The 136,443-nt window shown below is 45.3% G+C and overlaps 1 protein-coding gene across 1 annotated transcript; it reads right to left on the reverse strand.

Annotated features, from left to right (window-relative positions):
* Positions 1-1,300: 1,300 nt before the first annotated feature.
* Positions 1,301-108,938, reverse strand: ASZ1 (ankyrin repeat, SAM and basic leucine zipper domain containing 1). The gene is made up of 13 exons (XM_074952097.1): positions 108,837-108,938; positions 103,055-103,154; positions 93,399-93,521; positions 87,553-87,664; positions 30,064-30,175; positions 26,103-26,237; positions 24,190-24,314; positions 21,539-21,614; positions 18,338-18,394; positions 12,379-12,491; positions 5,310-5,415; positions 4,358-4,471; positions 1,301-1,453 (listed from the first exon to the last, which is right to left on the reverse strand). Exons 1-13 carry the CDS (start codon positions 108,936-108,938, stop codon positions 1,301-1,303), a joined length of 1,428 nt encoding a protein of 475 aa, XP_074808198.1.
* Between the last annotated feature and the right edge of the window lie 27,505 nt (positions 108,939-136,443).

Consider the following 136,443-nt stretch of genomic DNA (forward strand, 5'->3'; position numbering starts at 1 on the left):
ACCACTTATGAGGAAATAAAGGTTTTCGTAAGCAGGATGGAGAACGGGTAGAAACACTCACTGAAGACACTAAAACGCACACATTGAGGAAGATTCTATGCAGAGTTCTCGATCATACATATGGAGCTGTTGTAGTAAAGAGCTATGGGCATGTAGAAACATGCAGCAAACTTTTCTGAATCCCTACCATTTAAATCCTTTTGAGCACCAGTAAATCTGTAAATGTTGTTAACAAATGGTGTTGAATATGCTAATATTGATGTATCTACCTGGGGCAAGAGATCAGTTTAGCCATGGTTTGGATAGCACAGTTCAAGGAGAAAAATCCTTGTCTACAATAATCTGGATAGCTGTGCTAGAACCTTGTAACCAACATCCCTATTTATACAGTTTGTAATCTATATATAGATTTACACAGTTCTACATAACATGGTTTTGATCCCTGTGTGAACATGGTAGCTTGATATGGTTCTAGTCATCTCAACCTTGCTCAACAGTTTGTTGTGTTTATGATCTATTCAACCTTTACAATATTGAACTACAAAAAAGTTTTACTAAAACTAAAGTGTGCCATTCAAACATTAAATATTTAAATGATATCTACTGTTTTGTAGCACTGGATATGAAAGTACTCACTGAGGTGGGGTAGGAAAATCAAATTGATGCTTCATGATTAAACGCTTGACAAGATCCCTACAATATTGTTGTTGGTGGTAAACAAATAAGAAATAAAGGCATAGTAACCACAGGAAAATATTTTTTGATGTGAAACTATACTGCATGATAAAATACAGAATGTCTTCAGGGAAGTCTACTTAAATTGTCTTAAATGTTTTGATAAAATGCCCTCCAAAACTAAATTTCTCTATTGTTGCAAATATATAACTAATAAACAATATAGCAGACAAACTACTGAAGATGGTCCACATTCATAAATGACAGATAAATGGGCAAAGAAACTAGCAATAAGTACTAAGCAATAAGAATTATGTTTTTATTTCTTACAAAAATGAAATATAAAAACAAAACTTTGAAAAGGTTTATACTTACAAGCCATACCCATTTTGTAAAGAAAACTTTTAAACACAAATAAATATGATTGGTTGCACTGAATTTGTAACCTTTATTTTGTTTCTAAATTATTTATAATATTACAAAATTTAAACTCTTCAGAAATGAAGCTAAGAAGAATTTAATGTACTTCTTCAAATATATTTTCTTACTATAAATTGGTTTGTAGTTCCATACATTGAACAGAATCATATTTGAGAACAAAAGTTTGTTAGAAGTATGCATAAAATCAGGCTTTCCTTAAGGTTAATTTGGTGATAAGAAAGAGAAATCCAAATCCAAACAGGGTTACTGCTGCCCTTTTTATTAATCTACTTTTCCAGGTAGGTGTTTTTTCCAGGGGTCGCACACGAGTGGGGTCATTCTTCTGTTCATTTTGAAGCTGAAGTTCATGTAAATATATAATTCAAAATAGTTAGTGTATGAGAACTTCTTAAGTACACGAAGGCATTTCAGACAGTACATAAATGTAGATATTCATGTTATTTTACTCTCGTTAAAGCCTGGGCCTGATCTTGCTCCCATTAAAATCAATGGCAAAACTTATACAGATTTCAATGGGAGTAGGAGTGGGTCTTTATCTTATCTATTTCACAGAGCGATACTATAAAAATAGTAGAAGCATGAATACCAGCACCTTTTTGTAAATAAACAAAATTCCTTAAAGGCTAGTCAAAACTAACAATTGTTAGAAAACATCTTGAACCATTATAACAGCAAAACAACCCTGTTATAAAAACACTAACAATGTCCAATATTTGATTAGGGCCTTTGCTATTTAATCACAAGAGTCATGATTTGTAAAAATATATTTAGTCAAAAAGAGGCTTTCAGTGACTTCCCTGTAACAGCAGAGCTATAGTGAGCATATAGATGAGATCCTATGTTTGTAGGGTGCTACGCACCTTACAAGATAGGGCCCACAAATAATAACCCTACCCTCGTAAAGGCAGAAGGTGAAATTCTGGCTCCATTTAGGTCAATGTGAGTTTTGCCCTCAGATAGTAAATTATTATAAAACTGGCTAATAGCCACTTGTACACTTTCACAAAGTAATTATATATTATAGCTGTTAACTGTGTATTTAATGAAATCTGGCACAAAAATTTGAAATTTTATATACTAATTATATTTACTAGATTTAAAAAATGAATTTTAACTTAGATGTTTTAGAAATAACTAATTTTCACACTAAATGTTATTTCATTTGAGCTCTCTATGCCAGTGGTTCTCAGCCTGTGACCCATGTGACATCCTCAGGGTCATACAGGTAGAATACATATTGTGTTGACGCAGCCCACATGACACAGAGGCGCTGCATATGCGGCCCACTATGGTAAATAGGTTGAGAACCATTGCCTATGCCAATTCAACAATGGCCAATCAAAATGTAGAGCAAAAAAGTATGTTTAAATGTTAAAGCTGTTTCAATGTTATTCAGAATGATACTAAATGAGCAGATGATATGATGTAATGATTATAGTTGTACTGTAAGAGGAATAATAGTTTATAAAATATTAAAAGCGCCAAATGTTTACAGAACATGGCCAAACGTTTCAGTGAGAGAATGCCTGAACTTGATGCACATGCAGTACTATTTTTCACTTGAAAGTGCAACTTGCCCTTTAGGGTATGTCTACACTGTGATAAAAGACCCACAGCACGGCCGCGGCTGGCCTGGGTCAGTTGACTCGGGCTTGTGGGTCTAGGGCTGTGGGGCTATAAAATTGCAGTGCAGATGTTGGAGTCTCAGATCTTGGGCTTCACTCCAAGCCTGCATGCCTACACTGCAGTTTTATAGCCTTGCAGCCCAAGCCCCATGAGTCTGAGTCAGCTGACTCAGGCTCTAAGACTTGGTACATCAACCTTAGACATCAACTATAACTGGTCAGTTGGGTGTGCAATCACCTTTTTGCACATGTATTCAATTACTGCATATACAAATGTAGTCCTGCAACTGCCATAGAGTTCTTTGTGGCAGCTTTAAACCTACTGTCACACATCTGGTTCTAAATGTTTTATAAAGCGAAGGCTGTTAACATTCATTTAAATTTACCTAAACAACGAGAGAGCATTAATAGTATTATATTCACTGTCTGACTTCCACATGACTTCATTCAGCAACAGATTCCTTTCTGACACTGATGCTCCATTTACTGAATCTCAACACTCATTCCTTTTACCAGCCTATTACTTAAAGTGATCTTGTCTGACAAGAGCTTGTCATTATGTTGGTTTGAGAGTGAGTGATGTAGTGCTAACATCTAGCATTGACCTCTCCCACCCTTTTCTTTTGACACCTCTACAGACATATCTGGATTGCCTCCTATTCCATCACATAAAACCCTAACATCTTCCTCATGAGTCAATATTTCCATACAATACCTTAATGATGTGTTCACAGAATGGCGTTTATAGTGCAATAGTTCTTAAGGAGCATAAGGCTATTCCCCCATTTTTAGCAACCTTTCCTCTTCCCAAGGTTTCACTCATCTCTGCCTTTCAGTACAAAAGGAATGGCTGCAGCTTCCTATAGAACCTGTCAGCACTGTTTCAGAATTGTCCAGATGATTCACTGCTGAGTGATGCAAAGCAACAGTTACCCCAGCTCTCAACCCCAATTCCTTGCTGCCTCCACATAGGGTGACCATGTGTCCCATTTTGGTCAGGACAGTCCCTTTTTTAAGCCCTGTCCCAGCTGTACCAACTTTTTTTTCCTTGCAAAAGTGGGCATTTGTCCTGTTTGCTCTTGATCAGTTGGCAAGAGCAAATGGGACAAATGCCCAGTTTTGTTAAAAAAGCAGGGTGTGGAGGAATGGGTGTGTGGGGTGTGTGGAGTATTGATGCCAGCCCTGCGTGGGGGGACGCAAGGCTCCAGCGGGGGAGAGGCAGGGCTTGGGCAAGCAGTGAGATGCCAACCTCAGTCTTTGGGAAATATGGTCGCCCTATCTAGTATGTGCATCGTGCTCACCCAAGCCCTGCCTGCCACCACGTGGGAGGGTTGGGGGGGGGGGACGGGACGGGGAGGAAGAAGCTCGGGCCCGCAGGGCCTTGGGTCCAGTCCCATGCAGCGTCCCATTTGCTCTTTGGGAAATATAGTCACTCTATCTCCACATCTCTTGCAACTCCTTCCCTTTGCAGGTGTTCAAACTACAGTTTTAAAGATCCTTTCTGTGGCAGTCTGATATGCTACCACTTAGCTGATGGGGCAGTATGTACAGAATTTGTTTACAAGAAATCTGTTTATGGCATTTTATTTAGTATATTCATTAAGACACATACCCACCTTTTGCATGAGGTCCTTTAGTTTGCTAACTTCTTCACCCAAATCTTCAACATTGCAAACTAAGTCCTCACAAACTTTAGTGAAGCTCTGGGGTGGACCCCACTCGAGTACTATCTATTAGAAGTTTTACAATGTTATTTAAAATCTGGTAAAAAAAACTTCTGATGTTTATATAATTGCTATTAAAATATGAACAACAATTTCTGTAAAGTGCTTATATTCTGTACAGTATGAAATCAATGGAGAGACTGGCATAGTACATAGTTCAACTTAGATCACTTACATATTTTAATAGATCAAACCAGTTATTCAAAATGTCATCTTACCTCACATAGGTCAACTGGTAGGCAATATTGCCTGAAGGCCCCCAAACATCCCGAAAACATTATGCAACCTCAAGATAATCAGTCTATTTAGACAAGCAGTATATATTTCTATGCTTCTCCAGAGGTGTAAACAAAGCAAGGAAAACAATGAAGACAGTCTAACATTACAAAATATTCTCTACTTTTTAAATATTTTTATATTTTAAATATTGTTGTGATAAAATTAAAACACAAACAGATTATTTTTAAAACACAACACCTTACATTTCCACATGGTTTGTGTGTGACATGCCACACACTGTTGTGTTTTTGTGTTTTAGCCTTCCCCTGCCCTTTCTGGAACTTTTCATTTAAATATTTATCTTATCAGCACAAGCAGAGAGGAACAGAATTTTTTTCTTCTTAAAAATTTGATTGACTTAAGATTTTTTTAAAATGTAACTTAAAGTGGTATTTCAAGGTACAGTACTACTGGCAAGAATGCTATCTAGTTTACATAAACTGTATGATAAAGGAGAAAGTTGTAAATGGATGTCCATTACTGTTCATTTTCTCATTTATTAGTAGCTAAACTAATAATCCTCCCCCCTATCCCAAATCAGTCTTCATTTTCCTTTGTTGAATACCTTGTGAGAGTTTGTGGGTAACTGGCTAATTATATTTTGTACAGCAGTTGTAAGATGACCACACTGTCTATTCAGTTTCAGAAGAAAAGTGAGGAACTCATCGCCACTATAAAAACAAAATAAGATAATAAGATATGCAATTTATTTAAGAAACAAAGTAATATTATTTTATTATTACAAATGCACAACTTCCCACAGAACTCTACATGTACTAAAATTCAATAAGCTTATCTATTTCCCCATAAAAATATTATCTAGAACACTGTAGCTATTAAAAACAAGTTTGAAAGTCTGAACAGTTCAAAAACCCCTAAATCTTTAGCAATGCTCAGTTTAATTTCCATTTATTTTTGCTTTCCTTCTTTACCCCGTCTCTTACACGTACCAGTGGGAAGACCTCCTATTTGCTACATGAAAAATATTAAGTGTTCCCAGTTATGCACATGAATTTACAACATTATGGTCTTTTGTGCACAATGATAAAACCTGCAACCAGTAATTTTACAAGATCAAGTACTGGAAGTCTCAGGCCCATTTTATGTTGATGTATGAAATATTCCTGGTCTACAGCTTGTATAATCAAGGATGACATGGAGAAGTTGATATCTGATTGGTACATTGGAGTGTGGGACCCTTACTGAATGGGGGAGGCAACTAGTGACAGATGATGTGGAAAAAGCTGAAGTACTCGATGCTTTTTTTTGGCTCGGTCTTCGCCAAGGTCAGCTCCCAGACTGCTGCACTGGGCAGCATAGTATGGGGAGGAGGTGAGCAACCCTCAGTCGTGAGGGAACAGGTTAAGAACTATTTAGAAAAGCTGGACATGCACAAGTCCATGGGGCCGGATGCAATGCATCTGAGTGTGCTGAGGAAGTTGGTTGATGCGATTGCAAAGCCACTGGCCATTATCTTTGAACACTCACGGCAATCAGGTCCTGGACAATTGGAAAACAGCAAATATAGTGCCCATCTTTAAAAAAGGGAAGAAGTAGAATCCGGGGAACTACAGACTAGTCAGCCTTACCTCTGTTCCCGGAAAAATCATGGAGCAGGTTCTCAAGGAATCAATTTTGAAGCACTTGGAGGAGAGGAAGGTGCTTAGGAACAGTCAACATGGGTTCACCAAGGGCAAGTCATGCCTGATCAACCTGATTGCCTTCTATGATGAGATAACTGGCTCTGTGGATATGGGGAAAGCTGTGGATGTGACATACCTTGACTTTAGCAAAGCTTTTAATACGGTCTCCCACAGTATTCTTGCCAGCAAGTTAAAGAAGTATGGATTGGATGAACGGACTATAAGGTGGAGAGAAAGCTGGCTAGATCGTCGGGATCAACAGGTAGTGATCAACGGCTTGATCATGCGGCGTGCCCCAGGGGTCAGTTTTTTTCCAACATCCTCATTAAGGATCTGGATGATGGGATGGATTGCACCCTTAGCAAGTTTGCAGATGACACTAAGCAGGGAGGAGAGGTAGATATGTTGGAGGGTAGGGATAGGGTCCAGAGTGACCTAGACAAATTGGAGGATTGGGCCAAAAGAAATCTGATGAGGTTCAACAAGGACAAGTGCAGAGTCCTGCACTTACGACGGAAGAATCCCATGCACTGCTATAGGTTTGGGACCGACTGGCTAAGTGGCAGTTCTGCAGAAAAGGAGATTACAGTGGACGAGAAGCTGGATATGAGTTAACAGTATGCCCTTGTTGCCAAGAGGGCTAACGGCATATTGCGTTGCATTAGTAGGAGCATTGCCAGCAGATCGAGGGAAGTGATTATTCCCCTCTGTTTGGCACCGGTGAGGCCAAATCTGGAGTAATGCGTCCTGTTTTGGGGAACAAAAATGATTAGGGGGCTGGGGCACATGACTTATGAGGAGAGGCTGAAGGAACTAGGGTTATTTAGTCTGCAGAAGAGAAGAGTGAGGGGGGATTTGATAGTAGCCGTCAACTACCTGAAGGTGGGTTCCAAAGAGGATGGAGCTAGGCTGTTGTCAGTGGGGGTAGATGACAGAACAAGGAGCAATGGTCTCAAGTTGCACTGGGGGAGGTCTAGGTTGGATATTAGGAAAAACTATTTCATTAGGAGGGTGGTGAAGCACTGAAATGGGTTACCTAGGGAGGTGGTGGAATCTCCATCCTTAGAGGTTTTTAAGGCCCAGCTTGACAAAGCCTTGGCTGGGATGATTTAGTTTGGGTTGGTCCTGCTTTAAGCAGGGAGTAGGACGAGATGGCCTCCTGAGGTTTCTTCCAACCCTAATTTTCTATGGGGATTCTGACCAGCATTAGGAAGCTGAACATAGGGTAAAGTGAGGTATCCAATCTAAAATGTGGTGGATGGAGGAGTGGGGGGTTTCCAACTGTGCTGCTCTAGCCCTGGATCTGGCACACCTTCTGTACTGAATTTCTCTAAGTGACCTAGGGAAAGACCTGAAGCTTTCCAGTAAGCTTTCACCTACTGTTCAAATACAAGTGAGAAGATGGTACTGAAGGGTGGTTGCATTAAGGTCTCCAAGAGCACTGATGTGAATGCTCACATCACTTTTTCTTCTTAGAACCTCCAGCCCCTTACTCTGTTCCCATCTGACTTGTTTTCTTTTCTTCCCACTTGCAGCATACAACAAAACCAAGGAGCCTCAGATGTAGATCAGAAAGCTTGGATCTTTTTAGGAAGTCTATCCAAAGAATGATCCATAAGCACCCAACCCCCAAGACCCCAAAGTCTCAGCCTACAGTAGAACAACCGCTGCTCACTTCTGCATCTTGGGGGAATGCCATACAGGCCAAACATGGAGGCATACGATGATCCAATGCTGCCATTTCTCTATCACAGGAACCTCTCGGGATCTGAACAAAACCTTTTCTCTAAAAGATCTATTAAGCCTAGCTAACAAATTATATGAAGGGGTAAAAAATATATAGGGCACGTTCCCTAAAATTTTTGGACTAAATAAAACGATCCTAACCAGAGAGCAGTTTGAAAGTTTCTCTCTCTCATGCATGTTGAGCACCTGTCAAGCAAGTCTATCATAGAGACTTCTTTCCACCCAGAAGATAAACTTTATAAATGGCTGGAATCAATGATGACATTCTTTGTGCTTTGCCACAAATGAATACTAATTATTTTGTTGAGAGTCTCTTTCCATCATGCCTAAAACAAAATATGACACAGGCATAAAACCAAGTAAAACACTTACCATTACTGTAGCTGTTAAAATTATTCAAATATTGGGAATGATTATTGGACTGAATTTCAGAACCTAGTAGAAAACCCTTTAAAAATTTAATTAAGTCATGTTGCATACAGAGATAGCTGTTGCACTGACACTTTCCCTTGCACCTCCAACAGGAGTGCAGATTTTCAAAAAAATAAAGGTATCATATTTCTTTAGCATGCAAAAGAAAAAAGTTAAAACAATGAGTTGCTAAACAGTGCAAGAGACCCTGTGGGAGTTTATAATCAATCAGTTCAACATTTTCAACTATGTTAGTTTTTCTATGACTTAATGACTAATATTCCTCCTTTTAGAATGACTTTGAACAAATGGGAAGCAAAATCTTTATATAACAGCATGTAAACATAGCCTGTGATTTAACCACAAGGTCAGATTCCTAGAATACATGTGTCTAACAGTTTTATTTAAAAAGCGCAACACTTCTAATAATTGAATTTGTGTCATATTTTGTATACCTCATGACCCTGAATTAGTGCTTTGTTTCTTGTAATTCATGAACACATGGAAAGTGACATTAAGCTTTATTATTTCTTATAACTCATGAAAACACAGAAAGCTACAATAAGGTTTATAGGTACAATTATTGATCTAACAACACATATTTTGTGCATTTCACGTATTTAATTAAAAATCTGTACTGGGAAACAGGTTATCTATATTTTAGACTCCTTTTCTAGATAGCCAGTAGACTGTTGATTTTTTAATTTTCCACTCAATTCTTCATAATTTATATTTTGAGGATAATCTGCCCAAATAAATTTATTTAAAAAAAATACAGTATCTCTTTGGCAGCACTATTTGCTTTTATAATAAAATGCATGAAGCCTAATTGAACTTAATTCTCTTAAACCCATGCTCCTTAAATTAACCTTTGAAGAAGACTGTCTGTAGTGTTGTTGTAGCTATTGTGGCCCCAGGGAGAGAAGGTGGGTGAGGTAATATCTTTTATTGGACCAAGTTCTATTGGTAAGAGAGAGAAGTATTCAAGCTCTTCTTCTGTGTATGCTTGAATGCTTGTCCCACTAAAGAAGAGTCAGTATTCTGTGGCATTTAGTACAAAAATATACATACTCTGTGGCGCATGCTGACACACATTAACAGTTCATTAATGCGCTCTGATTGCAGAAAATGCTGCATTTGGCTGTACAGAATCCCTCAGTGTTGACCTGCAGTATTCTCAGGACTAGCCTGATGGCTCCAATGTTGGGGGACAGAATTGTATCAGGAATGTTGTCTGACAAGTGACTCAGATTCAGCCCTAGAAAGGATTTTGAATGCGGTCTGCTGATTGGATCATCAATTTCCCCATTATGAACCAGATACACACAGGATGCGTGACAAGAACACTGATCCATTTTACATTACATTGAGATGCTCTAGAAAAAGGTGTTGTCTCCATACCATCACACATCATCCTGGTCAATGAAGCTTTCAGTGAGTGTTGAGGAGCCATCTTCGAAGATGCTGTGCATCCACATTGCGCAGCTGCCATCCAGTCTACATGCCATGCATTGATGATGAATGTGCTAAACTGCTCAGTCAGTATGAATCCTCTGATGATCCATCTATTGCTGACCACATAACTGAGTCACTGGATGACTAGACAGGCATGATAGGAAGTGATGACTCAGAATCTAGAATTCTCATTCAAATCAGAAACGCTGAAATTTGATTCATTGTCTCAGCACAGCTCAGCAATCACCACCCCTAAGCCACTCACCTGTCATGCCAATCCAAGCTGCCAGCCATCTGCTGTATGTATCAAAGGCCCCAAATGAGAAGCATGTCAGACAAATTCATGATGAATGGCAGAGGTTCCATGTGAGAGATGCCACTTGGCAATATAGTGAGCTGTTCACAGCCACCAAGCTAGACAAAATTCTGAGTGACATTAGGAGTGGCACTGTTGCTGGCTATGACAACATATTGCTAGAGTTCCTGAAGCACTTCGGGACTTGTGCTCACCTATGATTGGTGCAGTTCTTCATGTGAGTGGTCAGTGAAGAGCAACTTCCAAAGACATTAGCCCTCCCCAGATTTCTCTGCGATGTTGATGCAGCATGAAGAACGGTCTGCAGCTGATGGCAGAAACCAGTCTCTTATAAGTGACCTGACCTCGCGTGTACCTGGATTGATTTGCCACACTGCTCATGGGTCTTTCTGAACTGATTTTGTACGGGCTAGGGTCAATGTGCAGCCAGCCTTCATACCTGCAGCCAACGAGAAGATCCCACATGCAGCTGTGGCCAAAGACAGACAATGTCACCCACCACCGATGACTGCCCTCTGACCAGATTTGATGGTGTTCTGAGGGCTCTACACTTACCTGAGGAGGCTGCTATCAATTGGCTTGGCGAGCTCTGTGTCCAACAGGAAGAAGAATGCACTTTGATTAGTTCTGTTTCAAACAGGACTAGATCAAAGCACGTTAACAAACTGTTAATGCAAAAAGAAAAGGAGTACTTGTGGCACCTTAGAGACTAACCAATGTATTTGAGCATGAGCTTTCGTGAGCTACAGCTCACTTCATCGGATGCTGTAGCTCACGAAAGCTCATGCTCAAATACATTGGTTAGTCTCTAAGGTGCCACAAGTAGACCTTTTCTTTTTGCGAATACAGACTAACACGGCTGTTACTCTGAAACTGTTAATGAGCATCAGCAGGGTTCACAGGGAAAACTTAGTCCTTGGCAGACTAGTGCAGGGTATATTCACACCACAGCTTGCCTCCATCTTAAGGGCTCCCTCAGGGGAAAAATGACTTGTTCTCTATCTTGTTTTATGACTGCTCTGAGATGGCATAGCATCTTAGAGATAAAGAGCTGTTTTACTGATTTGACACATGCCAAATTCACTGAATGTTGTCAGAGTCTTTATGTCTCCCAAGTCTCTCCGGAATAGTTTGGCCCAAACCAGTCTGTCATTCAGGTAGGGAATTATGCAGACCACTTCCCTCCCTGAGGGCCACTGCAATTACAACTATTGTTTTAGTGATGGTCCTAACAGACTAAAAGTGCAAGTGTTCTTGACCTTAGGGGTGGATTTGGGAGCCATTGTACTTGTCCTTGAGCTACTGCTGAATTAGAGTGAGGCTGTTCAGACACGTTTCTGACCTGGCTCTCAGCCCTGGCTGTGATAGTTCTGCACAGGGCTGAAGTGGGAGGGAGAAGTAGGAAGTGCAGAGGAGCTATGCTGATGAATGCTGTGGGGTGGAATGGAGGACAACAATATTACAGTAGGGTTTTTTCCAGCTCCTATTCTAGCTATATATAGGTATAAATTATATAAATATAGAAGAAAAATATATATAGAAGAATAAAATGGAACAGGGAAAAAAATTTTCTTCAGTCTTTTATTTGTTTTCCCCTGCTCCATTTTATTCTGGAGCTCACTGAGGCGGAAAGAAAACTGACATCTCAGTCAGAGATGCCAGATGTAGCTGTTTCCTGTGAAGCAGGAGAACAACTGGGAAAGCCTTCCCGCACACAAGACAGAGGAAGAGAGAGAAAAAAATACTGCATCCAGAGAGGTGAGGAGGATCTCACACATTCAGTCAAAGTGATGGCAACATCATCATAGAAAGTAACAGCAACTTAGCCCTCAAGTAACACAGATCCCTATAATAGGCAACTACATGATCTGAATTATTACACTGGTGTTCCTCTGGACCACTTGCTCAGTGTTTGCCACCAACTTTCATAATTTCAGGCTTAATCCTGCTACTAGCACAGGTAACATGATACTCTGTTTCAAATAATTACATCTTTATGCTTTAGTAAACAGTGCAACCATATTTTCAATATATATTTATGTAACTGAAAGATGGCATTTTACCTGAATTCTAAGTTCATCACTTCAGGCAACTCTCCAAATTTTACTTCTTCCACCTGTAGCTCTTTAACAGCATCTAGGATTTTCTGCTGGTCTCTGGTATTTGTAATCCCAATCTAAATTAAAAAGTTATTTTAAATGCATAATTGTGTAATGTTTAAAACAGACAATAGAATTAAAAAAGCTAAAAAGCTAGTTTTTTAAATTTTAGAAGTTCACAAAATATAATTATTTATACATATAGCAGCATAGAACCTTTCACTACAGAGGATCCCAAACACTTTACAGACTTAAAAACGTTCCAGAAAAGTACACTTGGGATCACTTCAACTAACTCTACAATATAGACAAACACTACTGAAGGTGAAACCTGGCAACTGTTTAATAGTGCACAGCACCGCTATATAATTAGACTGCAAGTGAAGAATGCCTAATTGAAATTGCACAGGAAACACAGGTAGACAGAATGTAATTACTCACATTGGCACTTGGCCAAAATGGGATATTTGTAAAAACTGCCATAGGATTTTCAATGATCACAAATAACTAGGGCCTCTGTTTTAGGTGCCATTTGAGGCACCTCCAGCAGTAAAACACTCCATATCATCATACTGGTTCAGTATTAACTCAACAGGAAGAAAGTCACCTAATGAATCATCAGCACCATTTCCTGTAGAACCTAGGTGTTCCTGAGAGATCTAATCCAACTACTGACCTAACCCAAACCATCTTATCTTGTTAATTAAAAGTACATTGAAAATGACAAAGATCACAAGACTGTTTAGAGTACAATTGTAAACAACAATCTATATGTTTATCAGTCTTGCCCCCCCAAGAAAAAAAAAATTAACATAATGACACCAAAAAGCATATCCAAATTTGTAAGTGTCTACTATTATTTTATAGACCACATGCTAATCATTTGGAATTTCCATGTGGTCCATGTATGACCTAAATACCTCTGGATATTTGGAAAATAATAAAATAATTTTATAAAAGAATTTCAGTTGGCATAAAGTATCTAAATATATCTGGGCAATAACTATCTACTTATGAGAGACATAAATTGACGGCTTCTATACAGAGAGTGACAGTGTGTGCCCCTTCCTGCTTGTTTATATAGAAAACGGTAGTTATATTGTCCGACATTATCAGGATGTGCTGGGATTGTATGAATGGTAGTAATGCTTTGCAAGCTTCTTGTACTGCTCTTACTTCCAGAAGATTTGTGTGTATTCTGGCTTCCCAAGGTGTCTAAATGCCTTGTGCTGTATGATTGACCATGTGGGCTCCACAGACCATCAGGGAGGAGTTTGTAATTGTTGTCTTGTTGGGTGTGGGGGATAGAAAGGGAATTCCCGCACATATGTATCCAGGGTCCCTCCAGTACACCAGAGATGCACTCACTTCAGTGGAAATTGTAACTATGGTATTCATGCTGTGTTTGCTCAGAATACCTACTGACCAGAGCCAACCTTGCAGACAATGGTGGAGTCTGGTGTCATGTAACATGACACCATACGGCCCAGGAGAGTAAGACACATCTGAACTGATATTTGAGGGTTGTGTGCAATCAGGTACATGAAAGCAACAATGGCACAAAATCTATTCATGGGGAAGTAGGCCCTCACCTTGATTGAATCCAATGTCATTCCTTTAAATTCTATGGTCTATGGCAGAGTCAAGGCAGACTTTTCCATATTTACACAGATTCTCAGGAAAGTTAGAAGGTAGAACAGTGACAAAGTTGATGTTAAGACTTCCAGGCGAAACCTGCTGGTTTGAAGTCAATCATCCAAGAATGGGAAGATGGTGTAGCGATCTGAGCTGAGCTGCTACTACTGAGAACACTTTGTGAAGACACTGGGAGCTGTAGTGAACTCAAATGGAAGCACTCTGTATTGTTGGTGGTGGAGACCCACCACAGACCTGAAGAATCGACTGTGAGCAGGGTGAATTTCCTCATGAAGTATGCATCTTTCATACTGAGAGCCATGAACCATGTGCCTTTTTTAAGGGATGGTATTGTTGATGCTAATGTAATCATGCAGAGTTTTGTTTTTTTTAATAAAATCATTCAGTTGATGCAATCGAGAATGGGTCGCCAGCCTGCTTTCTTCTTGGGGATTAGAAAATACTCTGAATAAAACTCTTTTTCATGATGTTGAGGAGGTGCCTGATGCTCCCTGTTGGAGAAGAGACTGTACTTCCTCAAGGAGAATTCCCTCATGACAGCGATCTGTGAAAAGAGATGGGGAAGGAAGTATGGTGAGGGAGAAACTCGATGGTATAGCTAGAATGGATGTTAACTAGCATCCATTTGTCTGTTACTGCTGCCCAGTTTTGGGAAAATTTTGCTAGGTGTCACCCTAAATGGGGTCTCAGAATCAGATGGAGCTGGCATTGATATTGGCTCGTACTTCTGTGGCATCATGTCAAAAATCTTTCTTGGTTAGAGAGTGAAGTTGGGTAGCTGTGGATGAAGTGGAAAACACCAGATACACTGGACTCTCCATTTTTTATTGTTTGCAGGGTGGCTTGTAAGGCTGCTGCTGATAAAATGGGTGAGGTAAGAGCCTTGGTCTGTAGTGCTGTTTATGCTATTTTCTCTTTGGGGCAGATGTATATACACTAAGGGAGCAGAGGGCTACCTTAGTCTTGTTCAGTGAGTGCAAAGACTTGTTTTTCTTTTTGTTGAAAAGATCAGTCTCATCAAAACGGAAGTCCTCAATCGTGTTTTGCACATCCCCGGGGAAGAGAGTAGCCACAATTACTGCTGCATCACAGTGGCAGTCACCATGGATCTCAATGCTGTATCAACTGTGGCTTGTAAAGAAGCTCTGGTTGCTAGTTTACCTCATCAATAAAGGCTTGAAATTGAATCCTGTCTTCCTGAAGCAACTTGTCCTTAAAGTCAAGGAACTTAGAATAGTTAAGGAGATCACATTTGGCGAGAAGAGCTTGATAATTTGAGATCCTAAAATGCAGGCTGGTAAATGTTATGACCATCTTTCCCATAAGGTTTAGACACTTGGTCTCATCTTTAGGGGAGACCCTTGGGTGTTGTTTCCTGGATTTTTCAGTGGCTGCACAGACCACCAAGGAGTTTGGGGCAGGGTGGGTGAAAAAGAATTCTCTTCTCTTAAGCAGCACAAAGTATCACTTCTCCACCCTCTTCAGGGCAGGGGCACAGTTGGCCTGGAATTTACCACACAGCACTTGCTGACTCTAGTATGGCTTCATTTACAAGGAAAGCAAGCCAGCTGGAGCTTTTAGGATATCCAGGAGCTTATGCTGAGGGTCCTGGTCCTCTTCTAAGGGGATATGGAGCTCTTCTGGCACTCTCTGTAAGCAGTTTCAGGAGCTGTTACGATCATCCAGGAGAAACAGAGGTTGAAGATCATCAGGTGAAAAGGACAATATCCCTGTCAGAACCTGAAGATCCAACTTATTTTACCCCTCTTTTTCTATGGGCTCAGGTGTTTCAGACTGACCCCTCGGAGGAGAGGGTTGATAAGATTACCTGATGAAATGGGTGGATTCTAGGTAGCATGTGAAAGGGTCTATAACAGAGGGGCATTCATTTCTTGAGCTCCTCCTGCTACTGTGTGTGGTACTGCAGGCCTTTTCCCTGCTCCTTTCACCCCTGTAGGTTGTGAACATCACTTGATGGGTCTTCAGTGGCTCAGCCCTCCGGCCAGGACACAGTCAAAATTAACCTCTTTTGGGGTAGCAAAGAATCCATCAGGGTCTTCGGCCCTGGCTCTGGGCCCTTTAAATTCAGCCCTTCACTTGGGCTTCCAAATGAGCCCTGTCCCCTTTTCAGGGCTTAAGTAAGTCTTGTCCCCGCCCCATCCTTGGGGTTTACCACTTCATTGGTGGGGAACCCAGGCCTGCCCACTACTCCAGGTTCCAACCCAGGGACCCTAAAAATAGAGCCCGGCATGGATATAAAAATTTGGATCTGCATCCGAGTTTCATTATAGGTGGCACTGCAGTCAGTGTCAATGCAGAGGCGAGTATCAAAGGAGTCTTTTGCACATGCCCACGTGGCTTAGGAGGACCTAACTCCTTATAGCTTGGGCGTGAAGGCTCACCCGATTTGTACAAGGTCGGGAGGGTTTAGGAGGGGATCTATTTTGTGTTTACGAGAGTGCCTCTTTACTCTCATGAAAGAGCCCAGCAAAAGGTCCTCTTCTCTGCCCCTTTCCATTCTGAAGTCAGACACAGAAATAGGAGCATGCTCCTTGACGACCCTGGCCAACGTACAGGCCTGGGTCTGACTGGGACCTCATTGTTTGCTCCATAAGGTGTTTCCGAAGTCTAAGCTCTCATGCCTGACACTTTCAGCTGGGGAAGGAGTGGCAGACACCTCACATAGAGGAGATATGAGCCTCCCCAAGGCAGTAGAGGCAGCGCTGAAGATAGTCACTGACCAAAATGAAGAGCAGGCAAGAAACAGTTTTTGAAACTCAGAATCCTGGGCATGATCTGAGTCCTGCGCTGGGATTCTAATTCTAGTTAACTAGAACTATCGTAACACTAACTAACAATGAGGTATGAATAATATAAAACTTTTACTTTTACAGGAAGAAGAGAAAGGATCAGTTCTGGACACTGGAGGATTCTGACTCAGGCCATGCGGTGGTAAGAAGGAACTGTAACTGTGGTCAGTCTGCCCTGCCCCTTATGCCCTCAGTGCAGAGCACAAGAGCAGGGGCACAGGTGCAGATCAATAGACACTACTTGCAATTCTCTGGTCGCAAGCACATGGCGCACAAACATACCCACAGTGAAATACACACAGGGAGCACCAAAAGAACTAGACTAATATCTACTGTAAAATATCAATTTCAAGAAGTGTAATCAATTAACAATTCAAGATGGCTGACACTTGTAGAACCATGATGACAGGGCACCAGACTACACTGGTCTAGTTACTACGTGGCTGACCCCTAGCCTGGTTACATACAATTCTATTTTATAGACTTCATCTTAACTGCCTTCGTGTATTATGCTTATTAGACTGCAAGCACTACAAGTGCTTGGTTGAAGAACAACCTAAACTACAAACTGGCACTGTGCTGTATGTTCTAATTGGGTCAGGAAACAATCCCGTAGACACTGAGTACTCCAACTCAGTTGTAACTTAAAAAGTAGATGAGCCCTGGGAGTCAAGAGACCTTGGTTCCACTCCTGGTTTTTTCCCTGACTCTGACTTTGGACAAGTCAATTATTTCTGAAAAACCTTATTTTCCCCATTTTTATAATGGGGGTTTAAGTTAGACTTCTTGCACGCCCACTAAAACAGCACGATCCCACAAGTATAACTGAGGGCACAATTTGGCCCACACTACTTTTATAACTGGTGATAGTGCACAAGTAGAAAATAACCTAGACTCCAACTCAGATCCCATGCTGAGTTTACAAATCTGGAGTAGCAGTTAACAACCACACTTTAAAAAGACAAATAAGCTTATGTATTTAGCTAGTTGGCTTAAAAAATAAAGCATTAACACCCACACATACACACTACTTTTACCATTCTTTAAAAAAACAGCACTGATTTATGGCTAGCCAAATTATCAAAGGAATAATCAACAAGATATTACACTACTTAGATAAACTTTCAGTCATCATATGGCAGTTCTAATTAATAAAATGTAAGCTAAAATGAAGGAATGGTAACAGCTCAATAATTACATTAGACTGGTCTCAAACTCTAGGACCTGCCTGGTAATATACCCCACAGATTAATCTTTAAAATTGTATACAAAGGGCAGTCTACATTTAGATGCCAAGATCTTGAAAGCAAATAAGAGTTCTTCACGATTTCTGAGAGAAAAAGTTATTGATCCCCTTATTTTTCCCTCTAAGAATTTTCATAAAGACATACAAACAAACAAAGGAATATAAATGAAGTGAAAATAAATTAGAAAGAGTTCTAAAACATTAAACTGACCTGTGTAAAATCATCTTTTCTCATGGTGAGAAGCTGTCTTAAAGCTATATCTTTTTCCTGTAGGAAACAAAAATTTTCACTTAGCAAATATGAAATTCAGACGAAAGACTATGAAGAAAAAAGTTAGAAATGTAGCTATACATGTCAATTAGCAAAGGAGCATTGTAAAATTTCTCAAATGTATTCATAATACAAAAAATATCTAATGCATATAACTAAGCCTCAATTCCTAGGAAGTTTTAATCTTTAGTCTGCTAAAAAACTATAGTAATAATCAATAAACCCTCGCTCTAACTGGCCAATGGGACCACAGAGGGACTCCCTCCCTACCCTGCTCTGACTTGCCGGTGAGGCCATGGGGGACCCCCGACAGCCACTACGGTGGGAGGTGGGGGGCTGTGTGGTGGGGGAATCTGCCTGGGTAGCTTTTGCAGGACCAGTGCTTGAGTGATCTGGAAAAGGGGTGGGTGAGGGTTGTCTGTCATAATTAGGGAGCAGCCTTTTGGCTTGTTTAGCCTCACAAAGGAAGGCTAAGCAGGGCTATTGTTGGTCTTTATAAATACATCAGGGTAAATGTTAGGGAGGGTGAAGGGCTGTATAAACTATAGGACCGTGTTGGCACAAGAATAAATGGGTGTAAACTGGCCATGAACAAATTCAGGCTGGACATTAGAAAAAGATTTCTGAGGGCTTGGCGACACTTGCAAGTTACAGCGCAACAAAGGAGCCCCAAGCGCACTAGCTCACTACCCGTCCAGACTGGCAAGGCACGTACAGCGCTCTGACTCCGCGGCTACAGCGTTGCTGGTACTCCACCTTGGCGAGTGGAATAACGTTTGCTGTGCCCCTGCTGGAGCGCTGGGGCGCCATTGTGAACGAGGTGTTGCATTACTGCACTCTGATCAGCCTCCAGAAATGTCCCATAATCCCCTTAAGTCAAGTGGCCACTCTTGTCATTGTTTTTGAATCGCTGCAGGAATGCGGATATGCCCTTTGAAAGCTCCGTTTCTGACAGCCCGCTGTTTATCTGCTCTGAGACAAAGCAAGCCATTATGTGGAATGCTGTGTGTGTGTGTGTGTGTGTGAGGGGGGAGCGGTGGGGGGTAGGGGGTCTGCTGCTGTCTGAATTTATAAGACAGCATGCTGACATACTCTCAGCCCCCCAAAAACCCACTTTCTCTCCCCCCACATACACACAACATACTCCCTGTCACACTCCACCCGACCCTGCCCCGTTTGAAAAGCATGTTGCAGTCACTTGCATGCTGGGATAGCTGCCCACAATGCACCGCTCCCAATGCCGCTGCAAGTGCCACAAATGTGGCCATGCCAGTGCGCTTGAAGCTGTCAGCGTGGACAGACTGCATCGCTTTCCCTACTGCACTCTCCGAAAGCTGGTTTAACTCAAAGCGCTCTACATCTGCAAGTGTAGCCATGCCCTAATAATCAGAGGGGTGAGTTTCTGGAACAGCCTCCCATGGGGAACAGTGGGAGGCAAACAATTAGATTTAATTAGATTTCAAGATGAGCTGGTGTGACAGGGTCGGGCCAGATGGCTATAGGATAGTGATTTTTTGAAGCAGATATATTAGCCCCAGGTTAAGTAGGTCCTTTTTCCCTAGGTAAGGTAACAGGGAAGGTTCCAGAACAATCAGGAACTTTCTGGAAACTATTAAGGCAGTCAGGCTGATTAGAACACCTGCAGCCAATCAAGAAGCTGCTAGAATCAATTAAGGCAGGCTAATCAGGGCACCTGGGTTTAAAAAGGAGCTCACTTCAGTTTGTGGTGCGTGTGAGATGCTGGGAGCAAGAGGCGCAAGAAGCTGAGAGTGAAAAGGTGTACTACTGGAAGACTGAGAAGTACAAGCATTATCAGACATCAGGAGGAAGGTCCTGGGATGAGAATAAAGAAGGTGTTGGGAGGAGGCCATGGGGAAGTAGCCCAGGGAGCTGTAGCTGTCACGCAGCTGTTACAGGAGCCACTGTAGACAGCTGCAATCCACAGGGCTCTGGGCTGGAACCCGGAGTAGAGGGCGGGCCCAGGTTCCCCCCATCCCTCCATCCTCCCAACTTGATACCAGAGGAGTTGAACTGGACTGTGGGTTCCACCAAAGGGGAAGGTCTCTGGCCTGTTCCTCGATCCACTAGGTAGATCAGTAGAGACTGTGGGGATTGTTCTTCTTCCTTTCCCCATGCTGGCCAGTGATGAGGCTAACTGACTGAACAGCAGATTTGAGCCACGAAAATGGCCAAACTGAGGGCTGCCGTGAACCTCTGAGGTGAGAAAAATCTGCCAATAAGCACAGGACCCACCAAGGCAGAGGAGGAATTTTGTCACAGTGGACAATAAGAAGTTGGATTATATGACAGGGTTGCTTGTGATGTAGGGAGGCAGGGCTCACTTCCTGTTTGTCTTCAGTTCCTAAAGCTCATGCACCAACAGGTGTCAGGAAGGGATTTCCCCTGCCTCCCTCAATAAATAGAGAGCATGCACAGGCACGTGTGCGTATTTAATCTTCTTCCTCTGAAGTATCAGGGATGGTCATGGCTGCAGATGGGACATTGGACTGGGATGGTCATAGCTCTGAGGTGGCACCGAGCATTCTCTCTCAGGTACTTGTCTGTTTTGTTCTAACTCACATGCTTAGAGGCTAACTGAGTGCCACATATGGGGTGGGGAAGGAATTTCCCCCCAAGCTAAACTGGCAGTGACCTTTGAGTATTTTACCTTCCTCTTCAGCATGGGGTCTGGGTCACTGTGAGGATTATCTGGATATATCTCAATCAATTCCCTGTCACTGCAGGGTCCTCTGGCACTGCACGTTGGTCACTCAAATCTCTGCCTGTGGCACGTAATAGTCTAGTCTACTGTGGGCTGTAATACTTTTGTCTAATTTTGGTTGTTGTATTTAGTGTGTGGGTGCTGGGTGGTGTTGGTGGCCTGTGATACACAGCAGGTCAGACTAGATGATCTGGTGGTCTCTTTTGGCCTTAAACTCTAGGACTATCACGTAGACAAATTTTACACGTAACATTTCACATACAATTTTCTCATTTATTTTCAAATAAATGCATTAAAATGTGACTTGACAAAAGTATACAATCTAACACTGAAAAATCTAAAGGTCAGAATAATATGAAGCACATTTAATAATTTACAAACTATTTTTAAAATATACAATTTCATTACATTAATCTTACCTTTAATAACTCTGTTATGTGTTCTAGACCAAGACCATGTAAAAACACTTCTAGGTCACCAAAGGCTGCATAGGAACTATATATATTATTGCACGAGTCACAAAAAGAAAAAAAGTGGCAAATTTATTTTTCATAAATAAAGCAGATGTCTAAACTCTAATAGCCAAACACAAACACACATGCATGCATATGTGTCAGTAAAGTGATGTATATTTCCAGGCAAAGCACTTTATGAGACTGTAATTAAAGCTGTAAATTGGTATGAATACTTTAAATGAAAAAAAATCTTTAGTAAATCATTGTAATTTTAAAAATCAAATGGCTGCAGGCAGGAAATTCAAAGTTAAGGTTACTATTTCAAGAACACCCCAAATGTTGGAAAATATGGAAATGTAGTTATGGTACACCAAACTACTTTAACTCTGCCCTCTAATCACCAGCCACCCTTTATGTAAGGTAGATATGTCCATGACAAGCATCACAGCTTGTTTATTTTTAGATTAATGGTAAGAAAGGTAAGCACACCTACCCTGGGCTCCTGTGGCCTTTGAAATAATTTTAGAAGTACAAGAAGAAATAAAACTCAGCAGCCCTCAAAAGCCAGAAAATTAACAGCCAATCAGAAATGCACATACCAAACAACACCATGCAACAGGCAAAATGATGAGCCATTACTGCACTGCTTCCTCTCCAAAATCCTACATTAACAGAGGAGCCTTGCAGCATGCCCTGAGATTAAGTTTATTTCAGACCAAATATGGAGTGAATTCAAAATCTGAAAGCCTTTCCTGGAGAACACCCATCTCAAAATCCCACTCTTATACCCAGAAGACTCTAGTTCAGTTGTGTCCTCTGACACAATAAATCCTGAATATCTTGCTGGTTCAGATCAGGAATCCAGTTAGCCAGGAACACTGTATACGTTGGCATTTTTCCTAAGATTGTAGACATCTTAACTACACTCAGTGTCTTAAGCAACAGAGAAAAAGTTGCCTAATCCCAAGGATGTATATAGTGTATGATCTCTGCAGGAAGACAGAAAATGGAAAGTAAAGTTTACAATGGTTGCAAAATTTTCAACACCCAGTTAAGGAAAAATATTAAGAAACTGGGATGGGAGTTAGATAAGTCTCAGATTGCTGCATGAGGTATAATATCACCTGGTGCTTCTGTACCTTCCATCCCACTTTATCAACCCACTTTACAAACATCAGTTCATTCTATTCATAACCTCAGTGATATAGGTACTCTATTATTCCCATTTAACAGGTCAGCAAATGAAAGCGGAGACATTAGAGGCTTGATTTCAAGAGATACTGATCACCCACAACTGCAGCTGAAGTCAATAGGAACTCCAGGTGCTCAGTACATCTGAAAATTAGGCTATAATTGGCTTGCTTAAAAATCACACAGAAATTCTGTAAAACAGATGGGAAAAGAACCCAGGCCTTCAGGAATAGATTCAGGCCCTATCTACACTAGGTTTTTGCACTGGTGTAAATACACGGACACAAACCCTCTGTGTTGATGTGCTGCAATGGAGTGAGATGGACCGTTCACTCATGCAATTTAGTAAACTACTAGGGTAAATTGCACCAATGAAAGCCCAGCTTTGTACTGGTACAGCGTATCTACATTAGTTTTGTACTGATATAACCACATTGGTATAGTTCCACCAGTGCAAATTTTCCTAGTTTAAACAAGCTCTGGTATCTTAATCACAAGATTTCCTGTGCCTCCTGTGCTCATGCCACTAAAAGGGATAAATTCTCCCGAACAGCATAACTGTATCTCAACAGAATGGCCTTGTAATTTGGTATATGCAAGGCCAATGAGGCAGACTACTTGGCCTTTCTTCCTAAATTGCACATCTTCCTTTTATCTCATGAGGAGATGGGGGAGAGGATTTTCCACTCAGTTATATTTTATTCATATATTTGATTAAGAATAAATATACACATAATATGACTAAGTGAAAAATCCTCTCAATCAACACCTTATATAGCAACTGTTTTTATCAGGAAGTTGAGTGTGGGATGTGAAAAGTCAATACTCAAATACTCAAATCCATGGAGGGACACTTGATAAAATATCTTCCACCTTGGCCATGGGAAGAACAGGTACATATAAGAGCCAGAAGTCCTTGGCATGCTCCAAAAGACCTTCTTTTCTAAAATATCATATAGTGTATGTGGGGTGCTTCTGGTCAGAAGAAACCTCAATTTTTAAAGCATCTGTCATTCTCAACAAAAGTCCTTAACCTTGTCAGAAATTATCTGATGGAGAAGTATACAATAGGGTCACATTCTCCACTGATGATACAGATAAACTTAATTGTGTATATAGTGTGCCAGTGGCCTCTGTTAAAAACTTGGAAGCATCCAAACTATGTAATGCAATATTGAATTTGTACAGTCAGGCACCTAAATGTCAGGAAATACAACATTTAAGATGAGTTTCTGTGTTTCATAATAGGATTTCCGTTTCTCATTTTAACAAATTATTACATTAGGTATGATTGTAAAAATAGTTCCAAAAATAGACACTGTAAATTGTTCTGCATTAATACTAATCATGTACAAACCCAAAAAGTATTCATAATATTAAAACTAAAATGAACTAAAATAGCATTAGTTTTCTTCCTTCTTTACCTAACTCTATGATCTCTAACTGCATCAGGGACTGCGTTCAAGAGTTTGTGGATAGTCTCTTCTTTAAGCAGGTTCTGGAACTTCCCTTGCAAGGGATTTGCAGTCAAAGAAAGTAAATTAAAAAGCTGAAAAAAGTATAAAAAACATTTAGTTAATATTCAGTTTAAGAAAAGAGAAGTAGAGTAGTGTCCTATTGAATTAAATAAGCACAAGAATAATTCAATGCACAATGAAAATTTAAATTGTAAAAAAGGTGGGAAAATTATTTCATGGCCTACTACCTGGGGAGAATAATTCAGGTAAATCATCTCATTCTTCCAAAAGGCAAACATCTGTGATAGAGATGAGCCCGTGGAGCTTAAATCTCCAAGAGTGAATGTTGCTAAGCTAACCAAATTTCAATGGAATACTGAACAAGAACCATCAGTATACAGTGAAGCAACACTGTGTACAGTGTGAAGATAAATAAAAACATTCTGATGTGAAATGTGAAAGGCTGGAAAAGGTCATATATGATCTAAAATTAACTGAGTATTTATTTTTGGTTCTAAGACTTAGAAGTTCTTCACTCCCAAGTAAAATCTCTTCAACAACATTGTGTATGCACTTTTAACTTATTCCTGTATCCTGGACATGGATGTATGGATATATTAGCACATATACACAGATAACGGTATTATAGACATTCCAAACTAAAACAATGGATTTTGTATTTGGGTGTTCTTTATATCTAATTGATCAACGAAAAAAGGACTTTTTTTTTTGCCTGCTGATTCATTCTCTTATGGTAAAACCATACAAACAATCTCCACTAGATAGCTCAGTCTATTCCTCTGGCCCCAGCGACAGCAGTAAAGTTGACATTCAGGGGACATGTCACTCTAAAGTCTGCCTTCAGGGGCAATGATCCAAGTTCTCTTCCTGAACTACCAACAAAACTATGATTTCAGAAAGAAAGGGCAAAGCTAATGTTAAACCAAAAAGCCTGACAAAGTCATCAGGGAAAAGCTTTCAAACACGTGATTAGTAGTGCATTCCTTCAAAGGTGAGTTGCAGTGTGGGAAAAAATGTTCAGTCTGTGCCCATTTTATGCTTTTTTTTATAATGTACAAAGAAGGCCTGACATCCTGATCAGTGATTCCCCCAATTTAAAAAGAAATTTATTTCTGCTTTTTTATGGTCACATCACAAGGAAAGGAGATCTTTGCTCTTCATCAGGTTCATAGACATGATTTGCCTGGATGACTATAATCCTAATGAAGGATGAGAAAGAGACTGAAGCTTGAAGAGCCACTGCAAAAGTTTCATAATTCTCTTAGGGAACCCACTGTATGTGTGTCTGGTCGTCAGGAAGTCAGCATCTCCTTAAGTGTCTTTGGTGAGGGTTGTTACTATTGTGCCAATCTTTGTGAGCTGCACAAAGATCCTGCATGTCCTTTGTAAAATGGTAATGTTTAGACATTTCCTATCCAGAGGAGAGACCCATGCAGCCATGCTGTTTTGTCTGTCTGTTGCAGGCGCTGCCTCCCGCAGCTGCCATTGGCTGGGGGAGAGGGACAGAGATACCATCACTAGTCGCCGGGCAGAATCAGCCATGGAGGCAGCATTACTAGTCGCTGAACAGAGTCAGTCAGGGTGGCATGAGGCCAAGGGAGCAAGGTGACATTATTGGCCTGCTGGGAGGATTTGAAGACTGGCACTGGCCCTAAGGTAAACTGAGTTTGAGACCCCTGTTTTAAAGCAGCACGAACACCTACAGTGTAGCACTGAATAATATTAATAAATATTGGTTAAATATATGCTGTAATACATGTTTAAGGGCCTACATTAACACTGGTCTGGGAAACTGTGCAACCAGTGAGAACATGAATGTTTCAGGAAAAACAGAATTAGACCTTAGTGGAGAACAATACCTCTGAATGTTTACTGCTTTTTGCAATCTCTCCTGCTGTCTTTCCATCTTTGGTTTGCAGAATTTTATCAGCTCCAAGTTCAAGCAACTTCAAGACTACATTTTTATGTCCCTGGTGGGATGCCCATGTCAGTGCCTATATATAAAACATTTTGTTTCATTTCGTAGAATAAGTTTAAAAACAAGACAAAAAACAGAGCTTATTATCTCAGTAAAACAAAATAGGGTAACCTTTGTGAAAGGTAAACATGGAAGAGTAACTCTACCAGCTAATTATGATGATACTGCACAATCTCCTTTTGTCTCATTATTGTCTGGAAGATGACCGGACAGAATACAGTTCATTAAAAATGGACAACATGTAAAATATCTTGTCAAATGCTTTAAAAATTAATTCAAAGTTAAAGTGCAGATTTAAATATGAATGACAAAAGTTCTCAACACATATGCAAAGTCAGTTCCAACTCTGCCCTTTCTCACTCACTCATCTTTCACACATGGAAAGGTGTTCCCTCCCCTTTGCCACACCATCGGACTACATGTATATTTAATAGACTGTCTTAGTTTGTTCTAAATTCTACAATTTTGCTTTATTTAAACATTAACAGCAAAATTACCCCCATACCCTACAGTTTGCAGACTGTTTTAAATACAGGAACATAAGGGCAAACAAGGAAGCAATAAGTTGCCTGTGAAATTCTGAAATTACATTCCAAGCAATTCTCAAACCTTTGGGGCTACCACGACTCCACATATAAAAGGGACTCAGAGGCTATGGCAACAGGGATTTAAATGTGATTATTTTGCGGGGGGGTGACGCTCTATACCTCAGGGGAACACCTGTCACCCCCATTTTCATCCTTATAAAATGATTGTGTGGTATCCAATGCAAAGTTTGTCATTTCGGTTGTCTTCAGAAGGCTCATGATGCACTGAGTATTGTTGTCATAGTAATGTTATAGGTTGTTTCATGTATATAGCTATGAGGCTGAAAATGTGTCCTCATGGCTTAAAACAAACCCAGGCAAAAACTCTCCAGGAGCAGAGGGGCAGTTCACACCTCATCAGGGCATGTACAAGACAAACCCAGCCTAGGCTCACAGGAACAAAGGACACTAGCCTAGGAAGCAACAAAGGATCTGTTGGACTCTCACCCCCCTTCCCTTGGTCAGTTTGGGACTACGATGAGGTAATGCTCACCTGACTCTGAAAGGGGTGGGGGGGGCAAAACCAAGAGGGAAGAAAGGACATGATCTTATTTAATCTTTTTATTACTGACCTTGGCACAAAAAGTGGGAGGGTGCTAATAAAGTTTACGGATGATACACAGCTGGGAGGTATTGCCAATCTAGAGAAGGACAGGGATACCCTACAGGAGGATCTGGATGACCTTGTAAACTGGAGTAATAGTAATAGGATGAAATTTAATAGTGAGAAGTGTAAGGTTATGCATTTAGGGATTAATAACAAGAATTTTAGTTATAAGCTAGGGACGCATCAATTAGAAGTAACAGAGGAGGAAAAGGACCTTGGAGTATTGGTTGATCATAGGATGACTATGAGCCGCCAATGTGATATGGCCGTGAAAAAAGCTAATGCGGTCTCGGGATGCATCAGGAGAGGTATTTCCAGTAGGGATAAGGAGGTTTTAGTACCGTTATACAAGGCACTGGTGAGACCTCACCTGGAATACTGTGTGCAGTTCTGGTTTCCCATATTTAAGAAGGATGAATTCAAACTGGAACAGGTACACAGAAGGGCTACTAGGATGATCCGAGGAATGGAAAACTTATCTTATGAAAGGAGACTCAAGGAGCTTGGCTTGTTTAGCCTAACTAAGAGAAGGTTGAGGGGAGATATGATTGCTTTCTATAAATATATCAGAGGGATAAATACCGGAGAGGAGAGGAATTATTTAAACTCAGTACCAATGTGGACACAAGAACAAATGGATATAAACTGGCCACCAGGAAATTTAGACTAGAAATTAGATGAAGGTTTCTAACCATCAGAGGAGTGAAGTTTTGGAATAGCCTCCCAAGGGAAGCAGTGGGGGCAAAAGATCTATCTGGCTTTAAGATTAAACTCGATAAGTTTATGGAGGAGATGGTATGATGGGATAACATGGTTTTGGTAATTAAATATTCCTGGTAAATAGGCCCAATGGCCTGTGATGGGCTATTAGATGGGGTGGGATCCGAGTTACCCAGGAAAGAATTTTCTGTAGTATCTGGCTGATGAATCTTGCCCATATGCTCAGGGTTTAGCTGATCACCATATTTGGGGTCGGGAAGGAATTTTCCTCCAGGGCAGATTGAAAGAGGCCCTGGAGGTTTTTCGCCTTCCTCTGTAGCATGGGGCATGGGTCACTTGCTGGAGGATTCTCTGCTCCTTGAAGTCTTTAAACTACGATTTGAGGACTTCAATAGCACAGATATAGGTGTGAGGTTTTTTGCAGGAGTGGGTTGGTGAAATTCTGTGGCCTGCGTTGTGCAGGAGGTCAGACTAGATGATCATAATGGTCCCTTCTGACCTAAATATCTATGAATCTATGATAAAAGGGAAAGACGTTTGCCATGCTCTCTCTCTCTTCCACCTCCATCTACAGACACCACCACCAAGCGACTGAAGCGCTGATCAAAGTGGAGAGCCTGGCTGAAGGGCAACAAGCCAGCCTGTGGTGAGAAGCATCTAAGTTTGAAAGGGCACTGAAAGTGTTAAGATCAGCTTAGAATGCATTTTGCTTTTATTTCATTTGACCAAATCTGACTTGCTGTATTTTGACTTATAATCACTTAAAATCTATCTTTTGTAGTTAATAAATTTGTTCGTTTATTCTACCTGAAGCAGTGCATTTGGTTTGAAGCATGTCAGAGACTCCCCTTGGGATAACAAGCCTGGTACATATCAATTTCTTTGTTAAACTGATGAACTCATATAAGCTTGCAGTGTCCAGTGGGCATAACTGGACACTTTGAGACAGAGGTTCCTAGGGTTGTGTCTGGGACCAGAGATATTGGCGAGTGTCATTCGGTTGCACAGTTCAAGCAGCGGCCGGCCAGAAGTGCTCACTCATGTAGCTAGTGCTCACTCAAAAGTGCTAGAGGCTGTGCATGAACAGCCCAGGAGTGGGGGTTCTCACAGCAGAGCAGGGTAAGGCTGGCTGCCAAAGTCGAGGATTGGCGTGACCTAGCAGATCACCGGTCCAGATAACACCAGAAGAACGTCACAGGGGGAACTTTAAACATCAGCACCCCGTCCAATGTCCCCGGGCTCTGCTGCCTCCCCCACCGCCTCCCCAGAGAACCCCCCCCCCCCCCGTTTCCACTGTGTCTGGCCACCTTTGTCCCGAGCTCCCTTCTGTGGCACCCCAGGCAGGCGCCAAACACTCACTGGAGGCTGCAGGCAAGGAAGGGACGGGTAACATGCCCCCTCTGGCAGAGCTGGGCTGCCAGCTCTGCTTCCCTGCTCCGAGCGTCATCTAGTGGGGCTCAGTGGGAGCACTAGCTGCAGTGCCTTTCTCAGGCATGTTCCTTCAGCTGAGCTCAGCCCAACTCCCACCCTAGCAAAAAGAGGGGAGGATGGGCTCAGGAGAGGGAATCCCAGGGGGGAGGGCAGGGCAGAAGCTGGGAGTGGTGGCGGAGTGGGGGGGCGGGCATGCCCCCCCCCCGTTCATGCCCCAATGGCAACGGATGACAGATAGATTAGAGATAAGGTTAGATAAAGAAAGAAAAACAATAAAAGTCAAAGCTGCTACTGCAAGTGCCATGTAAAGGAACAATCTCTTCTGGTTCAGAAAAAGCTGTGAGTGGTGCCAGATGGAGTTAGTTCCAGAAAAATTCGGCAAGCTGGAGCACAAGAGTGAAGGGTATTTCTGAGGAACAAGTAGTAAAAACAAACTAATGTGAAAAGTGTAAACACAATTCAGTATCACATACAGTATATACAAGTAGCTTGCTTACTGTATAACCATTTTCATCCTGGGCATTTATTTGTGATCCATAAGCAACAAGAAGAGCAACAACCTGAGGGTGTCCTTCTCGAGCTGCATACATTAGCGGAGTCATTTGCTTCCTTGGAAAAAAGAGGAATTTTTGTTAGAATACTCAACATTAGCTAAGGCATCAGCTATATGGCCTTGACTCAGCAAAGATTTAGCAGAACACTCAAGCATGAGCTTAAACTTTAAATGCAATCTTAAATCCTATTAGAGTCAATGGACCTTAAGCAGATGCTTAACTTTAAGCACATATTGAAATGATGTAACAAATTGGGCCTATATTCCCAATGAGCAGTTTTAACACCTATCCTGTCAAGCATCTATTGTACTGCAATCAGAAGTACAAATATCAGTAAGTGGAAAATCAGTATTGTATTCCTAGACAAAAAGATACACTTAAGATTGCTTGTATGTATCAGCAATTTAGAGTATAATACTCTATAATAACTACAGCATTAAGCAAGTAACTCTTTGCTTAATGCTGTAGTTATGTTCCTGAAAAAATGCTACTTTAAGCAAAATGATGTTAAGCGAATCCAATTTCCCCATAAGAATTAATGTAAATGGGGGGCGGGGGGAGGGTTAGGTTCCAGGGAAATTTTTTTCGCTGCGCACGCACACACACACACTATAAGTTTTAAACAAACAATTTAATACTGTACACAGCAATGTTGATTGTGAAGCTTGGTTGAGGTGGTGAAGTCAGAGGGTTGGATAATTCCCAAAGAATGCCTTACTGCTAAATGATGAAGTAGCACTCGGCTAAGCCCTCCAGGGTTAACACATTGTTAATGTAGCCTCACACTCTACAAGGCAGAAGGAATGAAGGGAGGGGAGACTGCATGGCAGAGAGAGACAGAGACACACACCGTGTGTGTGTGTGAGAGAGACATGCATTGCCCCTTTAAGTACGCTGACCCCACTCTATGTACACTGCCTTTTTAAGTACATCAGGAAGCTGAGACAGCAGCTGCTGCCAGCAAGCTCCCTCGCTTCTGAGCCCTATCATGTGTCCCCCCTGCTCTGTGGAGATGAGGTACCGGATCAGGGGAAAGGGGGCACCCTGACATTAGCCTCCCTCTTTCCCCCCTCCTGCACAGCAAGTAGGAGGCTCCCGCACAGCAAGCAGGAGACTTCCGGAAGCAGCTCAGAGGCAGAGGGCAGGAGCAGCACAGGGCAGTGGGGGGAGGGACAGCTGAACTGCCCGGCAATCGATAGCCTGATGGGCGGCTGCCACACAGGGAACTTAGGGGGGCTGCCAGTCTACCCTGGTTCCAAGTCCCCACCAGCTAGCTCCAATGGGCTGCTCTTTCTGCAAGCAGTGGACAAAGCAGGCGGCTGCCAAACATTATAAGGGAGCATTGTGCAACTTTAAATGAGCACATTCTCTAATTGATCAGCAACGTAACAACATTAACCGGGACGACTTTAAGTGAGGAGTTACTGTACATTATAGAGATGTTGTAACTATCCCAAAAGCAACCATTATAAATCAAGGAAATTCAGAATTAAGGCTAAACTTATAGGAAATACGAACATGTAAAAGAATGGAATGTAGTTAGAGCACCCAAACAACCTTAACTCTTCCCTTTAGTAACACCATGCAATAACACTGTGATTAAAGCATTATGGTGTTTGTGACCGATTAGATGAAAATCTGTTCAAAAAAAAAAAAAAAAGAAGTATGTTGTCACTACAGGGCAGATTTGACTCTGGAGTCAAAGTGCAACACTGAGAAGTATGTAAATAGGTGCAGTTGCAGCCTGTGGCCTCAGTTCCATTAAACACAATAGGAGATGGCAGCCATTTTGAAAAAAAAAAACAAAGAAGTCTTCAAGAAATTCTCTGAAAGAGAAATTTTCAGTTATGAAGAAAAACTACAAAAACCCGACAATTAATCCACAAAGTAATTCTTCAAAGTAGCCAATGCAAAATATTTCAATGAGATTTAACTATATGGGAAGTTTGAAAAGTTAGCATTATTCCAAGTATTAAGATAAATAAAAACAAATGTTTATTAAGATCAATAAAAAAAATAGTGGTGATGTTACACACCATATTATTTATGGAAATATGCTTATGATATGGATATGACATAACTAAGATATGTTTTATGCAAGATGGGTCATGTGAGATATTGAAAAGGTTATGATTTACTGAATGTGATTATCCAATTTGTATGCATGTATCATTTCTGTATCTAAAGTTAGGAATATGGACTACATAACAACAATTAAAACTGGGTGTGTATTTGGAAGACACCCACCAGACAACAGGCCATCAGATTTGATGGGCCATTAGGAAGAAACAACAAGACTGTAAAGACACTAATCTCTCTCCTTTCTTGGGATGCAGCTGTGACACTACTAGGTCAGATGGTCTTGTCATCTGATACTAAACATCATCTTGGACTTCTTGTAACTTTCCACTAAAAGGAGGGGGGGGGGGTCAAGTTTGGGAAACAAAATATTCCTGCCTTATGTAAATCTTATTTAAGGGTGGGCAGGAGGGCAAATGGGTCTCTCCTCCATTGCCTATCCAAGAAGAAAGACTGCTGACAGTACCTGAAGGGTCAAAGAAACCAACCTGAAGGGAAAGGCAGGGGTGAGTCCAGACTGAGACAGGGGTCCAGTCTATAACAAAATAACTGGAACTCTGAGCTACAGAAACCCTGCATCCTGCCTAAATTCAACATTTAGGGTGAAAAATTACATTTTGGAACCTGTTTCTTTAGTAAATCAAGCTTAGTTTGTGTGGTTTGTTTTATTTGCTCAGTAACCTGCTTTGTTCGGTTTGCTATCTCTTTAACCACTTAAAATCTGCCTTTTATAGTTAATACAATTTGTTTTGTTTATTACTAAACCCAGTTTATGTAATTTCTAACTGGGGTGGGGAGGGGACCAAGAAGTTGTGCATCTCTCTCTTCACACTGAGGAAGAGGGGGAAATTTTATGAGTTTGAGCTGTGCAGATCTTTCTGTACAGTGCAAAACATTATACTTTGCGGTTTATTTCCCAAAAGGGGTGTGCATGTGAGTGCCGGGTGAGCCTTTTCATGCAGAGCTGATTTCAGTCTGTGTCTGTAGCTGGGTGTGGCCCTACCAGTGTGTGTATGTTCCAAGAGGCTGGAGAGCCTAATTCAGCAAAACAGGGAGAGGGAATCCAGGCTGGTGGAGCAGGAGAGGCTCAGCTAAACTCCAGTACATCAGGTGGCATCCCAGACAGGGAGGTCCAACCGTCACAATAATTTTAACTCAAACTAAATTAATAGATTTACTGTAAAGTCTCAGAAAACTAGTTCTCTACTTGAAGAATAAGTGCTGTATCTTGGGGGAGAACACACTATTTTTTCGTGTATAATCAAGAACAAAACTAAACTCAACATTAACTATGGAGATGCAACTGATGCCTCCATAATTTGAATACATAAATACATCTGCAAAGCGACAGTGAAGTTTAAATTGCATAGAGGGATCACAAAAACTACAGAGCAGGGATTTCTCATGCCTTGTAGGCTTCAACAATATAGAGCCTAATCCATCTAGCGATGGATGATTTAGAAACTCTGAGACCTTGACATTTACACTGGAAGGACACAAACAGGGCACCTGACCTCATTGTGGATTGTGTGTGCATGATGTAGATTTTCAGCACTCTCCTGGCATTAAGGTGTGCCACTTCTATTCTGTCAGACGTCGCAGCTTCGGACAGAATGAAGGAAGGACAACTTTTTGGGAAGTATGAAAGGGAAAATTTACTTTAGGAAGAAAAAACTGGCGTTTTCAGCACCACCTTGGCGTCGTGGAATATACAAGGTTCTTGCACAGATAATATCACCAGTTCTGATACCCATCTAGCAGATGTGAGAGACCAGAAAACAAGCTTTTATGGACAAGTAAAAGGCCATCACTGAAGTCAGGGTCTCAAAGGAATGATCGCTTAGATCTTTCAAAACCAGTGGTAGATCCCATTTTGTGAAGATCAGCCTGATCAACAGCTTGGTCAGCCTGATAGCTCTGAGGAATCTGAAGATCAAGGATTCTGCAGACCCCATAAAAAAGACGCTACTGAGATTAGAAATTTGGTGCTATGGTGCTGCATTGAAGGCCCTTGTCTACGACTTCCTGCAGAAAGTTCAAAATGGCTTGGATTGCTGGGGTCCACACAGTACTCGTGGCACAAGACACTGAACCTGGACCAGAGAGAAGAGTATGGCTTTTGTGTCGAGGCTCTTCTGGATGCTAGCAAAGTCTTCATAACTTTGGAAGATAGTCTGGTTACTGAAACGGAGGCCTTAGCAATACTGGGTCTATCAACTGAAGCTGGTCCGAGACCTGGATGGAGAAACAGACCTTGGGAGATTATGTTCCAGTCTCCATGGCCACTGTAGCAGAGGTTCCACAGTCAGGTCTATCAGGTCAGAAAACCAGGGTCTCCTTGGCCAATAGGCAGTTATCAATATGACTTCTGTCTGCTCCCTTTTTATTTTCTGAATCACTTTCCCCAGGAAGGGAAAAGGTGGCCATCTGTGTGAAAGGGCATCTGTCCCCAAGGATTTGGGATCTGTCTCCCTGGTGAATTATCTTGGCCTCTTCATGTTCTCACAGCTCACAAACAAATTGGCTGAAGGAAGACAGATTGTCCTTTGAAATCAGACTGAAGACCTCCTGATTCAGGCACCATTCTAGCGTGTTGAGCTAGTGTCGGTTGAGCCAGTCTACCTTCTGGTTCAATTCCCCTTTACATGGATCATTCTGAATGACAAGAAAGACTGCTCTGCCCGTTTCATTATTTCCATTGTTTCTGCATGTTGCCTTGGGCAACTTCTCCTTCCATGGTTGTTTATGTACATGACCGTAGTTGTGTTGTCTGACTGAAACAGAATATGATTTCCCTCCAGGAAGATCTAGAACTTTCAAAGAGCTAGCTTGACTGCTCTGAGTTCTAAAAGGTTTATGCCATTTGTCTTTTCCTCTGGGCTCCAGGTTCCCTGGGTGGTTTGAAACCCCACACGAGTACCTCAGCCCTCCAGGTTGGCATTGTTAGTAAGGACAAGGGGATATGGAAGGCATATGGGCAGACCTTTGCAGACAATCCAATGGACAGTCCCCACCACTCTAGGGAGCTGAGTGTCTGGATCGGGATTCAGATGTGGTCTTTCATGTGTTCTGGGGAGTGGTTCCACACTCTCAGGAGGAAGATCTGAAGGCACCTGATTGTAGGAAAGATCCCATGGGAAGCAAGTCTAAGGGAAAAAAGAGCTTATGAGAGTTGGCAGGTTTTTAAAGAAACACTATTAAGGGGCTAAGAGCAAACTACACCAATGTGTAGGAAAGATAGGAAGTATGATAAGGGACTACCTTGGCTTAACCATGAGATCTTCAATTAACTGAAACTCAAACCATAATCATAAAAAAGTAGAAACTAGGTCAAATTATGAAGGATGAATATAAAAAACGACAACATAAGGACAAAATTAGAAAGGCTACGGTAGTAAACAAGATTCAACTGGGGACATAAAGGGTAACAAGAAATCATTTTATAAATACACGAGAAGCATGAAGAAGACCAAGAATAGGGTAGGCACAATACTCAATACGGAGGGAAAAACAAGAACAGAAAATGCAGGAAGGGCCGAAGAGCTAAATGCCTTTTTTGTTTCAGTTTTCACAAAAGAAGTTAACAGTGATTGGACAACTCACAGTGAGCCATCAGTGTAATGGAGTAGGATCAGAGGCTAAAATAGCAAAAGAACAAGTTAAGAATTACTACAACAAGTTAGATGCCTTCAAGTCAGTAGGGCTTCTGTGGTATATGTGTTTCTCCCAGGCATCTCACACAGAGAGAGTGCCTGTTGGACTGCGGAATTACTTCTTTGCAGGAGCTGCAACTCTTACAGCCAGGGGTACCTGGCATGTTCAGGGTAGTGCCCCAAGGGAGAGGGGAAACGGAGAAAAGCTTTTGTGGAATGTGCTCCCGAGGGAGCAGGGAACCAGAGAAAGAAAAACTATATATTTTTTTTAACTAGTACTAAGAACTACAATAAACTAACTAAATTTCTATTTTGTCAATCTATAGGGTAAAAAGCTATCGCACTGCCCTGAGTGCCATCTTCAGACGAGGATGGTTGAGAAGGAACTGAGGGGCTTGGGCCGTGCATGTGCTAATTGAGACTCCAATGGCGCCGCAACACAGCTACTAAGCACATGCAGCCCGACTGAGCAGTGCTACCGAAAATCTCCAATTAACAGCATCAGGACTCACCATCACCTGAAGTGGAGCACCCACAGGGACAGCACTTGAAGAAGACGACGTGTTTTGTGTAGGTGAGTTTCTCAGGTCTGAGGTGAGAGTTGTTTGCAAAGAACCAGGTACCATTTTGCCAAGGGGTCTCTGTGTCACACTGAGCAATAAAGTTCTTTGGCTCCTGTAGCACCTGAGGTAAATTTTACTGATGTTTGCCTTTGTCAGGCTTGTCCCATTCCTCTGTGATCACATCCTCAGAAGAGGAGCACAGAGGAACAGCAGCTTCAGGGGAGGATTTTAAGGCCAGGAATTTGCTTTGAGGCTTGCTCTCACAAGCCTGTTCAGGCTGGATCTGGATCTGTACAACCTTTCTGTACACGATCTCAAACTTTTCGGGGTGGAGGGGAGAGAAGAGGAAGCGTCAGAGGGAATGTGCCTTCGAGTTTTGGGTTTTTTTCCTGTTTTCTTCCCGTTTGGTCTTTGTTCTTGTAACCCATCTCATGTCCACAGGAACCCTGCTGGGGCTCTGATGAGGTTTTTATAGCTTGCCTTTCAAAGTGCTTGAAGATCTCCAGAGAGCTCTCTGTCTGATTCCTCCCCTCCAGGGTCCCAGTCCCCTAGAGCAAGGGAGAGGGGTTCATTGCCCAACTCCTCCAGCTCAAACTGGGAGGGAGAGGGTCTGCTTATGAACCCCCATTCTTTCCCCAGGGCATTTAGGAGCCATTTTAAGATGTGGGGGTGTGTGTGTGAGGGGGAAGACGGACCTGTAGCCCTGCAGCCTTGTTCTGTTTAGAGTCCTGGACCCTGGGACTTACCCTTCGGCCAGCTAAATGAGATCCTTCTTGTCCTTTGATCCTCTCTCTGCTCTGTTCTGTGGCTCCAGCTCTGACTGTCCTGTGTTGGAGATATGGCAACTCAGCAGACAGGACTCCACATGCCTGTCCAACTTGGAGACCCATGTCCTAATGGAGTTAGGGTCAGTTGGTTGGACGGAGGCAGAGCACAATTCACCACCTGCTGAGCCTGGAAGGCTGCCTCGCAAACAGTGCACTTTTTTGGACCTGGTCTGATGCTTCCTTGGCTGTTCTATCATGCCTGGGAGGGAGGCAGAGAAGCTGGCAGAGAGACTCTATAGAGGCAGCTTCCAGGTGAATTAACCACCCAACAGTTGATTAACTACCCAAGGGGGAGGAGAAAGGGATTAAAAAGATCCAGCTCATCTGCTCACCACTGCCTAAAAACAGGAGAGAAAAACAAACAGGGGAGCAAATGAAAGCAGGAGCAGCTAAATCTGCCAACTGTCCCTTGCCACAGAGGCAGAGAACCTAGTGGCAAGCAGGAGCGGGAAGGCATGGCTAGCACAAGCAGTGCTGAAACTCTGGAACGCCTCTGTGAGTGGCCCTGTGGAGAGTAACAGGCCAGATGTATGAGCACTGGGGGAGATGCTGGGCTGGAGAATATGCATATTATACAACAAATGTCTGAATAGCACCCTCTAGCGAAAGTTATATATAATTCAAAAATCCAGGAATACACCACTCTTACCAAGTGGTTCTCTAAGAACAGTAGTGCACAAATATATTTTAACATCCAACAAGTTGAACACATGGTAAAATATCTGAACATCTTTAGTCTTTTACCTTTATTTCTATTTGTTATTCCAAAACTGTGTTTTGATGCTATTCTTCTACACACTTTTACCTCTTGGCAATGCTGCAGGGAAAGTCCTCTGAGACCATTCTCTCTCCCAAATCTACCCTTTATTTCTACACCCCAGAAGACCTGGTGATAGGAGGACCTGCTGACCTGGATAGATTCAAATATCTCGCAAGCATGTCAATATCACTCTTGAATTGGCTTGGGGACTGGGCTGGAAGAAAAAAAGTGTTTCAAAACAGGAAAGGACTGGAAAGTGCTGAAGATGGGGATGAAAATAGGTAAGGATTAAAATACAAAACAAAAGAAAACATTGCAAAAGTCTCATGTTATATCCCCCCCACCTCCTTTGTCTGTGCGTGACAATAAGCTCTTCAGGGCAGGGATTTCTTACCACATATCTAGAGTGGCTAGTATTCTTTTGAGCACTACAGAAATAAATAAAACAACCAACCAACACTGAGACGAACAGTAAGGGATCATACAATTATATAATGAGAAATATCTCTGAGGAGAAGCTTTCAAGTTCTGATTGCAGTAAATAAAAAGTAGTTTTGAGTGAGGAGCCACCACGCCTTCTAAGGATGGTAAGTAATATTTAAAATGTATTAACATTCAACATTTTGTCTTCACAAGAATTAACCATTGTTTGCATTACATTGTTCTGTGACAAGGCACTCTTCTGTCTGGTGGCAACAGACGTTTCAACTCTTTTCTTAGGAAGAAATGTAAAACCTTGGGAGGGGGCTTTTCCTATAGTACCTACAGGTATTAACCATAATACTGAACACTAGAGGGACCCTGAAAAGCAAGTATATAGCAGAGAGGCTGTATAATTCTGTTTGAATGGATTGTGAGAGACTGAGCTTTGTCACTCTTTTACCATATGCTAGTTACAGCAAAGTATGGCATTGTTCATCTTTCCTTGCTATTTTTCATAAGCAAAATATACGGCAGAGAGAAACCTGCTCTCCAGAACATTCACATAAGGAGAAGACTGCATAATCTGAGGCTAAAGAGCATCCAGAGATCAGAGATGAACTGGGAACTGAAAAACAGACAGACAAAAACTGGTGAGAAAATTATGGCATGCTGAAGTAGAGACTAGGAAAGGGAGAAAGGCATGAGAGTCTTATAAAAAGAGGAAGATAGCTAGAAAAGGGTCTCTAATGCTTTCCCTTGAAAGGTGGAGGATTTAGCAGTAGGAAGAAAAGAGCTGATTTAATGCACAGGCACGATAGGATCACGCCTAGGGCTCTGACTCATGCAGATGTGTGATTATATCAGAATCTAACCTTCCCCTGGAGTTAGACGGGGAATATTTACAGTGGTTGCACTTTAAAAGTTTATTGCATGTTAAGAGATATCAACAGCTCTAGTATTTCTCTTTAAGTTTTATGTATTGTGTGTATTGGAATAGCACCCAAGGACCCAATCAGGATTGGGGTCCCACTGTGCTAATCTCTTTCAAACCAGAAGAATCTCACAAAAACAGAAGAAAAGTTTTAAAACAGAACACTGTAATTCCATAATCAGATTATGAATGAACTTCCAAAAAGCTCTAGTAACATCTGGAGATGTTACGGAAGTAAAAATGGATGTCACTTCTCCAGCGATACAGAGCTTCAATTCCCCAATACCTTCCTTTTCATATCAGTGCGAATTTATCTGATTAACCTTGCTGGTGGAAGGATGTAAACCTCTTTCCTCTACTAATACTTTAAAAGAGGTTAGACTGAGCACTGATTTTTTAAAATCTTTCGGATGTTTACACCATGACAAAATCTTGGCATGCATTAAATTACACTTATTTCTGTTTCTGCCCTTCCTTCTTTCAACAATATTCTTGCCTGGGAACTTGTGTGAATCAATTAACTCAGACAATCCCAAAAACCAAAAAGCAGTAGGTATGCTTTTCTCCAGCAAAGTGCAGTATATGAAATGAGTAATCACTCAAGTTTATTTGCATCAGTTTCTGAAAAAGCCACAGGGAACAACTGAAAGTTCCATGAGCAGCTGTTGCAGAGACACTGCACAAGTTGCCATGTCATCCCTGCCTACGATGGGACTAGGTGACTCCTAAGGCCTATCTGATCACCTTCAAATATGATTTGGGTTGCCAGCTTAGTTCCATTTTTAACAAAAGCAGCACAAGCCATGTATTAAGCCCTGTAGGAGGATATGGCCACCAACTTCAATGTCATCAAAGCTGCCAAGCTGGATTCCCCAATCACATTACAGCAACAATACCACCAGCAACTTAGGGGTGAGCCCTTTTCCTTTAGTGGGCGGCCACACATCTTTACCCAGCAATTTACCGAGTGCCTGACTGAGTCATGGACCGCGGAACTGACAGACATAAATAGACCTTTTTAGACAGTATTCCCAGGAAGGTGCAAACTTGGGTACAATGGATCCAGCTTTCTGCTATCAGAAGGAGGAATAAAGAGGATTTAATGGAGGTTGAATTGTTGGAGAAATCACCCTGCTTGTAGCTCAGGACAGCCATGAAAAAGGAAATGTAAGGAAGATTACTGAAGGGCCTTGTGGAATTCAAGTGGGAGGGGGAGCCAAAATGGACATCTGCCTTGACTAAGGGGGATCCATCAGCTTCTTCTACTGTGTATTTTGCCTGTGGGCAAGAGGAACATTTACAAATAATTCTATGCCATGATGGAATCTGACTTCGGAGAGACATGGGCTTGCTGGGGCCACATCTAAAAGGGACTGTCACTCAGCCTCTATGGAGGAGCAATCAGTCTTTCCAGCTGGTGGTGTGAACAAGGGCACATACAAAGATTTTGTCCCTTCCAGGGGTATCTCTGTGAATTGGGGAAAAAGGAAGGGGGGAGGAGGAAAGGTGGATTAAGAACTGGTTAAAGGGGAGACTACAAGAAGTCATACTGAAAGGTGAACTGTCAGGCTGAAGGGAGGTTACTAGTGGAGTTCCTCAGGAATTGGTCTTGGGACCAATCTTACTTAACATTTTTATTACTGACCTTGGCACAAAAACTGAGAGTGGCTAATAAAATTTGTGAATGACACGAAGAGGGAGGTATTGCCAATATGGAGGAGGACTGGAATATCATACAATCAAATCTGGATGACCTTGTAACTGGAGTCACAGAAATTGGATAAAATTTAATAGTGCAAAGTCAAGCAATTAGAGACTAACAACAAGAATTTTTGCTATAAGCTGGGAACTTATCAGTTGGAAGCAACAGAGGAGGAGAAAGACCTGGGTGTATTGGTTGATCACAGGATTACTATGAGAGGGAAGAGCATCTTCACAAGCAGGCTGGCTAACCTAGTGAGGAGGGCTTTAAACTAGGTTCACCGGGGGAAGGAGACCAAAGCCCTGAGGTAAGTGGGGAAGTGGGATAACAGGAGGAAGTACGAGCAGGAGAGCACGAGAGGGGAGGGCTCCTGCCTAATACTGAGAAAGAGGGACGATCAGCGAGTTATCTCAAGTGCCTATACACAAATGCAAGAAGCCTGGGAAACAAGCAGGGAAAACTGGAAGTCCTGGCACAGTCAAGGAATTATGATGTGATTGGAATAACAGAGACTTGGTGGGATAACTCATATGACTGGAGTACTGTCATGGATGGATATAAACTGTTCAGGAAGGACAGGCAGGGCAGAAAAGGTGGGGCAGTTGCATTGTATGTAAGAGAGCAGTATGACTGCTCAGAGCTCCGGTATGAAATTGCAGAAAAACCTGAGTGTGTCTCTGGATTAAGTTTAGAAGTGTGAGCAACAAGGGTAATGTCATGGTGGGAGTCTGCTATAGACCACCGGACCAGGGGGATGAGGTGGACAAGGCTTTCTTCCGGCAACTAATGGAAGTTACTAGATCGCAGGCCCTGATTCTCATGGGAGACTTCAATCACCCTGATATCTGCTGGGAGAGCAATACAGTGGTGCACAGACAATCCAGAAAGTTTTTGGAAAGCGTAGGGGACAATTTCCTGGTGCAAGTGCTTGAGGAACCAACTAGGGGCGGAGCTATTCTTGACCTGCTGCTCACAAACCGGGAAGAATTAGTGGGGAAGCAAGAGTGAATGGGAACCTGAGAGGCAGTAACCATGAGATGGTCGAGTTCAGGATCCTGACACAGGGAAGAAAGGAGAGCAGCAGAATACGGACAGTGGACTTCAGAAAAGCAGACTTTGACTCCCTACGGGAACTGATGGGCAGGATCCCCTGGGAGAATAACATAAGGGGGAAAGGAGTCCAGAAGAGATGGCTGTATTTTAAAGAATCGTTATTGAGGTTACAGGGACAAACCATCCCGATGTGTAGAAAGAATAGTAAATATGGCATGCAACCAGCTTGGCTTAACAGTGAAATCCTTGCTGATCTTAACCACAAAAAAGAAGCTTACAAGAAGTGGAAGATTGGACAAATGACCAGGGAGGAGTATAAAAATATTGCTCAGGCATGCAGGCGTGAAATCAGGAAGGCCAAATCACACTTGGAGTTGCAGCTAGCAAGAGATGTTAAGAGTAACAAGAAGGGTTTCTTCAGGTATGTTAGCAACAAGAAGAAAGTCAAGGAAAGTGTGGGACCCTTACTAAGTGAGGGAGGCAACCTAGTGACAGAAGATGTGGAAAAAGCTAAAGTACTCAATGCTTTTTTTGCCTGTCTTCACGAACAAGATCAGCTCCCAGCCTACTGCACTGGGCAGCACAGCATGGGGAGGAGGTGACCAGCCCTCTGTGGAGAAAGAAGTGGTTCGGGACTATTTAGAAAAGCTGGACGAGCACAAGTCCATGGGGCCGGATGCGCTGCATCCGAGAGTGCTAAAGGAGTTGGCGGATGTGACTGCAGAGCCACTGGCCATTATCTTTGAAAACTCATGGCGATCGCGGGAAGTCCCGGATGACTGGAAAAAGGCTATTGTACTGCCCATCTTTAAAAAAAGGGAAGGAGGAGGATCCGGAGAACTACAGGCCAGTCAGCCTCACCTCAGTCCCTGGAAAAATCATGGAGCAGATCCTCAAGGAATCAATTCTGAAGCACTTAGAGGACAGGAAAGTGATCAGGAACAGTCAGCATGGATTCACCAAGGGAAAGTCATGCCTGACTAATCTAATTTCCTTCTATGACAAGATAACTGGCTCTGTGGATGAGGGGAAAGCAGTGGACATATTATTCCTTGACTTTAGCAAAGCTTTTGACACGGTCTCCCACAGTATTCTTGCTAGCAAGTTAAAGAAGTATGGGCTGGATGAATGGACTATAAGGTGGATAGAAAGCTGGCTAGATTGTCAGGCTCAACGGGTAATGATCAATGGCTCCATGTCTAGTTGGCAGCTGGTATCAAGGGGAGTGCCCCAAGGGTCGGTCCTGGGGCCGGTTTTGTTCAATATCTTCATTAATGATCTGGAGGATGGCGTGGATTGCACCCTCAGCAAGTTTGCAGATGACACGAAACTGGAAGGGGAGGTAGATAAGCTGGAAGGTAGGGATAGGATACAGAGGGACCTAGACAAATTAGAGGATTGGGCTAAAAGACATCTGATGAGGTTCAACAAGGACGAGTGCAGAGTCCTGCACTTAGGACGGAAGAATCCCATTCACCGCTACAGACTAGGGACCGAATGGCTAGGCAGCAGTTCTGCAGAAAAGGACCTAGGGGTTACAGTGGACGAGAAGCTGGATATGAGTCAACAGTGTGCCCTTGTTGCCAAGAAGGCCAATGGCATTTTCGGATGTATAAGTAGGGGCACTGCCAGCAGATCGAGGGACGTGATTGTTCCCCTCTATTCGACATTGGTGAGGCCTCATCTGGAGTACTGTGTCCAGTTTTGGGCCCCACACTACAAGAAGGATGTGAAAAAATTGGAAAGTGTCCAGCGGAGGGCAACAAAAATGATTAGGGGACTGGAACACACGACTTATGAGGAGAGGCTGAGGGAACTGGTCATTTGCCGCCCCCTCAGTTCCGTCTTGCTGACAACTCCGACAGAGGGGTAGGAACATAGGTTTTGGAATGGACAGGAGCAACACATCTCAAAGAACACCAGTTACAGACAGGTTAGCAACTGTTTTTTCTTCTTCGAGTGCTTGCTCATGTCCATTTCAATGTAGGTGACGCCCAACCAGGTGGAGGGTCCAGAGTTCATTGGCATGCCAACTGTAGCACCGCTTGGACAAAGCCTGCATCATCTCCAGCTTGTTGGGTGATGGGGTAGTTTGAGGCAAATGTGTGGATCGACTTGAAGATGACAGTGTACGGTGGCTCAGAGATAAGGGCATGGATCATCATATCTGGAAAATTATAACTTTTTTGCAGATACCTTACATACCTATCTGGCATAACTCATTGTAATTTTACAATATTAATATTCATAATATCCTCAAGTGTCCCCCAGAATCCATACAGTGTCACAAGGAGAATTCATCCCTGGATTCCGCAGGCAGGAGTTCCTTGAACTTTGTCAGGGCTGACCAGGAGTTAAAGTCATAAGAGCCCAAGAGGGCCCAATGGTGGGCAATTCTTAGCTGGAGGCTGCCCGTTGAGTGTACATTTCTACCAAACAGATAGAGTTTTTTGGCATCCATGGCCTTAGGGGTTGGCTTTTGTTGTTCCTGTCTCCCTCTTGTTCATCACCAAAACGGCCAGTGAGTCTGGTGGGGAGTGAGCATACAAAAACCCATACCCCTTTGGGAGAACAGAAGTATTTCTTCTCCATCTGTTTAGCAGTGCGCTGGAGGGATGCAGGGGTCTGCCAGAGTGCTTTTATTGGCTCTAGGTAGGCATCGTTCAAGGGCAAGGCCACCTGAGATGGCTCTGAGGCCATTAGTATGTCCACTAGGGCGTGGGAGGATTCACAAAATTTCTTCTGCTTGTACGCCCAGGTTCTGAGCTAACGTCTGTAGAAGTTCTTGGCGTGCCCTATAATTGTCCTAGGTGGGCACCATGGCAGTCCCCACCACAGCCTCATCTGGGGAGGAAGACGATGAGGCTTGTGCCGGCTTCCTCTGCTACAGGTGGGTCCCGTGAAGGTGTATCTTGCCTCTTGTTACCCAGCTCGGCACTGGGAACCGATCCCTATTCTGAGGGAAATGGCAGGGGAGCTCACATCTCAGATGCTGTCATGTAGGAGCGCCTCAAATGGGAACCCTGAATCAGCTGGAACATCCATGGGTTCCAAACTGGCCACTGCAGTGTCATTTGCTATTGTGCTGGTGGCCATGCTGCCAGCACAAAGCCTTGTCCCATGTCTGGCGCCGGGTGTTTCCGGTTGGAGCGATAACTGTTCCTGTTCAAGGCATAGGATTCTGTCTCCGAACCAAAGTCAGAAGACTCACTCCTGGGTGACCATGGTGCTGCGGTGCTGATGGGTGCCAAAAAGTGGTGCCACGCCATCATCGCTGGCTTGCCCTTTGTTGGCACCTGCCTTGGTGCCGAGATGTCCCAGGGTATCGGAACTGCCACTGACAGTTCACGACCAGCAGAGGTTGGTGGCATAGGGAAGGAAAGAAGGTCCCTCGCTGCCTCAAAAGTCTCTGGCATAGATGGTAAAACCATGGCCGTCACACCATGGTGGCTCTCCTTGGGCGGGGAGTCCACCAGTACTGGACTCAATGATTCCCAGGGCTGGAGTCGATGGTGTCACATGCCCTGTTGGGGTTGATTTGCGGGTTGATTTGCGGGTCTTGGGGTCAGGGAGCATCCCCAGTTTGTCTGTCTTTGTTTTTAATTCAGCACTGGCGATGAAGAGCAGTGCTGAGGGTCCAGTACCAGCGTCAACTTTCTGTGTACCGTGGCTGTATGACGGTACCATAAGTCCTGGGCTGTTGGCTTGGAGTCCTTTCTGGATGTTGGGGAGGACGACCAGCACTGCACCTCTCTCAGAGACACCGCGGTGCTCCTGACTGACACTGAAGTACTCAGTGCCGATTCCACCTGCAGCGCTGAGAGACGAAGTCCTGCCTCCATAAGGAGGAACTTAAGTCTAATGTCCCTGTCTCTTTTTGTCCTGGGTTTGAAGCTCCTGCAGATTCAGCACCTTTCTTGCACATGGGCCTCTCTCAGGCACTTAAGGCAACTATTGTGCAGGTCGCTCACTGGGTTTGTGGCACGCTGCACACTCTTTGAAACCCCGGAACCAAGGCATACCCCAGTGCCCTGGATGGGCTGGCCTCACAAGGGCGGGGAACACTACTAACTACACTAGACTATTTAACTCCATGCTAACTTAATTCTAATAAACTATTTACAATTTATTTACAGAAAAATCTACTAAGAGGCAACACCTGCAAAGCAAGAAATGAGCAACATTCCAGCAATGATCACAGGTGGTAAGAAGGAACTGAGGGGTGGCAAGTCCCTATATACCGTGCCATGAGGACACATCTCCAGGGAGCACCAGAGCTGACCTGACGGATACCACTGCGCGCGGAAAACTTTACAGTGGTGGTGCAAGCGGCACGCACACACCTACATTGGAATGGACGTGAGCAAGCACTCGAATAAGAATAATGAGTAAGGCTATGATTTAGTCACAGGTATTTTTAATAAAAGTCATGGACAGGTCACGGTCAACAAACAAAAATTCACAGCTTGTGACCTGTCCATGTCTTGTACTATAAATACCCCTGACTAAATCTTAGCTGTGGTGCTGCTGCTCAGGGGGTGGGGTGGGCGGGGAGCCACTGCTGGGGGGGGCCCAGGGAGAGCTGTTGCTCAGGGGTGCCTCTCGGGGGGCCCCGGGGCCAGCAGCACCAGCTGCTACGGGCCACGAGCTGTGGCTGCTCCAGCCATCTCTGGGGCCGCCCCTCGTCGCTGCTCCGGCTGCCCCTGGGACTGCTGCTGGGGGCTGCCGAGCTGCGGTGGTTCCAGCCGTCCCTGAGACTGCTGCTTGGGTGGTCCCCAGGGCCAGCTGCCCGAGCAGCAGCTTGTGAGGCTGGCCACAGGGCAGTTCCAGCAGCGACCACTGTGGCTGGCTGCAGGGCTGCCCGATCAGCTGGCTGTAGAGCAGCTCCAGCAGCAGCTGGTGTGGCTGTCTCCAGGGCAGCCTGAGCAGCTGGCCCTGGAGCCAGCTGCTTGGACAGCCCTCGGGTCAGCCACACTGGCCGCTGCAGAAGTCATAGAGGTCATGGAAACTCACGGAATCCTTGATTTCCGCAACCTCTGTGACAGACACGGAGCCCTAATAATAAGTAACTTTTAAAAAGCAGTCTGCTCATGTCTACATCCACTAGAGGGTGACCAAAGCATCTGTGTACAGAAACACAGATCTATTATCAAGAGATCATGCAGAAGACTCAATCAAGCAAAGTGAAAATAAAAGCCTGTATTTATATGATTCCAAAACCAAGATGCTTATAGTTTCCCTTTCAGGCTGAAATATGATCTAGTAATAGTTTTAGAAGTCTTAATTTTATATTTTTAGAATTGATATAAGATGCATAGTGACAGTTATTCGGATTATTTGTACAATTAGGATTTACTCTGAAGAATCCCATAACTGCTCTATGGTTTTAATTATTTGGCATAACCGACTCTGATTCAAAGGTGTCTCTGTTTCCGAAATACATTTAAAAAGAAAACCTGCTCTGTGTGGTACAAGCATGGTCTGCTCTGCCATATAAACAATTTTAATTATTAACTGAAGCTAGATTGGGCACAATGCAACTTCTGCAAATATTTAAAACATTGGAACTTGTATAAAAAATAACAAACTTTTACCACATAGATGATACAACTGTCTGCAAAATCCTGACTTCAGAACAGTCAAGCTCCGATGCCAGAACTACTACGCAATATCGGAACTGAAAGAAACAAATTCTTTTGTTTGCTTTGAAAGCTAGAATTACAGAAAACTTCTTTCACTTTTAATGTCTATATGTCTGTGTTTGACAAAAAGAAGAAGAAACTTATACTTAAGTTTTATACTAAACTTAGAAATTATTTTTTATTTTAAAGACAAAACTCCTTTAACATATTTAACTACCACTATATCATCCAGTTTAATCAGGATACACTAGCAGTAACCATCTAAATATTTAAAACAGTTTACACAACTAAGAGGGATATTTTCAGAAAGGGAGATCTGCCATTCTTAGCAAATGGACATTCCTGTCTTTGGTATGTTCTGCTTCGTATGTTCAGCTAGCATGAAATTTCTATCCATCCTTTTAGTTCAAGAAAAAATTTCTGCAGAAAACAGTGAGAGGAAAAGAAAGGTTATTTACCCTATAGTAACGAATTCTTTGAGATGTGGAGTCCCAATGGATATTCACTGTAGGGTGCGCATATGCTCCATGCGCCAGAGACTAGCAATGTCTGTTAGTCCACGCCTGCGCCTCCTCATGCTGTGAACTGACAGCCTACGGGACAGCACAGGGACCAATCTTCTCTTGTTCCTACTCTACCACAATTCATCTAGGAAGCATCTGAAGTAGACAGGAAGGAGGGTGGATAATGGAATACTCATAGGGAATCAATGGATTCAAAGAACTCCAGTTACCATACTGTAAGTACCCCTTTTTTTCTTCTTCGAGTGGTGGTCCATATGAGTGTTCACTTTGGGTGACTCACAAGCAGTATTCATAGAGGAGGAGGGTGTTTAAGAAGCTATGCTGTATCACAGCCCACAAGACTGCTTCACCAAAGGATGCATCTGCAGAAGCAGCTTACACAAGGGGGTAATATCTAGCAAAGATGCATACTGAGCTCATTGTAGCTGCTCTATAGATTTCTATGAGTGGTACATCCTGTAGAGAAGCCACAGAGATAGCTTGTGCTTTGGTCGAGTGGACCTTCACACCTTGAGGGAGAGGAGTTTCCATTTGTTCATAACAAAGCAGAATGCAACCCAAAATACAGCTCAAGAGTCTGTGAGATAAGAATGCTTCCCCTTTCTGCCATTCACTGGTAGAAAGAATCTCAGAGATTTCCTAAAAGACTTTGTCCTTTGCTGATAGAAAGCCAGTGGTCTAGGAAAATGGGGAAAATGGGGCTTCTTGCCCTCTCTGATGATGTGAGGGTTTGGATAGAAAACAGGTCGATGTGGTGGTTTGATTCAGATGGAAATCGGAGAGAACCTTTGGGGTGAACTTGTCTCTTCCTGGGCTGTATAACACTAGGTGCTTGTAGTTTAGTCTCATCTGGCTGGGGAGGCAGCCCCTCCTTGCCTGCTTACACCACAAATTAGGAGCACAGCTTTCTATATAAACAAATACATAAACTCATAACCAGTCTGTATACATGTCAGTGACTATTAAATTTAGAAGATTACCAGCCACATATCAATGACCATTAAGTTTAGAACATTACAAGCTTTCATAAAAGACATTAACATATTTTTATAGCACAACAACATTGTATACAGCTGATTCAACCTGCTCATTCTTTGGGGTTCAAGTATGCTGGGGGTGTTTGGACCCTGATTATCACAGTGGATTCTGAAGTGCTGATAGTACCAGATTAACGTCCTGATTAGGAGTTGCTGTCAATACTGAAGTAAAGGTTCCGATGAGATCCTTCAAAAATCTCACGGTCGTAGGGTGAGTGATGACCAAGCAGTTTTCTATTGGAGGATGGAAAACATTAATTGCTGCTAGATGTACCTGAAGTGAGCTAATGGATAAACCCAATATCTTCAGGAACAGGAGATACTCCCAAGATGTAGGGATCTCAGAGTCCTTTGTAGATACATGACGATGCTGCACCAGATGGAGAAATGCTTCCACTTGGCAGCATGACATTTTCTTGTAGAAACCTTTCTATTGTTTTCATTCATAGATTCATAGTTTCCAAGGCCAGAGGGACCATTCTGACCATCAAGTCTGATCTCATGTATAACACATGCCATAGAACCTCCCCTGCAAAAAAAAAATCTTAGATCTTATCTTTTAGAAAAACACCCAATCTTGATATTAAAACTTCCAGCAATGGAGATTTTTTAAATAAAGACTGGATGTTCCAGGCCCACTGTAAAGCACAGAACCCTCCTGTGGATCCACTGTGGAGTGAATATCTATATAAAATTAGGCATCCTTCAAGACAGCTGCAAATCAGTCGCCTTTGTTTAGGGAAGGGGTTAGAGAGACCAGGATGGTCATCTTGAATGGCATATGAAGACATTCAGTTGTCTGTGATTCAGAATGGGTCTTATGCCTTCCCTTCTTTATGGGAACAAGGAAGTATCTTGAATAGAATCCTTCCCTTTGTGCTGAGGTGGCATGGGCTCTAAAGCTCCTAGCTGGAGAAGGAAGTCTACCTCCCAAGAGTCTTCTCATGAGAAGGGTCCCGGAAGAATGATGGGGAAGGGGGAGGGGTTGATGTAGGGATGGAAAAGAATTCAATAAGTGTCGCTGATGGAGATGATCTCCACAACATCAGGAAGAAATGGGCCTGGAGGCCACCGAAGGGAATGACGGTGTCTGGCACCATAGAGACTGGTTGGTGGCTCTCAAAAGTTCTGTCAAATTAATTTTTTGGCAGGAGGCTGAGGGGGAAATGACAGCAGGGCATTCTGCCTGCTGCAGTGAACCCTCTGTTTCCTGGGAGGTTCATAGACTCTTTGATGGTAAAAAGGCTGATGAGCAGGACCTTGTTTATCTGAAGGTGGTTTGGAGTACCTTCTCTGAGGTGCTGAGGTGTATATACCCAAGCAGTGGAGGACTTTCTTGTAACCTCAGGGGGTGTGCAACGATTCATCCATATTCTTACTGAATACTGTTGCTCTTGAAGGGAGGTCCTCCATAATAGCTTGAACTTCCCTGGGAAACCCAGAGGAGTGAAGCAATGAAGCCCACCTCAAGACAACTGAAGTCCCCATAGAATACAATGCAGTAACTGCTGCATCTAACAATGCCTAGAGGAATGACCTGGCTATCAGCTTTCCTTCATTAAGGATAGCCTGAAATTAAGACCTGGGTTCCTCTGGAAGTTTATTAACTATAATAAATTGTCTGAGTTCACCAACCAAGTCATATTTACATATCAGTGCCTAATAATTCACTATACAAAACTGTATGCTGGTAGAAGAGACACTCTTCAGAGAAGATCCAATTTTTTGGCATCCTTGTAGGAAGGACTGGACCTGGACTGATGCAATCTGTTGTGTTCAGTGACTTCATGGATCATTAAAAAATTCAGAGCGGGGTGGGAAAACAAATATTCTACTTCTTTAGATGGAACAAAGTACCTTTTCTCCATCCCTTTTGGAGTCAGGATGCAGGTGGCTGGAGTGTGCCAAACCATCTTGGCTGGTACCAGTACAGTCTTGTTGATAGGAAGTACCACATTGCTATGTCCTATAGCCTGGAGCAGCGGTTCTCAAACTGTGGGTAGGGACCCCAAAGTGGGCCACAACCCCATTTTAATGGGGTCACCAGGGCTGGCATTAGACTTACTGGGGCTTGGGGCAGAAGCCGAAGTCTGAGCCCCACCACCCGGGACCAAAGCCCAAGCCGCACTGCCTGGGGTTGAAGCCAAAGCCCAAGGGCTTCAGGGCTCAGGCTTTAGCTTCAGCCCTGGGCGGTGGGGCTCACGTTACAGGCCCCTCACCTGGGTCTGAAGCTTTTGGGCTTTGCCCCTCCACCTCGGGTGGCAGGGCTTAGGCGGGCTCAGGCTTCAGTCCCCCCTTCTGGGGTTGTGTCATAATTTTTGTTGTCAGAAGGGGGTCACAGTGCAATGAAGTTTGAGAATCCGTGGTCTGGAGGATGTCCAGATGGTTATGAGAATCTGGTTAGGTTAGGTTAGGAGAATCTGGACAGCCTCCATGCCCCTCCTTAGGAGGTCCTGAAATTGTTGATAGTCATCCAATAGCGATGGTGAGGCTGGTGCCACTGCCTTATTGAGAGATTAAGAGGAGAAAGCCACAGGTGGATTGAACGAGTGTGGTTGCTTGGGCTGTTCCTCCTCTTCACAGAACTCCTGAGGAGACTGAGGTTTCCTGAGAGGTGATCTCTGTTCGAATTCCTGCTCGGATCCCTGGAAGTTAGGGGGTCTGAAGTAAGAGTCCCAAGCACCCCAATACAGCATTCAAGGTGATGCCCATGGGGGAGAGTACCACTGGTCCTGAACCTGACAGTATGTCTTACAAGGGTGACAGGATGCCCAGGAGCCTCTAGAACCCCAACAGGGGTTCTAGAGGCATCTTGGGATAGTTGAAGAAACCGCTACCTAAGCCTCAAACTTGCAGGAGAAGGAGGAGTCTCAGAGTCTACAGATGGAGACATTGGTATTGCACGTCTCAAGATGTCACAGCTGGTAAACGGGACTAGTAAATAGTGCACAGTCAGCATAGGCAGCTTGATGCTATGTCTGGTGAACAGAACTGGTGAACAGAACTAATGGTGTGGGCACCTCTCTGGGAATCATTGGTTCCAAAAGTATTGGCTATACCAAATCAGAATAAACTGCGATGTCATTGAGGATGGTATAACGAGGTCTAGCAGATGGAAAGTGAGAGGGACTCCTGTCTCTAGGTGGGGCCAATAGTGCAGACTTGGGTCAGATGGTGAGCACAGGTACTGCCAAGTCCTTCTTTTTGCAGCGTGGTACTGACAGTGCAGTTAGCAATCTCTTTTTCCTCTCCCTTGCTAGTGCTAAGATCAGTCCCGCCCCATGCACAGGAAGCAGTTTGGACTGTCCTTGGAACTCAGGACCAATAGTACAGACCTCTGCTCCCCGTGAACTCCAGACACCCCCATACCAGATTTGAGAGGGTTAGAGAGGCAGTTCTCTTCCTTAGAGGGCTTGGTGGGGAGAGGGGGATTTCTCCTGCTTTTTTGAGGGTGTTTGTTTTTACCTTCCTCCCATCTCTTCTTGCTAGAGCAGTGGTGGGTAACCTGCGGCCTGTCAGGGTAATCCGCTGGTGGGCCGCCAGATCGTTGGTTTACATTTGCACGGCTGTCCGCATCTTCCAGTGGCTGTGGTTCACCGTTCCCAGCCAATGAGAGCTGTGGGAAATGGTGCAGGCTGCAGGGACGTGCTGGCCGCTGCTTCCCACAGTTCCCATTGGCCGGGAACGGTGAATTACGGCCATTGGGAGCTGCGGGCGGCCGTGCAAATGTAAACAAACTGTCTGGGGGCCCGCCAGCAGATTACCCTGATGGGCCGCATGTGGCCCGCGGGCCACAGGTTGCCCACCACTGTGCTAGTCATTATGTCTGGGCTCCGACAATCTGGGGCTAGGGAGCACCAGGTCTGGGGGAGGAGGTGGGTCGGAATGCCCAGAGTCAGAATGGAGAGCTCCATCAGATGTCTTCAGAGTCAGAATTCAAAAGATTGTTGTGTTCAAGCTGGAAAAGAACGCAAATCTCATATCTGAAAAGAGTAAGACACCCTGAGGCAATATAAGCAAGAATCATGGGGATCACTAGCTGGGAAGACCTGGGGGCAGGCCATGCAGGACTTGAAGCTAGGGATCCTTGGGCACAGAACTCCTAACCCCCAAAACATTATCTAAACCACGGGTTCTCAACCTTTTTCTTTCTGAGACCCCCCCCCCAACATGCCTATAAAACCTCCACAGCCCACCTGGGCCACAACTGGTTTTCTGCATATCCAGTAGATTAAAAGCCAGGGCCGGCGTTAGGGGGCAGCAAGCAGGGCAATTGCCTGGTGCCCTGCAAAACTAAATTGCTTGGGCTTCATCTTCAGCCCTGGACCCAGCGAGTCTAACACTGGGTCTGCTCTCTGGTTTATTTTGGCAGTCCCTCTGAAACCTACTCACAGCTCCCCAGGGGGCCCTGGACCTCTGGTTGAGAACCACTGATCTAAACTACACACTAAAACTAGTTAACTATATAAAATAAGGTAAATAATTTACAGCCAAAACCTGATTAGGAAGGCAGGAACACTAGCAAAGCTGCAGACACTGAGTATTAAGTATTGGACCACGAGCGGTAGAGAGGAACTGAGGAGGTGGTTGGTCCATCCTGCATCTTATGCTCTCTATTTTGAGCATGAGACAGCACAAGTATAGACTATTAGACACTGCTAATGAAGAATCTTCTGGTCTTGGGTGCATGCCCATGCACATCAAATATTTTCTGTCACTACTCCTCTACGAATCACCCTCTCACCTCCCCCTTCTAGATACATTTTCCTGTGGGAGGAAGAGTAAGTTCAAAAGGAAATCCACACTTAGGATGGCAGTTCTGAAATGTATGTATTATTTAAGAGTGTAAGGACTTTGGAAAGGGAAGTTTCATATCTGGAGTGGATGGTTTCTGAATAATTATACCCTGAAAAGCAGTGGAAGACAAGACTACAGCTAAAAAAGATGTAACCAGGTGTCCTGAATTCATGAAAAAAGAAATAGTTCGAAAGTTCTTAAGCCTAGTTCTCAATCTTTTTCATCCGGGACCTTCTTAGCGGAGAGACTCCAATAAAGATCGTAAGGAGGGTGGGTTGTGGAATGAACACGTGCAACACATCTCGAAGAACAGTTACAGAAAGGTAGGTAACCTTCAAGTGATTGCATGTGTCCATTCCACTGTAGGCGATTCACAACCATATTAAGGTGAAGGCAGGCTCAGAGTCTACCAGAACTGTGACTGTAGAACACCATGTCCAAAACTGCCACTGTTCCTGGACTGATGGGAAATGGCATAATGAGCAGCAAATGTGTGAACTGATTACAAGGTTGCTACTTTGCAAATGTCTTCAATAGATAACTGTGCTAGGGAAACTGCTGAAGCTGCCTGCATTCTAGTCAAATCAGCCAACACTTTAGGCATGATATTAGCTAGCTGGTAGCACAAGTGAATGCAGGCAGAGATTGAGAGTGGAAACTGGTTTACCTTTCACCCTGTGCACAACTCTAACAAATGTGTTGAGGATCTAAAGGGTCTGCTCTGGTCCAAGTAGAAGGCTAAATAAAGCTCTCCTCGCATAAAACAAATGAAGCTTCTGCTCATCTGTGTGTGTGTGAGGCTTCAGGAAAAATATTGGCAAATAATAGCCTTGTTAATGTGGACATTGGAAACCACCTTTGTCAAGAATTTTGGGTGAGGGTATAGGTAAGCTTTATCCTTATGGAAAAGTGTAGACGGAGGCTCTGAAACCTGGGCTCTCAATTCACCCATTTCCTTGCTGAGATCATTGCAACCAGAAATGCTACTTTCACAGAGAGGTAGAGTAGGGAGCAAACCATGAAAGGTCAAATTAAGGACCCATTAATTTTGTTAGCATGAGCTTGAGATCCTTTGAGGAAAACAGGTTCTCACACCTAAGCATATAACCTGTCCAACCCTTTTAGAAATCGAATAGTTATGGGGTTGGAAAAAAGCAATCTATTACTCATTGGAGGGTGAAATGCTGAAATTGCTGCCAAATGTACTTTATGGAACTAACCGTCAGGCCTTGATGTTTTAGGTGCAACAGATAATCAAAAACATGGTTAATGGAAGCCTGCACTGGAGAGAGACTTTTCTGCTGAGACCAGACCCCAAAAAAATTCCCATTGCACCAGGTAAGTACTCTTAGTTAAAGGCTTTCTTCTATTCAGAAGCACCTCCTGAACATCTTTCAAGCAAGCTATTTCCATTGATAGTGCAGATGCTTCACGGTTAAGTGGAGGGCTGGTAGGTTGGGATGGAGATGGCCAGGGTCCTGAAAAATTATGTCTGAATCCAACAGAAGAGGAGGGGCAGGTATGACTAACAACACTAGCAGGGTTGAGAAGTTGCCAAGGTCACACTGGTGCTATTAGTATGAAGCAAGCATGATCCTGCTTTGCCTTGAACAGGACTCTGGATAGTAATGGTATTGAAGGAAAGGCATATAGAGCAGGGAATTCGTCCACGATAACAGGAAAGTGTCCGCCAAAGACCCTGGGCTCAGACTCCCTCATGAGCAGAACAAATGGCACTTTCTGTTGGCCTTTATTGCAAAACAGGCCCACTTGGGAATTTCCTCACAGCTGGAAATTGGACCTGGCCACATCCAGACGCAGTGACCATTTGTGGTGAGCTGAGATGGACCTGCTTAGGTGATCTCCCAATATGTTCTCCTGGAGGTAAGCAGCTTTGAGATGAATAGAGTTGGTTATGCAGAACTCCCAAAGCAGAATTGCCTCCCTGAATAGTTGAGACAAATGTGCCCCTCCCTATGTGTTTACATAAAACACAGTTGCTGTGTTGTCCGTTAACACTAGCAGATTTTTCTTCAGCATATGTGGATGTAAGGCCAAGCAGGATAGCACATAATTCCCTGATGTTTAAATGAGTCCTCAGATTCTGTGAGGACCACAATCCAAGTTTGCAGGGTTCCAGTGTGTGCCCCCCAACCTAGGGATGAGGCATCCATGACTAACGTCAGCGATGGTTGCAGAGAAATGAAGGAAATACCTGCACAAATGTTCTGAAAGTCTGTCCACCAGCCCAGAGAGGACACAATTACCTTTTGGAATACAAATCATTCTGTCCAGATGATGTCAACAAGGGATATATAGCAACGGTAGCCTTCCCTAAAGCTCCTGAGGTATAGTTTGGCATTCTGTACTAGGTAGGTACATGTTGCCAAGTGTTCCAGATGCATGAGGCAAATATGCACTGTGGTAATAGGATATGCTTTTAGATCCAACACCAGGCCTCAAAGCTTCAGGAACTTTGAGTGGGCAGAAAATCTGGTTTTTATAGCATCCAGAAGTGCTATGATAAACCTTATTCTTTTTACAGGTTTTGGAATTGACTTGTCCAGACTGAGTAAAACCCCAGCACATGGAAGGTGGATTGAATGATGGCCATGCTAGACAGCACTTGAGACTAGACTCAATTCTCACAAACTAGTCATTCAGGTAGGAGAACACATGGATTCCCAACCTCCTCAGATACACAGCTACTATGCCATGCACTTTGTGAAAACACGATGGGTTGCTGAAAGACCAGGTGGAAGTACTGTGAATTGGTATTGTGCTCTATTCACTATAAACCTGGGAATTTTGTGGTGGTCTGGACAGATTGCTACAGGGAAGTAAGCATCCTTTAAGTCAAGGGCAGCACACCAGTTCCATTGTTCCAGGGAAGGAATGATGGAAGCTAGGGTAACCATGCGGAACTTTATTTTCTTCAGATACTTGTCTAACTCCTTTAGATCTAAAATAGATCTGAAACTGCCTTTTGCTTTGAGTATAAGAAAACAGCGGGAATAAAACCCTTACCCCTGAAGTACAGAAGAACTTTTTCTGTGGCTCACTAGAAAGAAAGACTGGACCTCCTACTGAAGAACAGTCTCATAAGAGTGGTCCCTCAAGGGGGACAGGGAAGAGGGAGTGGAAAAGGGGGACAGAAACAAATTGAAGAGAATATCCCAGATCCAACATGCTTAGGGACCCAGCAATTCAATGTGATGTGAGTCCAAGTACAAAGAAAATGGGATAGATGATCGGCAAAATATGCACAGGAACAAATTGGTCTGTAAATACTGGTATGCTGCCCTTGACATATCTGTCCAAATGCATATTTAGACTGGACAGCTGGTTGAGAGAAACTTGTGGTTGCAGATGAGGAGCACAGTGGTAGCCTCCTGTAATTCCTCCTTCTTTTTCTCAGCATGTCTTGGGGCCGAGGAATAAAACACTGATATCCGACAGCCTGCTGCGGCCAGAAACACTTCCTCTGTTGCTGGTGTGTAGATTCCAAGCAATCTCAGTACTGGCCTGGAACCTTTCAGGCTATGCAGACTATTGTCCATTTTTTTCTGAAAAGGATGGACCCACAAATGGCAAATACTGGATAGTCTGCTGTACTTCAGGAGGGAGACCAGAAGACCCTGGCCAGACAGTTTCCTTTGCTCCATTCCTTAACTATGGCCCATGGCCAGCTTATCACCCTAGTGCTAAACAAACCTCCTGTCTACTACCTTTGTTGTACAGACAAGTTCAGATTCACAAGAAGAAGCCTGGTAAAATACTGAGAAAAGCTCTGGTAATCCAAAGCAGGACTGTCAGCTAAAGAAAGTGCTTTCCTAATGGAACTATAAACTCTGCTCATAGGAATCATTTGCTAGAAGACTACTGTTTCCCTGACTATTGCTGGAACAAGATGGGAAGGAAAGAGGAAAGCTTGCAGCGAAGCTTGCTAAAGAAATGAACATTACAGCTCTTCTAAGGAGGTCCTTTCTATGGCTGGCGAACCTGGCCTCAATTCTAGCTTCCTCAGCACAGCTACAGCCCCCCTCCCACAACACATGCAGCCTGTTATTCTAGGTCCTGCATGTCTCCTTATAAACCTGAGCTTCCTCCATATCTTCCGTCCTCTGTTTCCTTCCACGCTTGCCCCCCCACATTCCTCTGCCCTTCCACTTGTAAGCACTTGAAAATGTCTACATACTATTTTTAAAAAAATGTGTAGAAATTTCCAAATATTTTCAAGTGGAAGAGGGGGAGAAATGAAGGTGTGTTCATAGGACTGGGAGATGGATGGAAGCATGTGGTGTGTTGCATGCAAGGGTCCAGGAAATTCAAAATTAAAGGAGGTTGGAAAGGAGCGTGTGGACGTGGATAGGCACAAACCTCTGTCTCCATCATTTATTTTTTATGTGTAAGATGGGCATGAATTTGTCAGAGGCATAGTGGCCTATGCTTAGAATGAGGGGGGGCATTTAGGTGTATAGGGACCTTCATAGGAAGGAGTGGTGCACACAGCAATGAACTGGGACACAAAGGAAAAGTCTTCTCCACAGATACATTGACTACTTCACATTTTGAGTTTTTAACAAATTCTTCACACCCGCATTCTGACACAATGCACAGTCAACCTGTGCAATGCGTTGCCAGAGGATGCTATGAAGGCAAAAACTACAAATGGATTCAAAAAAGAATTAGATAAGGTCATGGAGGATAGGTCCATCAATGGCTATTAGTCATGCAACCCCATGCTCTAGATGTCCCGAGGCCTCTGACTGACAGATGCTGGGACAGAACGACAGGGGATGGATCACTTGATGATTGCCCTATTCTGCTCATTCCCTTTGAAACAGCTGGTATTGTTGGACAGACTGTAGCTGAGTAAGCAGCGATCCCGTACAATGTCATTAAGGCACTATATATGACAACGCCCAGAAATCCTGACATTAGCATGATGTCACATTCTGGGGTACAATCCAAACCAGTGAGAGGTTGTGTCACTGCCTGGCCCGTATCCCTGAGTGCCTCACAATGCTTTGCTGTTGTAGCATCCAACCTGGTCCACTCACAAACAACCTCACAGCATGCAGGTCATACCCTGAGTATCTGTGTATAGCTACAGCCCTGGGTCAGCAGCTCTGACCCTAATAGCCTGTCAGCAACAGACCAGTCATACTCTGGCTTCCACCAGCCATGGTTACGACTTGCAGGGTGACCCCCAACAAACTTCAAGTCCCGAATTTTCCCCAAAACTTGTGTTCTGCACTGTCCAGCTCTCTCTTGTAAGGAGTCAATATTCGACAGTTTTCTACTTTAACTGGAGTTACCCAAACTGTTCAGTGTAAACACAATACTGGATTAGTTTTGATTAAAAAGAAGAAGTTTATTTAAATACAAAGAGATAGATAGATTGAGTACAAGAATAAGGTATTAAAGGCAAAAATGGTTACAAGAGAAAAAGATAAAATGCTTTCTAGTAGCAAATACTTAACAAGCTAGGCTTGGTTCAAGGTAAAATTCTTACAACATTGCTGACCAAATTATCAGGTCAGGATCACCCCTAAAGTCAAAGGGCTGGTTCTTTTGTCTTCTTAGTGAAAGAGATAGGGAAATACACCTTGGGGTGTATTTCCCTCTTCACTTTTATAGTCCAGTCACCCTTTGAAGTGGATTCTCCTGAGGATTACCCCTCAAAGCAAAGTTTACTCAAACAGTAAAAACTGGTGGTGAAGGTGGCTCCATGCTCTTTCTTCTCCCCTGCATATACTGAAATGCAGATTTGCCTTGTCTCCTGCCATTTTCCCCTCTTGCTGTCTCAAGGACTGTTTACTACTTATATGTAAATTGAGGGAAACACATTTTTTGTTTAGAACTGTTTAACAATTTTTGCCTAGTCAGGGCTGTGTGGGTTTGAACCTGTGCTATCATAAAAGAGGAATTCATAACTTTACATATAATGTTGCCACATACATTTCACCATATTATTGACTAGCAAGTTATTAGTTTTCAAATATTACTACAGTAGTACATAAAGTGTGAATACAGGGGTACTTTCAGTCACACATGAACTGTTGGCCTAGTAGAAAAAGCAATATTTTTTATAAGTGTCAGAATGCTGTTTAAATCATGTGTCTGAATAGGTTTTGGTTCAACTATTAATTTATTTTTGCATACTGCCCTGAACCCAGCTAACTGGATTCTACCTCAAGGCATCCAGCACATATGTTAAACAACAATAATCTTGGCCTTTTTGGCAATGGGAAGAGACCAGGTTTATGCTTTCTATTGTTTGTTTTTCACTATAAGGTGCAGTTTTAAGTTATTTTAATTAATTTTATTTAAAATTAGATTTATCTATTTTCCCTCTAATATCACCACTATCCATCATTTCCATTCCTTGACTTCAATGGGAGCTGCAGGTGACTACCGCCTGTAAAAAATTAGGCCATTCACCTTTAGCACACTGCCCAGAAATTATGATCAATGGGAGCGGGTCTGGTGATCCCATCGGGCAGTCAGTATGAGACAGGTCCCTTGAATATTCATCCTCAAAGAGTAAAACTGTTTCCCAGAGGAAGCCAGCAAAGCTAGTCTCAGTAGCTACATTTAGACCCTCTCCACATTTCATTTGCCTGACCGATATTCTTGGGCTCCCTCTTTTTTGTTTATTTTTTCCACACTGCTTCTGGGTTTTTTTTTTTCGTAGTTCAAAATTATTTTGGGCTTGGGGGCACAACTTGTGTATGGTATTTGAGTGGATGTATTTTCCGTCAGATTTTTATCATTTAATCTTTATTGTATTGCACGGATACACCCCACAATAGGTGCTGCTGAAATGATCTAATAAAATGTTTGTCACTTTGTCCTGGGTTCATACCTCTAGAATAAGGAATCCTAAAAGGGTCATTAATTAAATATATGTAAAAATCAGCTGACTTGAGTAGATCAAAGATCTTTACTGCAATACAATATTAAATGTTAATTGCCCTACCTCTCTGCTACAGTGCTGTTTATGGTTAAATTTATGATCTGATTAAAAAATGTAACACTTTTCCCAGGCTATTTACCTCTACTGAACTGTGTGCTGTTTGCCATTTGACTAAGCTAATGATCAAACAATGATAATGTCAAGGCCTCTGAAATTATTATATGGTAGTGCAGACTTGCTTCTATCTTATCAGTAGCAATAAATATTTCCTGCTAAAATCAGAGTGTTATGCAATCTCTTCCAAAACTTGCACATTAACCAAGCAATCTGAAAAAACACCCTGCGAACTGAGCAACTTTTAAATGAAAGCTTCTCCCTATCACCACCCCACCATTGCACTCCCAAGAAACATCACATTTAAGAACAAACTTTCAAACCAGAACATTATGGAAAACATTTTTAGCCATCCTCAGAATTGTTTCTAAATGTGCATAATAATTGTGCCTGCATACTGGCTAGTTTGATGTCAAACTCAATTTGTGGGTGCATACAGGTACACACGCACTCAAATTTATGCACACAACTATAGGCTGCACTCAAGTATTAGGACCTCTACCTTCAAGAGGAGAGAATACATAATGACTTAAGTTACACCACTGGCTATTTTAATTTAGCATTTGCTCTAGAGCAGAGATCGGCAACCTTTGACACGCGGCCTGTCAGGGAAATCCGCTGGCGGGCCGGGACGGTTTGTTTACCTGCAGCGTCCACAGGTTCGGCCGATCGCAGCTCCCACTGGCTGCGGTTCACCATTCCAGGCCAATGGGGGCCTTTGGAAGCGGCGGCCAGCACATCCCTCGGCCCGTGCTGCCTCCCGCAGCCCTCATTGGTCTGGAATGGCAAACCGCGGCCAGTGGGAGCTGCGATCGGACGAACCTGTGAACACTGCAGGTAAACAAACCGTCCTGGCCCACCAGTGGATTTCCCTGACGGGACGTGTGCCAAAGGTTGCCGATCCCTGCTCTAGAGTTTTATATTTTCAAATGTCAAAGTTAACTTTATTATAATTATAAATTATTTGTACAGTAGTAGCAAGCAGGAACCTCAGTCATGGACCAAGACCCCAGTGTTCTAGGCACTATTCAAACACAGAACAAAGAAGGTCCCTACCCCAAAGAACTTACTTTAAAATTCTAGGAGATTTTGGATGTTAAACCACGTGAATTGGTTGGTATTTTATTCCTTTTTCAAATAGATACTGATGGACAGTATCAGGGTAAAAGTGTGCATTTGGGATGTCATGTGGCTCATATCTAACTCAATTCTGCATAACCATTAGGTTCTTTATATTTAAGCTGGCATCCTCAAGTGTGACTTATTAACAAAAAACAAGTCTATTCAACACACTGACTCATGGGTCAATATTTACCTTGTTTACCTATTTGGTTGGTATATTATTCTTAAGCCTCCCCGGGAAAGGGGGGGGGGGGAAAGGGCTTGGGGAGATATTTTTGGGAAACAGGAACTCCAAGTGGTCTTTTTCCTGAATCTTTGTCTAACTCACTTGGTGGCAGCAGCAATACCATCCAAGGACAAGGGAGAATTTGTGCCTTGGGGAAGTTTTTAATCTAAGCTGGTAGAAATAAGCTTAGGGGGGTCTTTCATGGTGGTCCCCAAATCTGTACCCCAGAGTTCAGAGTGGGGAGGAAACCCTGACAGAAGTAGAGTTGGGAGATATTTAAAGTGTGGTTCTATTCAGTGTGAGACTTGGTAATAAGTGATGCATGGAGTTCAGTGTTTGTCATCTCTGATTCAGATGAAAACAGTTCAGTTTAAAAATAAGTTTTTAAACAGTTAGACTGGTAAACTCAATATGGACCTGAAGATAAGACAGTTTCTTTCTGGCTCACATGTCAACAATGAAGATTCTACAAGCAGAGCTCTCTCAACAACTCAGTTGATCATGCACAAGAACAGAATTTTTCTCGCTTTTCTAGAGTTGCACTGGTTCTTCAGTCCTGACAAAACCAAAATTAGTAAAACTTTTTTAGTCAGTAAACAATTAAAGAGTTATGATTCTGAATACACATGAAAAGCAGATTACTTGATTAAGAAGCATCTTTTTTATTAAGAAGCTTCAGGTTCAGGTACTAAAAAAGGAACCTAACAATTAGGGCTGTCAAGCAATTAAAAAAATTAATCACGATTAATCGCATTGTCAAACAATAGAATACCATATATTTAAATATTTTTGGATTTTTCAACATTTTCAAATATACTGATTTCAATTACAACACAGAATACAAAGTGTACAGTGCTCACTTTATATTTATTTTTGATTACAAGTATTTGCACTGTAAAAAAACAAATAGTATTTTTCCATTCACCTAATACAAGTACTTTAGTGCAATCTCTTTATCATGAAAGTTGAACTTACAAATGTTGAATTATGTACAAAAAAACCCTGCATTCAAAAATAAAACAACGTTAAATTTTAGAGCCCACAAGTCCACTCAGTCCTACTTCTTGTTCAGCCAATCGCTCAGACAAACAAGTTTGGTTACAATTTGCAGGAGATAATGCTGCTCACTTCTTGTTTACAATATCACCTGAAAGTGATAAGAGGCGTTCTTATGGCACTGTTGTAGACAGTGTCACAAGATATTTATGTGCCAGATGCGCTAGAGATTCATATGTCCCTTCATGCTTCAACCACCATTCCAGAGGACATGAGTCCATGCTGATGACGGGTTCTGCTCAATAATGATCCAAAGCAGAGTGGACCAAAGCATGTTCATTTTCATCATCTGAGTCAGATGCCACCAGGAGAAGACTGATTTTCTTTTTTGGTGGTTCGGGTTCTGCAGTTTCTGCATTGGAGTGCTGCTCTTTTAAGACTTCTGAAAGCATGCTCCACACCTCATCCCCCTCAGATTTTGAAAAGAACTTCAGATTCTTAAACCTTAGGTCAAGTACTGTAGCTATCCTTAGAAAGCTCACATTGGTACCTTCTTTGCATTTTGTCAAATCTGCTGTGAAAGTGTTCTTAAAACGAACATGTGCTGGGTTGTCATCTGAGACTGCTATAACATGAAATATAAGGCAGAATGCAGGTAAAACAGAACAGGAGACATACAATTCTCCCCCAAGGAGTTCAGTCACAAATTTAATTAACACATTTTTTTTAAACGAGCGTCATCAGCATGGAAGCATGTCCTCTGGAATGGTGGTTGAAGCATGAAGGGGCATACAAATTTTTAGCATATCTGGCATTTAAGTACCTTGCAACGCCAGCTACAAAAGTGCCATGCAAACGTCTGTTCTCACTTTCAGGTGACATTGTAAAGAAGGAGCAGGCAGCAGTATCTCCTGTAAATGTAAACAAACTTGTCTGTCTTAGCGATTGGCTAAACAAGAAATAGGACTGAGTGGACTTGTAGGCTCTAAGGTTTTACATTGTTTTGTTTTTGAGTGCAGTTATCTAACAAAAATAAAATCTACATTTGTAAGTTACACTTTCATTATAAAGTGATTGCACTACAGTACTTGTATGAGGTGAACTGAAAAATACTATTTCTTGTTTATCATTTTTAAAGTGCAAATAGTTGTAATAAAAATAATATAAAGTGAGCACTGTACACTTTGTATTCTGTGTTGTAACAGAAATCAACATATTTGAAAATGTAGAAAAACATCCAAAATATTTAATAAATTTCAATTGGTATTCTATTGTTTAACAGTGTGATTAATCGTGATTAATTTTTTTTAGTTAATCACATGAGTTAACTGTGATTAATCGACAGCCCTACTAACCATACTTGGACAATTTAAGTATTATACCTACATGAACTTCTGTCTGACTGAAGAAATTTAAGAAGTTCCGTTTTTACAGTTCCATTTTACACTTTTCCAAGTAAAAAAATCTCCAATACTTGCCATAAGAACTGAAAACTTTAAATAAAAACTTTCTGGTACATTTTTTGAAACAGCCAGTTGCAAGACTTGAAATGGGTATAGCTAAATATAAGTCTCTGAACCAATAATATTTCCTTACCAAAAATAACTGATTTTGGCTTTTGGGCAGCCATGATCCAACAAGCATGCCCTGAGGAGCAAATAAATTATCTTTTTGCCCAATGGGTATCTTAAGCACTTCTCCAACTGGAAAGATTCTTCTCCTGGCAAGTCTTGAGGTGGAGTATCTACTCACAGGATCTCCATTAAAACTTTTGTATTTGACTCTATGAGAGGAAATATGGAATTTCTGATTCTGTTAAAGGCATAATTTCCATCAGGGAAGAGTTACTTGCCAGATATATTTGCTATCCATATGTTTGTCTGTCTCTCTCAACTTTTCCCCCAAACTTGCAGAACGTACTCCCCAAATTTGGTTTACCATATTACTACACATTCTATTTTGTATTCTTGTTCAAATCGTTTCATAAGCTCTATTTTACCATAACACACACAAGTAATCAGTCACTCAAGACATTTTTATTTTACGAAATCTATCTTTTACAAAAGAAGAAAAAGGCAAATTAAAGCTGTATACAACCATGACATATCTTGGCAAAGCCAACAAGTAATCTTGTGACTGTGATCCATCTTTCTTCTTCCTTAAGCATAAAGAAGGAAGTCACTGGCCTTCTAGGAGGAAAGTTTGATAGAGGAAGGGAAGGAATTCTGCAAGGATTTCAATGTGCTGGCTCCGGAGGGCATTTTGATGCCCTCTCATGTAGCTTCCTTGACTCCTGCCCTGATGAGATGAGCCACTGAAAATTGGTAAAGGTAGGATTGGAGTGGTGGCCACATGATCCATAGTGGTTCCTCTGATCCCTGCAGGAGCTGCTTGAGGGTACCACTGGGTCAGGATCCAGTAAGAGACACCAAACAGGAGCAGGGAGCTGCTGCTAGAGAGCCACTGCTGTTCAGGTGGCTCTAGAGCTCTTCAAATGCAGTCATTCCATAAACAGTCCTGCCCTGGCTTGCACCCACGGCGGAGATCTTTCAAGATCATAGTTCATACTTGGAGCTATTTTGAGGACAGAGAACAGCTGATGGCAGAAAGGATGACAGAACTGCCTATCTGCAGCCTGGAACATTATCCAAGAATCTGGAGTGGTACTGAAGACTGAAGAAAAAAATGACAAGGTTTTCTATTTCTACACAAGAAGTGACTGTGTTCAATGTAATTCTTGAAAGTAAATGGAGTTTCAAATGTAACATTTGTATTCTACTGTAAGATATAGAAGACATTGTTACCAGAACTGAGACTACACCAACAGTAGATAGTCTATGAGTCATGAGGAAGCGCAACAGCATATTAGATACATGTACACAATTAAAGCTATATTCCTTGATTCCAAAGGCAAACTATGACAAGAAAGTGGATTTAATAAACTTAAGATGTCATCTTAAACCCTACAAAAATGCCATCAAAATGTCTTTTCCTCTTATGCGCTGTGTGCAACAGATGCACAGGGTGGAAGGTTAGGAGGGAATGAAGGCAATGTTAAGGTGGTTTGAGAGACTTGGACTGTGCATTTCCACATTTTCTAATGTTTGCTTTTTGATTAAGTGTAAATTTAACTTTGAATTTTCAGGTTTTCAATGTTTGTTTTTGAAAAAAATATCTATGTGTCAAGGCCTTTTTTCCTTTTCGAAAAACTTACGGATACAAGCTTAACTTTAGGTTAACTGAAGAGTTTTGTTTTTTGGAAGGGCAGAACACCTAGGAATATATTTTTTAATGAATAGCACCTATACACAACACCAAAATAGGTTCTCCAGATGACATTTTTGTCCATCCAGCACTATTTCTAAGTATTGATATGCTTTATAATTCAATATCTAAGAAAAGGCTTTTAAAATATGCAGTCTTGCTGTGCAAACAACAAAGGTGAGGTTGGATAGTATCACAAACAAGTCATTAATAGAAGGAGCTTATATACTGACTTCCGAGTCAAGCTAAAAAGTAACTAGCATATTAAAATTAGTTTCATGACAATTTCCAAAGTGCGTTTCTTGATCAGGAATCCACCCCGATAAGGCTAATAATGAATACCCAGTGCATACCAGTATGTGGCCACCACTTATTCCAATCTAAAAGGCAACAATGAACTGAAATACACTGTGCATTTTGTACCCCCTTGTACTAGAGAGAAAGCCTTGAGACTCTTCTTGCTCCAATGCAATAAAAAGGCATCATTTGGGGAATAAAAACCTTCCCCTCCTGGAGCAGAATTAGTGACATTTGATATTTATTCTATTGGACAGCTCAGAGATTGAGATGTTTCCTATGAGTGAAAGAACCCTTCAGGAACATTTATATTGGACACTTATCATAGTTCATCATCCACAAGAAAGACAGATAGCAAAGATGAGTTGTATGAAGACCATACTATTTCCAGAGCTGGAATGCTTCCTGGTACATTTTGCGGTCAATTGATATAATAGTGCAATAGCATTCTCCATTGAAACCTGGATCATGCCTTTTTTTTTTTTTTTTTTTTTTTTAAAGACAGCTTATATAGGGAGAAGAGGCTTTTACAAGATGAGAATTACTTTTAGCTCCAAAACATTTGTGAAGTCTAGTTTCTTTAGGTTTCCGTGGCCTTTCAATGTCAGATTATCAAGACTAAGGGCTCAAGTAAGGGGGGGAAAGGAGGTGAGGGAAGGCATACCTGCTCCTGACTGCCATCTTGTGCTCCAGAATCTAAGATTTTTTTTTTAAAAGAGTCTCGAACTAAAAAAAAGCCAAAGTATAACCCAAATGTAGCCAATGAAGGGATGTCTGTCTGAATATGCAGAGAGGCTGAAACAGTAGTTTTGAGAGAGGCATAAACTGTCCCTGTTCATCTCACTTAGGTGTTAACTCAGATGCCCAAAGATAGTTAATGCTGGCATTAAGTTATTTCACTGCTGATCAAAGCATACACGAACAAGGAGGAGGATTACATTATGAAGGTCTTTTGTATAATCTGCCGAGGGTCATATCTCATTTTGACACCACAAGTGGGTGGCACTATGAGATTAACAAAGCCCAGCAGAGCATCCAAACCCCACTTAGGTGGAGCCAAGCCACAGGTGCCCAGTGATCATATTTTGCACATTAGCACAATCCTCTGCAAATGTCATCTAAAAGGAAGCAGAGTTTAGTTTGTGGGCAAAGCTTGGAAGAGTACTATTACCTTTTAAAACTCCTATTCAACTGCCATCAAACACTAACCTAAAGCAGTGACGCTCAGACTGAGGCTCGGGAGCTGCAAATGGCTCTTTAATGTATCTACTGCGGCTCTTTGCAGCACGATATTAAAATACTGTGTGATTTAATTATTAACCAAAGTTATTAACCAATCAGGATACTTTTACTATGTTATTAACCAATTGTAGAATACTTGGCCAATCATTCTGCTGAATTAGATAGACAGACACACAGTAGACGCTTGTTTTCAGCAACACCTTTTAAGAGCAACCGCCGCTTATGAGCAACATTTTCCCCGAGAACACTTGCCCCACAATGCACTGTCCACTCAGTAACAGCAACGTAGCCACAGCGTAAGAGTGCTGTTGTGATGTCACATCCAGGGGTGGAGATGGGGGGGGCGTGTAGGGGTGTGGCTCCCTCAGACTGCACCTTTCCACTCCCCTCCCAACTTTGGCCCTTCGGCTCAGCCCCAAGGCACACAGCCCCATCCACTTGCCCTGTCTGACAGAGCCTGCAAGGAAAGCATGTATAGGAAGAAGGGTCTGGAAGAGAGGGATTTTCGGGGGGAAGCTGGGGTCGGGGGAGCAGCACAGGCACAACTGGAAGGTTTCCTCCTCCCTTCCTCAGCGTCTGGCTTGCAGGCTGGTGGGGGGTGCTATTTTGTAGTAGGGAGTAACAGGGACATCCCCACCCATGCATTGAGCTGTCCTCTCCATCTTGGTTGCAGGTGGTGGGGTGTGGGTGTGCTGTTTTGCAGTGAGGGGTCGGGGGACCCCCTTCTCCCCTCCACTATCCTAGAAGTGCTAGGAGCCATCCCCCATCCCACTGCAGGCTGCGCATGGTGCCCTCCCCAGACATCCATCCCTCACCAAGATGGAGCACGAAGGCTGCCAGTGGGAGCATCCTCAGCCTATCCCCTGGCAGCTGGGCTCGCTCAGCCATTTTGCTGACTGGGAGCTCCGCTGCCAAACCCAAGATTCCCCTGCCCCATTCCCCCAAATCTTGGGGTTCCCCCATCCTGCAACATGGTTGCCCCACCCCTTCCAAAACACTCTTCATATGCCATGGCCTACCTAACCCCCTCCACCTCTCCATGAGCCATCTGTCATCAATGTCCTCCACCTTAGATCAAACTGGTATTGCTGTGATCCCCCTCACCCATCTGCCCCAGGGCCAGGCTGGGGTTCTCTGGGGCTGAACTCTTGGTCTGACGGGGGTAATAGGTTCTGTCTCCTCCTCTGTTTCCAGCAGGAGGGGGTGCTCTCCCACCTGCTGCAGGAGAACCTGGCCCTGCAGGTTGCACTAACACTGGGGCAGTCCCAGGGCCAAGGGAATGTGCTGCACCTGCCACCAGTGAGGGGTAACACCAACAAACTTCAGCCATCAGCCCACACCAGTGCCCCTGGGGTGCAGAGGCCAGAGGCACCTTGCTTATGGTAAGAGGAGGTGACATGGAGCTTTGGCTTGATTGGGGGGGGGGAGAGGAGGGAGGTTACGGCTTTTCCCCCCGGCTCTGCAAGGGAAGGGATACTGGGCAGCAACAGGGTGCACTGCCTTTGGTGCACTGTACTATTTTACAGTATGAGAAAAAGCAGGCTGTCTTCGGTCAGACCACACCCTCCATAACAGCATCAGCTGCTTAGGAACAACATAGCAAAGGGCACCAGTATGTTGCTACTAATGGGCATCTACAGAGTGTGTGCATGAGGCGAGAGAGAGTAAATGAAACAATGAATTCACACTATGGGTCTCTTTTGGGTAATGTTGATCACTAATCTGGATTCTGAACCACTGAGGTCTGAGTATCACTGACCTAAACAACAAGGAGTACTTGTGGCACCTAAAGCAATGGCTCTCAAACTTCTTGACTGCTGACCCCTTTCACATAGCAAGCCTCTGAGTGGGACCCCCCTTATATATTAAAAAGTGTTTTTAATTTATTTAACACCATTATAAATCCTGGAGGCAAAGCAGGGTTTGAGGTGGAGGTTAGCAGCTCCCGACCCCCCATGTAATAACCTCATGACCCCCTAAGGGGTCCCGACCCCCCATTTGAGAACCCCTGACCTAAAGTGTCTTTCACAGTCATCGTTAACTGTGCATGAGAAGTGAAAGATTTAGCATTGTGACTGAGAAAGGTGAACTCTAAAACACAAGAATTTAATGTACTGTATAAATTGTCAAGATGCCAACATTTTAAAAGATTTTTCATTTTTAAAAGGATTTAGTGATTTGGGTATATATGTATTGATTTAAGTATTATAGGTGGGGCAGGTAGCAGTCAATTATTAAGCCCAAAACTTCCCAAATTAAGATCCCGTTTTCAGTTGCTTATAATTAATCCAAACTAGTCATTGGAATGGATGTTTTACATGCTGGGTGTCTGCCTCAGGCTGTTTTTTTTTTTTGGGGGGGGGGATGGGGGAGAGGGAATGGAGGGGAAAGTGTCAGCCAAAATGGATCAACTGTTTCTGAGAGTAAAGCTAGGGAAAGCACATTGTTTTGCTCATGTTAAACTTCTTGAGAATTTTTCTCTCAATGCTTCGGTGCAAGGACTTGACATGTGGCAGTGAGCCATGTGTTTCAGGGACGGGCCTTTTGCCACCCTTAGGAAAATCCACCTAAATATGGTCAAATTATAAATCTTTGGACAAAAAAAAAAATCACAGTTCACATATATTCAGTAGAGATTTTCTAGAATTTAAATGGGAAAAAAATCTCCTTAAAGAGCACCTATTTTACATTATTTTATCCTCATTGTTCAATATGTAGCCCCATGCTTTATTTATTGCACAATAGTCAACTGCTCTGAAGACAGAATTAATAGTTTCCGCATGGGTTTTCAGTGGTGCTCATCCCTACAGTATCCAAGTGCTTCACAAATGTCAACTTATCATCACAACAGCCCTCTGAGGTGAGGAAAATCATCTCCATTTCACAAATGGGGAGCTGCAGAACAGAGATAAAGGTAAAAATATCCACTAATGTTGGGTGCCTAATCTGAGACACTTATGACCTGTTTTTCCAGAGTACTTAGCATTATATAGCACTTTATATGTTCAAAGCACAGCTCACATTTAAATCAGTTGTAGCTGTGAACGCTCAGCACTTCTACAAATCAGACACCAGGATCTCAAGCTGTGAACCCAGAAAATGAGGAAGAAAAGATTACTCACATTGTGCAGTAACTGTGATCCTTGGAGATGTGCCTCCTTATGGCTGCTCCACTCTAGGTGCACATGTACCCCAGCTGGGAGATTTTAGGTAGGAGTGCCTGTTCAGTCTGCGGATGTCCCCCAGGCAGCCTCGTGCTCTGCATCACAGCTATATAGCGCTGCCTGGGCAAACCACCATCAGCTTCTTCTCTACCACAAAGCTCTATGGCAAAGAACTTTAACAGTGGGGAGGTCGGGTAGTGGAGCACCCATAGGGGGACACGTCTTGAAGAACCAGGGTGAGAAACCTTTTCTTCTTCTTCCTCTTCCTCTTCAAGTAACACCTCTATTGGTGCTCCAGTCCGAGTGACTACCGAGCAGTACCCTTTACTTTGGAGTCAAGTTCAAGATTTAAGACAGTACACTAGAGCCAAACATCACATCAAAAGCTGAGGTCTGTGTAACTACACAGTGTTCAGAAAAAGTCTGAGTGGAGGTCCAAGTTGTGGCTCTACATATTTTCATGATGGGAACACTCTCTTAAGAAAGATGACTTGTGAAATGGGGCTCCCATCCCTTGAAAACCCTCATTGTTGTAGAATGAGCGAACACTGAAAAACCCCCCACCATATGATGGAAGGCCGTACTAGCTACCAAGTGTACTCTAACAGAGCTTAGAGACAACCCTGTCATGTTTGTCTCTAGAATGTAATCTAATATATTTGACAGTGGAGATGATGCAGGTGAAAGATGCCTTAGGTGACACCAGTGACTGAATCTCATTCACTTCTGCAGGTAGGTATTACGAGCAGATTGTTTCCTATTATGTAATAGTACTCTCATGTTCTCAGAACGGGTTGTTTCTAATCCTGTAAAGCATCCATCAGCCATGGCCTTGAGTCACAGAACCTTGAAGTTGGGGTGAAAAATTTGACTAGCACCCTGAGAGAGAAGATAGGGGGCAGTCCAGAGAGTGTTTGGTTGACAAACAATGAGCTGGGAAAGGTAAGGGAACCATGTTTGTCTTGGCCACATCAGAACTACTAGAATAACCCTGGCCTTATCTTTCTTTATCTTGATCAACAACTTGGATACCAAGGTGGGGGGAAAGCATACAAAAGGATTGCACTCCAATGAAGGCGGCGGCTTCTTCCAGGGCTGGCGACCCAGTTCACCTCTCAAACAGAACTGGGAGCACTCCTTGTTCTTGACTGCAGCAAACAAGTCTACCTGTGGGATGCCCCAACGTTGAAATATGTGGTGGAGTGTAATGCTATCCTCTTAATGAGGTCTTGAAATTGTCAGCCAGGGATGGTGGAAGAGGCATAACAGCTTCATCTGGAGATGAGGAAGATATTAATTGTTGGAGTGACCTCCTTGTCCACTCTTGCTTCATGTCCCTGTGGGTCAGATACCCTAGAGAGAAAGGCTGATGGGGACTGCCTGCCCTTCTCGTGGTGAGAAACAGTATGGAGCCTGGAGAATTATTGTCAGTAAGCCGTCCAAGGGTCCCAGTACAGCCAGGGTTCCCATTCCAGTGGGAAGGAGCATGAAGATGTTTTCATAGGGCTGTTCTGACTCTCTGGAGGTCTCAGGAAAGAAGGTCTCCTGATAATGGAAATAAGAGCCCTGGACAGAAATCTGTGAGACTGATAAGAAATCCTCATTAAAAAATGGTTACTAACCTTTCTGTAGCTGATGTTCTTCAAGATATGTTGTTCATGTCCATTCCATGTTAGGTGTGTGCGCACCGCGTGCACTGTTGTCAGAGATTTTTCCCTCAGTGGTAACCGTCGGGTTGCCCTCTGGTGCCGCACGCTCAGGAACTCTCCCTTTCAGTTCCTTCTTGTCAGTCACCTCCGACAGAGGGGTATGGAAGGGTGGTTGTGGAATGGACACAAGCAATGCATCTCGAAGAACAGCTGTTATGGAAAGGTTAGTAACAGTTTTTTCTTCTTCAAGTACTTGATCATGTCCATTCCATGTTAGGTGACTCACAAGCAGGTGGGCTCAGAGTTCATGGATATGCTGACGGCAATACTGCTCTTCTGAAACTGGCTTTTCTCGAGCCTATTGGATGATGGTGTAGTGGGATGCAAAGGTATGCACAGATGACCAAGTTATGGCCCTGCAGATGTCCTGAATTGAGATCTGTGCAAGGAACGCTGCTGATGAGGCCTGGGTTCTTGTGGAGTGACTGGTTAGGATAGCCGGAGGTGGAACATTCACCTGCTCATAGCAAGCCCAAATACATGCGGTTATCCAGGATGAGATCCTCTGGGATGACACTGGAAGCCCTTTCCTCTTTTCTGCTACTGCTACAAAGAGTTGCGTGGATTTGCAAAAGGATTTAGTTCTCTCAATATAGAAGGGGAGGGCACGCCTAACATCCAATGAGTGAAGTCACCACTCTTCAGAGTTCTTCTAAAGTTTCAGAAAAAAGACTGGCAGGAAAATAACAGGTTGATATGGAATTGTGAAACCACCTTTGGCAGGAAGGCCAGATGGGGGCTCAGTTGGACCTTGTCCTTGGTTCGGGACTATTTAGAAAAGCTGGATGAGCACAAGTCCATGGGGCCGGATGCGCTGCATCCGAGAGTGCTAAAGGTGTTAGCTGATGTGATTGCAGAGCCATTGGCCATTATCTTTGAAAACTTATGGTGATTGGGGGAGGTCCTGGATGACTGGAAAAAGGCTAATGTAGTGCCAATCTTTAAAAAAGGAAAGGAGGAGGATCCGGGGAACTATAGGCCAGTCAACCTCACCTTAGTCCCTGGAAAAATCATGGAGCAGGTCCTCAAGGAATCAATTTTGAAGCACTTAGAGGAGAGGAAAGTGATCAGGAACAGTCAGCATGGATTCACCAAGGGAAAGTCATGCCTGACTAACCTAACTGCCTTCTATGACAAGATAACTGGCTCTGTGGATGAGGGGAAAGCAGTGGAAGTGTTATTCCTTGACTTTAGGAAAGCTTTTGATATGGTCTCCCACAGTATTCTTGTCAGCAGGTTAAAGTATGGGCTGGATGAATGGACTATAAGGTGGATAGAAAGCTGGCTAGATCATCGGGCTCAATGGCTCCTGATCAATGGCTCCATGTCTAGTTGGCAGTCGGTATCAAGCAGAGTGCCCCAAGGGTCGGTCCTCAGACCGGTTTTGTTCAAAAATCTTCATTAATGATCTGGAGGATGGCGTGGATTGCACCCTCAGCAAGTTTGCAGATGACACTAAACTGGGAGGAGTGGTAGATACGCTGGAGGGTAGGGATAGGATACAGAGGAACCTAGACAAATTAGAGGATTGGGCCAAAAGAAATCTGATGAGGTTCAACAAGGACAAGTGCAGAGTCCTGCACTTAAGACGGAAGAATCCCATGCACTGCTACAGACTAGGGACCGAGTGGGTAGGGCAGCAGTTCTGCAGAAAAGAACCTAGGGGTTACAGTGGACGAGAAGCTGGATATGAGTCAACAGTGTGCCCTTGTTGCCAAGAAGGCTAAAGGCATTTTGGGCTGTATAAGTATGAGCATTGCCAGTAGATCGAGGGACGTGATTGTTCCCCTCTACTCGACATTGGCGAGGCCTCATCTGGAGTACTGTGTCCAGTTTTGGGCCCCACACTACAAGAAGGATGTGGAAAAATTGGAAAGAGTCCAGCGGAGGGCAACAAAAATGATTAGGGGACTGCAGCACGACTTATGAGGAGAGGCTGAGGGAACTGGGATTGTTTAGTCTGTGGAAGAGAAGAATGAGGGGGGATTTGATAGCTGCTTTCAACTACCTGAAAGGGGGTTCCAAAGAGGATGGATCTGGACTGTTCTCAGTGGTAGCAGATGACAGAACAAGGAGTAATGATCTCAAGTTGCAGTGGGGGAGGTCTAGGTTGGATATTAGGAAAAACTTTTTCACTAGGAGGGTGGTGAAGCACTGGACTGGGTTACCTAGGGAGGTGGTGGAATCTCCTTCCTTAGAAGTTTTTAAGGTCAGGCTTGACAAAGCCCTGGCTGGGATGCTTTAGTTGGGGATTGGTCCTGCTTTGAGCAGGGGGTTGGATTAGATGACCTCCTGAGGTCCCTTCCAACCCTGATATTCTATGATTCTATCATAAGAACACAGCGTACGGTGGTTCTGACATAAGGGACTTGATTTCAGAGATCTTCTGGCTGAGGTGATCACCGCCAAGAAGGCAATCTTCAAAGAGAGAAGTAGAAGGGAGGACCCATGAACCTTGACAGAACCAGGTTTAAGTCCCATGGAGGGATCAACTTACGGACCTGAGGATAGAGTCTCTCCAGTCCCTTAAGAAGCCAGACTGTCCTCTTGTGAGACAGCACTGACCTGTCACTCACCGGCAGGTGGAAGGCTGAGACTGCTGCTAAATGTACCTGACAGATACGAGGGCCAGACCTTCCTCCTTTAGATGGAGCAAGTAGTCCAGCTAGTCTGAAGGGAAGACCGAATTGGAGAGAGACCTCATTGAGATGCCCATATTGAGAAGTGCTTGCATTTGGCCAGGTAGGTAACCCTATTGGATGGCTACCTAGTAAGACCTGTTGAGCTTGTTCCGAACAAGCCTGCTCCTCTGGGTTCAGCCATGTAACATTCATGCAGCTAGGTGAATATTCCCAAATCTTTCAATCATTTCCAAAGATCAAATACTTTGGTAACCCACCATAGTCTTCTAAGATCAGGTCCCGGGGGAGCGGAATGAGAAGTGGTGCTGCTATTGATAGATCCAGCAGCATGCTGAACCAGTTTTGGCATGTCCATGCCAGGGCTATAAGAATAACTCTTGCCTTGTCCCGCTTAATTTTCAAGAGGACCTTATGAACCAGCGGGACTGGGGGGAAAGCATAGAACAGGATCCCTGTCCATGGGAGCAAGAAGACATCTGAGAGGGAGCCTGGGCTATGCCTGCACAGTGAACAAAACTGCTTGCACTTCTGGATCATGACCAGGTCTACCTAGGGAAACCCCCTTGTCTGGAAAATGAACCTGGAGACCTCCAAGTGAAAGGTCCACTCATGGCAAAAGGAAAAGGATCTGCTGAGGTGATCTGCCAGTGTATTCCAGGTTCCCAAAAAATGTGATGCCTCGAGGTGGATGGAGTGCTTCATGCAGAAGTCCCATAGACAGACAGCCTCTTGACACAGGGCAGAGAATTGAACTCCTTGCTGCTTCCTGACGTAGAACATTGCCGCAATATCATCTGTCAGAACTTGCAACACTTGCCTGAGATCTGGGGAAAGAACACTTGGCATGTTGAGCAGACAGCCCTGAGTTCCCTGACATTTATGTGCAGGGAGAGTTCTTCCTGGGACCATAGGCCCTGAGTCCTGAGGCTGTCAATATGGGCTCCCCAACCTAGGTCTGATGCATCTGAGACTAGGGACACAGAGCTGAGGGGCAACAAAGGGTACCCCAATCATTACCGACCTTGGGTCCTTCCACCAGGCCAGGTGAGGACCAGGGGTGGAATAGAGTGCGCTGAAACGAAGTGGTGTCTGTTCAGGGATTAAATTGACGCTAAGCACATCTGCAGGGGCCTGAGACACAGCCTTGCATGCTGAACCACTTAAGTGCATGTGGCCTTGTACACTGGAAGCTTGAGCCAAACTCAGGCTGTCTTAATTGGGTGGACCATGACTTGGATATCAGGACCAAGAGTCTGGAATTGGGTCTCTGGAAGAAAGGCTCTGGCTTGGGTCGAGTCAAGCACTACCCCAATAAACTTTATTCTCTGAACTGGAACAAAAGTCGATTTTTGTTTATTAACAGGCCCAGTGCTCAGAAGGTAACTTGGAGCATGCTGATATTGTTCTGTACGGGAGCCTCTGAACAACCCTTGATCAACCAGTCATTAAGGTATGGGTAGAACTGAATGCCTTGCCATCTGAGAAAGGCTGCTACCACCACTATGCACTTTGTGAAAACCTAGGGGGCTGCACACAGGCCGAAGGGAAGAGTGGTGAATTGATAGTGGGTTTGGTTTACAAAAAACCTGAAAAATCTTCTGTGGCCATGGAAGAGAGAAATGTGAAACTAGGCGTCTTTTAAGTCGAAGGCAGTGTACCTGTCCCCTGGATCTAGGGAGAGAATGATGGAGGCCAGAGAGACCATGCAGAACCTCAGTTTCTTGAGATATCCGTTGAGGACATGAAGCTCCTGAATGGACCAAAAGCCCCCCTTGGCCTTTGAGATTAGGAAATATTGGGAGTAAAACCAATTCCCTCTCAAATCTTGAGGAACCTCCTCTATGGCACCCATCCGTAGGAGGGACTGCACCTTCTGGGCGAGGAGTTGCTCATGAGAAGGGTCCCTGAAGAGGGAAGTGTATGGGGGGTAGGAGGGAGGAGTGGACGAAAACCGAAGGGTGTAGCCTACCGTCACTGTATTTAGCACCCAGCGGTCCAATATTATGTAGGACCACACTGGTCTGAAGTGGGCCAGAAAGTCCAAAAATAAAAGGGAGGCAGGATCTGAGGTGGGAACTGGTATAGTGCCCTTTGGCGCACCTTCAGAAGGCCTGCTTGGGCCCACCGGAGTACCTATGTGACCCCAGCTGGGAGGTTGAGGTGGAAGAAAGCAGTTGATGTCACTTGTAACCGCTCACTTTCCTTTTATAGGGTTTCTGTCTCAGAGGTGGAGCTGAGAAGTGAGATAGAGGAAGCACTTCAGGCCCCAACAGCTAAGCCGACAGAGCATAGTGACCAAGGCCCTTGAATCCTTCAGGCCACAAAGTCTTGTGTCCGTCTGCTCTGAGAATAATGAGAAGCTTTCAAAAGGGAGGTCCTGAATAGACTGCTGGACCTCATGAGGAAGTCCTGAGGACTGAAGCCAAGAGCACTGCCTCATGGTGACAGCAGAGGCCATCATCCTGGCTGCTGTGTTGGCTGCATCCACTGCCGCCTGGAGTGAGGTCCTGGCCATATTCTGACCCTCCTCCAAGAGGGCAGAGAATTCCTGCCTTGAGTCCTGAGGCAGAACGTCTTTGAACTTCGCTAAGGAGTCCCAGAGATTTAGTCATATCTCCCCAGTACGGCTTGGTAGTTTGAGATAGAGTCCAAAAACCACTGAGAAGAAGCCTTGCCAAAGCAAGAGAGGTTGTTCCAGCAACCATCAGAGGCAATAAGAAGAAACTGAAAGAGTGCATGGCCAGTGGCACCCCTTTTACCAGCGCATAAGCACGTGGCACCAGAGGGCACTAGAGCTGGCCCGATGGATACCACTGAGGGAAAAATCTTTGGCAATGATGCATGTGGCGCGTACACACCTATTGTGGAATGGACATGAGCAAGCACTCGAAGAACTTCCTCCTCATCATCAGTTGGTATGGGTGGGGCACTCGTTGAGATAGGGGGACACTCCCTTGAAACTGGGGGAATGTCCAGAGATCAAGAAATCCTCAGCACTGAGATGTTGTTGTTGAATAAAAGAGATTCAGGTGTCTTTGCTACTGCCAGATACTGAGAGAATCGAAACTCTTGCATTACTGAAACAGTGGTTGATATTGAGGAGGCTGCCTGGGCAGAAATAACTCAGGGAGAGGCAGCCAATGGTACTGAAGGTTTTGTGTGCTCCAATAAGTGACCAGTAGGTGTTGGTCTGGTCTTTTGCAGTGCCAAACGAGGGGCCTGGTAGGCTCTTTCGGTACCGGTTTAGAAGAACTGGTCTTCTCCCTATCGCTCTGATCTGCAGATGGTACCAATCTTCCAGAGCTGGAACCCTGAGAGTCCTTGGACTTTCTGGTGCTCACAGTACCTGAGGAACCTACAGCCTTGTGGGTCCTGAGTTGGAGACTGGTAGGTGCCAAAGTGGTCGTCTGAAGCGGAGACTGCCTCTTTGAGGTAGATTCTCTACTTCAAGGACTTGAAGCCCACTTCCTAGAGTCCTTTTGAGAGGATTCCAGAAATTTCCTCTTCAATGCTCTAGGGGAGTGCTGCACTGAGGAGGTCAAGGCAATCAACTTGCTCGGAGACTGTTGTACGGAGGGGGGTGAGGGTGCGCCCTGGCCAGGGTCAGAAGCCAGTCCAAGCAAGACAAAGCTTAAGTTCCCAGTTCTTTCTGGCTCTAGATTTAAATCCTAGGAAGAAATTACACTTTTGGGCAACACGTGACTCCCCAAGTCAACAGACACACCAGGATCGCCTCTGGCATGAAAGGTAGCACTTAAAACCAGGTGTGCCCTCCAAGTGTTTAGTTCCTGTGAGGGGAAAAAAAAAAACCACACACATGAAAGGACAATGGTCCTTACACTAAAAACTATATACTGTGACGGGGCAAGGCCAGATGGCTATAGAAAAGTAGTGGGAGATAGATATATTAGCTCCAGGCTAAACAAATCCCTGGTACCAGGTTAAGTGAAATGGAAGCTGCTCCAGGTCAATTAAGACACCTGGGGCCAATTAAGAACTTTCCAGAAGGCAGGGAGAATGCTAGGTTGATTGGGACACCTGAAGCCAATCATGGGCTGGCTGAAACTAGTTAAAAGCCTCCCAGTCAGTCAGGTGGGTGTGCATGTCAGGAGCTGTGGAAGGAAGTTGCGCTGTTGGAGAGGCTGAGTAGTACACACCATATCAGGCACAAGGAAGGAGGCCCTGAGGTAAGGGTGAAGTGGAGCTTGAGGAAGTGAGGGCTGCTGTGGAGGAAGTAGCCCAGGGAATTGTACATGTCATGTTTCTAAAAGGTCAGCTACCATAGCTGATACTATTAGGGTCCCTGGGCTGGAGCCTGGAGTAGAGGGTGGGCCCGGGCTCCGCCCCAACACCTTTGCCCCCTGATTAATCACTGAGACTGGGAGATAACAGAGACTGTGCAAGGAAGGATAACTTCTCCTCACCTCCCTTGCTGGCTTATGATGAAAATGGCTCAGTAGACTGTGACCCTTGTCTCTAGAGAAAGAAGGGTTACGTGGAGGGTCACAGTGAGCCTCTGAGGCTAGCGAAATCCGCCAGGAAACGCAGGACCCACGGAGGGAAGGACAGAGCTTTGTCACAACTGGTGTCAGGAGTGGGACTTCATTCACAGTGTGGCGGAAGAAAGAGGTTTTAAAAAAAAAAGTGCACTGGGGTTTTGGATTTTTTTTTTTTTTTTTTTGGTTTTTGTTTGTTTGCTTTCTACCATATTGGAGGAGGTGGTAAGAGCTCTGGTAGAAGCCACGGCAGCCCAGCAGGAGGCCACCCGGGTTCAGGCAATGGCACAACAAGAGTCTATGCGGCTACAGCAGGAAACCAATCAATTATTGATGAGCCAGGCAACCCAAGATCGCGCCCTCTTGAGAGAGGTGGTGGACCAGCTGAAGATCCTCACCACCCAGGCCGGGGGTCCGACGGGACGTGAACCCTGAGGGCCACTGGTTGTCTGCCAAAGATGACGTCAGGAGAGGACGTAGAGGCATATCTCCTCTCCTTCGAAAGGACTGCTCAGCATGAGGCCTGGCCCCAGGAGCAGTGGGCCAGCATTCTCGCCCCTTTTTTGCGTGGAGAGGCCCAGAAGGCCGACTTTGACTTGCCTGCCATGGATGCCATTGACTATACCCGTCTGAAGGCAGAGATCCTAGCATGATCAGGGGTAATGGCAGCAGTAAGGGCCCACAGGTTCCATGAATGGAAATATCAGGAGAACAACCCCCCGAGGTCCCAGGTATTCGACTTCGTACACCTCGCATGGAAGTGGTTACAGCCCGAGGTGTGCAGGCCGGAGGAGATTTTGGAGACCCTTGTCATCGACCATTACATGCAGGGACTGCTGCCAGATCTCCACAAATGGGTAGGCCAGAACGATCTGTCCACGTACGACAAGATGATCACACTGGTAGAAAGACGGATGACAGCCAGGGAACTGACCCGACTACCCAAGGAAGGCCCCTTTCGAAGCAAGCACCCAACCCCAACCCTGGAAGGTTGGGCAGCCAAACCCAAACCTCGGTGGAAGAAGGGGGGGGGCGCGAAAACCAGCACGGACCCCAGAAGGAAGGGATTGGCCTGAGTGGGGAGAACCCCGGGATTAAACCCCTAATCCCCAGGATAGGGGAGTGATTAAAAGCAATTATAGATGTTATGCATGTGGGGAGTGGGGACACATAGCAGCACAGTGTCCCAGCACCGAGGAGTTTATACAATGTAACTTGGGGGATTGGGAGGTCCCATGCTCCCTTATCCACCTCGAGGGGGTCGCATTGGCCCCACATAATTACACCAGGTCAGTGAGGATAAATGGAGCAGAGACTACAGCGCTTGTGGACTCTGGGAGTGCTATCACCCTCATATCGGGTAAGCTGGTAAAATACAGTCAGCTGCTACAAGCCAAACGCATAGCAGGGACATGCGTGCATGGGGCCGTGAGCCATTACCCCACCATCCCAGTGGAGACAGAGGTTCAGGGAAACCCCATTGAGGTGACTGTGGGCGTAGTTCCTAAACTTCCATATCCTGTAGTCATTGGGAGGGACTATCCAGGGTTTGATAATTTACTCCCCCCGGAGAGGCTGGAGGGAGGCGGGGACCCTGAGGACAGCGACTCGTCACTGGGGGAATGTCAACACCCAATGTTCGCTGAGATGTCTCAGGATCTTTTCTCAGCCCCCTGAAAGACCTGGAAGACAAAAAAAAGAGAGGAAGGCTGCAAAGGCCTTGGGAACCCAGATCCTGACCCAGGGCCAGAAGACCTCCCTAGTAGGCAGATGGACGCGAGCAGCCAACAGAGAAACTTCCACCACAGAAGGTGAGCCAGAAGCTGCCCGCAGCCATGACGGCAGTGAGCCGCTGGAAGACGCAGAAGCCGGCTCCTAGGAGCTGGGGCAGGTTAGTCCCGGGAGAGAGACTTTTGGGCGGGACCAGGCGGAGGACCCCAGATATGATAACGTCAGGAAAGAGGTGGCCGAGATTGATGGGATACCCGTGGATGGGAAGGTCCGGGGTCCCCGATCTTACTTTATAGTGAAGAAAGATCTCCTGTACCGCATGGTGCAAACGCAGGAGCAAGAGATACAACAACTTCCGGTGCCACGAAAACATCAAAAAGCCATATTGAGTCTCGCCCACAGTCACCTGTTTGGAGGACACCTAGGGGTAGAGAAAACCCAGGCACGGATCCTTCGGAGGTTCTTCTGGCCAGGAGTACATGAAGATGTCCAGCGATACTGCACCTCTTGTCTGGAGTGTCAGTTACATAGCCCTCGCCCACACTTGCGGGCTCCTTTGATACCTCGTCCAATAATAGAGGTTCCTTTCGAACGGATAGCTATGGATCTGGTAGGGCACCTAGAGAAGACAGCTCGGGGCAACCAACATGTGCTTGTTGTACTGGACTATGCAACCCGGTACCCGGAAGCTGTTCCCCTGCGCAACACAGCTTCCAAGACAATAGCTAAGGAGCTAGTACAGATCTTTGCCCAGGTTGTGCTACCCAAGGAGATATTGACTGATCAAGGGACACCTTTCGTGCCCAAGTTAATGAAAGGTCTCTGTTCACTGCTCCATGTACAAGCCCTACGGACCTCTGTATTCCACAAGGCCATCTGTTTGCGGGTGGTAAGATTCAATAGTACCCTCAAGTCCATGATCAGGAAAGTGGTGAGCCAGGATGGGAAAGATTGGGATACCCTATTGCCTTACCTCATGTTCGCCATCCGAGAAGTTCCGCAAGCCTCCACGGGTTTCTCTCCATTCGAACTACTATATGGGCACCAACCTCGGGGCATATTGGATATAGCCAGAGAAGCCTGGGAAGAGGAGCCAAATCCCAGAAGGAACATAGCTGAGCATGTACTGCAGATGAGAGATCGGATAGCCCGAGTTACGCCTATTGTACGGGAGCACTTGGAGAGAGCACAGGAGACCCAACGAACCCATTATAACCACCAAGCGAAGCTTCGACAGTTCCAACCAGGGGATCGGGTGATGGTACTGGTGCCCATAGCAGAAAGTAAACTGTTGGCCCAGTGGCAGGGACCCTACGAAATAATCGAAGCCGTGGGAGAGGTGAACTATAAGGTGCAGCAGCCAGGCCGCCGGAAATCGGAGCAAATTTACCACATCAATCCTCTAAAACCCTGGCACAATTGAGAGGCATGCTTAGTCATGCAGGAGACCCTTCCCCAGGAGGATAACTTGCACGAGCAAGTGAGGATATCATCCAACATGATGCTGATCCAAAAGATCGAAGCAGCCAACATGATTAATCGCAACAGAGATGCGTTCTCTACAAAACCAGGGCGGACGACTGAGACCTATCACCATATCCGCACGATCCCCGGAGCCAAGGTAACATTGAGACCCTACCGAATCCCAGCAGCCAAAAGAGAAGAAATCAAGGCCGAAGTAAAGAACATGTTAGAATTAGGGGTTATTGAAGAATCTTACAGTCAGTGGTCCAGTCCAATTGTTCTAGTGTCTAAACCTGACGGTACTATGAGATTCTGTAATGACTTTCGCCGACTGAATGAAATATCCCAGTTTGATGCATACCCCATACCACACATCGACGAACTGGTTGACCAACTGGGTAGTGCCCGATTCTTGAGTACACTGGATCTGACAAAAGGGTACTGGCAGATTCCTCTGACCAAAGAAGCTAAAGAAAAGACAGCATTCTCCACCCCGGATGGGCTATTCCAGTACATCGTCCTCCCTTTTGGGCTACATGGGGCCCCAGCCACATTCCAGCGCCTCATGGATAAGCTGCTGTGCCCCCATACTAGTTATGCATGTTGATGTCATCATCTATACGCCAGACTGGGGACCCACTTAGAGAAAGTTGAGGCAGTACTGCGCACCTTAAGGCGGGCTGGCCTCACTGTTAATCCCGCTAAATGTGCCATAGGGCTAGCAGAGGCTAGGTACCTGGGATATATTGTGGGAAGGGGCATAGTGAAGCCCCAAACGAACAAGCTAGAGGCAATTCAAAACTGGCCCCGGCCGACCCGAAAGAAGCAGGTCCGTGAGTTCCTAGGCGTGGAAGGCTACTACCGATGGTTTATTCCCCACTTCACCACTAGGGCAAGTCCCCTAACGGACCTGGTGAAGGCCCAAGGTCCAGACATGGTAAAGTGGACTGACGCAGCAGAGGGGGCATTTACAGACCTTTGGACGGCCCTCTGTAATGACCCCTTGCTCACAGCCCCGGACTTTAACAGGGAATTTATTTTAGAAACAGACGCTTCCAAGGTGGGGTTGGGAGCAGTTCTGTCGCAAATGGTGGGAGAAGAGGAACACCCGATCCTCTACCTAAGCAGAAAGCTTCTCTCAAGAGAACAGAAATACACAGTAGTTGAGAGAGAATGCCTTGCTGTCAAATGGGCTATGGAGACACTGCGTTATTACCTCTTAGGCCGGCGATTTACTCTTGTGACGGACCATGCACCCCTCCAGTGGATGCAGCGGAATAAGGAAAAGAATGCAAGGGTCACCAGGTGGTTCTTATCCCTCCAACCATTCCAGTTCCGCATACGGCACAGGGCTGGATGCCACCATGGCAACGCTGATGGTCTGTCACGAGCATACTGTCTGGCGTCCCAAGTTGCCCAACTCTATGGTGTTGAGCAGAGGTGGGGGGATATGTGACAGGGCAAGGCTAGATGGCTATAGAAAAGTAGTGGGAGATAGATATATTAGCTCCGGGCTAAACAAATCCCTGGTACCAGGTTAAGTGAAATGGAAGCTGCTCCAGGTCAATTAAGACACCTGGGGCCAATTAAGAACTTTCCAGAAGGCAGGGAGAATGCTAGGTTGATTGGGACACCTGAAGCCAATCATGGGCTGGCTGAAACTAGTTAAAAGCCTCCCAGTCAGTCAGGTGGGTGTGCATGTCAGGAGCTGTGGGAGGAAGTTGTGCTGTTGGAGAGGCTGAGTAGTTCACACCATATCTGGCACAAGGAAGGAAGCCCTGAGGTAAGGGTGAAGTGGAGCTTGAGGAAGTGAGGGCTGCTGTGGAGGAAGTAGCCCAGGGAATTGTACATGTCATGTTTCTAAAAGGTCAGCTACCATAGCTGATACTATTAGGGTCCCTGGGCTGGAGCCTGGAGTAGAGGGTGGGCCCGGGCTCCGCCCCAACACCTTTGCCCCCTGATTAATCACTGAGACTGGGAGATAACAGAGACTGTGCAAGGAAGGATAACTTCTCCTCACCTCCCTTGCTGGCTTATGATGAAAATGGCTCAGTAGACTGTGACCCTTGTCTCTAGAGAAAGAAGGGTTACGTGGAGGGTCACAGTGAGCCTCTGAGGCTAGCGAAATCCGCCAGGAAACGCGGGACCCACGGAGGCAAGGACAGAGCTTTGTCACAATACCTATATGTGTGCGTGTGTGCATAAGTGAACACTAACAAATAGATAAGATTCCAGAGTAACAGCCGTGTTAGTCTGTATTCGCAAAAAGAAAAGGAGTACTTGTGGCACCTTAGAGACTAACCAATTTATTTGAGCATAAGCTTTCGTGAGCTACAGCTCACTTGCTCACGAAAGCTTATGCTCAAATAAATTGGTTAGTCTCTAAGGTGCCACAAGTACTCCTTTTCTTTTTTAGTAGATAAGAGAAAAATACAGTTGAGGTCATCTCTACTTGGACACTGCTGAGGCGGATGAGAACAAACTGAGGGTGGTTTGCCTGCCTAGCTCCATATAGCTACCGTGCAGAACATGAGGCTGCATGGGGTGAATGCATGCTGAATTGGCACTGCTCCCTAAAATTTCCAATCTGAGGCAAATGGGATGCATGTGCACCTAGAATGGAGCATCCATAGGGACACTACTCAAAGAACATAAATTAGTGACTATCTTTGAAAAGTTTGGTCTGGCATCATACAGGAACTCTGTGGCAGAGGCAGGGATAGAATCCAATTCTTCAAGGCAGCATTCATCTACCCTTAATCTTGAAACTGTCCTGTTCCTGCATTCTCCTGCCTCATTCACTACATACCTTCCAACTTCTACAATAAATGAGGCAAGGGCCTTATAGACAACAGACTCTTCCACTACAAAACCTTGATTCATGCTGCCAGCAGATCCATCTTGTGCACTGAATGAGGGTGGGGTCCAGTGGAAAAAATATGATATGATCATGCAATGATATGTCATCATACATACATACATACAAAGGGGCCAAATTGCAACCTTAATTCTGGCATTTCCTAACAGGAGTGCTTGATGTTACAACTTTAAAAGAATGTTATTAATGTTGTTGTCCATGTTATTTTATTAAAAAAATTTAGTTTTTCTTTACAAAATGCAGATGCCTATGAGAAAGACTAATATAAAGAATTAGAATAAATCCCAAGACATACAAAGCCTGAAAACAGAGAGGGGAAATTAATCTGAACTCACTTTTTATTTACTGTCTCGTCATTATACAACATAGGATGGAGAAGGGCAGGCAATAGGTTACTTTTTCAGTTAATTTTATTAATTTAATTAAACATGATATGAATGCAAAACCCATAGTATAGCAAATTCATAATTTTCTTTATCCTCAATTTATATTACCATGTAAAAGAATTTAAATAGTTGCATACACTCAATTAACTGATGAGATTTTTTTCATGAATCACACTGGTCAATATTGTTGCATGACAAAGCCAGCACACTACTGCCCACGACAACCCAAGTGAACACATAGAAATAGAATAACAGCACGTCAGACAACAGAGAAACAGCAATGTTATCAGCAATGTTGTTGTAGCCATGTTGGTCACAGGATATTAGAGCGACAAGGAGGGTGAGGTAATATCTTTTATTGGAGCTCTTCTTCGGGTCAGCTCTGTGTAGCTGGAAAACTTTTCTCCTTAACCAACAGAAGTTGCTCCAATAAAAGATATTACCTCACCAACCTTGTGTCTTTATTTTCAGCAATATCACATCACTGAGACACCAAGAAAGAAAAAAAAATACTATAATGTCTCAAGTAATGGTGACAGCGTAAGGAACGGCAGAGATGGCCCATACCTCTCACTACTTCTTTTGTTGCCTCCCCAACCATAGGAGAAAATCATGCAGGCGAGATGGAGAAAGAGCCTAGCAGTTTCCTCACTTCAAGACTGCTCCTATTAGGGAAAGAAGGTTCCCAGAACCTGATCCTTTCCCATGGCTGCTCCTTGAGTTTTACACATGTGGTCTTTAACAATATCTCCATTAACAGTTTAAGATTAACAAATGAAATATTTTACCGGCAAGCAACACTGGGATTGGCATTCCTTGACAGAAGTAGTTCCACAGTCTTCAAAATCTGCTCCTCTGAAGCACGTGCAGTACATGCAGCCATTAATACAGTATATTGATCTGAATTGAAAATTACAATTGGAGGATTGTGATGTCAACAAATAACGTACTCCTTGTAACAATCTGAAGCAGAGTGTTTTTAATATTACATCTTTACAATAGTTCAGACAGATTCTCAAGTTTGATAAAATAAAGTATTTGATCTTTGGGAACAACTGAAAGATTTGAGAATATTCAGCTCAATTAAGGTAAATGAAGCCATTAAGACAGATGAAACCACTCAGGAAGAGGAAGGAGAAGCAACTGAGGAAGACAATGAAATAGTAATTGAAGAGTAGGAAAAACCCAAGACCAAGCTTAAAAAAATAATCAGGTATATTAAGTGGTCTTATTTTCAAAGAACTGAACACTTTTAGGACATATAGGTGAATTTAAGTATAAGGAAAGGAAAAAACTGTCTTCTATAGAACAGTGGTTCTCAACAACAGGTATATGTATTCCTGGGGGTACAGAGGTCTTCCAGGGGCTACATCAACTCATCTAGATACTTGCCTAGTTTTACAACAGGCTACATAAAAAGCACTAGCAAAGTCAGTACAAACAAAAATTTCATACAGGCAAAATGAGAAACTAAGCAATTTTTCAGCAATAATGTGCTGTGACACTTTCGTATTTTTATGTCTGATTTTGTAAGCAAGTAGTTTTTAAGTGAGGTGAAACTTGGGGGGTACACAAGAGAAATCTGACTCCTGAAAAGGTGTAAAGTAGTCTGAAAAGGTTGAGAACCACTGCTATAGAAAGTATTTGAAAAGACTGAATTTTGAAACAAAGTAACTACACAAAATGAAATTTCCCACAAGTCATTTTTCAACTTCCATGAGCAGAAAGATAATGCAGTTGATTAATATATTGATCTTAGTAATGCATTTGACACATTGGTTGACAAAATCTTATTCAAAATGTATATAAATTAGATACCAACACTGACACATTGACTGAATGCAGGCAGGACTTTAAACAAAGGGCAATGATAAACCAATCAATTTGGGGGGGTGGTATCTAGAGGTGCATTGGAGAGATTAGTGTTGGGTATTTATTTAACATTCATAAGCTAAAAACTGAATTTTATTAACATGCTGATTCTAAATTTAGTTAACATATCTGGGAAAAATAATCTGAAATCTGAAATACAAATATTCAAAAGGAAGGAGAAAGCTGGAGAGCAATAATGCTGAGAGAGAGCTTGGAGCGATGGCTAGTCTAAAATTAGATAATGTGGCTCCAAAAAAGGCCAAAGCACTTTTGTGCCTCAAACACAGCTACCATGTCAGATCAAAGAATACATCAGTTTTAGGTGCCACTACACATAGAATACTACATTTAGTTCTAGGTACCTCATTACCTGAAAGATTGAAATCTTTCAGTTATTCTGAAGATTGCAATATGATTATTAGGAGTAGGAGCCAGGGACTGACTTGTGAAGAATATAAGTAGGGCACTACCAAATTCACGGCCATGAAAATCATGTCACGGACCGTGAAATCTGGTCTTTTACGTGCTTTTACCCTATACTATACAGATGTCACAGGAGAGACCACATTTCTCAAATTGGGGATCCTGACCCAAAAGGAAGTTGCAGGAGGGGTCGCAAGGTTATTTTAGGAGGGCTGCAGTATTGCCACCCTTACTTCTGCACTGCCTTCAGAGCTGGGTGGCCAGAGAGTGGTGGCTGCTGACTGAGGGCCCAGCTCTACAGGCAGTAACACAGAAGAAAGGGTGGCAATACCATACCATGCCATTCTTACCTCTGCACTGCTACTGGTGGCAGCTCTGCCTTCAGAGCTGGACTCCTGGCCAGCAACAGCCGCTCTCCAGCTGCCCAGCTCTGAAGGCAGCGCCGCCGCCAGCAGCAGCGCAGAAGTAAAGGTAGCAGTACCACAATCCCCCTACAATAACCTTGCAATCCCCCAACAACTCCTTTTTGGGTCAGGCCCTCTACAATTATAACACCATGAAATTTCAGATTTAAATAGCTGAAATCATGAAATTTATGATTTTTAAAATCTTATGACCGTGAATTTGGTAGGGCCCAAAATATAAGAAAGCATCTCAACTTACTAAAGACAAACTGTGACAGGGAAGATAATTATTGATGCAAAATGCTTAAAATGTGGGTTTCACTCCTTTAGCATAATGTCAGAAATCATTTTCATAGTTCTGCATTTTTCATGTAAAAAACTTATAAAAGCAAACGTGAGACAATGGGTAAATATGATTTCATTCTAAGGGTAGTCTACACTTAGTCTAGAGATATCATGCATAATACCCTCAATTCACACACCACTCCCCATGGACATCAATGACACCTTTGCACTAAGATCAAAGGTAAAATAAGGCCTTTATGTAGTAATTAAACTTAAATATAGTAAATGTATTCAGTACTTGTCTGTCACACTCAACGTTACTCAGTGGGAAAATGATTATTTATATTACCATTGCATCTAGGAGCCTTAGTCACAGAAAATATGCTTAACTTCAGGATCTCTACCATTTGATTCTCTTCCCCAACCTCTTCTGTCTGATATCTAGCTCCCTTCCTCCCTATGCACATCTGTATTCCCACAGACACACCTCTTGGGCACCATTGTAATATTACTAAGATCAGCAATGAGAGCAAATTTTTACATTTAGTACCATCATTACCCTTTATACTTAACAACCAATTAATAAATAGAAGTTGTGGAAGTTTTTTTGGATCTTTCTGCAAGCTCAGGAAGATTTACATTCAGTTCACCATTGGATGGTTATCTTTGCACTAGGGCTACAATCCATATGATAAGATTCCAGGAAAGTCACTCTTTGTGTCAATTGCCTAAAATATCTGCTGAGTCAGCATGAAGTGATGGGTGATTGAAAGCTATTTTTGTTCAAAGTATCACCAGATTCTACCATCACTGGGTTTCACAGTCTGTTACCGTTCAATTTTTAAGTTCTCAGCCATTTTGACTTTACAAATTACACCTGTACAATGTACAGCTACAGTAATGCATGTATTTATGCCATGCCAAGTGTCCTAGGCCACTGTAAGATCAGAGATAACTCAACCAATCACTACTCTTAGGCTACAGCTAATTTGCATGCAGCAATTTCATTGGTTGTATGAGGAAGACTGCACAGATGTTGGATTACTTGGGCCCGACGTTAGCATTAAGTAAAATTGCAGGGTCTGAAGAATCTGAATGTGCCAGACAGGCAAATACAGCTGGTTGAAATTTTTATCATCAGAAAGATGTTGGTGTCTCCTCCCCATGGCCTTTTGACCAAAATGAAACTTTTTATTTGGGGGCAAAATGTTTCCTTTTTGATTAAGAGTTTCAAAATTGTGTGTCTTTTTGGTGAGGAAAAGACTTGCCAGTAAAAGAGCAAAGGAGAGAGACAAAAAAGTGAAAGTGTTTTTCCTCAGTGAAATGAAATTTCATCAAAAAAGTTCACGATGGTTTCAAAGAGAATGAAAGTTATTTTCCCACATTTTTTGCAAAAGCTACTTTTTTTTTTAAACCAACTCTATAGGCCACATAAACATATCATGTAGATCTCGTTTTGAAACTACTGATCTAAAATATGCTGTTTGGCTAGGCAACAAATTAAAGTATTAAGGGGAAGAAAACTATTTGTAAGGTGCAATAATGTTATCGACTTAATACCAAAGAAAGAGAAACTATTTAGAGTAGCACAAAATGGCCTAACCAGAAATATAGAAACTGCTATACTGGATCAGACTAGTAGTCCATCTAAGTCCAACACCCTGTCCTTAATGGTGGCCACTTGCAGATATTTCAGAAGATATAAAAACTCTAAAATGGAGAGCTATGGAATAATCTTGCAACAGAAGACATTTCTTCCTAACCCCCATTAGTTAGCAGCTAGCTAATGCCTTAAAGTATGAGTAAATTCCAGCCATCCCCAACCATGTCCCTTCCACCAAGAGAAATGCAGGAGTTAGTGGTATAGAGACAGTTATGCCACTTGGTGTCATATGGAAATTCCCCCATGTAAATTTAAGTCCTCTTTGCACTACCAGAATGGCACAGAGCAGGATCTGGCTCACAGAAAAAAATCTGTTTTAATCAAAACATATACCAAGCTAAGCAGAAATTTTGGTAAAATTCATTAGGATATTGCATGCTGTAGTGTTAAAATAAGCTTTTTTTTAAAAAAAATATTCCTGTTGTCAGGATAACACTAGTTTATTTACTGAAATGATGTAACTACATGATTGCTAGAGCAGCTTTTCCAAACTGCACTTTATAATTATTTCCTTTTAAAGCCTGAAGCATATATTACCCCTCTTTACAAAAAAAGACTCACTCACAACCATCTGTTAGTGCATGTGATTGCCATTATCTGCCCACTAACTCCAATTCAAGTGACGTTCTACTGCAGTTCACTGAAATTCATCTGAGTTCAATTACTTAAAGGAGGAAGTTCGGTTTAAAACAAGATAGAAAGCACACACAGGATATTTTTGAAAAAACTTTCTTCATCGATATAATAACTGAAATATATTCCTGCAAAGAAAAAAAAGATTCTTTAAGTGTCCCACACGTTGCTGTCTTCTACGATGTAGAAATGTCTTAATTTTGACTTCCATCAAGGTAAGAAAATGAGCTGTGTTGTAAGATTTCATATTGACTAGTAAACAAAGCCACTGAAAAACAAATCAGAGTCTGTTTCTTAGAAAGAAACAGCAATGAGTATACAGGAGTTATCAATTTTTTCTATATACTTGGGAAAATTTGTTATATAACAAATTTTCCCAAGTATATAGAAAATTTTTTGGATTTTTCCAGATTATGTAAACCTTGATCATCCAATAATCAGATCACGCAAGATTAATTTGTCTCCAAAATTAATTTAGAAAACTAATTTATATTATGTATCACTAATTATTCAATTTTTACATGTTCCCGACAAGACATTTACCTGTACTGTACAATTTTTCTACAATATTTCCATTTACTATGGTAATACAGAGTGAGACTTTTTGATTTAAAATTTGACAACCTTCATTTTACTGGAATACCATGCTGCATTTTTAGAAAAGTGAAAACATAATGAATGCACATTTATTTACATTGTACATATGATCACTAGTCCAATGGGACTTGCAGGCAACTGAGAGGAGACATTCTGACCTATGCGGCCAGATGGAAAGTGGGAGAAATGAGGATCATTATCTTCAGAAGGGACAGGAGAGCATTTCTATTAGTAGTTAAACTATACAGACCCTGTCTTCAAACATTTATAAAGCATTTAACATAACAGGGGCCCAATCCTAATAGGTGGCTCCGGGTATTGCCATAATATACATATTTAATAAATGAATTAAATTATTTAATTACACAACAGTGTCCTGTAATTTAGGCAAAATATTTCCCCCCTACTCCATTTCTTATAGGATATAAGAAAAAGGCAGTAATTGAGGTCAGCACAGTTCTAGCAATACAATTTAACTTGCATTTACTGTAGAATTAGTCAAGGGGAGCACAATACATTAAGATTTGTTTAAACAAAATTAAACCCAAAATTTTGTGAGTGATGGTGTGGTAGACTGTTTTAAAATTTTTCTACAATCTTGATTACAGTCTCCAGATTATGAAGCCAAGTTTAGGACCTAGTCTACTTGACAGTGACCCTTTCTTTTTTCCTGAATATTTAAGAGATGACATAAATAGGAGAAAGTGTACTAGTCAGAATCAACTGTAACTTCTAATTTGATTCACAAGTATCTTACCCTTATCAAAGCTTGCATTAGCACCTCTGTCCAGTAGGATACGAACTAATTCCACATTAGCAACACTAGCAGCATACATCAGGGGAGTCCATCCAAACTGAAAACTAGATTCTACGTTCACACCTGTCAAAACGTTAAAAAATTTACAAAGATAAATATGTATTTTAGAACTCCAACTCCAATACACACAGTAATGTAAATATTTAACTGTTTTCTCTAATGTCTTTATATCTATTCCTAGGGAGAGGAAGTGCTTTGTTCCATATTTTTATCTTCTTCGATCAATTAAAAGACTCCATCTCTGCTTGGAACTCTGGAAACAAATTCCACAACTGAATATCAAGAAGCCTGATTCTTAACTCATCAAAATCAAACCACCATAACATTTCAAACATGATCCCAGAGACAAAAAGATTTTAGAAAGGCTAGCAACACACAATTGCAGCAAACTTATTCATTATCACAGCTGTGCCCAGATTTATCTTCTCCACTTAAATAATGCAGTGATTCCCACTAATAATAATAAGATGATGATGATGATGATGATTTTTGGTTTTGCTTCATGAATTGGACTTTGTGTGGGAGGTCACAAAACAGAAAGTAGGCTGTGTCTAGCAACAGTGAGAGGAGCAAGTAATTCCACCCTAGCTGGTTGCTAGGGTTTTCATGATTTAGAACTCCCCTACACCGGCCCCTTCTGATCTCTGTCTGCTTTTGCTTTAGCATAAGCTACCTTAGCATTTAGTACTACCTAATTAAAGGTCTCTAGAGGAAAAAACAAGATTTAACCACAACACCCAGATGTGGTTCTAGACTAATGATTTCCCATGCACAAGAAAAAAATATTACCCAGCTGTAATTCTGATGCTCTAAAACCATCATTTATGCAAGTTTCTGACTGTTCAGTCTTTCCCTCTTAGCATAAAACTCGTGTTACTTTCCTATTTAAGATTTTGACCCTGCAGGGGAGCTGGGCAAAGCACAAGCCTGGCCCTGTATCTGGCTACTACATATCACTTCCTGACAAACTGAAATGCTACCTTCTGAACATTCCAGTCAGGTCTTGCAACTGTCCAGGAGACACTCTCAGGACAAACTTAATATAAGATGATCAACAAAAGATTTTAAAAGTGCCTCAGAAAAATATTTTAAAAATAAGTTGCAAGAGAAGAATTCCTCAAAGTAATTTTCAAACCCCAAAAAGAATCAGAAAGGGAGTGGGAATGCTCAAACCCCAGTATTGCTGAAACTTGTAGGGTGGTGTAGACAGGAAGGGACACAGCTGGTCAGGGTGGATTTGATTTAAATCACGATTTAAATCACTAGTCAGGAAGACTCGATTTAATCATGGATTTCTACATAAAACTGCATTCTTGTTGGTTGTTATAACCTTAATACATATTCTTCACAATTCAGAGACAGATGAGCCCAAACTGGGTCTCTCTTACGGCCTGCTACCATTATAGGTTTTCCCTTCTAGTGAGAGAATGGTATGGTAGATCTCAAATCAGTGAAGGCTACACTCAGAAAGACCTCAAGACTTCCGGAATATACTGCTCAAACAGTTTCACTTTTGTTTCTACTGTCTGTCCCGCCCTTCTCACATTTATCTGAATACTTCTTCTCCTTGTCCAGATCTAATCCGCCCCCAACAATCTTCTATTCATTGAACTTTTTGAAACTTTGCACTTTTAGAGAGCAGTAAGGAATTGACTCTCTGTACACAAATTTGCAGAGGGACAATAAGGCTGAGGTCTGTTATTTCTCACCTCTATAAATTATTTATTTAAAACCATTTTTTGCCGTTGACAAGCATATTATTTCTGGAGACACAAATCCACACTTTGAGAACGGCAAAACTAAGCATCTCTGATGGTATCTTCTAGACTTAGCACTGAGTCCCATTGGGTAGATAGAAAGATTAACCTAAATAGTCTATACAGAAACCCCTGGAACCGCATAAGATTGGATCCCTAATCCATGAACTATTGGAACGCATTTACAAAACTTTTCTTAAACATTACATGAATATATTGTCTCATACTGTAGAATTAGAATTTATAATCCCTATTCCATGATGAGATATCTTTGAGCTATAATGTATCTTAATTAAAACTATCTTTAGATAAAATGCTTTTTGAGGAAAAAATCTATCAAAAAATCCGATTTAAATAAAAAAAAATCTGATTTAATTTTTTTTAAATCATTGATTTTTATCCACCCTGCAGCTGGTCAGTCTTCCCTCACTGCCAGCTCAAAAAGTGGAATTAAATTACCTAATTAGTGATGTGTTATGATCAATAATACCAGGGACTATCAACCTCTTCACATCTGTGCCCTCTGAATCAACAGTAGTGCCTGGTTTATTTAAGTGAGGGAGGCACTACCAGTTCAGTCTGGCCAGTGTCTGGCCAAGGAAGGCCATGTCCTCTTGTGTGGGGATCTTTCCCTTTCTGGAAATGGTGAAAGGTGGCACAGAAACAAGGGACTGCTACTGGAGTGCAAGACAGAGCTGTAGGGGGTGCAGAAACTTATACCACTTTGAGTGAGCCACCTCACGGTACACCTTACTGTACAGCCACTGCAAGGAAGCTTTAATTTGCCATTAAGGTAGCTAGAAACTGGAGAGAGAAGAGAAAAACTCCTAACAGACATCTTGGGACAAAGCTACATTTGTCTAACAGCTGCATGAGAAACAGACCATTTCCAAATTGGGGTGGGGACTCCCAGAAAAAGAAACAAAACTGGACAACTGTTGTATGGAATTACACAAATCAAAGAAAATGGAGCCAGTTCGGAAGCCTACAACAGTCACAGGAACCCATTAGGAAAAGTAAGGAAATACTGTATGGCTGGGATGGTGATCTAATCTGAATGCTGAATTAGACCTAGATTATGAAGAACCAAGATGCTTGAAGTATACTATTAAAAGGGTAAGAACCGTGAATCTTGTAATCTTAAAGGCAAATTGTTTCATGCTCTTACCAGAGACAGAAAGGAAAGAGGATGAGGTACAGGAATGAAAAAATGAGGACTGGTTTCAAGATACTGTACACTATTAACAAAAAACATGTTTAGATCTTGGCAGCACTTTTAACTCAGAAGGTATGTCTACACAGCAGCTGGGAGATGTAATTCCGAGTACAAGCAGACATACGCATGCTAGTTCTGCTTGAGTTAGTGCCTAAAAAAAACAAGTGTGACCGTGACAGCATCAGGAGCAGCTTGGGCAAGCCATCTGAGTATGTACCCAGGTATAGTCAGCTACATTGGTTCCAAATAATTTGAGTTCTTTTAATAATACACTTGTGCACATAGCTGGCCTATGTAACCAAGCAATCTTATCACCTTTCAGATCCCTTCCATATCACTGTTCCACTCATATCTTGTTTCAAATTGGAATAAGCTCTTTCGAGCAAGGACTGTGTCTTCATATCTTTGTGCTGCTAGCACAATTGGATCCTCATAGGGCCTGTCATAAATATAAAGGGAAAGGTAACCACCTTTCTGTATACAGTGCTATAAAATCCCTCCTGGCCAGAGGCAAAACCCTTTCACCTGTAAAGGGTTAAGAAGCTAAGATAACCTCGCTGGCACCTGACCCAAAATGACCACGGAGGGGACAAGACACTTTCAAATCTTGAGGGGGGGGGCCAGGGGACAAAGGGTTTGTCTGTCTGTGTGATGCTTTTCCTGGGAACAGATCAGGAATGCAGCCTTACAACTCCTGTTAAGTTAGTAAGTAATCTAGCTAGGAATGCGTTAGATTTCCTTTTGTTTAGTGGCTGGTAAAATAAGCTGTGCTGGATGGAATGTATATTCCTGTTTGTGTGTCTTTTTGGTAACTTACAGTTTTGCCTAGAGGGATTCTCTATGTTTTGAATCTGATTACCCTGTAAGGTATTTACCATCCTGATTTTACAGAGGTGATTCTTTTACCTTTTCTTTAATTAAAATTCTTCTTTTAAGAACCTGATTGATTTTTCATTGTTCTTAAGATCCAAGGGTTTGGGTCCGTGTTCACCTGTACAAATTGGTGAGGATTCTTATCAAGCCTTCCCCAGGAAAGGGAGTGTAGGGCTTGGGGGGATATTTTGGGGGAAGATGTCTCCAAGTGGGCTCTTTCCCTGTTCTTTGTTTAAAACGCTTGGTGGTGGCAGCATACGGTTCATGGACAAGGCAAAGTTTGTACCTTGGGGAAGTTTTTAACCTAAACTGGTAAGAATAAGCTTAGGGGGTCTTTCATGCAGGTCCCCACATCTGTACCCTAGAGTTCAGAGTGGGGAAGGAAACTTGACAGGGCCTTTAGGTGCTACTTCAGTAAAAAAAAAAACAAACACCACCTCTATTGAAATTATACTCTGAGGCTCCATTAAATAAATAAATTTTTACCTACCATTATGGAAAGTTTTCACTGTGCAATCTGCATATACAGTGGACTGCAAGATGGCCATCAAGAATAACGGCAGGGTTCACTTTCTTTGAGGCCAAACTCACAATTCTTACAAGTATCAGAGGGGTAGCCATGTTAGTCTGGATCTGTGAAAGCGGCACAGAGTCCTGTGGCATCTTATAGACTAACAGACATATTGGAGCATAAGCTTTCATGGGTGAATACCTACTTCTTCAGATGCAATTCTTACAAGGCAACTAAGACAAACCTTTTGAAGACTAGTACCAGCATTTATTTACATTTAAATTCTTCTAGTTTTCTACCTCTGTTCCTCCCGCCTCACTCCACTGTATATATCACTGGCTAGAGCTAGACAATGAAACTTAACCAAGAGATAAACAGAATGGAAGCAGAGCAAGACAGAAAGGTGGCACAGAAAAATTTGGTACGGAAACAGGCAACTGGGGGTATGCGGAAGAGAAACATCAAGAGAGGATGGTATGGCAATACCGGGGAAAAGAAATGTAGGAAAAACAACAATACACACTGCTCTAACCACTAGAAGGAATGTCAAAACCTGTTGCAGAGATGTGACTTGCACTCGATTACAACAACATATGAGTAAGGTAGAGTCTATATTTTTTAAGGTAAAGTCTACATTTTCCTGGTAGAAAATGACATGAAGTCCCTCATCCCTCTGCAGTGATGTAAGTCCCTTTAGACTCAACTCTTGGTTTTACTGGGAACTACACAGGGCCATCCCTAGATATTTTGGAGCCCTAAGCAGCCCCCCCGCAGGGGGGAGGAGAGTGGCTGGCCCCAGGCCTTTGCGGGGGGGGGGGGCGACAGGAGCAAGCTTGGGGAGCGGGGGGAAACTGCCCCCCAGCACGAGCCAGCAGAGCGGAGCGAGTTAGGGCCAGGTTGCTCCACTTCCTGACACCCAGTGAGTGCAAGGCAGGCCCAACCCCACACTGATGGGGCGGCGGGAAGTGGAGTGACCCAGCCCACTCCGCTCTGCTCCCCTGGCTCCCAGCCTTGGGACTTGGGGGGAAGGGGCAACCGCCCCCGCAGCAGTCACCGGCGGTGCGGCTGGGAGCCAGCGGAGCAAAGTGGGCTGGGGCCGGGTCAGTCCACTTCCCGCCACCCGGGAAGGGACATTGCCCAGGGGAAGGGGTGGAGTGGATGTGGGGCTGGGGCGGAGCAGGGGCGGGAAGAGGTGGGGCTGGGGCGGAGCAGGAGCCATGGGGAAGAGGCAGGGAAGGGCAGCTTTCCAGGGCGGTTCAGCCAGCCGGGGGATCAGGCTGGCTGCTGGAGCAGCACGCAGCTGCATAGGGCACCAGGAAATTTGGGGCAATTTGGTGCCCCAAATTTTCTGGTGCCTTACACACCTGCATAGTTTGCATCTGAGTAAGGACAGCCCTGGAACTACAGCATTCCACAATCTCCAGCCAAATGCTGCCTCTGCCGAGTAGTGCAGACCTGACCATGTTGCTGCTTTACATATTCAAATAGCTTGGTCATGTGGTTTGTCTGTCCTATATATTGCTATCACTATGATAAGAAGGGTGTTTAACAGCCAATGATGAGGATATTTGTTTTACAGCATTCAATACTGTGCAAAGTACCTTACAAAGAATCATACTAATCCTTCTCAAAAGGTTTTACAAGCTATATAAACAAAAATGGGGCCAAAAAAAAAAAAAAATGGAGACTGGCATGCAAGAAGCAGAGGGAGAAGGGATTAGTGCACATCATATGGAACCTGTGACTTCTGCAATGTTTTCTCCTTTTAATATTCCTTTTTAGACCCATATCCTTCTCTTTTCTCTAGTCCTCTCATAGACCGCAGCCCTGATTTAATACGGCTATTAAATGCTTAGGTCTAATTAACCCCTACACATTAGCAAACTTTTATCATGTTATCCTCCACAAAGTTACCCACAAGTCAATCTTTTAACATACAAAACAGCTGAGAGAGTTAGAACTACTCACTCCTAAAGAAGGAAAGGTGGGCCCTCCATAGCACCTTACAGCTGCTCCTGCTGCTGTGTGCCTCCTGAAGGAAGCCAGGGACAACTTTAAGGGCTACTCCCTAGGAAATGCTTTAGGCTTTAATCTACATGGCCTCAACAACCCCTCTCCCTAGACTGCTGTGTACTCTAGGAATCCTTCTTATGGAAAACAAAGACTTCCCACTTTTTATGCTATATGTACACAATTTCTCATCCATCTTGCAACTCAGGTACAAAACCAAACCTTTCCTTTGCCCTTTTAATGCAATTGTTTTCAGTGCTTGTTATGTCCAGGTTGTGCCAGAGGTTTTTCTTTAACTAGCTGGATTCTAGCAATATAAAGATAAAGATCTGTGATTCACCTCCAAAGGCAATACTTGGCATAAAAGTACCTTCCTTATCTCTGTGAACAGAAGAGAATGCTGCTAGAGGAGCAGCGTATTGCCCATATATTCTGTTGGCTTATCTTACTACCAACAGGAAAGCTACTTTTGTAGACAGAAAATGAGATCTGAAGTTCCAAAGGTGAATGAGGTAACGCTTGAAGAACTAAGGTCAAGTTCCACGTACAGACTCTTTTCCCCAACAGATTCAAGTTACTTGACACCTATGAAAATCAAGAGGATGTACAGATTTTTTTGGCCCATTCCTAAAATAAACTTTAGCACACAGTCTGTTCATATCCAGACTCAGTTAATTTGTCCTGTAAGAATTCAAAGATACAAGTCACTGGTGGATTTATATGACTTATTTCTCTGAGAGAGCAACAGTGGTCAAAACAATCGTATCCCTGCAGACTCTGTCAATGTGCAGTGTCCCCCCCATAATTAACCAGACATTAATAATTATTTCTGAACATAATTTCTCTCTCAGCAGCAATGCAGAAACACCAAGATCTAGCCCAAGTCTAACAAGAATTTTTGGATTCAGTAGGTCTTCACTGTTGAAGAACAGAAGAGAGTATTAAAAACTGAATTAACTCAGAATTTAGCCTTACTGGCCACTGCAGAGTTGGCAGAGCAATCAATTTTTTCCATCTTTGTGGATGAGAGAGAAAATGGGGCAAGAAGGCAAACAGGAATTATAAAGACCACTCAAGTCTGTGGTCTAGATCTCATGGAAAGAATCTTATTTGAAATAAATTGTGATGATAAATGCCTAATTTTGAAGTTCTCAAAAGATGTTACCATCATCTTTAAAACCTTTTTTTCCCTCTTTTCAGTACCCAAGGAATCAAGTATAGCCCCAAAAACTGTTCTGAGCACAGAAGAAACAGAGCTAATTCTCTCTCTTAATACCCCAAGTTGGTGTTTTCACTGTATTTACACACTTTTTTATTCACCTTATTTACATACATTTCTAAGGTAACTTTCTCCATAGCATCTATGCAGTTAACTGCATCAAAATGAAAAAATGCACTTTACATAAAAGACCAATTAGATTGCCTGTTCCCCTATCTACTCACTTCCCCTGCCAACACAGAATTTTACCCTATAGTATGACAATGTGATAGCCACAGAATTCCCTTCACCCCTATGTTACATCAACACCTCCAAAACCCTTTGGGTGGATTATTTCCTTACTGAAAAATATGCTAATTCTCCATCACTTTGCCAGATTTGCTTCTGAGGCAAAATTAACATTTAGATTATATGTAATTTCTCATGGGCTGCTCTAGTTTGTGACATGGACTGCAGTGGCTCCCAGAGCAGTCCAGAGTTTGGCTCAAAGCTGTCATTGCCCCACTTACTTCCCTCCTCAGGCTTCACCTTGGGAGTATGCCTCTATCAAGTTCTACTAAGCTATTCTGGTTGGATTTTCAAAGGGGCAACAAAGTTACCTCTATGACCCCAGAACCAACTCCTCACCAAATTGAATTACTGCTCTTATACTATAGCTCTTCAAAGAAACTGATGAACAAATTCAACATTGTCGAGACTACTTCCTCACCTCCCATTGAACCCATTCTCAGAAACAGCCATACTGTTTTTGCTAAAAACTTCAAAAATTCAGCCTGTGGCAGAGAACAACATCAAAAATTTCAGACTGAATGGTTAAAGTTTGCCAAAGTTATAAGCCACTAAAAACAGAGGCTTATAATGTAAAACATTAGGCAACCCTAACTGTATAGGCACCACTCACAGTCAGCTCCACCTATCAATAAAGAAAGCTTTGACACAAAGCATGAGGTCACAAACATTTCATACACAGTGATGTTAATTTGCTTCACCCTTTTAAACAACCAATTTTGCAATAGTGTTTTACTTAAAATGAATGCACTTCATACTGTGGTCACGAAATTGGCAGTTTTTATTTTCAGAAGAGCAAGATACATCACTCAGTTTAATATCTGGAAAAAAAAAAACGCCCCAAGTTTGCCAACAAGCTACAATTTTCCAGAAATTATACTAATTTTCTCAGAACAGAAACTCCTTTCTGCTATACTCCAGTTTTGTGTTGAAGCACAATTTTCTGAAGATCACCACGAGGCAGGTTAATTTATCTGTGTAGCTCATGACTGACCACTCTAACTGCCCTGGGTGCTGCAATAAAGGATCCAATCCCCGAATACTGGATTAATGGAAATATTTTCTAAGTGAGGAAGCCATTTTAAAATCAAATTAGTATTTTTAAGCAGAATTTGTAACAGTGAAAAACATCACACAAGTTGATTAAAGATTTAGACCTCTTAGAATCAGACAATCTAGCAATCTGAAACTACTGTTGCCAGGACAGCCCAAGAGGCAAACCAAAGGCACAATAACGCTGGTGGAGTAGGTATAAAAAAACTGAAAAGCAAGAACCACTGAATTCCACCCTCAATTTAAACCTCCTCCCTGCAAATTTACAATATATTGTTTGCAAACCTAGTATACTCTTTTTAAAAAATATGAAGAGAACAAAATGTAAGGAGGTAGAGGATACTATACAGCATGCTTAGTATATTCCATCTGAAAGAAAACCTTACCAATGAATCAAGAACTCTGAACATCGGCGCTATGCTACACAATGTTATTCCTAGCAAATTAATGACTTTGTGGCAATGCTGGATGGTGATCCACTCATAAGGAGACAGTGATTCTGTAATTACATTTTGAATAAATATAGAGTCTATACTGTTTTACAAATGTTTGATTACACATACACAGGCTTAGCAATACTCCTTTGAAATTAGAAATTTAGAAGGCCTTCAAATTACATTTTCCCAAATTCAGTAGATTTAAGTTAAGTTTACAATCCACTTTTCTCACCTGAATTTAAAAGTTCTTCAATCATGGACACATCCCCAGAAGTCAAAGCTTTCTTTAATGTTTCATCCTTGTCTTCTAACTGTATTTTTTTACTAAATTGCTAAATAGGCAAGAAAATAAAATCAGAGCCCGGTTACTTCATAATAAACATTTTTTCTACTCAACGTTCAACATGCTTTTGAAGGCACAGTGGGGAAGGAAGTAGAAGAAAAATCATTGTTTTCTTTCCTCTATCTTGGTCTGAATAATTGCCAGGATTTGTTTAGGTTCTACTATAATTTACTGATAAGGACAAAGTAAGAGAAAGTTACAGCACAGAAAGGAAAATAATTTACATACAGTTCTACACCGAAACAAGTGTGCCTGTAAAAATGGCACTTTTTTATTCAATAGATCTGCTCTCCTAGCACATTCCACCAAACTGGCTTACCTTATTAAAAAATGAGATTTTTACGAACCAACACAGTTCTTGGAGAGGTAGATTTATTTTCTTGCTTGCACAAGAGAATTGATAATTCCTATAGCAAGGCTACCCATTCCCAAAAGCGGTCCAAGGCCTTGAGTCCAAGGCCGGCAGTACCGCCTAGAGACAATACTCCTGACTGTGTCGACCAATGGCAAGAATCAATGGCCACCTTGCCTAGTGGTGCGATTCAGCACCTACATCACCCAATGGCAAGAGTCAGCAGCCAAGGATAGGGGAACTCAGGCTTCCCTGCTCCACTGGGTTCCAACCCAGAGCCCAAAGAAACAATAATTTACATTGTACAATCTAGGAGACAGGCGCCCCATGCCTAGTCCCTGGGCCACTTCCTACCGCGGCTTCAGATCATCTGCTTGTCTGACTTGTGGTTCCCTTTGGAGTTCCTGTCTGTGGCGGTTCAGCGTCCACAACCCCTGTGGCTGAAAAGTCTCTGGCGGAGTGACCATAAGGCCTGGTCCCAGCCTTTGGGAACCTCAGTGGCTTCTCTGCAGGAGATTGTAGACCCATCTGCTCTCCTGCTCAGTTAACCCAAACTGAGTTGAATGCTCCCTCCCCAGCAGGGGCGACGGGGCATGGCTTTCTGTGTCCAGAGCAACCCGTTAACCCTTGTCTCATCAGTGTGGGGCTCATACACCCTGTCACACCCATGAAAGTCTAATCAGTTACACTTGCATACACAACAGAATCCAAGGCCAGTGCAGTTGAATAGATATAATTAAAGCAGTTTTTGGCCACAAATTATTACTGGAAGTGCTGGCAGAATACTAGGGTGGAACAGAATCATTAATATTTCATTATTGTTTGTTTCCAGTCACAGCATGAGATAAATGTCACCTAAACTCTGCATTTCCCAGTTTTCTAACATTCATTATTCCTTACAAGAATATTAGAAACACAGCCTGACCTGATAATTAGGCTTGGAAGGATTAGATATTTATTGGTTAATGTTGATTTTACCGTATACACAAACCAACAAAAATATTTCCAATAATAATCATCAAAATTTTCAGATAGATAAAAACAGAAAAAAAAATGCTTAAAAATAAACACTGATCTTATGCGTTGAAATTTTAAAAAATCAAATGCTGCAAAGCGAATGCATAATTCACTCAGTAATACCTGCAATAAGCTCACTAAACAGTGATAAACTAGAGTATATCTTTAGAAGGACATCCAATCTTGATTTAAAGACTGCAGAAGATGAAGAAACTAGCAATCCCTGTTAAACTGTTCAATGAAAGGTTACCATAATAGTCAAAAGCTTGCATCCAATTTCCAGTTTCAAATTCCAGTCAAAGTCTGTCTGGTAGCCTAAAGAGCCTTCTATTAGAGCTCTTCTCTCCCTTATCAGTATTTATACACTGATCAAGTCACCTTTTAACTTTCACTTCCAGGAACACAATCAATTTAGTTTATTAAGTCCCTCATGTTTCCATGTCTCAAATCTTTAAGCTCTTTTCTGAAACATCTCCAATATTCAACATCCTTACTAAAAGTGCAGACACCAAAACAAAACATAATATTTAAGTAGTGGTCTCACCATATACAGAGGCAAGATCACCTCATTACTCCTACTCTATAGCCTCAATCCCAACATTTGCGTTTGGAAATGTACACTCTTACATTAATAGCACAGAAGTTGATCCAATAAAAGATATTACATCACCCATCTTATCTCACTAAGAGCATAAGGAACTTTGCAGCCACATCCTTATATCTACAATATAAAGATTTTTTCTGTGAAAATCAGGGTGGACTGATTTAAATTACCAAGTGGAAAGCCTTCATTTCCATCATCAATTTTAATCAAGTTTTCCATTTGTACTGCAGTTATTGTCTAAAGAAAGGTACCCTCTTATTGGTTCATATAACTACTAAAATATGTTGATTTACAAAAAAAAGAGCTTGATATTTTCAGATTCTTATTAATTATACATTTTAGTATGTTAGACAATGGTAAGTGATATATTGCTTATCTACTAGACAATAAACTTTTTGCTCATGATTTGTGTGAAGCTGCATTATGATAGTAATTAGAATTTAATTAAATACACAAAATATCATATAAAATTTGTATTAAACAAAACAAGCCCTTAATTCAATACATAACCTACCATACCATATTTATGAAGCTTGACCTCAAGAGTTAGATTTTTTCCCAATTTCTTTCTTTCATAGCAAAGCAGCCTTTAACTCAAAGTTTTTGATAGAGGCTCGTGAATTCAGTGCATTTATTTTTCATTCACATGTTTTAAGAGATAAGTTTAGGCCTTACATTTTGTATTAAAATCAGACTTCAATTTAAACAGGTTCATTTTTAAGCAAGAAAAAACCTTATAATTTAAAAAACAAAACAAAAAAAGTCAGTTTTTAATTTTTTCAGAGAAGCATGGATTTTTATCCACCTTCATGTAAATTAAACATCAGCAATATTTTCAATGGTTCCCCGATGTTGCCATTATTAGTCATCAAATTTTCAGTTGGACTTGATATCAAAGGTCTTCAGAAAGGACTTAATTGCTGAGAAAGTAGTGGCTCTGTGAGATAGTTCAGGAAAGGTGTTCCGTGCATAAGGAATGGTACAGAAAAAAGCACATAGGCAGTAGTGAAAGAAGATGACAGAGGACGTGTCAAATCTGATACTATTAGTAGGGCAGGAGGGACTGGTGAGGGGCTCAACAAAAAAGCTTCTGGGTTGATCTGAATGATGAGGCTAAACACGCATTTTCAACCCACTAGTGTTGAAGCCTCTTTATTACACAGCAACATGAGAAGTATCCAAGTAGCCAGTGATAGTGAGAAAACTTAGTGCATGATATGAATTCACAATATTTAATCAATGGCTTACTCCACCTCTCAGCTAGTCAGGGCACAAAAAGCAAACCATTAAACTGGTCACCCATATTGCAAAGTCTAAACAACAGAAACTCACATCAGTAGCCCACAGATTAGCAATTTTGTTCATTCAAAACATTTACTGAATCCTGAAAATGGTCCCAATTCAGCAAAGCATTTACGCAGGTCCTTATTTCCATGCCTATTCAAAGTACTTAAGCAGATGCCCCACTGAAGTTAATGTCACAAAGTCCCTTTTCAGAGTAGATTAAAACTTTTAAGTCTGAATCCTGTAAAACATAGGAATCTTAAAAATACTAATTTGCTAGGAGCAGCCAGAAGACTACAAGACCCCAGAACTATAATATTCAGTTCAATTGTGGTGAAACTCCAATGCAAAACTGATGTAATTGAGTGGAATTTTTCCTCCCCATCATTACAAATGCACGTTTGTCAATACAGTGATATGTCCTGGCTGCTCCTAAAATCATTTTGGTACATGAACAATTTACGCTTTATTTAAATAAAAACAAAATTAGAAATAAGAAGCTATAAGAAGTTGTATTTCTTATGAATACCTAATATTCTAAAACAGAAATATGATTTTTTTTGGTATTATCTTAAAACTTCCTATGGTCACTAATTCAACTGGAAAGTTTTGTGTGGATTCAGTATCAGGCTGTGAGAGTATTTAACACTTAGCTATACAGCATGCTGCACTTCCAAAGCCACGTACAAATAATGTACAAACAAGGCAGAAACGCGAGGGGAGGGGAAGGAAATACAGGGGGGGAGTGGAGGGGTACATCCTCAGCCACATCCCCGCTGACAGATGGCCAACGCGACCCAGAGGGTGGATGACTTATGGGCTCTGCTGGATCAGCACAGGTCACACATGGGATGCTGCGGCTGCTCAGAGGTTGTCCCCAGCGCTGGTACCACGGTAGGACTCTATAGTGAAGCAGGGTCCACATCACACCCAGCGAGCCATGTGTGCAGCAGCGGTGCAGCCCACTAGGTTGCCAGACGTCCGGTTTTCAACCAGAATGCCCAGTCGAAAAGGGACACTGGCAGCTCTGGTCAGCACCGCTGACTGGGCCGTTAAAAGTCTGGTCGGCAGTGCAGCGGGCCTAAAGCAGGCTCCCTATCTGCCCTGGCTCCGCGCAGCTCCCGGAAGTGGCCGGCATGTCCCTGTGGCTCCTTGGCGCAGGGGCAGCCAGGGAAGTTCTGCATGCTGCCCCTGCCCTGAGCACCGTCTCCACAGGTCCAATTGGCCGGGAACCAGGGCCTATAGGAGCTGCAAGGGCAACGCCTGCAGGCGAGGATAGCATGTAGAGCCCCTTGGCCAACCCTGCACCTAGAGCAGGGGTGGGCAAACTACAGCCTGGATCCAGCCCACAAGCCGTTTCAAGCCGGCCCAAGAGCTCTCACTGGGGAGTGGGATCTGGGGCTTGCCCTGCTCCGGCACTCCAGCTGGGGTTCAGGGTCAGAGGCCGCACCACATAGCTCCTGGAAGCCCCAGCGTGGCCCCGCTCCAGTGCTCCAGCTGGGGCACAGGTCGGGGGCTGCACCACATGGCTCCTGGAAGTTGTCGCATGGCTGCACTCTGGCTCCTATGACTGCCAATGGCCCCTCCAGTGCTCCAATGGGAGCTACAGGGGCGGTGCCTGTGGATGGGACAGCACACAGAGCCGCCTGGCCACGCCTCCGTGTAGGAGGCGGAGAAGGGACATGCCACTACTTCCGGGAGCCGCTTGAGGTAAGCGTTGCTCAGAGCCTGCACCCCTGAACCTCTTGCCACGTCCCAACCCCCCTGCCCCCGCCCTGATCCCCCTCCCACCCTCCAAACCCCTCGATCCCAGCCCAAAGCACCCTCCTACACCCCAAACTCCTCATCCCCCGCCCCACCCTACAACCTGCACCCCCAACCAGAGCCTTCACCCCCTTCCACAGCCCAACCCCAATTTTGTCAGCATTCATGGCCCGCCATACAATTTCAATTCCCAGATGTGGCCAAAAGTTTGCCCACCCCTGGCCTAGGGGCTGCAGGGACATATGGACCAATTCCAGGAGCTGCCAGAGATAAGGGCCACCCCTCATCCCTGGCCCCACCCCAGAGCCTGCACCGCCAGGCGGAGCCCGCACCCCCTCCCACACCTGAACCCCCTGCCCCAGCCCAGTGAAAATGAGCGAGTGAGGGTGGGGGACAGTGAGCGATGCAGTCAGCGGGCACGGAGCCCCGGAGAAAGGGCGAAGAGGGGGCGGGGCCTCGGGGAAGGGCAGGGCCGCGGTGGGGGGGATAAATGGGGTTCAGTTTTCTGCAATGGGGCAGTTGGCAACCCTAGGCCCAAATGATGAGCGCCGAGCACGCGGGCCAGGCCCAGAGCCCCCGCAACCCAGCCAGGCCCCCAGCACCACCGCCGCCTGCCTGGCAGAGCGGCGGGAGCCCGAGGGCGCCCCCACCTGCGGCTCCTCCTGCACGAACCCGATGACCCAGCGGTCCTCGTCGCTGTCGCTGCTCTCGCCTCCCCCGGCCACCGCCAGCGAGCGGGAAGCCCCCGGCATGGCCCCCTGCTGCCGCCGCGCGCCCGCACTGCGCCCGCTGAGCCCCCGGCACCCGAGCCTCGTTTCCACTCCCCGCCGCCGGAGCGGGAAAACGTCTCACGTGGGAAGCCGCTGCGGGTCACGTGGCTGTGCGGCGGGGCCCTAGGGGACGGTGAGCGAGCGTGTGCTCCGCCCCTGTCCGCGCGTCGCCCCGCGAGCCCCGCCGCGCGGGTGCCCGGGACCGGGCTGGGGGAGGGACCCCGCAGGCGGGGCTGGAAGTTGACTCATAAACTGGCTTTTCAGGACTGGGGTTTTTAATTTTTCTTAAGGCAGCATAAACCCCTGTCTGGAGTAGAAGGGGGCTCGTGAAGGACCCTGAACAAGGTCCGATCGATTTCAGTAGGCACTGGTGTTTTCTGCTAGTGCCTCTGGGACAGACATGACACCCCCTGAAACGTGATGGCTGCTACTTACAGAGTGGGAGTAAGTAAACCCATAGTCCAGTCTGCTCTCGAAACAAGGGTCAAGCGGTGTCCTGGATGGAAAACTTTGAAGTAACACAGCAGTGGCATAGAAAGGAGTGCTGAGGAGTCACCATTATTATGATCTCCTTTTACCATCAATAAATTCACAAATCTGTTTACAAAACAAATTAGGAACCCAATCCCACATTCCTTACCCAAGGAAAACCACTATTTGATGTCAATGTGAGATTTGGCTAGGTAAGGAGTGAAGAATTTGGCCCTAAATCTAGTAAAAGTGTGCCAATGGCCAAATGCACCTGATGAGTCATAAAATGTGGCCCTGCCTACTGCTTAGTTTCTTACTTCATCTAAAGCGTGAAGATAAGATCAAATGTAATTTTTTATTGCTAGTGAATTCTAAAAGACAGCAACTGTTATTAATCTGTCAGAATAGGTATAGGTAATAAAAATTATAGTTGTGTGCATTACTTTGTTAATGTTAGGAACCTTTAGGAAACAGATAGATGATAAGACAGTAAATACTATAATACCACTATGTAAATCCATGGATGGTCCCCACGTTGAATACTGTGTGCAGTTCTGGTTGCCCCATCTCAAAAAAGATTTATTAGAATTGGAAAAAGCACAGAGAAGGGTAACAAAAATGAAGAGGAGGTAAAAATAATCTCTTCCATATTAGGATTAGTCTCTGGATTAAGTTTAGAAGCGTGATCAACAAGGGTGATGTCGTGGTGGGAGTCTACTATAGACCACCAGACCAGGGGGATGAGGTGGACGAGGCTTTCTTCCGCCAACTCGCAGAAGCTACTAGATCGCATGCCCTGGTTCTCATGGGCGACTTCAATCATCCTGATATCTGCTGGGAGAGCAATACAGCGGTGCACAGACAATCCAGGAAGTTTTTGGAAACTGTAGGGGACAATTTCCTGGTGCAAGTGCTGGAGGAACCAACTAGGGGCGGAGCTCTTCTTGACCTGCTGCTCACAAACCGGGAAGAATTAGTAGGGGAAGCAAAAGTGGATGGGAACCTGGGAGGCAGTGACCATGAGATGGTCAAGTTCAGGATTCTGACACAAGGAAGAAAGGAAAGCAGCAGAATACGGACCCTGAACTTCAGAAAAGCAGACTTTGACTCCCTCAGGGAACTGATGGGCAGGATCCCCTGGGAGAATAACATGAGGGGGAAAGGAGTCCAGGAGAGCTGGCTGTATTTTAAAGAATCCTTATTGTGGTTACAGGGACAAACCATCCCGATGTGTAGAAAGAATAGTAAATATGGCAGGTGACCAGCTTGGCTTAACAGTGAAATCCTTGCTGATCTTAACCACAAAAAAGAGGCTTACAAGAAGTGGAAGACTGGACAAATGACCAGGGATGAGTATAAAAATATTGCTCGGGCATGTAGGAGTGAAATCAGGAAGGCTAAATGACACCTGGAGTTGCAGTTAGCGAGAGATGTTAAGAGTAACAAGAAAGGTTTCTTCAGGTATGTTGGCAAGAAGAAGAATGAGGGAGGCAACCTAGTGACAGAGGATGTGGAAAAAGCTAATGTACTCAATGCTTTTTTGCCTCTGTCTTCACAAACAAGGTCAGCTCCCAGACTACTGCACTGGGCAGCACAGCATGGGGAGGAGGTGACCAGCCCTCTGTGAAGAAAGAAGTGGTTCGGGACTATTTAGAAAAGCTGGACGTGCACAAGTCCATGGGGCCGGATGCGTTGCATCCGAGAGTGCTTAAGGAATTGGCGGGTGTGATTGCAGAGCCATTGGCCATTATCTTTGAAAACTAATGGCGATCAGGGGAAGTCCCGGAAGACTGGAAAAAGGCTAATGTAGTGCCAATCTCTAAAAAAGGGAAGAAGGAGGATCCTGGGAACTACAGGCCAGTCAGCCTCACCTCAGTCCCCGGAAAAATCCTGGAGCGTGTCCTCAAGGAATCAATTCTGAAGCACTTAGAGGAGAGGAAAGTGATCAGGAACAGTCAGCATGGATTCACCAAGGGAAAGTCATGCCTGACTAATCTAATTGCCTTCTGTGATGAGATAACTGGTTCTGTGGATGAAGGGAAAGCAGTGGACGTGTTGTTCCTTGACTTTAGCAAAGCTTTTGACACGGTCTCCCACAGTATTCTTGTCAGCAAGTTCAAGAAGTATGGGCTGGATGGATGCACTACAAGGTGGGTAGAAAGTTGGCTAGATTGTCGGGCTCAATGGGTAGTGATCAATGGCTCCATGTCAAGTTGGCAGCCGGTGTCAAGTGGAGTGCCCCAGGGGTCGGTCCTGGGGCCGGTTTTGTTCAATATCTTCATTAACGATCTGGAGGATGGTGTGGATTGCACCCTCAGCAAGTTTGCAGATGACACTAAACTGGGAGGAGTGGTAGATACGCTGGACGGTAGGGATAGGATACAGAGGGACCTAGACAAATTGGAGGATTGGGCCAAAAGAAATCTGATGAGGTTCAACAAGGACAAGTGCAGAGTCCTGCACTTAGGACGGAAGAATCCCATGCACCGCTACAGACTAGGGACCGAATGGCTAGGCAGCAGTTCTGCAGAAAAGGACCTAGGGGTTACAGTGGATGAGAAGCTGGATATGAGTCAACAGTGTGCCCTTGTTGCCAAGAAGGCCAATGGCATTTTCTGATGTATAAGTAGGGGCATTGCCAGCAGATCGAGGGACGTGATTGTTCCCCTCTATTTGACATTGGTGAGGCCTCATCTGGAGTACTGTGTCCAGTTTTGGGCCCCACACTACAAGAAGGATGTGGAAAAATTGGAAAACGTCCAGCGAAGGGCAACAAAAATGATTAGGGGTCTGGAACACATGACTTATGAGGAGAGGCTGAAGGAACTGGGATTGTTTAGTCTACGGAAGTGAAGAATGAGGGAGGATTTGATAGCTGCTTTCAACTACCTGAAAGGGGTTCCAAAGAGGATGGATCTAGACTGTTCTCAGTGGTAGCAGATGACAGAACGAGGAGTAATGGTCTCAAGTTGCAATGGGGGAGGTTTAGGTTGGATATTAGGAAAAACTTTTTCACTAGGAGAGTGGTGAAACACTGGAATGCGTTACCTAGGGAGGTGGTGGAATCCCCTTCCTTAGAAGTTTTTAAGGTTAGGCTTTTGATATACTCATCTTTGATGAGTTTTTAAGGTTAGGCTAGATGATTTAGTTGGGGATTGGTTCTGCTCTGGGCAGGGGGTTGAACTAGATGACCTCCAGGGGTCCCTTCCAATTCTGATATTCTATGATTCTAGGAGAGATTAAAAAGACTAAACTGTTCAGTTTAGAAAAGAGATGCCTAAGGGAGGACACCGGCCAGGAAAGCTGCCCCCACTCCGGCCCCATGCCCACTCCACCCCTTCCCCATAGCCTCCGCCCCAGCCCCGCCCCCACTCCACCCCTTCCCCTGAGCTATGGCTTGGGGGACTGCAGCAGGGGTCGGGCCTGATCCCACACTCACTGGATGGCGGGAAGTGGAGTGACCTAGACCCAGCCCGTTCCGTGCCGCTGGTGAGTGCTGGCGGGTGGTTGCCCTCTGCCCCCAAAGCCCCAAGCCTGCTCCTGCCCCCCACAGACTTTGGGTGTAGCCCCCCCTGCATGGAGGGCTGGGGCCAGCTCCCCCCCGTGGGGGGGGGCTGCGTAGGGCACCACACTGTCTAGGGACAGTCCTGTTACTACCCCTTCCCAGAACACAAGAACCAGAGGACTCCTCTTGACACAGGTGCCGGCTTCCTCCTTGCTTTGGGGGTGCTGAACCCCTGCTCTGGCCCAGGCCCTGTCCCCACTCTACCCTTTCCCGAAGCCCTCACCCCCACCCTGCCTCTTCCTGCCCAGTTCTGACCCCTCCCCTGAGCGTGCCCTGTCCCCACTCCTTCCAGCACGTTCTGCATGCCACGGAACAGCTGATCCGGGATGGATGGGAAGCGCTGGGAGGGAGGAAGGAGGAGCTGATTGGAAGGTCCGCTGCCAGGCAGGAGGCACTGGAGGGGACGGGGGAGGAGCTAGCTGCCAGTGGGTGCTGAGCACCCACTAATTTTTTTCCGTGGGTGCTCAAGGACTGGAACACCCACAGAGTTGGCACCTATGCCTCATGAAATTAATAGACAACAGTTTAAAACAAACAAAAGGAAGTCCTTCTTCACACAGCGCACCGTCAAGCTGTGGAACTCATTGTCAGGGGATATTGTGAAGGCCAAAAGTATAACCGGGTTCAAAGAAGAATTAGATAAGTTCATGGAGGACAGGTTAATCAATAGCTATTAGCCAAGATGTTTGGGGATACAATCTCATGCTTATGTTTAGGGCCTGGCCATGAAAAACACACCGTGGACCATGAACTCTGGTCTCCCCCACCCCCATGAACTCTGGTCTTTTGAGTGCTTTTACCCTGTACTATACAGCTTTCACGGGGGGGACCAGCGTTTCTCAAATTGGGGGTCCCGACCCAAAAGGGAGTTGCAGGGGCGTCACAAGGTTATTTTAGAGGGGTTGTGATATTGCCACCCTTATTTATGCGCTGCCTTCAGAGCTGGGCAGCCGGAGAGCAGTGGCTGCTGGCTGAGCGCCCAGCTCTGAAGGCAGCGCCCGGCCAGCAGCAGCGCAGAAGTAAGGGTGGCAATACCAGACAGTGCCACCCTTACTTCTGCATTGCTGCCTTCATTTGAGCTGGGTGGCTGGAGAGTGGCAACTGCTGACTGAGGGCCCAGGCAGCAGCGCATAAGTAAGGTGGCAGTACCATACCATGCCATCCTTAGTTCTGTGCTGCTACTGGCAGCGGCTTTGCTTTCTGATCTGGGCACTCCGGCCAACAGCCGCCACGCTCCAGCTGCCCAGCTCTGAAGGCAGTGACACTGCCAGCAGCAGTGCAGAAGTAAGGGTAGCAGTACCACAACCCGCCCTACAATAACCTTGTGACCCCTCCCCACAACTCCTTTTTGGCTCAGGACCCCAACAATTACCAGACTGTGAAATATCAGATTTAAATAGCTGAAATAGTGAAATTTATGATTTATTAAGTCCTATTACCATGAAATTGACCAAATGGATCGTGAATTTGGTAGGGGCCTACTTATGTTCTTATGTATGTTACAGGCAGTATGAGTAGTGATGCCTATAGTTATCATTGCCCAATACTTCCCATTCTAAGACCCTTTTGTAAAATTACTTATTACTTTGCCAAAATTTAACTGTTCGGGCTGAAATTTTCCTTGCCAGGTGTCTAATTTTGGGGGGGGGGGGGTGGGGAGAGCTGGCGGGGGTGGGTGGGAAGGAGGGTGGAAAAGGTTCATCTATTTCCAAGAATGAGTTTAGGAAAATATTTTGTCCAAGTTAAAGAACTGTGTATAAGAATTTTTTTTAGAAATCTCTAAAGCCTCCATGCTTTGGAGCAAGAACTTGAAATTTGGCAGGGAGGTCACCGTGGTGTCAGGGATGTGCAGTGCCCATGAAAAATTAGCCAAGTTTGGCAAGTTATGAGCCTTTGAAACATCCCAGGTAGCATGTGTTCAGTATAGACTTGTTAGAGTTTGGTTGTCAAGTTCTCCCAAAATTCCATCTGTAACAACTATGCTCCTGTCCCCAATATCTCTTGCATGCTAACCAGATTTCCCTGCACCATCCCCACAGATGATGCTCCATCCTGAAACTATAGGAGCAGAGCAGGATTTTCCTGCTATTTCTGTTCAGGGACAGAAAGTATTACAGAGAGACTGAAAAGTTGACCATCGTTATACCACACCCATATCACTTCCAAATATGAGAAAGTATACCTCTTTATTGGCTTTAAAGCTAGTGCTGAATCATAGAATATCAGGGTTGGAAGGGACCTCAGGAGGTCATCTAGTCCAACCCCCTGCTCAAAGCAGGACCAATCCCCAACTAAATCATCCCAGTCAGGGCTTTGCCAAGCCTGACCTTAAAAACTTTTAAGGAAGGGGATTCCACCACCTCCCTAGGTAACACATTCCAGTGTTTCACCACCCTCCTAGTGAAAAAGTTTTTCCTAATATCCAACCTAAACCTCCCCCATTGCAACTTGAGACCATTACTCCTCGTTCTGTCATCTGCTACCACTGAGAACAGTCTAGATCCATCCTCTTTGGAACCCCTTTCAGGTAATTGAAAGCAGCTATCAAATCCTCCCTCATTCTTCACTTCCGCAGACTAAACAATCCCAGTTCCCTCAGCCTCTCCTCATAAATCATGTGTTCCAGTCCCCTAATCATTTTTGTTGCCCTTCGCTGGACGTTTTCCAATTTTTCCACATCCTTCTTATAGTGTGGGGCCCAAAACTGGACACAGTACTCCAGATGAGGCCTCACCAATGTCGAATAGAGGGGAACGATCACGTCCCTCGATCTGCTGGCAATGCCCCTACATATACATCAGAAAATGCCATTGGCCTTCTTGGCAACAAGGGCACACTGTTGACTCATATCCAGCTTCTCATCCACTGTAACCCCTAGGTCCTTTTCTGCAGAACTGCTGCCTAGCCATTCGGTCCCTAGTCTGTAGCGGTGCATGGGATTCTTCCGTCCTAAGTGCAGGACTCTGCACTTGTCCTTGTTGAACCTCATCAGATTTCTTTTGGCCCAATCCTCTAATTTGTCTAGGTCCCTCTGTATCCTATCCCTACCGTCCAGCGTATCTACCACTCCTCCCAGTTTAGTGTCATCTGCAAACTTGCTGAGGGTGCAATCCACACCATCCTCCAGATCGTTAATGAAGATATTGAACAAAACCAGCCCCAGGACTGACCCTTGAGGCACTCCGCTAGATACCGGCTGCCAACTAGACATGGAGCCATTGATCACTACCCATTGAGCCTGACAATCTAGCCAGCTTTCTATCCACCTTATAGTCCATTCATCCAGCCCATACTTCTTTAACTTGCTGACAAGAATACTGTGGGAGACAGTGTCAAAAGCTTTGCTAAAGTCAAGGAACAGCACGTCCACTGCTTTCCGCTCATCCACAGGGCCAGTTATCTCATCATAGAAGGCAGTTAGATTAGTATTACAGAGAGACTGAAAAGCTGAAATCCTTGCAAAGCTGAAGATACAGGAAGCAACTATCCTATGGCAGGAGCATAGGAGATGACTAGATGATGGAGACCCCTGTATAATGCAGGGAATGGACTGCCCTTGAAAGAGGACACCACTTACTTTTTCTTTCCCCTCTCCTAATAAACCAAACTCTTTTTTCTGCTCTTTCACATAAGTGACTGATACTCAGAGAGACAGACAGTTACACTCACACACACACACAAAAAAGATACATACAAGCACACATTTCCTGTTTAATTTATTTATGTCTCCTTTTCTGTCCACTTCACTGAATACATTCCTTTGACTCATGATGAGGTCCTTGCAGAACATAGCTTTGATGCTCTGTTCTGGTAACAAGAAGGGGGAGTTGTGTTTATATACTTTTTTTCTACAAGATAAACAGTGCAAAAGAAAGAAACAACAAATGTACCCAGAAGGCTCACTCAGTGCTTTTGTTAAAATCAGGTCAAATCAATGCACATTTTAAAGTGTGAGAGCTGCTAACTTATGTTTACATGGACCTGGAAAGGACTTTACATATTGGTTATTTTTAAAAATTCAGAGCCAAAGGGGAGTAAAATGATCAATAGAAATCCATCTTAAAAGGATTTTAATTGGGTTGTGATGAATAACTTTAGAAATAGTATTGTAGTCTAGAGGGGCAGAGGAAAAATATTAAGATCTTTTGAGATGACTGTAAATTATCTTCTTTCTATATAAAGCACTACATGTAACTGTACAGATAAAGAAGATAATTATAGTCATCCGAAGAGATCTTAATCTTTTTTCTCTGCCACTCTGGACTGGAATACTGTTTCTGCTGTTTTAATGGGTTACAAATATTTGCACAAAATTGGCCAGGCAATACTTAAGCCAAATGAAAAATGTTACTTTCCCATCATTCTGCAGCAGCTTACCCCAAAAACATAGACACATTTTTAAAATTGGTCATTAACTATGTGTGCCCCAGGTTTTCCAGGCCCACCTTAAAACACCTTAATGGCTTGATTTTCAGAAGTTCTGATGACTCAGTACTTACTGGATTTCAGTTGGAGCTGTAGGCCTGTTGCACCTCTGAATATCAGATGCTTAGGGGCCCAATTCTCTGGTGCCCTGCACCTTATGTAGTCAGTTACATCAGAACCAAGTGGGTGTAAACTGCTACCATTCTGTTAGGATAGCATTTTGCACTAGTCAAAACGACCACATAAGATACAATCATGAAATGGGTCCTTTGAAGTCAATAGGAGTTATATGTGCATAGTCGAGGGCAGAATTTGGACCTCAGAAGTGTTACAATTAGATGATGATATGGTTGTGTTTCTACATAACTATTCCTTTTTTATTACTCAGTCCTGTAAGATCTAGTATAAGCATTGATGTTAATCTCCAGCCTTCTACTGATTGTGTGGTAAGGTAGGCGTGCTTGCATACTGTGACATTCTATACCTTGAGGAAGCATGCTGTAACCCCATATTCTTCATTTTCATATCATCGTGATCTTACATATAAAGCATGCCTTGTAAGGTATCAGGAAAGGTTATAATCTGCTAAAAGTCATTTCTCTATCTATGTATGTATATCATTAATGCATATTAAGTTATAAGAATTGCATAGTATGGTTGTCACTAAAACACGCTGTAAATTGCGGGAATCAGCCAGATATTAGCTCCCCAGTGGCAACAGCAAGGAAAGTAACCAACACTCGGGTGGGGTATCAATCAACCCATCAACAACCATTGTCCAGCAAGGGAGCTACAATACAATACTCACTTGCATGAAGCCACACCAGGGGATTTGCTCAGCCTTGCTTGGAGAGACTCAATAATGCTCACTTGACTCTGAATGGGGGAGAGGGCAAAGCCAAGAAGAAAGAAAGGACACAATAAAAGGAAGAGACATTTGCCATGTTCTTCTTCTCTCTTCCACCTACATCTACAGACACCACACCACCAAGTGACTGAAGCGCTGATCAAAGGGGAGAGCCTGGCTGAAGAGCAGCCAGCCTGTGGTGAGAACCATCTAAGTTTGTAAGGGCATTGAAAGTGTTAAGATCAGCTTAGAATGCATTTTGCTTTTATTTCATTTGACCAAATCTGACTTGTTATGCTTTGACTTATAATCACTTAAAATCGGGTTAGAGACTTCCCTTGGGAGAACAAGCCTGGTACATATCAATTTCTTTGTTAAATTCACAAACTTATATAAGCTTGCAGTGTCCAGCGGGCATAACTGGACACTGCAAGATGGAGGTTCCCAGGTTGTGTCTGGGACCGGAGATATTGGCTAGTGTCATTCGCTTGCAAGTAGCTGGGAGCAGCTTACTTGCCAGAGGCTGTGCATGAACAGCCCAGGAGTGTGGGTTCTCACAGCAGAGCAGGGTCAGACTGGCTCCCAGAGTCAAGGATTGGAGTGGCCTAGCAGATAACCGGTCCAGATAATACCAGAGGGGAACATCACACATACATTTTATACTATTAAGCTTTAGTTTTAAATGATAGTATTCTTCAGAAAAATCAGTAAGATAACCAGTCTTTCAATACATCGTAGCCTACCACAAATACATTTTTAAATGATATTTTCTCTACAAATTAATAAGTTATATTTGGTGCTGTTAAATGCTGTTAAACAGCTGGTGTCCATTTCAGAGGAGGCTGTGTTTCAATGTGATGTGCAAAGTGATTCCTATATAGCTGTTACCTACCTCACAAAAAGCGTTGTAAGGCCTAATTTGTTAGCATTTGTATAGCACTTTGAGGTTATCAAATGAAAATCACTATAGAATTGTAATAAATATTATTTCATTGAAAACATGCATTACAACTTTCATGAGATCAAATTAATGTCAACAGACCTTCCACATTTTTAATCACAAAAAGGACTATCCTGTGCATCACTGTATTTTTCTATATTCAACATTATATGGATTTCTGTTTTTGAATATATTAATTTCCATATGGTTCTATTGTTTTAATTCTGTGTCATTCTTTAAATGAATATTACAATTGTACAGTGTATAAGTATTATTATTATTATTATATGGTTTAGTGTTTATCTTACTGCAGCATCCAGAGTGCCAGTCAGGATCAGGATCCCATTGTGGTAAACATGGTTCAAACATATATAAAGATACAATCCATTCCCCAAAGCTCTCACTACTTTATATACTGTAGAACTGGAAAAGTTTGCTGTAAATTAATTGTTAGTATATTCACTGATATGAAAATGCATACTTATTAATTGACATTATCATGCAGAACTTTTTAAACTGATGTCCATGGCTTACCAGTGGTCCTTAATGCACTTCCTGGTAGAATATAGAATGAAGCATTTTGTGACTTAAACAGTAGCAAATTAAGGTGAGGAAGTGGATAATGAGAGTTGTCTCTTATACAAAATAGGCCACAGAATAAAAAGAGTTGGAAATCTATCCTGCAAACTTCAGCACTTGCCTGCAGAAATTTGTTGGAAGCATGAAAATAGTTTTGATCTAAAATGTACAGTGTGATACAGGAGAGCTAGGAAGCAGTGGAAGAGTGCTAGAGGGGAAATATATAAACTCAAGGCTAATTAAGGCGTGGTTCCCTGTAGACTAGGCAAAGTGGCTGCAGGTTAATTGGATTACCTGCAGTCAAGTAAGGCCCTGTTAGGAACCTAATTAAACCCCCTGCTTGAGGAGGAGGAGGAGAAGAAGCAGAAGCAGAAGCTTGGAGCTATGCTGTGAGACCTGAAAAATCAGAAAATTGAAGTAAGGGGGACCCTGCCCCAGTAGGGGAGGGAGACTCCCTTCCCCAGCATCTAAGGACTGCAGGTACCCCACCCAAGGGGGAAGAGGATAAGAACCCACAGGGGTTGAGAGGGGCTGGAGCTCAGAGTGAGGAACAAACCCAGACCCCTTGCCCGCTTCCCTCCTTTACCACTTTCCTGGGCCCCCAGCGGGGCCAATGATCAAGAACAGAGGCAAGGGGTGGCATCTTAGCTCCCTGCCAAGAAAAGCGCAGGACCCACCAGACTATCTTGTCACAACAGGCACTAAATTAATTAATTTTACAGTATTTGTTCATCTTGTAATTTATCATTCAGATTAAAAACACAATAAAAAGACACAAACATACAGCAAGCAATACTGAAAATACTGTATACTAAAAATATTTCTGAAAGATGAAAACTGTGAAAATTAATATCAGCTTTTTTTAAAGGAATTTACAATGTATGAAATTGTTTTGTTTTTTCCATGTGCTTCAAAGGCATGTTGAGGTTTCCAGAATTTTATAAATAGTAAATGGAATTTTTAAAGATTTCCTGATTTCTGAGCCCCCCCGCCCTTTGTTTGAAGACACTGAAAAGTGCATCTACAAGCTTTGCCTTCTATGTGATTGCATTGGTCTTTGTAAAAAATAATAAATACAGGAAAGGCTAGAGGGCTAACCACATAACTAAGTATGTTACGCTCAGGAAGAAAACAGATATTTCAACATATTTACTTCTGGAAAATATTTTGTTTTGTTTAATAGTTTTTAATTGATATTCACTAGCATGTTTACAAAGCACATGGTGAACATTTCAGGTTTAACTCTGGAGTACCTGTCAGTAATATTTTATTTCAGTCCTTTCAATGGTATTGGGCCCTCTCCCGTAGTCGTTTCTGACACAAAACTCCCATTTGCCGCAATATGAATTTTACCTCTCTAAAGATGGTTTTGTTATTTACTTTGTCCTATTATCCAAGTTAGAACCCAGTCCTAATTGTATTAAACTTCACGAACAAGGTCAGCTCCCAGACTACTGCACTGGGCAGCACAGCATGGGGAGGAGATGGCCAGCCCTCCGTGGAGAAAGAAGTGGTTCGGGACTATTTAAAAAAGCTGGACGAGCACAACTCCATGGGGCCAGATGCGCTGCATCTGAGAGTGCTAAAGGAGTTGGCGAATGTGATTGCAGAGCCATTGGCCATTATCTTTGAAAACTCATGGCAATCAGGGGAAGTCCCGGACGACTGGAAAAAGGCTAATGTAGTGCCCATCTTTAAAAAAGGGAAGAAGAGGATCCTGGGAACTACAGGCCAGTCAACCTCACCTCAGTCCCTGGAAAAATCATGGAGCAGGTCCTCAAGGAATCAATTCTGAAGCACTTAGAGGAGAGGAAAGTGATCAGGAACAGTCAGCATGGATTCACCAAGGGAAAGTCATGCCTGACTAATCAAATTGCCTTCTATGATGAGATAACTGGCTCTCTGAATGAGGGGAAAGCAGTGGACGTGTTGTTCCTTGACTTTAGCAAAGCTTTTGACACGGTCTCCCACAGTATTCTTGTCAGCAAGTTCAAGAAGTATGGGCTGGATGGATGCACTACAAGGTGGGTAGAAAGTTGGCTAGATTGTCGGGCTCAATGGGTAGTGATCAATGGCTCCATGTCAAGTTGGCAGCCGGTGTCAAGTGGAGTGCCCCAGGGGTCGGTCCTGGGGCCGGTTTTGTTCAATATCTTCATTAACGATCTGGAGGATGGTGTGGATTGCACCCTCAACAAGTTTGCAGATGACACTAAACTGGGAGGAGAGGTAGATACACTGGAAGGTAGGGATAGGATATAGAGTGTAACAGGATTGGGCCAGATGGCTATAGGAGAGTAATTTTTTTTTTAAAGCAAAAGATGTTTTTATTTGCATAACACACTTACAAAGTAAAAACAGCAGCATATGCAATGTGTAACACAGCAACCAATCACAACTGTTTTCTCATTAGCTTCAGGGGAGGGAAGTGTTCAAGCTTGCCTGGGCCTAGAGCGGGGGGCTTCCTCGACTCTCTTGGTCTTCCTCGACTCTCTTGGTCTTCCATCCTTCCGAGTTACCTGGTGGTCCAGAGCGAGGGCTTCATCGACTCTCAAGGTCTGCCACCCCCTCGAGTTACCTGGCGCCATGCCCGAGTGTCACCAACAATTCCCTCCTCTGAAAGCACCCAACAAGAGGGGCAGGCTGTGGGGTGGACAATCCGGGGGGGGGGGTCACGTGCACCTACGTGTGAAAGGACCCCTCTAGGGTGGTGGTGTCCGCAGCAGCAATGGCTGGGGCTGGGGTCCCTTACTCTCTCCCCCAAACAAAGGGTCAGACAAAGGGACCCGGATGGGGACACTGAGCAGAGAACCTCGGACAGCGCCCACTGCTCCTCAAAAGCATCAAGGGAGTTGGTGGACACCGCCCAGAGGAACTCTGCCCGGATACGTGAAGCGACCGAGGATCGGAAAACGGCCCCACAGTCACAGGAAACTCCGTCGGCCAACCTCCTCTCTCTGGTTTTATAGATGGCTGTTTTAGCCAGGGCCAGGAGGAGGTTAACTAGGAGATCCCGCCACTTTGTGAGGCCACGGATGGGGAGTGCATAAATAAAAAGGTGAGGGGAAAAATGCAACCAAAAACATAATAGGAGATTTGTGAGGAGCCGGAACAGGAGCTGCAACCTGGCGCACTCCAGATGTACGTGCGCAAGGATTTCCCTCACACCACAAAAGGGACAAGTATCTGGGATGGGGGTGAACCGCGCCAAGTACATGCCCGTGCTCACAGCTCCGTGAAGGAGCTGCCAACTGATGTCCCCGACGGGCATCGGAACCAAGGTGGAATATAGGCTGGCCCACCGGGGCTGCTCACCCTCCAAAGGTGGCAGAAGGTCTCGCCACTTTGTGTCGGGGCGGGACACTAGGGTGAGGGCGTGAAGGGGGTGGAGCGCGAGCATGTATAGATGTTTCCTTGGCGTGGTTTGGAAGCGTACCGGCTGCAGTTCATGCAGCCGGCTCGCAGTGAACGGGTGGGGGGTCGATTGGATCTGCAGGGCAGGGATCCAATTAAAAAGTCCGGCGGGTCTGGGGTAGAGGGTGGGCGGGGCTTGCCCTCGAGCAGGACCCGGTCGAGGTAAGCTCGAGCAGCGGGCGGCAAAGTGGCCTTCCCCTCCTGAAGTATGCGCCGGGAGGTACGATGTCTGGAGAGCCCCATGCGCCGGGCGAGCATCAGGGGATCCAGCCAGTCTCCCCGGTCAAAGTCCAGGAGGTCTCCGACTCTCGTGACTTCTGCCATGATCAAGTTCTGGCACACCGAGCGAGACTCCGCCACCTGCACACAGAGCTGGGGGTTGTGTAGCAGGGGCTCCACGAGGAGAGGTACCCCCTCGGTGGCCGCCACGGACCTGGTCGTTAAAAACAGTTTCCAAGTCCGGAGGAGGTCCTAGTAGAAGGCCGGCAGCCCGGAGAGATCTCGCGAAAGACCTCCCGGACGGAGATAAAAGAGCTGCCGGTCATATCGGAGCCCTTGGATGCGGCACAGGATGGCGTGCGCCAGTGTCCTCCACGCCGAACTGCCTGCACCATAGAGGAGCCTCTGTAGGGCCTGGAGGCAGAAGACACGGACCTGAGTGTGTAGACACTTCAGGCCCTGTCCTCCTTCTTTCAGGGGTAGATGAAGGACCCCTACAGGGGCTCAGTGCGTTCCTGACCAAAAGAACCCCAGAATCGATGTCCAGAGGTTGGTCAGGAAACCCGTGGCCAGGACCAGGGTGTTGAGCCGGTACCAGAGCATGGGCAGGACTAGTTGATTAAGCACCAGCGCTCTCCCTCGGAGGAAGAGACATCAGAGTAGTCCTGTCCATTTCCGGAGCCGCTCTATCACCCCGCCCTCTAAATTTTCCCAGTTCTCTGGCGGAGAGGGATGTATGGCAGAAAGGTAAACGCTGAGTTAGAGCAGCGGACCCGCACTCCACCGAATAGTCTGAAGCGTGGGTGGGAGGGAGCTTGCCTGCCGTCAGTCTCCTACCGCCAAGTCAGAGCTCTTGACGCAGTTGACGCGGGCGGAGGAGGCTGCCGAATAGATGGCCTGGCAAGCTTCCAACCGCACCAAGTCACCCGAGTCCTGGACCACGAGGAGCACGTCATCAGCGTACGCCAACAGGACCAGCCACAGCTCCGACTCCTGCAGCACCAACCTTGTCAGCCTCCTTCGGAGAAGACAGAGGAAGGGCTTGATCATCAGAGCGTACAGCTGACCTGAGAGGGGACACCCCTGCTGTACTCCTCGCCCGAAGCTGACCGGTTCGGTCAGGGTCCAGTTGAGCTTAACCAGACACTCTGCGGAAGTGTACAGCATCTGGAGAAAACCACAAACTGGGGTCCGAAGCCAAACGCCCGCAGAGTGCTCAGGAGGTACCCATGGTCCACCCTATCGAATGCATTCTCCTGATCTAGGGACAGGAGGGCCAACGACAGACCGTCTCTACGCCCGAGTTCCAACCAGAAATAGGTTATCAAAGATACTGCGGTCTGGGACAGTGTAGGTCTGGTCTGGGTGATGGCTGGTCTGGTCTACCTAGGGAGGTGGTAGAATCTCCTTCCTTAGAAGTTTTTAAGGTCAGGCTTGACAAAGCCCTGGCTGGGATGATTTGATTGGGGATTGGTCCTGCTTTGAGCAGGGGGTTGGACTAGATGACCTCCTGAGGTCCCTTCCAACCCTGATATTCTATGATTCTATGGGTGGATCACGTCCGCCAGCACAGACCCTAGTCGCAGCGAGATTGCTTTCGCTACGATTTTGTAGTCTGCGCTGAGGAGCGAGACGGGTCGCCAATTTTGTAAATCGGGGAGGTCCCCCTTCTTTGGCAATAAGGCGAGCACAGCTCACCTGCACGAGAGAGGGAGGACCCCGCTCTGCAGAGACTCGGCCCAGACGGTGACTAGGTCTGGGCCGAAGACGTCCCAAAACACGCGGTAGAACTCCACGGTCAGCCCGCCATGCCTGGAGACTTATTAGTGGGCATACGATGGAGGGCTTCTGAGAACTCGGCCAAAGTGAGAGGCAACTCTAGCCTGTCTCGGTCGCTCGCGCTGACCGTAGGGAGCTCCTCCCAAAGCACTCTACAAGCGCTAGGGTCGGTCTCGGGCCCTCCCGCACATCTCCGCCGGTTCCGTGAGGGGGATGCCATCTTCTGACAGAAGGCAGGTGACGTGTTTTTTGGCCCCTCTCGTTTTCTCCAGGGCATAGAAGAAGTGGGAGCCACGATCCATCTCCCGAAGGAGGCAGATGCGGGATTGAACAAAGGCGCCCCGGGCCCGATGGTCCTTGAGGGCCCGAAGCTCCTCCCGCTTCTCCCGGCACGCTCCGCAGAGGGACGGGTCCTCAGGGTTGGCGGCCAGACGCCTCTCCAGCTCTAAGACCTCCCGTTCCAACTGCTCTATCGCCGCATTTCTCCGTCGGCTGGTGCCCCAAGTGTAGTCGCGGCAGAAAAGCCTGGCGCGCACCATCCCCAGGTCCCACCATTGCCGCGCCAAGGGAAAGGCACGCCGCTGCCCTCGCCAGGCCAGCCAGAATTCCCAGAAGGACGTCATGAAGCCCTCATCCTCCAACAGGCTGTTGTTAAAATGCCAATAGGCCAGCCCCGGCCTCTCTGCACAGAGGGAGGCTGTCACGGTGGCTAGGTGATGGTCAGAAAATGGGGCCAGCCGAATGCTGGAGGAGTGGGCTCATGAGAGATGGAAACGTGATAGATAAATGCGGTCCAACCGGGAGTGGCTCGACCGATGGGCTTCCACCCGGACAAAGGTGAACGTGGAAGTGTCATCCGGGTGGTGGTCACGCCAGAGGTCCACTAGGGAGTGATGTTCAATTATCTCCTGGAGGGTGTCTGCCGCAGCCAGGCACTGCTTCTGTTGAGCCCCCCCCCCCCCCCGGGAAGGAAATCGATTGCTGCACACCAACGGGGGGTGCCCCTGGCGGCTCGTGTCCCAGCCGTGTGGCGCTGGCTGTCACCTGAGCAGGCTCGGTGGTCGTCAGCGGGGTGCCATCAGCGGCCGGGTCGATGGAGGAGTCCAGGGGCTCCTCGGAGATGGGAGTAGAAACAGCAGTTAGGAGGAGGGAACATGGGGAAAAGAGGGGTGGAGTAAGGTCACCCAAATCGAGGTTTGCTGGCAAAAGGTCGAACTCCCCCGGGCGACTGGGGTCAGATCTAGGGCCTCGATCTCCTCGAACATGGAGGAGAGGACACTTTCCATCGCCCCGGGGTTCTCCCCGCTGGCACCCACCACGACAGTTGTCTCGGGGTTCACAGGGGCTTCGGGTAGTGTCAGGACAGAAGGGGCTTCCTTGAGGATCTCGGAGGGGAGGGTCTCCCGTGGAGGGGAGACACTACCTTCCGGTGCTACCACGTCTTTCCTGGCTGACACCGGTGGATGGGACGCACTCGTGGGCAAAGCGGAAGGTTCAGCATCGGTGCCCCCCTTCCTGGTCTTCCGGGGGGCCTCCGTCTCGGGTAGATGAGGCTGAGCTCCAGCCTTCCGCTTGCCTCGCTTCCCCTGGACTAGGTCCCAGCCCTCCATGGCATCATCTGGGGGCTGGTTAGCAGGGGTCGTATCAGGGGGTAAAGGCGATGGCTCAGGGGCTTGGGGGGGGGGGACAGTGGGGCGGCATAAGGGAGGGAGGATTCTCCCTGGGGCAGGCTCTCTCCCATGCCTGGTGGTATCTCTGCCACACCTTCCTCCATAGGCCCCGCCAGATTGTCAGCAGTGAGGGCGGGGCTCTCCCTCTCATCTGGGCATTGTAGGGGAGGTGCCCCCCGGGTCTGAGCGGGAGCAGTGGTGGTCCAAAGAGGAGGGGGGGCGGGTTTGGGTATCGGGCGGCCAGGGGCGTCGGCAATGATGGGGCCAATGTCCTGCCAGGTCTCGGGGATCCCAGGTGCCCCTCCTTGCCAGGCTAAGGGGCAGTCCCTCCGGACATGCCCTGACACCCGGCGGAGGTAGCACCGGGCTTCCGCCGTGGAGAAATACACCCGGTAACGGGCCCCCTGGTGGGGGACTAGGAAGGACCCCTCGAGCGCCTCTCTGTCACACGCCGCCGATGGCAGTAGAAGTAGGCTGCACTTGCCGGCGGAAGGAAAAGATGTGACGGAGAGTGGGGTCCTTACAGCCCAGCGGGAGAGGGCTGATGACAGAAACAGGTTTCCCCAGGGTGGAAAGGATGGGTAACAGGGCAGCATTGGGGAGAAAAGGAGGGACAGAGGTCAGGACCAGGCGGACGGCCAGGTCCTCCAGCGGCTCTAGGGGGACAAACACCTCCCCCCCCCCCCACCGCCAGGCCCCTCTCCACCGCCTCCTGGGCAGCAGCCTCCGATGCTAAGAAGAAGACGACCTTCCCACACATTTTGGAGGCCGCCACAATGGCCGAGGGCCCCACCACCCTCGCCAACGCCCGCACGTAGGTCTCCACGTGGAGCGAGGTGGGCACCAGGAGGCATCGAACACCGTGCTTCCTTGTCATGGTGGGGAAGGGGCCCTGGCCGCTGTTGATGGTGGCGGAGGCAGTGGGTGGGAGAGATGACGAGATGGCAGGCGGGGGGGCTGCTGCTGCCCGGGCATACGTCCTGGGGGGTGAGGGAGGGACACCCGCAGAGCCGGTGGAGGGGGTAGCGGGGAGGGACGCTGTGGTCGGTGGCAGGGCTGCAGCCACCCACGGAGGGCCTGGTGGTTTTAGCGGGGCCTTCCCCTTCTTCTTGCCCTGGCCTTTCCCCCGGGCTGGGGGGGTTCCCCTAGAGTCTGGGGAGGCGGTGGGCATAGCAGCGGCAGAGGTCCCCCTGGTGCCCTCCATTGTGGATGCTCCAGCAGGGGTGGAGGCAGGTGGTTAACTGGAGTTGGGGTCAGGTAAAAAGGGACAGACTGTGGGATGGGCAGTTTGGGGGCGGGGGGAGGCACATGAACCACTGTACGCTTGTCCAAAGAGTCCTGTTTGGTTGGCTGGTGCTTCTGGCCCACACGAATCATGGCGAGCAGCTAAGTCCAGAGGCAGATGTTAAACAGCCAGCAATGACGATGGAGGGGGCAGTGATGAGGATAGTAGTGTGTGTGTGTCGGGGGGGGGATACAGATGGATCGGGGGGCAGCTCCATGCCACATCCCCTGTGTCCCTACAAACACAGTCACGACACAGTCAAGGCCTCCCCCCACACAACATCACAGTTCAAAAGTTACTCAGTCTTGGACCCCCTCCACGGTGATTTGTAGATTCCCCGGGAGGTGTTCCTCCAATAGACGGCTGTTTCCCTTCCTTGTCTGGGCTTTCTTTTTCGCAGCTCCAACATTCCAGGGATGCCAGAGCAGGTGATAAGAAATTTTCTCAGCTGGAGACGGGTCCACAAACAAACAGCAAGTGGCTGGGTCTGGGGGCTGGGTCCTTCCACTCCCCCCCTCCAGGGAGTGGGTCAGCAGGCCCCCCCTCTCTCGGGGGGGGTTTCAGCTGGAGCAGCAGCAGCGTCTGAGGGTGGGCGGGCAGGGGGCGGGGACTAACAGCCAGCCGGCAGCCGGCCAGCACTCTAGCAACAGCAGAGAAAGAAAAAAACAACAACAAAAGAAAAGAAAGAGGGAGAGCGTCTGGCCCGGTCGGGGGGGAAGCCGAAGCAGGGGCAAAGAGCAAGAAAAGCGCAGGCCAGAGGGCAGCAGTAGGAGAGCAGGCTAAGTAGGTCCTTTTCCCTGGGTAAGCTAACAGGGAAGGTTTTTTTTTTTTGAAACAGAAAAGAATTTTATTGTAACACTTGCAAAGAGTTACCAAGAAAACAAGACAAACTATGCAACAAAACAACGCAAACAGAAGGTATAACACAGCAGCTTTCAGGAGGGAGAAGTGTTCAGGCTAGCCTGGGCCCAGAGCGGGGGGGCTTCCTCGACACTCGTGGTCTTCCACCCTCCTGAGTTACCTGGTGGCCTAGAGCGGGGGGGCTTCCTCGACACTCGTGGTCTTCCACCCCCTCGAGTTACCTAGTGCCACGCCCAGTGTCACCGATTATCCCTCTCCTGAGAGTGCCCGGCAAGATGGGCATGGCTGCGGGGTGGGTGGTTTGGGGGTGGGGGGGGGTAGACACCCACGTATTATAGGACCCCTCCTAGATGACAGTAATGATGGTATCCACAGCGGCAACGGCTGGGGCTGGCATCTCTCGCTCTTCCCCTCAATCAAAGGGTCAGACGGAGGGAACCGGAGGGGGTCACCAAGCAGAGAACCCCGGAGAGTGCCCACCGCTCCTCGAAGGCGTCAAGAGAGTCGGTGGACGCCGCCCAGAGGAACTCCGCCCGGATACGTGAATGTACTGAGGATCGGAAAAAGGCCCTACAATTGCAGGACGTTTCATGGGCCAGCTCCTCTCTCTGGTTTTAAAAATGGCTGTTTTAGCCAAGGCTAGGAGGAGGTTAACCAGGAGATCCCGTGATTTTGTGGGGCCATGGATGGGGAGTGTATAGATAAAGAGGTGAGGGGAGAAATGAAGCCAAAAGCACAATAGAATATTTGTGAGGAGCCAGAAAAGGGGCTGCAATCTGGCACACTCTAAATAGACATGCGCCAGGGTTTCCCTCACATTACAAAAAGGGCAAGTATCCGGGATGGAGGTAAACCGTGTCAGAAACACGCCCGTGCTCACAGCTCCGTGAAGGAGCCACCAACTGATGTCCCCGACGGGCCTCGGGACCAAGGTGGAATACAGGCTGGCCCACCGAGGTTGCTCACCCTCCAAAGGTGGCAGGAGGTCCCGCCACTTTGTATCGGGGCGGGACACCAGGGTGTGGGCGTGAAGGGTGTGAAGCGTGAGTGTGTATAAATATTTCCGTGGTGCAATTTGAAAACTGACCGGATGCAGTTCATGCAGGGGATCCAGCCAGTCTCTCCGGTCGTAGTCCAGGAGGTCTCCGACCCTCGTGACTTCCGCCAGGACCAACCTCTGGTGCACCGAGCGGGACTCCGCCACCTGCACACGGAGTTGCCCTCCTTCCTTCAGGGGTAAATGAAGAACTCCAACAGGGGCCCAGTGCATTCCTGACCAAAAGAACTCTAGAATCAATCTCCGGAGGTGGGTCAGGAAACCCGGGGCCGGGGCACGGGTGTTAAGCCGGTACCAGAGCGTGGACAGGACTAGCTGGTTAAGCACCAGTGCTCTCCCTTGGAGGGAGAGACATCGGAGTAGTCCTGTCCATTTCCGGAGCCGCTCTATCACCCCGCCCTCTAAATTTTGCCAGTTCTCAGGCGGGGAAGGGTGCGTGGTGGAAAGGTAAACGCCGAGATAGAGCAGAGGACCCGCGCTCCACCGGATGGTCTGAAGCGCGGGTGGGAGGGAGCTTACCTGCCGCCAGTCCCCCACCGCCAAGCCAGAGCTCTTGACCCAGTTGACTCGGGTGGAGGAGGCTGCCGAATAGATGGCCTGGCATGCCTCCACTCACGCCAAGTCGCCCGGGTCCTGGACCACAAGGAGTACGTCATCAGCGTACGCCGACAGGACCAGCCGCAGCTCCGGCTCCCGCAGCACCAATCCTGTCAACCTCCTGCGGAGGAGACAGAGGAAAGGCTCGATCGCAAGAGCGTACAGCTGGCCCGAGAGGGGGCACCCCTGCCGCACTCCTCGCCCGAAGCTGACCGGTTCGGTCAGGGTCCAGTTGAGCCTAACCAAACACTCCGCGGAGGCATACAGCGCCCGGAGAAAACTCACAAACTGAGGTCTGAATCCAAATGCCTGCAGAGTGCTCAGGAGGTACCCATGGTCTACTCTATCGAACGCCTTCTCCTGATCAAGAGACAGGAGGGCGAACGACAGACCATCTCTCCGCCCAAGTTCCAAAAGGTCTTGGACTAGAAATAGGTTGTCAAAAATGCAGCAACCCGGGACAGTATAGGTCTGGTCTGGGTGGATCACGTCCGCCATCACGGACCCTAGCCGCAGCGAAATTGCTTTCGCTACGATTTTGTAATCCGTGCTAAGGAGTGAGAGGGGACGCCAGTTTCGTAAATCGCGGAGGTCCCCCTTCTTCGGCAGCAAGGCGAGCACCGCTCGCCTGCACGACAGAGGGAGGATCCCGCCCTGCAAGGACTCAGCCCAGACAGTAACTAGGTCTGGGCCGAGGATGTCCCAGAACGCGCGGTAAAACTCCACGGTCAGCCCGTCCATGCCCGGAGATTTATTGGTGGGCATGCGGCAGAGGGCTTCCGAGAACTCGGCCAGGGTGAGAGGCAGCTCTAGCCGCTCTCGGTCGCCCACGCTGACCGTGGGGAGGTCCTCCCAGAGCACCCCGCAGGCGCCAGGATCGGTCGGATCCGGGGAGAAAAGGCTTGTGTAGAAGTCACGGGCCCTCCCACACATCTCCTCTGGATCTGTGAGGGGGGTGCCGTCTTCTGCTAGAAGGCAGGTGACGTGCTTCTTGGCCCCCCTCGTTTTCTCCAGGGCATAGAAGAAGCGGGAGCCGCGGTCCATCTCCCGAAGGAGGCGGATGCGGGACCGGACGAAGGCACCTCGGGCCCGGTGGTCCTCGAGGGCCCGAAGCTCCTCCCGCTTCTCCCGGCACGCTCCGCAGAGGGACGGGTCCTCGGGGTCGGCGGCCAGGCGCCTCTCCAGCTCCAAGACCTCCCGTTCCAACTGCTCTATCACCGCATTTCTCCGTCGGCTGGTGCCCCAAGTGTAGTCACGGCAGAAGAGCTTGGCGCGTACCTTCCCTAGATCCCACCATCGCCGCACCGAGGGAAAGGCACGCCATTGCTCTCGCCAGGTGAGCCAAAACTCCCGGAAGGACGTCACAAAGCTCTCATCCTCCAACAGGCTATTATTAAAGTGCCAATAGGCCGGCCCCGGTCTCTCTGCATGGAGGGAGACCGTTATAGTAACTAAATGATGGTCGGAAAAAGGGGCCAGCCGAATGGTGGAGGAGTGAGCCTGTGAAAGATGGAAACGGGATAAATAAATACGGTCCAACCGAGAGTGGTGTGACCGATGGGCCTCCACCCGGACAAAAGTGAACGTGGAGGTATCATCTGGGTGATGGTCACGCCAGACGTCCACTAGGGAGTGATATTCAACTATTCCCCGGAGGATGTTCGCGGCGGCTGGGCTCGGCTCGGCCCCTGAGTGGTCCTGTTCCTCGAGGGTGGTGTTAAAGTCCCCTCCCAGGAACAGGCACTCATGCGAATCTAGGGTGCCGAGAAAGTCGGACACCCGCTGGTAAAATTGTGGCCGCTTTGGGCTCATTTGCGGGGCATAGATATTAACAAGATTGACCACAAGCCCCTCCATACAGACTCGAAGGTGCAGCAGGTGGCCCGGCACGACCTCAGTGACCCCTAGCACCTCGGGCCGTAGGGTGGGGGAGAACAGGGTTGCCACTCCAGCTTGCCAAGTCATGAAGTGGCTAAAGTAGACCCCGTCCCCCCACTCCAGCCGCCACCTGTCCTCAAAGGTCGGGTCCGTATGGGTCTCCTGCAGGAATGCTACAGAGTACCCCCCTTCCCGAAGGTAAGAGAGCACCTGGGACCTGCGGAGAGCCATCCTACAACCCCTGGTATTCAAGGTTGCAATAATAAAAGGCATCATATGGAGGGCTGGCGGGGTGGGGGTTTCTCAGTGGCGGGGGTGTTCGTGGCCCCCGGCGGGTTGCGCAGCAACCCGTGACCCATCCCGTAGATGAGTAGATCGCTTCGGAAGCCGCGGGCCCGCTCGTAGGCCGCAGCACCGCGCCTGCCTTGCCCTCTGCCCTCCTTTATAAGGGCCCTTGTGGCCTGAAAAATTTGATCAAAGTCCCCCCAGAGCTGAAGAGCTAGCTGTACCTTATTGCGGGCACCACGGGTGTGTTCTAAGAACTTCCGTAGTGCATGCCGCAGCTCATGGGGGGGTGGGGTTACGGTTCCCGGGGTATTCCCCGGTGGGGCTCTTAATACAGCCTCGTGGTCCGCTAAGGCGGGTAGGCAGGGTGCGGACCACCGACGGGGCATCTGACAGGCTGGGGTTATTAAATCCATTTCATGCCTTGGGGTGGAAGGGGATGGCGGGGGAAAAATTGCAACTCCTAATGGGTCGCGACTAGAAAGTGCAAAGACTGCTCCCTGGGGGGAATCTGCAAAAGGCGGAAAAGAAACGACCCCAGGGGCGGCAATAGCATTGCAGGAGGGGGTAAACTGGGCGGGGGCAGGGGAGGGGGGAGGGGCAGAGGTAAGGCTCTGGGATTTGGGAGGCAAGCAGCTGAAGGAAGGTGCCTCCTGACCAGAGTCGAGGGTTAAGGGGTAAGGGAGGGGGCTCCCAGTAATGCTAGGCGCTGGCTCCGTGGTGGTCTTGGCGGCCATGGCATCAGGTGGTGGACCACCTTCTGCAGGGTGCTCACAGGAAGGCAATCGGGGGATGGAGCATGGGGAAAGGGGGGCTGGGGTGAGGTTGCCCAGCTCGAGGCCAGCCGGGAGTAGATCATCCTCTCCCTGGGTGACCGGGGTCAAATCTAGGGCCTCAATCTCCACGTACACGGAGGAGAGGCCAACGCCTGCTACCCCGGGGCCTCTCCTCTAGGGCCCGCCTCAGCGGTCACCTCGGGGTTCGCGGGGAGTTCGGATGATATCCGGGCAGAAGGGGCGTCCTCAGGGGTCTCGGAGGGGAGGATCTCCCGTGGAGGGGGAGTTCTGCCCTCCAAAGCCAGTCTCTCTTCCCCTCCTGACACCAGCGGATGTATCTCACTCGTGGTAGCAGCGGAGGGCTCGATATCAGTGCCTCCCTTCCTGGTCTTCCAGGGGGCTTCCGCGTCGGATGGATGCAGTGGAGCTCGAGCCTTCCGCTTGCCTCGCTTCCCCTGGACTAGGGTCCAGCCCTCCACAGCGTCATCTGGGGGCTGGTTAGCAGGGGTCGTGTCGGGGGGCGGAGGCAATGATTCAGGGGTTCGGGGGGGCAGCGGTGAGGCAGCATGAGGAGGGGGCGGTTCTCCTTGGGGCGGGCCCTCTCCTATGCCCGATAATATCTTTGTCGCATCCTCCTCCATAGGCTCTGCCGAAGTGGAAATAGCAAGGGTGGGACTTCCTTGCTCGCCCGGGCGTTGTAGGGAAGAAGTCTCCTGGGCCCGGACGGGAGCAGCGATGGATTGAGTAGGAGGAGGGTTGGTTTCAGATGTCGGGCAGCCAGGGGCGTCGGCAACAATGGGACCGATATCCTGCCGGGTCTCGGGGGTCTCGGGTGCCCCTCCCCCCCGGGCCAAAGGGCAGTCTCTGCGGACATGCCCGGCTGAGCGGCAGAGGTAGCACTGGGTCTCTCCGGTGGAGTAAAAGACCCGATAGCGGGCTCCCTGGTAGGGGACTAGGAAGGACCCCTCGAGCGCCTCCCCGTCACGCACCCCCGCCGGCGGTAGAAGCTGCACTTGCCGGCGGAACGAAAGGACGTGACGGAGGGTGGGGTCCTTGCAGCCCAACGGGAGAGGGCTGATGACAGAGGTAAGTTTCCCCAGGGCGGAGAGAGCGGGTAACAGGGCAGCATTGGGTAAAAAGGGAGGAATGGAGGTGAGGACGAGGCGAACGCCCAGGTCTTCTAGCGGCTCTAGGGGGACAAACACCCCCCCCCACCGCCAGGCCCCTCTCCACCGCCTCCTGGGCGGCAGCCTCCATAGCTAAGAAAAAAACGACCTTCCCATACATCTTGGAGGCCGCCACAATAGCCGTGGGTCCTACCACCTTTGCCAACGCCTGCACGTATGTCTCCACGTGGGGCGAGGCGGGCACCAGGAGGCAACGGACACCGTGCTTCCTGGTCAAGGTGGGGAAAGGGCCCCGGCTGCTGGTGATGATAGCGGAGGCAGTGGGTGGGCGAGATGACGAGGCGGCAGGCAGGGGGGAGCCTGCCACCACCCGGGCATACGTCCTGGGGTCCGGGGGAGGGGCATTTGCAGAGCTGGTGGAGGGAACTGCGGGGAGGGGCGCCGTGGTCGATGACGAGGCCACGGCTGTGGGGGCAGCCCCTGCCATGGAGGGCCCAGATGTTTAATGGGGCCCTTTCCTTCCTTCCCGCCCTGGCCTTTGCGGCCAGCTGGCGGGGGGTTCCTAGAACCTGGGGCGGGGGTGGGCACAGCAGCGGCAGTAATCACTCCGGTGCCTCCTGCTGCCGGTGCCCCAGCGGGGGCGGTGGCAAGTATTTTGACAATCGTGGTGGGGGAGGCGAGGTTGGGGGTTGAGCGGGGGGAGTGGGGGAGGAACAGCTAATATAGTTAAAGGGGCCTCGCCCCTCTCATTCCCCGCCATTGTGAGCAGGGAGAGACGGGGAGACACCGGAAGGAGGAGGGGGGAGGGGGAAACGAATTAACCACTCCTCCCTGCTAGGCTGCAGGCGGGGGGAGGGGGGGGAATGCCAAATGGGTTAAACGGGGGGGGGGGAATCCAATAATAGGGGCAGGCTGTAAAATAAGCAGTCCGGGGGGGGGGGGTGTAAACCCACGCACGTTTGTCCAAAGAGTCTCGTTTGGTCGGCTGTTATGTCCGGTCTGAAAGGCAAAGTTCAAAGCAAACAGCTGGATCCGAAGGCAGATGGCAGATTGCCAGCAGGGACGAAAACGGCGGGGGGCCGTGACAGTTGTAGTAATGGTAGGGGGGGCACCGATGGATCAGGGGGCAGCTTATTGCCACACCCCCTGTGCCGCCACAAACGCAATTAAAACACAGTCAAACTCCCCCCCACGAGAGTAGAATTCGAAAAATTACTCAATCTTACGGCCCCCTTCACAATGAGTTGTAGCTTCTTGAATTATTTCTCCTGTCTTCTGAAATCCTTCTTCTCCGGCCGTGTTGGCTGTGTTCCAAGGCTTCCGGCATGCTAAGAATGTTGTAAAGGTAGTCCGAGCTGCCAGCAAAGCGGCTGGGTCTGCGGGCTTCCACTCCCCCCTCCGGATAGCAAAATTAGCAATCTTCCCCCCCTCCTCCGGGGGCTTTCAGCTAAAACAAATAGCTGCGCCCGAAAGCAGGCGAGGGGGGGTGGTGGTGCTGGCTGCAAGATGGCAGCCTGTCAGCACTCAGAAAAAAAGCAAAAACGACAGAAAATCAAACCAAATCAAAAAAGCGTCCGGCCCGTTCCGGGGGGGAGACTAAGGCAGGGTCCAAAAGTAAGAAAAATCCAGGCCAGGGGGCTTTAGGAAAGAATAGAAAGCAGATAGCTGAGGAGCAAGCGAGGGACGGTCCTGTCCTCCAACAGGGAAGGTTTTTT

The sequence above is a fragment of the Natator depressus genome, chromosome 1 (assembly GCF_965152275.1).
Source record: "Natator depressus isolate rNatDep1 chromosome 1, rNatDep2.hap1, whole genome shotgun sequence".
In the NCBI taxonomy this organism is placed as follows: domain Eukaryota; kingdom Metazoa; phylum Chordata; order Testudines; family Cheloniidae; genus Natator; species Natator depressus.

What these genes read in the sequence shown, in the direction of transcription:
- ASZ1 (XM_074952097.1), bottom strand. Translation starts at nt 108,938, where the DNA reads ATGCCGGGGGCTTCCCGCTCGCTGGCGGTGGCCGGGGGAGGCGAGAGC. An exon ending in AGGATGAAAATGGTTATACA is followed by an intron (nt 26,238 to 30,063) that starts GTAAGCAAGCTA and finishes TTTTATATATAG; the next exon opens with GCACTGACATGGGCATCCCA. An exon ending in AAAGCAGTAAACATTCAGAG is followed by an intron (nt 24,315 to 26,102) that starts GTATTGTTCTCC and finishes TACTTTTTTCAG; the next exon opens with CTTTTTAATTTACTTTCTTT.